Source organism: Aedes aegypti, chromosome 3, assembly GCF_002204515.2.
Source record: "Aedes aegypti strain LVP_AGWG chromosome 3, AaegL5.0 Primary Assembly, whole genome shotgun sequence".
Lineage (NCBI taxonomy): Eukaryota > Metazoa > Arthropoda > Insecta > Diptera > Culicidae > Aedes > Aedes aegypti.
The window spans coordinates 24,268,099-24,389,994 of NC_035109.1; the positions used below are offsets into that span (position 1 = coordinate 24,268,099).

The 121,896-nt window shown below is 37.7% G+C and overlaps 1 protein-coding gene across 9 annotated transcripts; it reads right to left on the reverse strand.

The window, feature by feature from the left end:
• Positions 1 to 8,451: 8,451 nt before the first annotated feature.
• Positions 8,452 to 118,809, reverse strand: LOC5576668 (non-canonical poly(A) RNA polymerase protein Trf4-1). Of its 9 annotated transcripts, none has more exons than XM_021852327.1 (8): positions 118,481 to 118,809; positions 94,789 to 95,990; positions 66,963 to 67,121; positions 23,032 to 23,210; positions 22,519 to 22,968; positions 22,319 to 22,456; positions 21,595 to 22,253; positions 8,452 to 10,357 (listed from the first exon to the last, which is right to left on the reverse strand). In XM_021852327.1, exons 2-8 carry the CDS (start codon positions 95,334 to 95,336, stop codon positions 9,785 to 9,787), a joined length of 2,706 nt encoding a protein of 901 aa, XP_021708019.1. In that variant the 5' UTR covers positions 95,337 to 95,990; positions 118,481 to 118,809; the 3' UTR covers positions 8,452 to 9,784. The 9 variants fall into 9 exon arrangements, with proteins under 9 accessions (XP_021708019.1, XP_021708017.1, XP_021708021.1 ...); XM_021852325.1 differs by having other exon boundaries at positions 118,266 to 118,809; XM_021852329.1 differs by having other exon boundaries at positions 118,735 to 118,803.
• Between the last annotated feature and the right edge of the window lie 3,087 nt (positions 118,810 to 121,896).

Sequence of the window (121,896 nt, forward strand, 5' to 3'; positions counted from 1 at the left end):
ATAACTGAACTCTATTTAGCGAAAAAAACGCTGCCACAAGGGCAGATTTGAAGTTCTGAGCTCCAGGATAGTTTGGAAAAGCTTTTCAGCTTGAGTTGAAAATATTATTATTTGCAGCGTTGCCAGATCTACGGAAATTTCCGTAGATCTACGGAATTGAGCACTTTCTACGGATCCGTAAGATAATTCTACGGAAAATGTATATTTTCTAAAAAAAGCTACGGAAATTCTCATTATTCTACGGTAATTTACGGATTTTTCCAACGGAAATCTACGGAATTGCAATGCCGGGGATCTCTCCACCCGCTTATCACTTTTCGTCTACGGAATGATTTCCAAAGAAATCTGGCATCGCTGATTATTTCTAGCGCAAGCAACTACTGCTGTAAATTTCGAGAATTGAGCTTCGGGATAGTCTGAACGTCGTAGAATATCCCAGGACATGAAAAGGCATGTGAATAATAGGTATGTATTACCAAGTACGAACATCAATTGTATTTACAAAAGGCATTTTAAGCTACTTTTATACCAATTATTCTATTTGGCAGACTTCTGCATGTTCAGGATGTTCTAGGTTGCCAAGTAGGACATTAAGGCATACACCTAAAATATTTCCCTGACAGGAAAGTATATTTGCAAGGACTTTTCCGAAGACAGTAAATTTTATTCATTGGTTCTTTTTATACAGCCATTTTCCGACTGCGGTCATAAATGACCGTGCCGGCCCCAAAGGGAAAACTTTGATCAATTTAGCGAGAAAAGTTACTGGAACAAGGGTAGACCTGAAGTTCTGAACTCCAGGGTAAATTGGAGGGCCTGGAATATCACCAACGTTCCTTGAAATAGCCAATTGGTCTGTGAGAAGGTTCAGTGAACATGGTAGATTATATAACTTCACTCAGTTTAGAAGGAAATATTACTGGAAAAATATTGGACCTGAAGTTCTGAAGTCCTGGGGAAATTTTGAAGGATCTGCAATACCTCAATCGTTCCTTGAAACAGCATATTGATCCATGAGCAGGTTCAGTCAACATAGTAGATTATATAACTTCACTCAGTTTAGAAAAAAAATTACTGGAACAAGGGAAGACCTGTAGTTCTGAACTCCAGGGTAATTTGGAGGGCCTGGAATACTCCAAACGTTCCTTGAAATATCTTTTTGATTCGTGAGAAAGCTCAGTGAACATTAAATAACTTCATCGTTTAGTAAGAAAAATTACTAGAACAATTGTAGATCTGAATTTCTGAACTCCGGGGTAATCTGGGTGGCTCGGAATACCCCATACGTTCCTTGAAACAGCTAATTGATCCGTGAGAAATTTCAGTGAACATGTTAGATTTTATAACTTCACTCAGTTTAGCGAGATAAATTACTTGAACAAGTGCAGACCTGAAGTTCTGAACTCCAGGGTAATTTGGAGGGCCTGGAATATCCCAAACGTTCCTTGAAAGAGCTTATTGATCCATGAGATGGTTTAGTGAGCATGTTAGATTATATAACTTCACTCAGTTTAGTGAGATAAATTACTGAAACAAATGTAAACCTGAAGTTACGAACACTAGGGTAATTTGGAGGGCCTAGAATACCCCAAACGTTCCTTGAATTAGCCTATTGATCCGTGACAAGGTTCAGTTAACATGGTAAGTTATATATCTTTACTCAGTTTAACAAGAAAAAATACTGGAATAAGTGTAGACCTGAAGTTCTGAACTCCAGGGTAATTTGGAGCACCTATAATATCCCAAACGTTCCTTGAAACAGCCTATTGATGCATGAGAAGGTTTAGTGAACAGGAAAGATTTTATAAATTCACTCAGTTTAGCGAGATAAATTTCTGGCATAAGTGTAGCCCTGAAGTTCTGAAATCCAGGGTAATTTGGAGGACCCGGAATACTCCAAACGTTTTTTAAAACATCCTATTGATACGTGCGAAAGTTCAGTGGACATGGTAGATTATATAACTTCACCCAGTTTAGCAAGAAATACTACTGGAATAAATGTAGACATGAAATTCAGATTTCCAGGGTAATTTGGAGGGCCTGGAATACCTCAAATGTTACGGTTGTAGATTTCAAAGAGTGTGCTTCAAGACAGTTTGGACGTCCTAGAACATCCCAGGACATAGCAAAGCAAGTGAAAAGTTTGTTATTAGCAGGGCTGGTAGCAAGAATTGGTACCGAAAAAAGTTATTTTAGTGACCAATATTGAGAAATAAGTGACTAAAAAGTGACTTTCTATTCTTGAAAAAGTGACTGAAAGTGACTTGAAAAGCAAGCCGTAATAAATTTTATTTCAATTCTAGTATACTGTTTTACGATCAATATCAATTATGATTGGGAATATTCCACATGATCTTCTGCTAGTAGTAGGTCTAGTTGAGTACCATATTTGGACATTTTTATTGTGCCTCCAAAAATATTTTATTAACACATTTGTAAAATTGAAATTTTTGTCATTTCACGTTTCCATTTAAATTCCAGCTCTTCTACCTAATATGGTCAACATTTTTATGCACTAATCAATATTTCAAATAAAAAATTATGTCAGAAGATCGAATTTGATTGTAATACTGCTTAAACCGCGTCCTTTAAACGCCGAATAAGGGAGAAATCTTCCATCAGTAAGTTTAATGGAAGGTATTCACATTCTAAGGCTTCCTCGTGAAATAACGACAAGTAACTTTTCGTTTTGCCGCAAATTTTTTATTACTCCGAAGACCTCTTCAGGAGTTTGTTTTATGATTTTTACGAACTTTTTATGTAATTCTTCTAAGAATCGTTTATATACTATATATATTATTTATCACGGATGGTTTTCTACAACTTTCTTGATGCGAGCCATGGTTTTAGCTCAAAAGATCATTATACTGCCCATAAACGCATAACTGTCCCATGTGAATAGGAAATCCAGCAAACATGGGACTGACATGCATTTATGGGCAGTATATTGGTTGGTTCTTTATCATGGTGAAGAAATTACTTCGATGATTCCATTTAGAACTGCTCCAAAGTTCCCCGGAAATTTATCAATTGATTCTTTCATTGATTTCCCAAGGACCTGCTCCAAATAAAAAAAGCCAAGGAAATCTTCAAAGATTTTTTTCAGTTACTCATCCTGGATTCCCGACCAGTGGATAACAACAAAATTATATCAAGATTTGTTGCAAATATTTTTTTGTTGTTGTTAGAAGCACTTTGAGTTGATGGAGGAAATTATAACACAATTAAAACCAAAATCAGTTATAATAACAAAAGCTATTTTAATTTAAAACTGAATTAATCCACAATTTGTTATAAAAAAATGATAGGAAAGAAAATAACAAATTTTGTTATAATTCAGTAATGAAATATAACAAAACAAGTTATATTTTTATTTGATTCGAAACATAATGTGTAATATTTTTGCTTCAATTATGACAGATTTTGTTTCAATTTTGTATAGTGTGGAAGAAATTGTGTTCTAATTTTTGTTATTTTAACTACAACCCGCCAAAATTATAACATATTTTGTTAGAGAAAATGCGATAACTAACCCTTTTGTAATCCACTGGTCGGGTTGTCTTCAGGGAAATATCAAGAAAAAATTTCATATTTTTTTGTGAAAAAAATTGAAAAATCCGCGAGGAATTTCTAATAAAAAACCTACGAGAAAGATCTCTCGATATCTTGATGAATATATTTGTTGATAAATCGCTATGATAATAAAAACATATTTATCCATCAATGGTCGGAGCAATAACTGAAATAATTGCTGTAGTATTAACTAGTGTAGAAGCTTGAATGAAATTTTAAAGAATCTATGGAGGTTTGGAAAATGTATTTGAAAAAAATATCAGTGAAGTGTTTGAGCCGCAATAATAATATTTTGAAGAAATGCTGGAGAAATTTCTAGAGGAATCTAATAAGGAATCCCAGATGCAATTCATCGAGCAATTCTTGGAAAAGATTTTATCCACTAATACCTTAAGTAAGTTTTGAGCAATTCCGGAGAGTAATTATGGATGAATTTTTGAGAGAACCATTATTACAGGGTGTCTACTCATTCACATAAATGAAATTCCCTGATATTTCCAGGTTTTTCCAGGTTGAAAAAACATTTCAGGTTCAAGAAATTTGCACCATCATTCAGGCAGCCAAGATGTGGAAACGTGTCTGGCTCTGTAGTGCCGTTGACACTTTGAGACCCGGTACTCAGGCTGTCAGCGCGTGGTAAACTAGATGTTGGTAACACGAACAGTAGCGACATTAGCATTCTTAGGTTAATGCTTCTACTGTTCCGACGTGTACGTGTCACGAAAAAGTTTGGAGAAGTTTTTGTAAAAATTGGTAAAACGGGAGAGTATTAAACTAATATGTCAGTTTGTATGGGGGGGCAAGTGAAAAGTTTACTGCTTTGAACAATACATTCAAAAACAAACAGTTATTTTCACGAGTTCTATTAGCTTTAACATTTGTTAAGGCTTCCCAATGAACAATAACATAGGTAACATGTAAACAAAGAAAATGTTATTCTTTTCACTTGAATTTTCTTCTGTTCACTTATGTTAGTTGAAATGATTCGACACCATTATAACTGCAACATTTCCAATGTTAGTTCTTACATTATAGGACAGCAATTGCATTTCTGCTCTGTAGAATTTCCACCGCTCGTTATTTGTTTTTGAGAAAGTCGGATATGACGTCGGATAACTCTTCGGGAGAAATCAAACGGAATCCTTCAATAACGTATTTAGAATCTTTTTAATGTGGATAGACCTATACCCCATTTTTGTGTTTTGAACTAGCTTTACATAGACATTCCACGAGATTTCCGTATGTTCTCTAATATTGCAACTTTTCAGTCAACGTCTTCCTTTTAATTGGCTACCCGAAGTAGACATATTAATATTGTAATGTTTGGCAACATCTTTTAGAGAAGTTCCATGATTTCTAATTGCTTTTACGCTTGAGTATAGAGTTTATTTAATTATCAGCACGTTATGTTTTTTATGATAATTGCGAACCATGCTTACTTATGGCTACTTAAAGAGAAAACACAAATTCAATCTCTAATGATAAACTTTTCACTTGCCCCACCTGATAAGAAAATTGACGGTGTTCAAATTTAGTTATGTTTAGGTCTACGTCGAATTAATTCAGTAAAATATATCAATTATTTTCACTTACCCCATTTACCCACTTGCCCCGCGGTACCTTACTTCACTTCTGAAAAATACATCCGAGAGGCACTTCTAAAGAAAATCCTGCAGTAACTAACTAACCTCATATAAAATTAGTGGAAGCTTTAAACTCACCCTGTATGAACAATGATCTCTGAAATAACGCCTGGATTCTTGAGGAAGTTTTACAAGATTTCCTAATTATTTTGCTAAGATGAACTAAAACAAAATCAATCCGATATCGGGATAATTTTTCGCAGGGTGTTCGAAAGGAATTTCTTGAAAAACATTGAACAGAATCTCTATAGAGGTTTGTGTAGCAATGATCGGAGGAATTGTTGGAAAACTTGTTGTAGTATTGACTGGTGTGAAAACTTAAATAAACTTATGCAATTGCAAGGGAATTTTATCAGAAACTTTTTGAAACATGTTGTTTTTAAAAACTGCAGGAGTAATACATGGATGAAATGCTGGAGAAATTCCTAGAAAACAATAGATTTTTTCGAAGAACCTCTTGAAGAATTTTGGATTTCTTGAAGGAATCCACATGAACATGCGGGGAAAACACTTATTTTTTTTAACTCTGAAATAAACCATTGAGGATTTCCTCAGAAGAAATTCTGTAGAAATCTTAGGAAGATTTTCTAGAGTAACAATTGGAGAATTCAGTTGAAGGATTAGTAAAAAAATATGTGCTGGGAATTATAGGATAGTTTTGGAAAAGATAATTAAGGTAATGCATGAGGAAATTACTGGAGGTATTAGCTTTGGAGTTCTCAAGGATTTCCTGGAACAAATTTTGGAGAAGTACTTCTAAGCATTCTTTGAAAAATCTCTGGAAGAATTTGTGGGATAATCGGTAGATAAATCTCTAGAATAATTTCTGGAGATATCCTTGTAGGAGACCCTGAAAAATCTAGATAAAATCGCTATAATTTCTGAAGCTTTTCCTCGGGGAATCTGAGACGAAATTCTTGCAGAGCCCATTGAACCCGTTATAGTCCTGAGAAACCTTAGGAGCCTGGGCAATTATGCATTAGGATTAAATAAGAGCAGAATTTTGAGTTTATTGAACAAACTTGACAAAAATAGATTAAACTGCTTGTTTTTACAACCAGTGAGGTTGTTCTAAATTTCTAGATAACAAATTGATGAACAACCAAAATTTTTCATATCATTTTTCATATAATAATTGCCATGAAAATCGTCAAAAAATCAGCAATATCAAGTGGGCCGTGGATTCGATCGAAAGTTGGATCCGCCGTAAACAAGAATGAGGGTGATATTCTGTGATCTGATAGGATTTCGGATGGTTTCAGCCAGTAATAACGCGCCACCGAAATTCCTTGTGTTTTGGCTTGACTGCCACATACTTTTCGATTTTTTTGTTTCTCTTTATTTACAGCATAGTTTTAACGTTTTTTTTTGTGTTGCTTTGTTTCTAGTTTAATTAAATATTATATTACAGATAAATTACACTGTTTCTTGTTTTTTCTTCTGTTATAATTTATTTACCTTAAGATTTTGTACTCAGTATGACTGTGTTTTTTATTTCTTCGTTTTTTTTCCTGTCAACCCATTTGGAGTCACCCTCGTTCAGGTGGTAGCCGTTGCATAGTGACGTAGATTGATAAAGGCAGGTGTATAGACCAAAATCAGATTACGATATCTCAAGACCGCAAATCTGAATAACCGCAAAGATCCAATCGCGCTGAAAATCTGTTCTGGTTGATCACCTCCAATCGATCACATTTCCAGCGCGAATGGCTCTTTGGTTCTTCAAATTTGTGCTTTTGGAATATCGAAGTGTGTTTTCGTTCCATATTCCCCTCGATGAATGTGAAAAAAAAACTCCAAATTGATTCTTGTGGATAGTGGATTAGTTGTTCAAACAACTCAAATAAAACGAGACGACTGAAGCAATTACAAGACAATTACAAGAAACTACTCCAGAGAATACCCCACGGAATACTTGAAAGGATTTTATTTCTCAGAAAGTTCACGAGAGAGTCAAGTCCTCAAGGAATTTATACAGACATTCTTTTATAGATTTTCTCCAAAGAAACATGTTTAGTACGCCTCTAGAGATTTCTTAAGATTTCCTCTAAAATTATCGGTTATGATTTCTGTAAGATTTCAACTAGCAATTAGGCTAAAAAAAAACAAATATTTATGTTTATTTTACGAATGGCGTGAGAATGGGGTGAGAATTGTCGATCTCGTATAGCTAAGTAACAATTCTCGACTCGAGTGAAGTGACTCGCCGTGTAAACCAAACGGACAATTGTCACCTCACGCCACTCGTAGTATAAACCCAAATTGCTCCGGAGGTTCCTCTTTCAGAAGTTCCTTCAGCAATTCTTTGAGCAATCTTCTGTAAATTTTTTTGGTGATCTCCTACAAGGAACTTCGAAAGATTTCCTAGGCTCTTAAAGAAGTCGTTGGGGGTTTGTTTGATAAGTTTTTGAGATAATTATTGCAAAACTAATAAATCGAATTCGTAGATAACCTTGTAAAATATAAGACAAAATCCCAAATTACATTCATGAAGGAATGATCGGAGGGATAATAAGAATAATTGCTGGTGTGAAACCATTGAAGTAAGAAATTACTTGAGAATTGTGTGGCAGGAGTAATCCGTGAATTAAATGCTGGAGAAATACCTAGAGCAGTTTTTGAAGCTTATGAGAAATTTCTGGACCAATTTATTGAGAAATTCTTGCAAGCTCTCTCTCTGGAGCAATCCTTTTAGGGGTTGCTATGAAAACTGCCAAACGAATTTCTTCAACAACTCTGGAATAAATCTTTGTGAATTTTCATGGATGAATTCTATGTGGGAATCTTTGGAAGATATCTAAGGATGGGTAACAGGATCCTTAGAAAAAATCAAGAGTGATCTGGAGGAATTTTTAAAAATATTCCAGAAATCAATCGAATAATTTCTGAAGCATTTCCTCGAGGAATCTAAAAAGAAATTCCGGAAGAACCTGCAGAATAGTCACGTAGGAATCATTGAAGGTATCCCTGCAGCCTTTAGAATTTTGTGCAAGGATTCACTCTTGCAAAAAAGGAAACCCAAGTCTTTAGAAATCATTTTGATTAAAAAAGTTACTTCAGAGACCATCCATTTTTTTTCAAATCGAACAAGTCCCTGTCTCCATCGTATCGGGATTTATCAACTCAATGCCCTCATATAATCAACCCACATATAATTTAAATACTCACAGTGAATATTGCCAGGTCCTTCTCAATTGTAACCTTCCTCGCAGGAAGAAGAGCTGTAAAACGCCGATTTTGTGCTTCTGATCACCTAAAACCTTCTCTAAATCATTATTGCTTCACTTTTTTTTTCCGGACGTTCTCGTGCAAGACGAACGTCCTCCTTTCTGGAATTGCTTGACATTACTCAACTAATTTGCATCCTGTTGTTTCGTTACATTAGAATAATAGCTACAGTTTTACAGTGTTCATTAAAATAATCTTTTCAAACGCTTTACCCTATTACAACGACAGCGATCGGAACGAGGGTGCGGTCCTAGATGCCTGCTTGGTTATTTGGCCGTTACATACTTTTGGATTCTTAAGGTATAACCGGTTGGATGAAAGAGTACATCCCTTTAGTTTTTTTTTTTGCTTGTATCGTTACGCACACACATTGCCACTCAAATGGCATAAAACTTCAAGATTTCTGGATTTTTTTTGCTTAAAATCGACTCCTATCCGCGCGAAGGACAATTCCAACTGGGCCAGAATCTACGTCTCTACACGGAAGTCGCCTTTCTCAAAGGTGTGATTTTGTTGTTGTTTTTTTTTTTTGCTATAATTTCGAATGTTGCTTGCTCTTTTGGATTAGGTATGTGTCGGTCTGTTAGTTTGCTGTGGTTTTCTGTGATCTTTTTTGCTTACACTTATCTCGAATGAGTAATCCCTAAACGATAATCACGTTCTATCACGCGCGTTCATATGAGCTTAAATAGAGGCTTGCTTTCATAACTCCTACTATAGCTTAACTGGTATGTTTTTTTTTGTCTGACTAAGTTCTTGATTTTCTTTTTCTGGCTTGCATTCATTTCGTCCTTACTCTGACCAGGGGCAGTGGCTACACGCACGGAAATTATGGATATGAGTTTGCCAACAATATTTAGTAATAAGATCCCGGGTAGTAGTAATATTCGTAATCGATGAAAAAACGCGCGCGCTTTCGCTATACAAATGGCAGCTGTACACATATAAGAGACAAAATTATATGAATATAGGGGCGTAGGGTAATATTGATAAACGGAGATGATGATCACGATTCCATGAAGACGTTCAAGAGAGTCTTCGCAAGAGAACGAATACTTCCTGTAGTTAGTAACTTGCTCTCTACCTAATATAATATGTAACTATATGCAAAACGTTTACAACTATATATATAGTTGGATCACTATACTTCTTCGGTCAAACTTTCTCTTGCGGTTGAAATATTCACACTTGTACCTACTAGCGCACTTTTTAGTAGTATAATCCTAATGTGTCTCTCTAAAACAGAAAAGAAAACGATTACCGTGGCACAGCACTCGCTCGCCACATTTCTAGAAGCAATAGTGCACGTATCGCGCACAGTGCTGATGTCGGGTGTGATATCATCGGCTTTCCATGCCGCTTCCCGAGTTGCTGCCACCGCTTCCGGAACCACCCCCGCCGCCGATCGGACCACCCTTCTTGTCCGTCGGGGAGATGGTCTTCTTGCGCTTGGAGGAAGACGTCGTCGCATTCACATTCTGCGCCGACGACTTTTTGCTCAAGCTGTACAAGGGCTGACTTGGCTGCTGTTGCTGCTGCTGTTTCTGATCCTTGCTGCTGTTGTTGTTGCTCTGATGCAGACCATCATCCTTACCGGTCAGATTGATGATGTTGGAGTTGTTGCTGTTGTTATTGTTGTTGGGCTGGATCAAGTATTGCTCCAACATGTTGCTCATCTGCGATCGGCGTTGCTTGCTATTGTGCCGCACCAAACCGGACGACTGGTTGTTGTTGTTGTTGATGTTGCTGCTGTTCATGTTGCCACCCACCGTTCCGTGCCGACTTCCCACATTGCCGCCTCCCATCGTCGCCATCCGTTCCGAGCTACTCCGGGGGGTGTAGATGTTGAGGGGAGCGTTCTTGCCACCACCGATGATCTGATGCGGAGAGGACGCACTTCGTCGGTTGTTCACCTGTGGATACAAAATCAATACGATAATGCAATGGTTTTGATTACAGTAGGGTAAAAACACTATATTTCGACCCATGAAACTAGGAAAACTTCTAAAAACCCTGCAAAAAATTTTAAACTAATATTCAAATTTGGCAATCGAATAGAAAAACCTAATATTTGTTCATGAATAGCTTCTATCAGATGATATTTCATTGTATTTTTTGAATTTTCAGGGATAAATGGCTTTTTCTTTTTGTGCCATTTTTCGACCCATTGTTTTATTTTTCGACCCATGAATGTGCTAAATTTCGACCTGTACCAAATTGAAACAATATAATCGGTATATTGCTTGAGAAAAACACTATTTTACGAATTTTTTTTTTATCAAGTTTGTGCTTATCTGAAGAGAATAAATTTACTTTTTTTTCTTTTTTGAGAGCACTTGTATCATGTAAAGGCCTTTAAAGGCAATGTAGAAAGTTTCAAACATTAATGTATGCGCGAAAATTATCAATTTGTTATTGAATGTTCTTCGATTATTTTTCTTCTTAGAATTACATCCCAATGGGAACAGAGTATATTTCCCGTTTCAGAAACAAACTTTATGATAAGAGAAGAGGGTTCCACAGTTATTATCCAATGAAACGGTTGGTACAGTTGTCCCCGTTTCTTCTTCAACCGATTTGAAAATTTTCGTCTATCATGTTATTCATACGTGAATAACCTGATCGCCGCAAATTTTTGAATTATCTTTAAACCCAAGTCTGCACAGTGGGCCTGGCCATTATAAAATTTGCATCATATCACTGATATCCTGCAAATATTGATACTGACACGAAAATACCAGAAATAGTTTCGGTATTTCCAGGATGCTTTTCATTATTGGCTTTGCAAGCACTTAGAGTAGAATAGAATAGAGGGTTCCACAGTTATTATTGTTGAGCCCCCTGAGCGGCGACAACTTCATTGACAGAGAGATACTATGACACATTGACTGTGTAATGCGTTTGTTTACTTCCGCTTAATAAAACTAGATTCATTCTTTTGTTAGTTCACGTTCAGTATACACGTGTTTATTATTGCTTCCCTGATCCGAGTTCTTTTTCCATTGCGGCCACTCCGACAGGTTATGGCCCCAGTCGGTATCTTTACGGATCAATTCCGAGAAGTGTTCGGAATCAAGTTACGGTCGTTTTAGTTCGAGTCGCAAGTTATTTTCCGCGAAAGTCGCGAGTGAAAATCCGGCGGTTGTTTTTCGCAAAATGGAGTGGGCGAGAGTTATCAAGTTGAATAACTCAAATTACCCGGCGTGGTCTTTTTCCGTCACAGCTTTGCTCCGGCGAGAGCAGTTGTGGAAGTACGTCGATCCAGGGACAGCACCAACCCCGGTAACGGATGCATGGAAAGATGGCGATGAAAAGACGCTCGCCACCATTCAGCTGCTGGTGGACGAGAGTCAGTACAGCCTAATTCGCGACAAAACGACGGCAAAAGAGACGTGGGAAGCCCTCAAGCAGCACCACAACAAAACGTCTCTGGGGCAGAAAGTGACACTGCTTAAGCAAATTGATGGAATCTGAGGCGGACGGGGCTGGGAGAAATGATTAGGACACGGGTTCTAACAATAACGAATAATGTTTATTAGCAGGAAACGGTCTGTACACTTCGGTGTCTTGATGTGGAATGGGGTTGAAAAAATTGTGCGGGCGCTCACGCCAGTAAACCAACGGCTACTACGTTTACACCCCCTCTCGTTGGGACACTCCTAGCTTCTTCCGAAGTTCCTCAAATCGTCCAACGTCCAAGGCCTTTGTGAAGAAGTCAGCTAGTTGGTTTACGTTCGCAATCGGTTCGACTAGCAACTTCCCAGCAGCAACAAGATCTCGCAGAAAATGATGCTTGATGTCTATATGCTTCACTCTCTTGCTCTCCACGTTCTTGGCCATACCGATACATCCACGGTTGTCTTCGAATATGGTCACTGGTTCGATAGTCTTTTCACCTAAATCACCGAGGATTCCGGCCAGCCATACTGCTTCCGATGCTGCAGCACTCAATGCAACATACTCTGCTTCACTTGACGAAGTGGCCACCGTCGTCTGCTTCTTGCTTGACCATACAACCGTCCCCGAGTAACACACATGTTATATTTGTGTATTATCAACATATATATGACTAGTTTTGGTTATATATTAGTTGATAATACACAATTAAAACATATGTGTTGCTGGGGTCGATCCATACACTTGGAAAACAAATCCGCTAACTGACTTCCGGTCCTCTGTGTCGGTAGCCCAGTCTGCATCCGCGAATCCGATCAGGGGTAGCGCTCGGTCATCTCGGTAAAACGTAAGGCAATGGTCCATCGTTCCTTTTAGGTAACGCAGTACTCGTTTGAGTGCGGTACAGTGCTGCTGTCCGGGTTGGGATTGGAACCTCCCAAGGTACCCGACTGGAAAACAGATGTCCGACCGCGTGGACACCATCACGTACATGAGGCTCCCCAAAAGTTCACGGTACGGTTCGTCAAAGGCTTCGATTACTTTACGATCGAGCTGCAAACCCTTCCCCATCGGGGTCCTTGTAGGGTTGCACTGCGACATGCCGAACATCTGGAAGATTTTCTCCAGACTATTTTCTTGAGATAACGTCATCTTTCCGCTTGACCGATCGTACCGTATCTTCATGCCGAGGAAATGGTTTAGCTCCCCACAGTCAGTCATGGCGAACATCCGGGACAGTTCGCGCTTCAGCTCCAAGATCGTCGACAATTTCATGCCCGCAATGAGGAGATCATCAACATACAGTACGACGAACACGGCATCTTCCCCCTCTCGTCGGTACGGGTGGTGTATAGGCAATAATCGTGCTTGGAACGAACGAAGCCTAATTTCAGGAGCGCTTGGTTGAATTTCTCGTTCCAACATCTAGGGGATTGCTTCAGTCCGTATAACGATTTCATCAGACGGCATACCTTGCCTGGTCGCGCTGGCAAACCATCTGGAACCGCCATGTATATTTCTTCTTGAAGTTCTCCGTGAAGAAACGCCGTCTTTACATCCATTTGGTGGAAATGAAACCCTTTTTGAACACCAACAGCCAGCACGATCCGAATTGTCGCTAGCTTCGCAACAGGTGCATAGGTGTCGTTGTAGTCCAGGCCAGGTTTCTGTAGAAAACCCTTGACGACCAGTCTCGCTTTACGGCGCACGGGGTTGCCGTTCTCATCCTCCTTGTTACGGAATACCCACTTCGCCTGAAGGGGTTTCACACCGGCTGGGCATGGAACCAGTTTCCATACCTTGTTGGCTGCCATGGATTTAAGCTCTTCGTCCACTGCATCCAGCCACAGCTGTCGGTCATCTCGCGCTTTGATTTCATCAAACGATTCCGGGGGATCTGAGGATGGTGAAAGATTCCCAGCAGACAGACGTTGCTCTGAACCCAGTCAAAAAGTCAAAGAACTTACCTGGAAGCTTGCGCTCCCGTTCACTGCGCCTAGTGTTAGACTCTAAACAGTCATCACCTCTTGTTTATGAAGGGAGCGCCCCAGGATTTTCAAGCTGTTCTTCAGGAAGTTCCTCCAGGTCAACCGAATCTTCATCATCGCTTGGAAAAGAAACTATCGCTTCCGGTTCGACTTCCTGATCATCTTTCTCGGCTGGGTACACTGTCGGAATCATCAACGGAACCTTCAAATCTTCACTGTCTTCAACTGCATACGGCATTGATTTCTCGTCAAATTTGATGTCACGAGCTATGAAGATTTTTCTTGACGATCTGTCCCAAAGGCGGTAGCCATTAGGAGCATATCCGACCATCACCGCCTCTCGACTCTTGTTGTCCAGCTTCTTTCTAAGTTGGCCTGGCACCCATGCGAAAGCCTTGCATCCAAAAATTCGCAATTTCGAGAGATCCGGTTTAACACCGGTCCAATACTCCGCAGGTGTACGGTTGTCAGAGAGAGAGGTAGTAGGGCAACGATTCAAGATATACGTACCAGCAAGCACAGCCTCGCACCACATGTACTTCGGCATATTCGAATCAATCAGCATCGTCCTTACCTTCTCAACTAGCGTACGGTTGAATCTCTCAGCAACACCGTTTTGTTGTGGGGAATATGCAACGGTAGGCTGGATTTGTATCCCATTCCGCTTGTATAACGCCTTTTGTTCCTTCGAACCGTACTCTCGTCCTTGGTCAACGGTAAGCTTGCTGATTCGTTTTTCAAACTGGGCAGTCACCATCGCTTCAAACTCTTGAAAAAGACCAAATACTTCAGACTTCTTCTTCATTGTGTACACGCAAGCGAAATGGCTCCAATCGTCAATGAATGAGACAAAGTACTTCGACCCGTCCCAAGCCGGAGGATCGATCGGTCCACACACATCCGAGTGTATCCGCTCCAGCAGACGACTAGCTCTTTCTCGATGTCCGTCGAAGGGTTCCCTGCATTGCTTTCCAAGCACACAGGTGTCACAGAATCCAACAGCATTCACTTTAGGACCGAACCCTTCTGCCATGCTAAACCGGGCCAGCGCGTTCATCGTAGATTGGCTGGCGTGACCCAAACGACGATGCCAAAGGTTCCCAGTATCCGAAGCACACACATTTGCTGTGGCTCCCGTCACGTTCAAATCTAAATCAAGTTCGTACAAATTACCTCTTAGAAGTGCTACTCCAATTATTGCGTTCTTTTTCTTCATCACAGCTTGATGCTTTCCACCACGGGTTGTGAACATCACGTCAATGCCACCCTGGGACATCTTCTTCACGGACAACAGGTTACCTCTCAGCTCAGGTACGAAGATCACATTCTACAGTTCAAACCGCACGCCTTCTTTGGAAAATCCGAGGACTTCACCTTCATATTTACCAACAATCGAGACGCCATCTTTGGCCACATCGATCACGAACGGTTCCTTGAGCTTCCTCACCGACTGCATGCACTCCAAGCTATTCACTAGATAATCGCTACATCCAGAATCAACCACGAAAGTCGACTTCTTGTGGTCCATCTCCGTTGGTGTCTTGTTCACCATGAACGAAACAGCCTTACTTCCAACGGCCGCATTCACCTTACCTTCGGGCTTCTTGACACGACAATCTCGTTGCATATGTCCAGGCTTTCCGCACCGATGGCACTTACCAGCAAACGACTTCTTCGGCTTCTCGGGCTTCTTATTTCTTCCACCGACAAACGCTGCACTCCTATCTTCGCAAGAATCTTCCAACCGATCAGACCGCTTGGATTCCTCCGCTAACAGTCGTTGTTTCACGGCTTCCAACGTCAGGTCCTTCTCGTTTATATTCTCCAAAGCCGTAACCAGGGAGTCGTAGCTGTCGGGAAGGGTAAAAAACAGCTGTGATACCGTATCGTTCTCCTCCAGTTTAGCGCCGGCTGACTTGAGCTGCCGTACGATATCGTCGAACTGCTGCAAATGATGCCTCATCGATGCGCCCTCCTTCATCCGGAGTCTCGCCAGCTGCTTCCGTAGCAGGGTCTGGCTGGCCACCGACTTCTTGGCGTAGTTGTCCTCGAGAGCCTTCCACATATCACGCGCCGTCTCCTTTTCCCGTACGTTGCCGAGGCACTCATCCGAAAGAAATCGAACGATCAATGACTTCGCTTTTCGATCGGTCTGCAGGAACTTCGCTCTTCCAGGGTCCTCTTCAGCAGGAACGTCCTTCTTCAGCACCTCCGAAACTTCCACTGCTTCCAAGTAGAGTTGAGCTCGGAAACGCCAGTTCTCGAAGTTTGATCCAAGAGCATCCAACAGGGGAATTCCGGAGCCTTCCATCGTTGACGAGCCCATAACCTGATGGAATCTGAGGCGGACGGGGCTGGGAGAAATGACCAGGACACGGGTTCTAACAATAACGAATAATGTTTATTAGCAGGAAACGGTCTGTACACTTCGGTGTCTTGATGTGGAATGGGGTTGAAAAAATTGTGCGGGCGCTCACGCCAGTAAACCAACGGCTACTACGTTTACACAAATCACCAACCAAAACTACAAGGTAGGTGATAATATGGAAAGTTACCTCGCCGGAATTGAGAAGCAGTACGCTCGTCTCGAGAATTCAGGATTCGAAATGACCGAATGCCTGAAGGTTGCGTTAATCCTTCGTGGCCTCCCGGATGCGTTCAACCCCTTAACGACGGCGTTAGAGGCACGGGATGAAAACGAGCTCACACTTGAGATGGTTAAAGTGAAGCTCATCGACGAAGCGGATAAGCAGAAGAGCGAAACGGGAGACACGGCTCTGAGAGTTGGATCTAGCCATCAGCAGCAGAAATCAGTGGATGTTTCATGATACTTCTGCGGAAAGTTGGGGCACCGCAAACGGAACTGTGAAGCGTTCTTGGCGGCGAAGAATAGTGACGATAAAAATATGAAGAAGAAGTCAAAAGAAAAGGCGAAAACAGTGCGTGAAGACGACCAAGAGTCGTTTACGTTTATGGTGCGGTCGTGTGATTTTGGAGCTGGTGCGTGATTAATTGACTCTGGTGCGACGTCGCACGTAGCTAACGACAAAAATTTGTTCGTTCGGTTGGATAAAAGTGCGCGTCCGAGTATTTCGGCGGCGGATGGCAAAATGCTCCGCACGGAAGGCATCGGAGATTGTACCATACAGTGCGTGAACGAACGCGGTGAAAACGTTTCGCTAACGTTGACGGAAGTGATTTTTGCTCCGGAGCTCGAAAGTAATCTCGTGTCGATAGCAAAACTTTCGAACAAGGGTGTGCGCACTGAATTCGACGGTGAAAAGTGCAAACTGTTGCACGGACAGAAAGTCGTCGCGGTTGCTGACAAAATCAGTGGACTTTATCGTTTGAATTTGGCCGGTGAGCGGTCTTTGCTAGTGAGTGATAAACGGCATAGTGAAGAATGCCTGCATATGTGGCATCGTCGGCTAAGCCACAGAAGTCCGGAAGCACTCAAGGAAGCGGTGCGTAAAGGCTTGGTGTCTGGAATGTGTGTTAGCGAGTGCGGAATCAGGGTAACACGCGAATGCTGTATCAAGGCGAAGCTGGCTAGACCGTCGCACAGTCCTGCGTCCCTTGGACAAAAGTGAAAAAATCAACTATTTTATTTCACAAAATCGAGTATGCTACTTTGTTTGCATATATTTGATATGTGTTAAATGAGTAACAAAACATCGTGAACACAATTATTTATGAGACCAGACCAACCCAAGTTGTTGAACAGTTTGATTGAATGGCGTAGATTTTGTAAATTTGTGCGAATTACAATTTTTCTCTTGTTGCGATTTATGTTGTTCTATGATATTTTTTTAAGTGATTATCAAAATGGTAAGCATCAAGCTAAATAAGGTCTATACATAATACTGTAAATATTTGTGATTTTTTCATACAGGAATTTTGTAAGACCTAAAGCTCTCATATAATTTATTTTTCACATAGAACAAAATAACTAGCAAAACTTCAAACAGCTAAAACAAAAAATCACCTCAAAACACCTCTTTGATTTTTGCATCAATTGATCATTTTTGAATTTGAAATCATGCATTTTTGGAGGAAATTTTCAACTTTGAAAGGTCCTCAACTGGTGAGATTAGAACCTACGGCCCTGACCATGGTATTGCTGAATAGTTTAACCATTTTAGGTTTTTATTTGTTTGCAATAACCTGCGTTGCTCTGCTTTGAATTTGTGCGGTGAAAATTTACATTCTTGTCATTTGGGTTCATTCACATATTTCAAAACGCCGAAAATGGCATCTTTGACACCCACGCACTTCATTGCTAGATCAACTGCTTTTATTGTTTGATTAACATCGCTCACAGGTTGGAGAGAGCTTACATTTACATTTACAAGAGTTTACATTTTGATTGATATAGACATGTTTTAACAGTCACAAGGATTTGATGGAATATATGTTGCTCAGTTTGATTATATAATGTCTAGAAAATAAAAAAAAATGTGACGAAATATCATCAATTGCAATGTCAAGATTATTGCTTTGAATTATTCACTAAAGAATACCACGTAGTAAACTTGATATAGAAGATTTTTTACAAAGTGATTTTGTATTTTTATTTCATCCGTGATAATTTGGAAAATAAATTATTATCGTTTGGTGTTTACGCTACTCATGGGATCAATAAATTGCGAGTATTTTTTGCTAATATAAAATTTAGCCATCTCCAACAATTTTTAGAAGAGATCGCATCTTTATGAAAATAAATATACAAAATTGGCGCTTATGTCACTTATGCGGTTATGTTTATCACATAGGTCAATCATGTCAATTATAGCCCTAATGATTCCTGACAACATTTCTATAAACACCATTGAGCTAAAACGCCTATAACGGAAGTTATGATTTTTGTCCCGACGTCCCATACATTCGAAGCACTGTGTGGCGTATGACCGCCCGCGCTGCATTCTTCTCCTCCAGAATCTCGTCTAACCAATCGTTCCTTACCCGATGTATCGTTGATGACTGCTCAAGAGGGGTCTATTTTGTTCTTTCAGGTACGCGAGGTACCAATGGTGCTGCAGCAAGGGACCCGACAGAACGTGGAACGTTATAGACGGAAACGGCAACAGCAGACGGAGTGCGTGGAGATGGAACAGCTGTGCCGTGCCAGTCTCAAGAGACACGTAAGTTTTATCAGAAGCTCAACGCATACCATAACGGCTTGGTGCCGCGAGCCGAGATGTACAGGGATAAGGATGGGAGCATTTTGACGAACGAGCGTGAGGTGATCGAAAAGTGGAAGCAGCACTACGATGAACACATGAATGGCGCAGAGAACGAAGGCACAGAAGGTCAGGACAGCGAAGGCGATGGCTAGGTCAGTACAGCGGACAGTGGAAACCAACCAGCTCCCACGATGGGGGAAGTTAAGGATGCCATTCAACAGCTCAAGAACAACATACATAGGCCGCTGGCAAGGATGGTATCGGAGACGGACTCATCAAGATGGGCCCGTACAGGCTGGCCGCTTGTCTGCATCGGCTGATAATCAGAATGTGGGAAACGGAACAGCTACCGGAGGAGTTATATGCCCTATCTACAAGAAGGACAACAAATTGGAGTGTGAAAATGATCGTGCAATCACTATCCTAAACGCTGCCTACAAAGTGCTATCCCAGATTCTTTTCCGTCGTCTATCATCTATAGCAAACGAGTTCGTGGGAAGTTATCACGCAGGTTTCATCGACGGCCGTTCGTCAACGGACCAGATTTTTTCCGTGCGGCAAACCCTTCAGAAATGCCGTTAGTACCAGGTCCCTACGCACCATCTGTTTATCGATTTCAAAGCGGCATACAACAGTATTGACCGTGTAGAACTATGGAAGATCATGAACGAGAACAACTTTCCTGAGAAGCTCACAAGATTGATTAGAGCAACGATGGACGGTGCACAAAACTGCGTGAAGGTCTCCGGCGAAGACTCCAGTTCGTTCAAGTGTCGGCGGGGACTACGACTGTTGTTCAATATTGCGCTGTCATTGGTAGAGCTGGACTCAACAGTCGAGGCACAATTTTCACGAGATCCGGACAATTTGTCTGCATCGCGGACGACATGGATGTTATTGGGGGAAAATTTTAAACGGTGGCAGATGTGTTCACCCGCCTGAAACGCGAAGAAAAAAGAGTCGAGCTTAAACCTTTGATTTTAGCGATATAGTTTGTTCGGAGAAGTTTCTTGGTGTATTAAAGCGCATCTTTTGATGCAAAAAGTTTTGTGATCAATCCACCTAGCAGTGAGATAGAAAAACTGTTTTTTCAAAACATTTAGATAGACATATGGTGTCTTCCGCAAAGTTGTAGAATTGGCAATTTGAAACAACTTAGTCTAAGACACGATATTTCTATCTTTCATACTTTATGAGATATATGCCGTTGTATGTGAATGGCCCCCAAAAATCATATTTTTTTGTCATAACTTTTTTCCAAGATTTTTAAAAATTTTTGTGTTTTCTACAAAGTTGTTTGTCATGGTAAAACCCGTGTTTTTGCTGAACATATCATCACCCTATCTGTTGAAGTAACAAAGTTATTCACGAATTACTCTTTTTTCAAGGGGTAGTTTGGGCCTTTATAACTGGCTTCGGCGCAAAATGGCGCAGACAACTCTTACAAATCATGAAAGTACCATATCTCCCCTTTCGGCAGTTGACAAAAACTTTTGTCTATAAGCGTCTCTGCATGGGTTTCTACTATCAAACAAATAAGCCTTATTAAAACGAATTCGACTGATAATTCTTTTACTTTAAGAGATAGAGAAGTGCAATGTTCAGCAAAAACACGCGTTTTAAGATGTTTAACAACTTTGTAGAAGACATGAAAAATGTTAAAAATCTTGTAAAAGTGTTACGATTTTTTCAACATAAAGTACACAAATTAGTATGAAAAAACTCGTTTAAAATCATTTTTGTTCATAACTTGTCGGTGTGTGGCAGTGAAGAATGAATCACGAGCTTGCCCAACTCTACGTCGAACCCAGTATCCTGAAGACGGCTAAAGCTGAAAGGATACACTAGGCAGGGCAAGAGTGCCGAACAACAGCCCTGTAAAGATGGTGTTCGCCACGAATCCGGTCGGAACAAGAAGGCGTGGAGGACCTGGAGAGCGTGGGTCGCAGTCGAGGATGGAGAGACGCGGCCATGAATCGAGTGAATTGGCGAAATATTGTTGACGAGGTTTTATCAAGTTAATTGGTGTAAAGCAAAATAAATAAAATAATGCCGGTGCTTAGGCCCATTTCTGGGGGCGTGCAGGAGAACGCGGATGTGGGGAAGCGAAGGATGGACCTCGAGTTTACCCAACTCTACAGCGAACACAGTATACCACAAGCGTTGAAGGAGCTGGAAGGATACGATAAACAGGACATGTTTCAAGAATGCCGGACAACAACCTTTTAAAGATGTTCACTTCGGATCGTTTTGGAACGATAAGGCGTGGAGCGCACCGAACTAGGTGGGCGATTCATGTTAACAATAATTTGGTGAGCGTGGTCAAGAACCGGAGAATATAGAAATGCGGTCACGAATCGAGCAGTGTAGCGTAAAATTGTTGATTCTGAGTTGTTATCTGTTTATATGTTTAACTAAATCTATCAATAAATAAATCATGGGTTGATAGAATTTCTAAGCTTTCTATGAATCGACCACTATTTGATCGATTAGTAATCATTAGTTGAAGCGTAATTTCCAGACATTAAACTCAATTAGTCCCTGTCGAAATCGTTTGTCCCCCACAAAACCCTTGGTACTCACGTTATAATTAATCATCTGGTTCTCGTTGATCCCATCCAGTAACTGCTGCTGCTGCTGCTGCTGCTGCTGTTGCTGTTGTTGGGCCAACGCCAGATTGATCACATTGTTGTCGGTTTCGTGCCCGTGGGCTGGAAGCGAGGTTAGCACAACTACGGGACCACCACCGCCACCCCCCGTGGTCCCATTCGGATGGTGCATCCCGTGGTGGTCGTGCACCAACTCCGGAGATCGGTTTATACTCGTCGGGGAAATGTCCCTCGACACGGAATTCGAGTCCCCATCGCTGTCCATACTCTCCTCGGAGGTGTCCACGCTCGATAAGCTGTTTCTCCGCCGGTTGCTGCTGCTGTTGGTGTTGTAGATAATCTGCTGGTGTTGCTGCACTTGCTGTTGCTGCTGCTGGGGTTGTAGGTGTAGTGGAATATGCGGGTTTAGCGGGTCGTTCAGTATCGTGGGCACTATCGTTTGCGCCGCTTTCAGTCTTGATTCGAACGTTTCCTTGATCCATTTGCGGTACTCGATCACCTCATCAGTGACTCGTATTATCCGACCGAGGATACTCTGCCGGTTGCAGTCGTTGAGGAATTTGTTCAGCGGGGAGACGGCCTGCATTAGCACGATATACGCGTACTCGAAGGCCTGCTTTACTTGGAGGGCACCTGTGTGGAGGGAAAACAGGGATTAGAGATTATCACCGTCATTCGTGATGGGGAGACCAGCTTACCGTAAGACGATCGTCCGATGTCGTTTCCTGGCGTTAGTGGATCCTCGATGCACAATAAACTAGGCCTGTGACCATCGATCATCTCACGTTGCAGTTCTTCTTTGGGTATATATCGGCCGCCATTTTTAACACTAATACCTGTGGAAGTGGAATTGGCGTGGTTAGAATCGTCCTGTTATTGGAATGCTTAAAATACCCACCAGTCTTCATATAGTTGAACTTTCTACCGTACAGTTCGAGAAATTCTAACAGCAGCACGCCCAGATTGGTCGTCTGGTTTTGGTTGGCCCGCGGATGCAGCTGCAGGAAGCTGATACACATCAGTATCAACGAGTAGGACGAAATGCCCCCGGTGAACACCTCGTTCAGATCCCGCTGCAGCAGAAACTGCTTCAGCACCAGCACCAGCTTGGCCAGCACCGGGTACTTCCGCTTGAAGTCCTTGATCAGCTCAGCCGACTGCACCCCGGACTGCATGTTGAAGGAGATGTCCACCTTGACCTGCGTTTCCCGGTCGGTCAGCTTGACGATCGGGACGGACGCCTTGTCGAGGACGCGCACCGACATCGGTTCGGCAATGCCACGGTTGATCAGTTCGTTTTCGAGCGTTCGCAGCGGGAGCTTCTCCCACAGTCCGATTACGACCAGATCTACGGAATAAAAGGGATCCTATGAGATTGGACTTGAATCGAAAGACACCACACTCAACTTACCAATATCACTAGTTGGAAGGTACAGCCCGGTGCGGAACGATCCGAACATCTCCACCCGGGCCGCTGGCCAGAGATTCAACACGATTTGCTCTATCCGAGCGACCACCTGTACCCTTAGCGCATGCTCCGTCTGTGTCGGTACCATGTGGGCGTAGAATTGCTCTATCTCCTCGTGCAGTCTGGAATGGAGAAAGTGGAAAAAGAAACACGAGTTAAGCCACATGTTGAGCGAAGTTGCATAGCGGGGGTGATTCGGTTAAGGAATAAGCGAACAAATGATGCGACGAAATTTCGGCGATCTGCGATCGTGATCAGCGCAGCAGCACACGAATCGGCAATTGCTGCAATAAACACTTTCCTTTTTTGGGCATTCCCCAAAGACAGTTGAATGCTCCTTCGGTGAACACCGAAAGATGGGACATGCGGGGGGCCCGTTTCCAAAACGACGACCCTGACGTTTTTCTTTTGTTTTCGTATGTCTCATCATTGCCAAACAGATCGAAAAGCATCTGGGCGGTGGTTGGCTATACGCAGATATCGACACCTCCGATGGAGATGAATCATGCCGCCGCAAATAATGGAATTTTGAAGATTCTATTTTTGTTTCAAGCATAATGTAGCTTCAAATGGTGACGTTACTTTCTATGATCTCCGAACTGCCGGAGCAGAGGTTTTCAATTTTATGATTAAGTACAGACATCCTGTTGTTAATTTTTTTTTTATGAAACATTAACCGCACGTGCCCAAAAATATTAAAAACGGCACTTATGCGTTTGATACAGAAAAATTTGGAATGGTTTGTACATCGGAGTTGTGCCTGAAGTACACCAAAGACTTTCCGTTGAAAATAAAATGTATAGCATTTTATTTTCAACGGAAAGTCTTTGGTGTGGTTTTTTGACATTCTTGTTTTTTAGTTTTTATGCATAATTTTGATATAATTTAGTGTTCCAATATACAATATGAATGGTTTTGCAGTTTTGGACGTAGGTAGGAAAATGTTTCTAGAAATAGTTTCTGGCTACGCCACTGAATCATATAAATAAAACAACGAAAAAATATTTTGTTCTTTTACCGCAGGTTTTTATTTTTATTTTTGTGATTCGACTACCCGGAGGACTCGATTATCCGGAGTGAAAACAAAATCCATGCAGTACCGACGCCGGCTACCATTTAATTTCAATAGTGTTTGTATTCTTCGACAAATACGCGTATTTCAAGCTTAAATTTAATCAGTCGACCTTAACCCGTTAACGCCCAAGGTATCTCACAATTGGAATTCAGCTCCGTTTTTGTTACTCATAGTCGTATTCCCATAAATTAAACCTTATTTCACCAAAAAATTCAAGTTTATGGTGGGGATCCGAAAAAATTCTTGAAAGTGTGTCGTCCATATCTAGCTGTTCTATAAGTTTATTTTCGAGATTAATCAAATATATTTTCATGCAGTTCGACCCATTACAATGTAAACATGTTGGAAATAACTGCTGGTGAGGGGTAATTCATAAATTACGTAACGTACAGAAAAGAAAGGAGGAGATTACAATGAAACGTGACTACCCATATAAAAATTGGAATCCATACAAAAAATGTGATACAGATGAAAATTGAGGAGGATGAATATGGCAAAACTTTGCGTGACGTAATTTATGGACGTACCCTGATTAAGAAATTGCAACATAAAGAATAAAAAATTCAGAGGCGACAGGTGCATGTCAGAACTAAATCATTTAGTGACTTCAATTCAATTTTTTGCTCTACCACGTAAGTAAGATACAGACATACATACATTTCCATACATGTACATGTACAATAATGCACACTTAAGCCATTTATACCAAAAACAAAATAAAATCTTACATCAAATTTAGAATTTAGAAAAAAAACCTACAGATCTTTCAGAATAGTCTTCAAAAAGATTATATAAAATGGAAACATAACTATCAAAATATTTTTTCTGGCTCAAGTTATCAGTATACAATGTGACTCTGATCTGCAATGATCGAAATTTATATTTGGCAATATCAGAATTTCGTTAGTGCTGATCAAAAGTTAGTCCTTCAGTCCAATGACAGTCAAATATTGGACTCCAACTATTACATCCTTTACAGATGTGAATATTTGAAGCCAACATTATTCGGCTATAACGTTTAAGTTACTGCATCACTGATGCATATAGTCTTATTCACCGATAGAACCGAATCCACGCGGTCCAAGCTTTTTGACACTAGAGCTGACCAGAATACCTGGGGAGCATACGGAAGCGTGCCCGCTCAAATGTCACAATTTTTGGACCGAGTGAGTTCAGCAAGGAAGGCTCTTTACAGCTACCTCAACGCGTCGCTGGTTCTAAAAGGTAAACAGCCATACAAAACTACGACCAAACAATGGTGAAGCCGTAATCAATTTTCTCGAAAACTTTCATTTTGGGAAATAAGTAGAATTTTCTGATTAAATTGGCAACAACGCACTGCAGTTTATTACCTGTAATTTTGCGAATAATTATTTTTACTTTTCCACGTTTAACCCTTTGGGGCCGGCGCGGTCATATATGACCGCAGTACAAAAAAGGCTGTAAAAAAAGAACCAATGAACAAATGTATATACTGTCTTCGGTAAAGTTGTCTCAAATATACTCTTTTATCAGAGAAAAATATGAAGTATATGCCTTTATGACCTAATTGACAACCTAGAACATCCTGAACATCCTGAAGTTTGGAAAATTGAACTATAAGTACATACAAAGCGTGAAATGCTGTTTGTGAACATAAATGATGTTCAGGCTAGATAATACTGAATTACTCTTTTAACGAAAACACTATTTCACTTGCTTTGCTATGTCCTGGGATGTTCTAGGACGTCCAAACTGTCCTGAAGCACACTCTTTGAAATCTACAACCGTAACAATAATTGTTTGGGTTAAAAACAATAACATTACAATTTCAAATAGAATCTACCAACCTCTGAGAATCTCAAGAGCTATTTCAAGGAACGTTTGGGATATTCCAGGCCCTCCAAATTACCCTGGAGTTCAGAACTTCAGGTCTACACTTGTTCCAGTAGTTATTCTCGCTAAACTGAGTGAAGTTATATAATCTACAATGTTTACTGAACCTTGTCACGGATCAAAAGGCTACTTCAAGAAACGTTTGAGGTATTCCAGGCCCTCCAAATTACCCTGGAAATCTGAATTTCATGTCTACATTTATTCCAGTAGTATTTCTTGCTAAACTGGGTGAAGTTATATAATCTACCATGTTCACTGAACTTTCGCACGTATCAATAGGATGTTTTAAAGAACGTTTGGAGTATTCCGGGCCCTCCAAATTACCCTGGAGTTCAGAACTTCAGGGCTACACTTATTCCAGAAATTTATCTCGCTAAACTGAGTGAATTTATAAAATCTTTCCTGTTCACTAAACCTTCTCATGCATCAATAGGCTGTTTCATGGAACGTTTGGGATATTATAGGTGCTCCAAATTACCCTGGAGTTCAGAACTTCAGGTCTACACTTATTCCAGTATTTTTTCTTGCTAAACTGAGTAAAGATATATAACTTACCAAGTTTACTGAACCTTGTCACGGATCAATAGGCTAATTCAAGGAACGTTTGGGGTATTCTAGGCCCTCCAAATTACCCTAGTGTTCGTAACTTCAGGTTTACATTTGTTTCAGTAATTTATCTCACTAAACTGAGTGAAGTTATATAATCTAACATGCTCACTAAACCATCACATGGATCGAAAAGCTCTTTCAAGGAACGTTTGGGATATTCCAGGCCCTCTAAATTACCCTGGAGTTCAAAACTTCAGGTCTGCACTTGTTCAAATAATTTATCTCGCTAAACTGAGTGAAGTTATAAAATCTAACATGTTCACTGAATTTTCTCACGGATCAATTAGCTGTTTCAAGGAACGTTTGGGGTATTCCGAGCCACCCAGATTACCCCGGAGTTCAGAAATTCAGATCTACAATTGTTCTAGTAATTTTTCTTACTAAACGATGAAGTTATTTAATGTTCACTGAGCTTTCTCATGAATCAATCAGATATTTCAAGAAACGTTTGGAGTATTCCAGGCCCTCCAAATTACCCTGGAGTTCAGAACTACAGGTCTTCCCTTGTTCCAGTATTTTTTCTTTCTAAACTGAGTGAAGTTATATAATCTACTATGTTGACTGAACCTTCTCACAGACCAATTGGCTATTTCAAGGAACGTTGGTGATATTCCAGGCCCTCCAATTTACCCTGGAGTTCAGAACTTCAGGTCTACCCTTGTTCCAGTAACTTTTCTCGCTAAAATGATCAAAGTTTTCCCTTTGGGGCCGGCACGGTCATTTATGACCGCAGTCGGAAAATGGCTGTATAAAAAGAACCAATGAATAAAATTTACTGTCTTCGGAAAAGTCCTTGTCAGGGAAAAATTTTAGGTGTATGCCTTAATGTCCTACTTGGCAACCTAGAACATCCTGAACATGCAGAAGTCTGACAAATAGAATAATTAGTATAAAAGTAGCTTAAAATGCCTTTTGTAAATACAATTGATGTTCGTACTTGGTAATACATACCTATTATGTCAAGAAAAACGCTGCTTCACATGCCTTTTCATGTCATGGCAAAGAGTTTACCAAGTGCTTAACTGACAATAAGGCAATCCATGAGACAGCTGTGATCAGCTATTTTTTTTTGTTTACCATGAATTTTTGGCAATCATCGCTTGGGGAACAAAGGAGATTGGTAAGCACTGATGACGCTTAACGAAATTTTGGTAAGTTTAGTGTTCACTGTGCTTGCACTTTGAGCTGTCAACCCAATCGCGAAGTGTCCTCATGGATAGTCTTATAGTCCACACTGCCATCTGTTGCAAGAACCGCGCGAAGCACTGTCTGCCATGATGGATTTTTAGTTGACGTTTGCCTAACACGCACATTACTACATGAATTGCCTGTAAGTTTTGTTCGTATCATTCAGCAACGTGTACACTATCAAAAGTCAAAGCGGTCGAACACTAGCGCCTCTGGTGGAACGATCGCGTCGGTCAAATGAAATTCAAATTCATCGTTAAACGCATGTACCATGAGCTTCTCAAGAGTGTTACGTCTGTTTATCTGTGACAGTACAGTAGTGACGCCTCTACACGGATACTCGTGTTGCACGATTACAAAAAAGAAGTAGAGCTCGAGATTTGTATGACGATTACCGGACCTTTTCGTAAAGGAAAGAGTCTTGACTTCCTTGGGCACAGAGTATGGGCGCATACCTGCCACACGATATATTCATGCAAAAAGGTCATTAGCTGAGAAAGATCTCAAGTAATAAATGTGGAAGTGCTAAACTAACACTGAGCTGAGAAGCCAGCTTCCTCCCAGTGGGAACGATATGCCAAGAAAAAAGAAGAAGATTCGTCGACAAACACATATATTCAAAACGTGTTTCTACTCGTTTACGCATTTAGACTCTACTGACGTTTTTACAAATTGTTCTCAAACAAAAGGTGAAAAGCAGGGGGGTTGAAAATAGTATATTTTTACGTGACATAATTTATAGATGCTTCCCAATAGATGTCGCTAATTATGACTGGAAACTATGTCTAATACACCATGCTTCGGAAGTGCTTCGTTTCGTGGTTATTAATTTATTACCACTAAATCCTGACTCTCATCGCGTTGTAGATCTTATGTACTGAACATCCCGACAAGTTAGATAATCTAGAACATTCGAAATGATCTGATAATGTTTGCTGAACACTCAGAAGGTTCAGAATATTTGGTAGATTACAGTTCATCACCTTGTATGATGAACAAGGTTGTTATTACCAGCATAGACTTCAAGTTATGAACTCAAGAGCAGTTTGGAAGACCTAGCACCTCCCAAAAAAATATTTCTCATCATTTCTTGTTATGTTTAGCATTTTGAGCACCAAAACTATTGAAAGGCGTTCAAAAAACTGTATAATAGTTCTTGGAAAAAATCAGGCCCCAAAGGGTTAAGTCATAAAACTGGTTCTGGACTTAGGTTGGCGGCTATTCAATTTTACTCCCATTTGACAGCCGCCCTTCACCATTGGAGTTCAGTTCATGGATGGATAAGTCAATTTGTCGTTTTTTTCGTTCTTCACTCCCTTCAAAAGATCTAAATGGTGTCAAGGTTCATCTAAAAATGTAAGAAGCTTTGCATCCGAAATAAGCGATTGTTGCTCGAATCGATAGTAAGTAAGATCTAGGCAGACCAATTTCTTATAGGTTGTTTCCTTGATGTTTCGCACATAAAAGCAATTCCCAGCTAATATGTTTTTTTTTGCGAAAATATCTCCTTTAGTTGATCATCGTTTTCGAAGATACCAAATTTTTCATCACTGGACTTCAATCATGAGAATGACTTCCGAACTAAGAAGGTTTTAGGCGAATAGCTTTCTTTGGATTTAATCAGTGGACTGATATATAAGCGAAAAAAATGTGTGCCCAGTAGTGACATTTAGGTGATTTCCAAAGTAATAAGTTTCCAGGCAAATAGGTCTCATTCAGTTCTCCAACTTTGTCAAAAACACTAACTTTGTATCCAATCTCTAGATTGAGACAAAAGTAAATAATGTGTTTGTCTACTAGCGCCACCTTGGGAGAATTTTCAAAACTACTATGTTTCTGGGCGAATAGCCCATTCAGCTGAACACTTTTGACGAAGATACCAAATTCGAGAGTTCGATTTTTTTTCAGTCTCATCGCTGGACTGATATAAAAAAATAAAATATTTGACCACAAGCGCCACCTTGTGAGTGTTTTCCGAACTAATATGGTTTTAGGCGAATAGGATTCATTTAGTTGTTCAACATTGTCCATGACACAAACTTTGTGATTAGATACTTGACTGAGATATTAGCTAATAAAATCTTTACCCACTAGCGCCATCTTGTGAGTGTTATAAGGTTTTATGTGACTAAGTATCATTTAGTTGTTCAACATAGCCGAAGACAACAATTTTGTATCTCATAACAGAACTGAGATGCAAGCAAATACAATATTTGCCCACTAGCGCAATCTAGTGAGTGTTTTCCCAACTAATAAGTTTTCGGGTGACTAGATCTCATTCAGTTAAACACATTTGTCAAAGACACCAACGTTGTATATCATCACTGAACTGAGATATAAAAAATCAAAATGTTCGACCATTAGCGCCATCTTTTGAGTGTTTTCCGAATTTATAAGGTTCTATGCAAATAGGTATTATTTAGTTGTTCAACTTGGTCGAAGACACCATTTTTGTATCTCATAACTGGGCTAAGATATAAGCAAATAAAGTTTTGGCTCACTAGCGCCATCTTGGGAGTGTTTTCCGAATTTGTAAGGTTCCATGCGAATAGGTATTATTTAGTTATTGAACTTTCTCGAAGACACCAATTTTGTATCTCATCACTGGACTGAGATATAAACGAAGCAAATATTTGTACGCTGGAAAGTTGTTTCATATGTTGCTTATATATGCGACATTTGTTGGCGTCTGTGCGCCACCTGGTGAGTTAATTCTGAATTAAAATAGTTACCAAGTGGAAGTCAGCAGTCCTGTGATCAACTTTGCAGAAGACAGTTTTCTCCTAAACCTCTTTATTTTCAAGATATTTGCTCTACAAGTACTGTCCTATTTATAGGACGCTGGGCGTTCGGGGCTTCTGTCCTATTTTTAGGACGCTGGGCGGATATGGGTTAAATCAGTGTTTTGTACTAGACCTCATATTGTAATTGATTACATGCCATGCTCGAAAACTTATTCAAACAGACTCATGTCAGAAAAGTTAACAAACTTACTTTATCAATCCTACGTGTTTCGCAGACGAAAGTCTACAACGCGAGCTGATTGCATGCAAAATTTAAGCGATATACACGATAAAAAAATGTTAAAAAGGGGATTCATTCTATAACAGTTTTAGAAGAAAGGTTGTGATTCTTCTTAATTAACTTTCGCAAAACAGTATGAAAGTTACTTACGTCGATTTGAAAAAGTAATCGAGAATGCCTTAATGCAGCGTTTGTAAGAATTGCAGTGTAAAGAAAGTATGCAGCTATGCCACTCTCATGTAACTCGTAAATTTCACATGAAACTGTGTCCCGCGAAGGCATCGTTTTGGAAGTAACTGGAAATGAATCGGAATAAGGATCTTGACGGATGGACGTCAGGTGATTGAAAGGTGTAAAAAATGGCATTTGCTCAACATTTTCCTTCAGATATAACTAGTAATGTTGGTTCAGGATTTTTTCACGAATTTCTTTTGTAATTCCTCTTAGATTTTCGTTCAGAATACCTCCAGAAACATAACCAGTAGTTCATACATATTTTTGAAGATGTCTTCAGAAATTATTCCAGAAGTTTCGCCAAATTGTTTCCTGACATTTCGCAAGGATGTTTTTAGTACTTGAGAAATGCATCTGTTCCACGCGCGTCACGATCAATCATTACATTGAAGCACCCCTCAAAGAACATCTCTGGAAATGAGAAGTTCATTTTAAACATTCATGATGAGTTGTATTTGAGCCACGAAGAAGAACAGAAGTAAACTTGTTGAAAGTAGATTTTTGTGTTGTATTTGAGGCTTACTATCAAGTTGAGGTCGCAGAGAAATTCAGCTATTTTCTGTGGACTCGACAAGTTCATTTAAGCCAGCTTTGATGCAGGAGAGCCAGCCGGCGTCCCTAGTCTCAGCCCTCGAAGTTCCATATACGTTCCCCAGCCGGAACAGTATCAAATAATTCTTTCATAGAGTTTTCTGGGATAGTCTTTAGGAATGCAACTGTTCAGTAGTTCTATGTCCAAACAAGAACATTAACCTTAGAGTAAGGTGGGGAAAAAGTTGTTGGTGGAATAATCAACATTTCCTTCTTCTTCTTCTTCTCGGCATTAACGTCCCCACTGGGACAGAGCCGGCTACCCAGCGTAGTGTTCTTATGAGCACTTCCACAGTTATTAACTGAGAGCTTTCTTTGCCTTAGTTACAATTTTCGCATTCGTATATCGTGTGGCAGGTACGATTATACTTTATGCCCAGGGAAGTCAAGAAAATTTCCATTACGAAAAGATCCTGGACCGACCGGGAATCGAACCCAGACACCTTCAGCATGGCTGTGTGCTTTGCAGACGCTAACCACTTGGCTAAGGAAGGCCCAACATTTCCATAAACGCAATAACAGTTGAAACGAAATAAATACAATACAGTGAGGAGTCATTCAAAAAAGACGTCCATGATTTGGAGGATGAGGGGGGTGTCTACGGAAGCATGACAGTGCATGTGACAGGTATTGGAAAAAGCGTGACAGGGGCGTGAGGGGGCCAGAAATTCTGAAAAACGATGGACGTCATATTTGAATCTTCCCTGAGCCAGAGTTGCTTAATATCAATCATATCAGCTGATGGCTGATGGTCTAAAACTATCAATATCACTTGCGAGCTATTAATACAGTCACCCCACGCAGTTGAATCACCCACAATTTATGAATCAGCTGACTTCAAAAGACAAAATTATTATCAAACTTGTCACAAAACATCACAGAATTATTTTTACTGATAAGAAACTATGTGTAAAAATAATTCTGTGATGTTTTGTGACAAGTTTGATAATAATTTTGTCTTTTGAAATCAGCTGATTCATAAATTGTGGGTGATTCAACTGCGTGGGGTCACTGTATCACTTTGATTTGACAACCAACAGTAGTGATGCGACATCGCACTCTAGATCATAATCACTGCGGAATGAGTGATCACGTGGTAATTATCCATGCTATTAATGTTTTTCAGTGACCAACAAATAGTTTCAATCTATCTGTAACACTGTCCAAAATATCGTACTGATAAATTGCCATTTAATCTGCTTAATTTAAGGCAAAAATTAACCCATCAGTGATATTCATAGTCTATCGCCATCAGTGCACTAGTGATGGAGTAGACAGCATGATGTTGATGTGATATAGATTGATCCGAATTGTATCGCAGTCGGCCTGTACAAATCAACAAATTTTAAGGGTTGATTGTGACAGCGAGCAACTCTGCCCTGAGCATTGTGCACATTGCACTATGGTCCAGGAACCAGTTTTACGCGGAAAGATGCATTTTGAGCTTTAGAATGAAACATTAGACAAAAACGGTCTTCTACAAAGTTGTTTGTATTAGTTGAGCCCTTTGATTGGTGTTATTGAAAATTAGGGTGAACCACATTTTCATAGAAATTGTGTAACTAACTTTCTTATTTGTAGAAATTATATTATATATGCTTCAGCAAAGTTGAAGACCATCCAATTTCAAGCAACTTTGCCGAAAAAAGTTTTTTTTTGTATCTCTTAAATTGACCGATTTAGAGCTTTTTTCCAAGGTCCTATAACACTTCCCTGAATACCATTACCCCGAAAACCATCTCCCCGAAAACCAGTACCCCGAAAACCACCCCGAATGCAACGTTACCCCGAATGACATATTACCCCGAAAACCATTACCCCGAAAACCAGTTCCCCGAACACGACACTTCCCCGAAAATCAGTGATGCCTTCAAGAAATTCTTCAAGGAAGCTCGCGAATTTGAGCCTGAAAGTTTTCGGCTTAATAGTAGTATTCCTATTAGTGATTTTTTATTCTTTCAATCATCGGCTGTTCTTTCGAGGTTGTATAATGGCAGTGTAAATATTTTAATCAATGATTTTCTCTTCATTGAGTTATAGGCTGTTGTTTCGAGTTGTACCGTTTGAGTTGAAGTTTGAGTTGAAGTTTGAGCGAAAGCGGTAAAAAAAATCGACTGACAAAATTGTCTTGAACGAAATTCAAAGTTGGCAGTGACTTCAAAAAATAAATGAAAATAAGCCCCTGCATTACTTGTCCGTATTACATCTTGTCAGCAGGGATTGAATCCTGAGAAAATTGAGAGAATCTCTCACGTATCGCTCTCTGTAACTATCATAACATGCTGTACATTATGAGAGACTGTTTATCGTATACTGCTACAACTTTGATCAGATTGGGGGGATAGTAGTGAATGATAAAAGCCCTCTAAACATGCTCCAAACCTGGGGGACAATATTGCTATTGGAAGTTCGTGGATTGTTTATCGTGCCAGTACAGAAAAACACCAATCCCCAACGGTAAACAAGCGAGAAAAATGCAATACCTGCTTGTCAGTATTACAATTTCTAACAAGAGATTTGTCCCTCTTTTCGGCTATTCTTTCGGAAGTTGCACTAGCAAAGTGATTGTTGGCATCATAATTATTGACGCTTTCAACAGTGTTTTTTTCTTCTTTTATCATAGGCTGTTCTTTAGCGATGTACTTTTGAAAAAGTGGTCAGTTTAATATTAGTTAACATTTTCATCTGACATTTTTCAAACCATAGTCTAATGATATTTTAGAATATGTTGAACTCGCATTGCCTCCAGCAATATAAAAATATAATTAGGCATTACCAAATAATATAACGCTGTTGAAAGAGGGCGGGAAAGGTCTTTAGTTAACTAATATTAACATGTCAGCATTAACATCAGTTCGAAAAATGATTTATTGCTGTGAACACAATCATTCTCACAAAATCAAGTACACGCCTGTGAGTAAAATTTGTGTTCTCACTTGGCTCATGAAGAATAGCTGTTGATTAAAAGAATAATAAATCTTTGATAACATGAAGAACATGAATTCAAATGAAAATCAAAATTCTATGAAATAGGTATATTGGATTCATTTGTCGGATCTTCATTTTGAATTTTTCGTGCCAAGAAAATTCGGAGTTATGGTCCATTCGGGGAAATGGTATTCGGGGTAACGGACTATTCGGGGTAATTGTTTTCGGGGTACTTGACCATTCGGGGTATTGACTTTCGGGGTGATGGTTTTTGGGGTAATGGTATTCGGGGAAATGTTATAGGATCTTTTTCCTACGGTGACATAGGGTGGTCCGAACAAAACTGGTATTCTGGCTCTAGAGTTTTCAATTCAAAACTTTCATCAAAGTAGTCTATGAAACACTTTTAGAGCTTTAAAAAATGCGTAATTTGGTGAGTGAAGAAACTCGCTATCTCCTTCCGTTTAGAAGTTATTGTTGTTTTTCTCTCAAATACATGCCTACTTTTATTGTGAATATCTCTGATTGGGGCAAACATAAAAAATATCTTTTGACGGCGTTCAAAAGACAAAATAAAATTGTATATTATATAAAAAAATTACAGATGAAATAATATTTTTAATTGATGATTTGTTTCTCTTCCTAAGCTAGTTACAAAGGGCGTGTTATGACCCAGTTAAAAATTCTTGGTAAAAACATATATTTAAACAACTACCGAAAAGCTAAACATTACATATAATTTGCAATTGGATTAGATGGACAAATTGATGTGAAGATTTGCGAAAAAGTTACACGTCTTCTCAGTGAGAATCGAACTCACGACTCCCCGATCTCTAGTTGGGGCGCGTTAACCACTACGCCATGAGAGGACTCATGAACGCAGAAGTTAACCTGAATTCGATTTCAGCTCAATAATCACGTGGTTCTTTTTCGCAAAGTGCACCTCTTTCGGAAGAATTAGATGCCCATCCAAACACAACGCTTTCTATATATATCCAATGCTTAGCCCGAGAGCGCATTGTTTTTTAGGTATAGGAATAGCACACTACACTAGCCAGCAACTGCGCTGGCTGAGGTTTCTATTGTGTGGGCTTCCAATGGGTCGCGACGTTCTCAAACGACCGGTTACGGAACATGAGTCCGTTGCTCGATAAATACTTGTTTTTAATTTGAATCGTGGTTTACGGCTAACCAGCCGAGTGGAAGTTTAACAACTACCGAAAAGCTAAACATTACATATAATTTGCAATTGGATTAGATGGACAAATTGATGTGAAGATTTGCGAAAAAGTTACACGTCTTCTCAGTGAGAATCGAACTCACGACTCCCCGATCTCTAGTTGGGGCGCGTTAACCACTACGAGTCCTCTCATGGCGTAGTGGTTAACGCGCCCCAACTAGAGATCGGGGAGTCGTGAGTTCGATTCTCACTGAGAAGACGTGTAACTTTTTCGCAAATCTTCACATCAATTTGTCCATCTAATCCAATTGCAAATTATATGTAATGTTTAGCTTTTCGGTAGTTGTTAAACTTCCACTCGGCTGGTTAGCCGTAAACCACGATTCAAATTAAAAACAAGTATTTATCGAGCAACGGACTCATGTTCCGTAACCGGTCGTTTGAGAACGTCGCGACCCATTGGGAGCCCACACAATAGAAACCTCAGCCAGCGCAGTTGCTGGCTAGTGTAGTGTGCTATTCCTATACCTAAAAAACAATGCGCTCTCGGGCTAAGCATTGGATATATATAGAAAGCGTTGTGTTTGGATGGGCATCTAATTCTTCCGAAAGAGGTGCACTTTGCGAAAAAGAACCACGTGATTATTGAGCTGAAATCGAATTCAGGTTAACTTCTGCGTTCATGAGTCCTCTCATGGCGTAGTGGTTAACGCGCCCCAACTAGAGATCGGGGAGTCGTGAGTTCGATTCTCACTGAGAAGACGTGTAACTTTTTCGCAAATCTTCACATCAATTTGTCCATCTAATCCAATTGCAAATTATATGTAATGTTTAGCTTTTCGGTAGTTGTTAAACTTCCACTCGGCTGGTTAGCCGTAAACCACGATTCAAATTAAAAACAAGTATATATTTAAATTTACTTTATTTTACTTTCTTTTTTATTACACAAAATCTGACGAAATAATTTTGATGTTTCTGTCACGTTAATTTCGGTTCCTGCGAATTTTCAAATCGGATAATGTGAAAATTGAATCGCCTGATGGTACTAGTTTAATTGCAAATGTTCTTACAAAGGTTTTATAAAATGGTAGAAGTGTCATATTTGTGCGAAAGTTTAATTCAAACATGGCTTGTGACGTTCTGCAAGGTAGATTTTTCGTGATTCCGCTGGTGGTTTGGCCGGTATTACGCCACCAGGATAGTTTTTTTTTCGTCAGTGAAAAGTGGGATTCTGATAAAATACAATGGCAAAGCATATTTGTCATGGTTAGGAGATCTGATAATGATGGTCAGTGCTTTCTCAAAACAAATATTGAAAAAAGTGACTAAACCACATTTGATTACGATTATTGTGCTACGCCAAGTTAAATATCATTTAACACTTTAGCCGTCGCGCTGTTGTATTTTGTACAACACTGCTGAAAAAACCTTGCTTTTCGTTCAAAACAGCAGCGTGGTGGTTCCGACGGTGGCAAACCGCGCGACGACTGGAAGGTTAAAGCCAAGAGGGAATGGCCAGTTTTGCTCTGTTCATTGTGTGAGCTTTATCGATGACGCGCCTATGCTGTCAATTAAAATGCGGAATCATCCAGAGGAGTTGGATTCGATTTTTCTGCAAATAGTTTTGTAAAAAACTTTTTATGGACACTACTTCCATGTCGGCATTAGAACAAACAACCGGCTTATTAATCGTTCCGATTAAACTGCTTATTATCAATGCAATCTGCGCTATTTATATGTCATAGGATTGGGTCAATATATCTTCTCGTTTCAGAGAGCGAGTAATGACGCTTAAACCAAAGCTGGTTAGCTGGGACATAAGGAGGAAATACCTATGCCCTATCCCTGAAAACAAGCGCGCATGGAGTGACATTAAGTTTCTTAGCTATGTCACTTCCAACGTTGATAAAAATATTTCATTCACAATTGTCCCCAATTCAATCTACATATACACTTAATTTAAATCTGATCGCATCATTCGCTTATAATGAACCCAATACCATCACCCTTTACTATATCCAATTCCTTGACATCTATAAGGGCGTCGGTATGTCGCTGACCTCTCTTTAAATAGATGTCATACCATGATTATTCTTTCCTTTGCCTGTAACGGAGAAGATGGGCGTGACCGGTAATGGAAATCGTCATGTTTTTCCAAAATAGTTTTCCATAAGCAATTGAAATAAGAGTGGTAAAGTAATCAACATGACAGTTTTCAGTAAGCAATCTATGAAATACTCCGTTGCTACGCGACGGTTGCGACGCAACACAAAATCTGACAAAATAGTTTTGATGTCATTCTAACAATAAGACGAGAGAGATTCGCGATAAGGACCTATCTGACAAATCAATAACAATGAGAAAATAAGCAATGAAATTTCCATGTACAATTTTTAATCCCAATTGGAGAAAATATACTCAAACTTAAACCTTTCCTTTTCACTTGAATTCACATTTCATAAACCTAGTTTTAAAATCCTCATGAATGCCACACACATCTTTTACAATTTCCCTAGCTATTTCGTACTCAAAAAATCTTTAAAGGTTTCGCTTAAAACGTACTCGAGAATGCCAGTATCGCCCAATGTTATGAACCTGTAATCGATTATTTTCAGTATCGCCTATTACTTTTGCGCCGTGTTTACATTCTGGTTTCAATTAGGCCCGCCATGTACGCCTTGTTTATTTTTTGTTTGCAGTGTCGCCGTTTACTATCGCCGTATTTTGATTGCGATTTCAGATGCGCCCTTGAAAAACAAAAACACAGGCTTTTTTGCATGAGGTGAAGTTTCGTCTTCTACAAATTTGCGTTTTTTGAATAGTTAAATTATCGATAAGGGAAAAGTTTAAGTGCAGTGAATAGACAATCAAGCTACAATTTTAAGCCTATATTTTCTTAAATTGTGTGCATTTTGTCAGTTTCGCCCAGATCGCGGATCTTTCTAGAAAAGATTGAAACCCAGGTATGATTAAACGGCGCACAGCCGAGGTACATTACCTTCCCAACGCTGGTTAAAGTTTTTGCAGTGAGAATGAAATTTAAGCATTGAGATCGTTCCTAGAGGAATTCATAGGAAATTCCTGAAACATTAGCGGCTTAATCCTTGCCAGCTATGTTTTGCAAGATTTATTGGAAGATCCTCGAAAAATTCCTCGTATCTTGTCAGTCATCATCGGCTGAATTATCTAGAGAAATTTGATTTTTGTTCAGATTTTCGACTGATATTTGTGTAATAGTGATGTGTGGTAGATTTCGGCGTAGTTTCTTGATGTTTCGGAGAATTCCTGATGAAATTTAGAACGAATTCATAACTGACAGAGATGATGCTTGGGGGATATCTGGCAATCTATAAAAATCCTCAGAGAGTAATTGAGCATATTTTTCAAATTCTGAAAAAAATATCTGGTATGATTCCCGAGACAATCCTCAAACTCCTGGGAATATCTTTGCCCAATTGTTGGCGCCCTTTTTGTTAGAGTGTTCTCAAGAAAGGAGACGTATCTTATTGCCGGCCCTTTTGTTTACTTTGGCAGATGATTCTCTGAAAGCTACTGAGCTCATATTTTGCAAAAATATGTCCTGTTTATGAGTGCATCTCACTGCTGAGTTTCACACAGTTTAATCGTGAAAAAATTGATCAAAATTCTCCATGAAAGGATCTTATTGGACTATTGAAAAGATTTTCTGCCAAGTGACAAGTATTTTTGTTTAAATATTCTGAGATCTTCGACAGGTCCGTGGGTTGCTTGTTGGGTTTCCAGGTTAGGAACCACTGTTCTAATAAGTATGAGTATAAACATGATTGACCGCCCGCTGTTGCTACTCCGTTATTGCAAGAACAGCTTTCGTGGCTTGTTATAACAAATTCCGTTATTCGAAATAAAAATATATCAAAATATTTTTTGATCATATTCCGAAACATGACAAAAAGCTTCTAAAGCTAAAACCTTTTAGAGCTTTAGATCTTTCTAAGAATACAATACATTTCATAGGCAATACAAGTTTCATTACGAAACAGTTACAAAATAGATAAATGGGATAAATAGGAATTTTGAACACATAACAAAATTATAATAACTTCTTTGTTTATAACTGCAATTGAATTAGTTGAGTTATGAACTTGTTATGTGATTCTAGTCGGCACAACTATATTCAATTGAAATATTCAAAATTTTATATGGAATAATGGTCTTTTTAACTTCTCCCCACGGATCACCTAATTTATTGATGATTCCCAAACGATTGTATCCAAATAAGAAGCAACGTTCGGGATCCGATCGAGGAAAATTGTAAGCTGTACGCAATCACCAGTGCGCGAAAAGTTCATCGATCGCCGCCAACCGGAGCCGGCTAATAGAGCTGGAGATCAAGGTTGATCACGGCTCCAGCCGGCCGGTTGCGGACAGAAATGAACTGCAAGAATCACTTACAGAGCATATTGTATAGTTGTTGAAAGGTGGATCATCACTTCCAAATCATGGAGGATTTGGTGTGGAGTACCGACGAGCAAGCTGCTAGTCCGATGTACTCAGCGAAGCGTGTTCCAGATTCCATAAGAGTTTACGACTGTTCAATGGCGTTAATTGGCAAGACGCATCATAATGGCATGATTAGAGTCTTACTTGCCGCTTTGGGTGCTTGGATAGCGGAAGAGGAGAATTCAAGTTAAATTGCTGAATTGTGGGAGGAATAATCGTGCAAGAGCATTACCATAGATTAACTTTCATTTTAGTTGTTTGAATTGATTGCTTCTTCTTTCTGGTGTCATTACTAAACCGGAACAGTCTGCCTCTCAGCTGTTTGATGATGTTTGGAAATGTTGTCCTTTGAGGGAAACAACGCATAAGATACCGGACTTGAATGAAATGCCTAATAGTATAGCCGGAAAACCTTAAGCTCTGATTACACAGTGCGTGCAATGCACGAACATTTGTGCAAGTTGCACGAATGTTTGCGCGAACTGTGTAATATAAGCACGAACTACTAGCGAACATTTTATAGGAACATATTCATGCATTCCAACATTTTGGTTCGTCGAACTTACGTTGCATAGCAACTGTTGGACGATATATTGTACGAAAAAAAAAACAAATTATCCATTCGTCTTGGTCAGCTTGATAATGAAACCTATGGACTGAGAGTTCTCCAGCGTCTTTTTTAAGATTTCTCCAGGGATTTACCAGAAATTTATCCTAGATAATCTTTACAGTGATACAACGATTTCGCCAGAGATTCCTTCACGAGGAACTTTTGATCGCAACCAGATTTTTTCAGACTGGATCAGATAGAGACTATCAGCAATTCCTCAGAAATTCTCCCTGGAGTTCCTCCGGGATTCTTCCAGGAACTTCTCCAAGGGTTATTCCAGAAATTCCTCTAGGAAAATCTCAATAGGGATTCCTACAGAGGTTTCGCAACGAGTTAAAGAGTTCCAGCGGGAAAGTCTGCAGTGATTTCGCCATACAATCCTTCGGTAATATTTTCAATAAGATTCTTCCACGAATTCGTCAAGAATTCCTCCATGAACTTTTTCGGGGATTGGTCCAAAGATTCCTCCAAAGATTCTTTCAGGCATTTTTCATGCGATTTCTCATGAGATTCTTTCAGAGACTTCTTCGGAAATTCTTCTAGAGACTCCTCAAAAAAATATATACAGGGATTCTTTCAGAGATGTTTCCAAAGATTTCGCCAGGGGTTACACTAGGACAACTTCTTTTAGGATAACTCCAGATATGTCTTCAGAAATTCCTTCGAGGATACTTTCAGAGTATTCTCCAGGTAGTCCTCTCTAAATTCCTCCAGGACTTATTCAGGAGATTTATTCATGGATTCTCCACGGATTGCCCCAGAGATTCTACCTGGAATTCCTGCAGGGACTTCACCAAAATTTTCTACTGGGACTCTACAAGTAATTACTTCACGAATTTCTGAAGGGATTCCTCGAGAGTTTTCACCAGCAATGCTCCTTAAGATAACTTTAGCAAAATCACTACAGGAATTACTCAAGGATTTTTCCACGATCCCTAAAAGTTTAACTAAATAATTGTTCTGAGCCTCAAAAAATATCTCCGGTTAAATCTTTGGAAAAAATCCTGGAGAAATTCTGGAGGAATACCTGAGAAAATCTCTGGAGAAATTTCTGACAAAATCCCTAGAACAACTTCCGAAGGAATAATAAAAAGAGTTTTCTGGTGTAATATCTGGAGAAATTTCTTAAGAAATTGCTGGAGAAATCTAAGAAGGATTACCCGGGTAAATTGCCGAAGGTATCCTTGGAATCATCTCTAGAGTCATCTTTGGAGAAATCTCTGGAGTATGCTCAGACAAATTTGTGGAAGAAATGAAATCTCGGGAGTTTTTTTTTTGTGAAAGTCCCAAATAAATTTCTCAAAAACATTCGAAGGGATCTTAGATAGTTTTTGAAAAAATCCCTGCAGGAATTATTAAGCCATGATCTGGAGAATACATAAAACAGTCCCTAGAAAACAAAAAAAAAACACAAAAATGAAAGTATTTTTGTAAGTGCATTGATTTTGAAGGAGTTTTCAAAAGAATATATTAAGTTGAGCAATGAACGTTTCCAAGTAAAATCCATGAAGCATTCCAAAAGAAAGCCATAGAATGTAAGGAATCTTAATCAAACATTTTGAATTGAAAAGCTTTCCAACAATTTTCGAATTTAAAATTATTTAGTTTTGTTTGGTAGATTATAAAAAGCTGCTCAATAGGATGACTTTTTTTATTATTTTTCACGTGAAAATAAAAACTTGAATTTTTCCAAGGAATTTATCGCAGGATTCTTTTAAAAATACTTGCCTTCCTAACTTAGCCCAAAGATTTTAAAGGAATTTTTCCCATTTTTCTTTGAAGAATTCCTCCAGGACAGGGGTTATCAGCCTTTTTGGAACGCGGAGCACTTCTTCAAATAAAATTGTTGCGCAGAGCATTTGTTTTTCAGCATCACATCGTTTTCAATCTGAATTTTTTATACGCTTATATCGACCTTAAATCTTCGAAAATTGGGAAGTAAGATAGATGTTGGCCAATCTTCCATTAATTTTGATTTTATTTTTAAATTTTAATTTTTATATATGAAAATGATTGGACAAACATTTTTATTTCGAGGTTAAACAGTGAAAATTAGGCATTTGATTGAAACTTTATTTGGTTTTCAATCAAATATTTCAGAATTCAAGGCTTTTGTAGTTAGTACGAACAACAGAGCAACTTTCTGTAGAGAAATATTTTATTTTTCTAAGCCTTTTAAATGTTTTTGAATGAGTTAACTCCAAGCTCAATACTCTCGGAAATACTTTATTTTGATGGAACTTGTGAAATATTCCTAATTTTGTATAACGGTGTCAAAATTTCGATTATTATTAAAACTGCATGTATCTCAGATTTCTTTGACGAGGATATGTATCCCAACAAAACTTCCAAACCCTGAAAGTTTCAAAATATTCTGTCGGGATGATTTCTATAGCTTTAAGAGTTGTTTTTCCATATTAAATTTTAAGATAACACATTTTTGTAGCTAGAATTGTCCCATAAAAATATATTGGAAAATTTTCACCGACAGAATATTTCGACCCAAGTACTGAACGTTTTAGTAAAAATATACAAAGTACATGAAAATTCAGTAAAGATCGAAATATTGGAACAATATGTTTAAGATTTGTAAAAACTGTGTTTCATCATCCACAGTGAACATGCGAAAAGTTGAAATATTCGAAGGCATTGATATACATTTTCAGAACTTTCGCGGAGCACCTGCCACGATATGGAAACCGCTGATCTAGGATTATTACAGGTATTCCTTCAGAAAACTGTTTAGAAATTCTCTCTTGGATTCTACCAGTACTAACTCAAAATAAAAAAAAAAACAAAATTTGGCAAATAACTTGAAGTTTCTCATGCTTCAGGAATCTCAGAACGAATTACTTCAGGGATTTTTCTTCAATTACTTTAGTTATTCATCCAAGTGTGGTTACAGGAGTTCTACCAGAATTTCTCCCCGGGTATTTTTTTAAACAAATTGCTACTAGAATAACTGTAGAAATTCATTGTGGGTCTTTTCTAGAATTCTGCCAGAGAATATCCCTCCAACCTCGATTTCGTTAGGAAACTACGTTCGGTGAGAAAAATCCTGCTTCATAACTTGAATTAGTAAAATTTACCAGCAAACCTTTATTCTAGAACTAATCCTGGTGTAAAAACACCTGGCATGTACAATTATCTGAAATACATGTGTTAACATTTTGAAAAAAGACACAGTAAAAATTTCCTAGAGCAATTAGTTACAAATTCACTAAAGCTATAAGTTAAAATAATTAATGAAGAAATTTTTGATGCAATCTCAGGAAAATTCATCTAATATGTGTCCAAGAAAATCATTGAGGAATCTCGAGAAGATTTTGAAAATCTTTTAGGAATGAAAAGAAAGAATGGTTAATGAATTGCAGTAAGTATTTATGAAATGAAGAATTTCTATTGGCTTTCAGGAAACAATTGTAGATTTATCTGTTGAAATATTTGTTGAGAAATAGATGATTTTTTTTAATAAAAAACAATATTTGAAGAATTCGCGAAAAAGTTCTATAAGAAAGTTTTCTTGATTAACTTCGTAATATTTAAGGTGAAGATGAATCGAAGCCAAACTTCAAATTTTCAAGAGCACAGATCTGGAGAACCAAACATCCGTTTGAGCTGAAAACCTAATCGATGGTCACCACCAGCTAATGACCAATCGATTAAGTATTCAGCTTAAACGGATGTTTGGTTCTCCAGATCTGTGCTCTTGAATATTTGAAGTTTGGCTTCGATTCACCGTCACCTTAAACGTTGAAGAATCCGTCATCGTAATGATCGAAACTTCAGATAGTTCAGAAGAAGTTTTTCTGCTCACAACTGAAATTTGTTGAATTCGATTGAAAAAAATAACACATAGTGACACTTTTAATGAAAATGTTGTCGATTTCAAATGAGAAAAAAATCTACTTTTTTTAATCTTAAAATTAATGCCGGGTCTTAAAAAAAAAAAATATGGATCTGTAATGCTCAATTAGTTTTTCAAATACATTAAAGAAGAAAATAACTCATATTGAATTGAATTTTGAAAATTCCATTCAATTCCAAACCGAGTCCTCAAAAAAGTCACATATTATAAAAGTGGATTTATTTGGTTAAAAGTCTGGTAGTCTAGTCTAGGATAATTAAGAGAAATACTAGAGCACTGGAGGAAACTCTTGAAATATTTGTAGTTCTCTCAAGATAATTCTGAAAGAATGCGATGTAGAAATACCTAGAATATCTACTTGTGTAACTTTTCTTCAGAATATATTTTTTTTTTGTATCTGGGAAATTCACAGGATACTTCCGATATTTAAATAAATATTCCCGAATACATCTCTACAAACGTTAAATGAAGTTCTTCACAGTTTTTTAGACGCTGGCCTTAAAATATGAGGACGGATTCGTGAGGTATCTTCTGGAAGTAACTGACAAAGAATGTTGAAACACCGGAAAATGCTTTTGATTTATGTCTTGAAGATTTACAGAAGGAATTTCTGGAGGATTTTTTGAATTGATTCATATATAACATGTAAGATCCCAGCAAAACCTTTTGGAAACAATCTTGACAAAAACGCAGGAGAACTTTCGCACGTAGTCTGTAATTGTGTTTTGGAAGGAATCCGCTTCAACTTCAATGGACGATATCCTGGAGGAATTTCTTTAAACCTGAAGTTCCCGAGTTCCGAACGAATTATTGCGGACTACCTCGACATTATTATTGCTTCATTCCTTAAGGCAATTCTGAACATTCTTGCATTCTTTTTTGGAAGGGCCTTTGAAGGCATTCGATAGGAGAATTTGAATGAATACCTGAAAATAAAGAAGAATTAGTTGAGGGAAAACATTTGTTAATAATATACTCCAAAAACAGGAACAGCAGTAGCGACATTTTAACAAACAATGAATAGACCACACATTGGTTGCTACGACCATCAGTCATGGAACTAACGTGTTTGTTAGAACTGTGTAATATAAATATAAGTGAACAGTTCGTACTTACAGAATTACGAACAGTTCGCGCGAATATTGGACGAACTTTTTTGAACAAACGTTCGTGCATTGCACGCGTTGTGTAATCAAGGCTTTACTCACGAAAAGTTACTATGGTCCTCTAACTCGATATTGAGTAAGGGAAAGTTGACTGTATATTCACCAAACCAAATAAAATATTCACCATTGTATGGAATTGCCATTTTAAAGAATAATTCTCCCAAACTGAGTAACAAATTGAATGTGAATTACATCTCTAATAATGTTCATTCATTCGAAATGAATTATACATGTTATGACAAAGGAAGCTCTTAGTTAATTACTGTGGAAGTGCTCATAAGAACACTAAACTTTGTAGTAAGCTCTGTTCCAATAGGCACACTACGCCAAAAATAAGAAGAAGAAAATGATTATTTTCTTGAAACATTTTTTGAATTGAATTGATATTCATTTGATATCGTTCTTTGCATTTTCTCCTATGCGATCCAATTCATCTTCGCTTGCAAAGTGCCCTGCAGTCACACCGGTTTTTTTTTGTAAACCGTTCTCTCATCTGTCGCCTGCCTACAAAATCGTCAAGGTTATTTCTTGGCTATTATCACAGATTATGTACAATTCTGTGTGCACATATGCCTGTGTTCGTATACTACCGTGTACCGAGGCTACATTGGGCAAGGCGTAAATGGATTCACTGGTTGCGTTATTTATGTTTTATTAAAAAATGACGAACAACAGTTCTGGACAAACATTAGAAAAGGGTTATTTGACATTGGTAAACAATGGCTTTGCAAAATGCTGTTGAGCCCAATTTAACTCGATTAGGCCCACCAATTCCACTATCAGGGAGAGAAAACACTAATCTTCATGATAGTGGTGTTATTTTGCGTGGGCGGGCAAAAATGGGATATAGTTTGCTTCAAAAGGCATTTAAATTGAACAACTCAACACCGGTTCATGGTTCCCAAAAAAAAAGACTTAATCTAGAGACGCAATTCTTGCGTTCGGGCGTTCCTCACACTCTCGCACACTAGCCTCCCGTACTGCGTCGTAATTGGTGGAGGCAGAAGGGGTGGTTGTGGTGGTGGTGCCTATAAAATGTGCTTCGCTTATCTCACTCGTGGGGTGGTGCACCTCTTTGCATGGGGGTAATCTGTCCTGTTGCTTGTTTTGTTTGTTGTTATGATTGGCGTTGTTGATCGATCAGAAACTTCGAAACGGTTTTGCCTGCTGGCAACACTGGGCGTATGCAATTTTTGTTTTGCGTTCACGATTTGTGGAATGCCGTTTGGGCTCATTTCCTTGAGCTTTTTTATGTGGTTGCGCATGGCAACAGGTTGCTTCGATCGATCGGACTGACATAAGACCCAAGGCGGAAGTCGGTATGTATGTATCGACTCGCACTCACTGATATGAATTCGTTCTCAGTGTTGGATAAATTTATCGCACGATTTTGGTGAAATAAACAAAGAACGTAGCAAATGTTATATGTTGTTAACAATATGACCATAGAATCTTAATTTATTTTTATCATTTTAGGAAGATAGTGTTGCCTAACACAGAACCTAGATAATATCTAATAATAATATATTGTAAGAAATGATATTAATAAAAAATTGAAAAAATGATGATTTGATTGTAAAATTAAAAAAAAACTCTCATTTTTCAACATAAATTGTTGATATAATCTAAAGTTACCTGTCAAATCGTACACTTCAGGTTAATTATCAGAACTCCAAGTAAAAAAAAAACTTCCTGTGAAAGCTGATGGTCCTCGAGGCAGCATTTTGGGACCATTACTACACAATATTTCTATATCTAATTTACCTCAGGGTAAAAAGTTGAAGCACACCTAATATTACGGTGGCTTTGGAAGAAAAGCAAACATTTAAATGCATGCTGCATTTTGACGTTAGGTATTTGAAGATTTTTTAAGTAGCCCTCTTAGCATATGTCTTAAATTTAAAGAGAGAAGTGTCTTCATCATTTATCTTATATACCACTGATAGGATAAAAACCGACTGCGTCAAATGATCAAAGCGGCCGAAGCGAAAGAAAAATACTCCATAGTTAATCATTAGCAATTGTTCGTTACGTGATCGGAAAAGGGAAAACTATATGCTTCGATTAGAGTGTTACTTTTTCTCAGGCATTGTTTGATTGGCGCATGGGTCCAAAATTGGAAGTGGTTATCTCTCAAAAATTACTGCATTTTAGTGGCTATTTTTAGCTCAAAACGTTCATAATTAACCTAAGAAAACCACAGCTAAGTGCTTCAGGGGTCTCTCTTGAACAATTATTTTTGAACATGCATTGCACAAAACTTGCCACAAGCGAAAAGCCTCTGAAGTATAGATAAATAACAACAATAAATTGCAAATTAGGGGGGTTCGTTGAACATCACTTCTCCTACATCTTTCTTATCATCTTTAGAGTTCTGTTAAATGTTTAGCCTTTACCACTGTAAAACAAGAAAAAGATTGATCCGATAGCTGTGGGTGTTTTTATAATTGCGGTAGTGCCATTTATGTTTTCATTCAATTAACTACAGAACCAGCACTGCCTTATCGATAGATTAGCTTATTGAAACCTGGAATAAAACAAATGTTCGAATTCCATCAAATTTGATACAAACCTACAAAAGTGCATGAAGTTTTTTTTTCGCCTGTTCCAATAGTTGCGGTAAAGTGTCCCTATATACACACTAAGCTCTTACGGTGAATTTCACCGTAATCTCAACAGCTGAACAGTTCGGTGAAATAAAACACCGTAATTCCGTCGAAATTTTACGGATTCCGGTGATTTTTCACCGAATACTGTAAAAAATTACCGTACTCCGTTAATTTATTTCACCGAACTGTTCAGCTGTTGAGATTTTACAGGAATCCGTAAAATAATTTAAGTGTGTAGGGTGTCCCAGAAAGTATGGGCACGACTTTGATAACGAGAATCACAATATTTTTTCAGACAAATAAATATTTTTATATTTTTGTATTTTTCATTGGGGCATTTAAACGCTGCCTGTGAAAATTTTGTTTTAATAAATAAACTTTTACACTGAAATTTTTGATTTTAGAATAGTAGTTTACGGAACAAGTTGCAGAATGATGATTTTTACAGCACGAGTCGTAATTTTATCCTACGAGGCTTGTCGAGTAGGATAATTGCGACGAGTGCTGTAAAAATCGAGTTCTGCAACAACTTACGTACAACATTTTTTGCAATTTCGTAGAAGACCACTTGAGGGTATCAGAAATTATATCGGAATGCATTCCCCATCATTTCACAATTTCTGAAAAATTGTTGTGTTATGATTCATTACGCAACTCAAAACAGTTGCGTAATGAGAAACCGTTGCGTAATGAATCATTACAGCACTGGTTTCAGTTAGGTTGAGACTATTCCCGCACTGCATACTTCAGTGCAGGAAAGTAGGCCGTTTCATGACAGATTGGCGTGATGAAAAACAGCCTATTACGATGAGAAATTGCAAAAAATCAATTCTTATCTAGCCAGCACAGACCTTACGTTTTTGTTTTGTTGGAATTAACATTAACTAGTAATGAATATTTTTATCAAAATCCTACGATGTGGTGATTTCAAGTACAGTATATCTAAGACGTGCCACAAGAATTTTTGTATAAAATTTTATTTGGCTTTGCTAGAAAACATTTGACAAAATGGTAAAATTCTAGAAAATCGCAAATTTCTCTCTCCACATACGATAACTTCACGAAATCATAGTTTTTCTGGTAAAATTATTTCATTTCAAATTTTCCTATGTCCTAAGTCTGGCCATATGGTTCTTATTTGTAAGAATCAGGAGACTGCGGAATGGGTAAAGGAGATAACACCTGCATTAAACCCCCTGGAAGGCGTTGAGTTGGTTGCAATGGATGAGATTCATCGTCCAGAACTGATTCGAGCCTTCTTCCCTCAAAGCGCATAATACACCGATGATCGTATCAAAGCTCTCATCGAGAGTCAGAACGATCTGATAACCAACAACTGGCGAGTTATGCAACGGCTCACTCCTAACAACAAGTATGTGGTGTGGGTCTTTAATGTAGATGGACCGTCTATGGAAAAACTCCTTCAAACCAAGTTCATCCTCAACTACCGCTTTGGAGAAATACAGTTGAGGAAAGTAAAAAGCACAATCCCAACTTCCAATGACAATCCAACTGGAAAGCCGACCCAAGAGAAATCTGAGGAGGCCTCTAGTAGCATCCCACAACCAACTCCCACCGTACAGGCTAGCTTGTCTTCCTCTGATGGAAAAGATGCATGTTTGACCTCACTTCCTGGCCTAAGCAGTGTCACCTCAATGGCTCCCAATAAGGGCAGTGGAAATGTCAAAAGTGAAAAATTGACCACTAGGGATATACCAGCAGGCCTAGGGTAAGGGAAAGGACAAAAATCAAAATCTAAGACATCCCCCAAAATCAAAAGTTGATGATCCGCAACATCCAAGGAAGGACGGCAAACGTCCGGAAAATGCGGAAAGCCTCAGCAATGATTAAAATTCTCCAAGTGAATCTCCATCATGGTCAGTGCGCAACAGATGTGCTTTGCAGAAGGTTCACAAAAGAACACCTTTCCGTGGCACTGATTCAAGAGCCATGGGTCAACAAAACTCGAATACAAGGTATTCAACTAAACTCGTGTAGGTTGGTATATGATGACAGTCAGCTCTCTCCCAGAGCAGCTATTCTAATACGCAATGATACTAAATGTTTTCCAATTACAGAATTCATCAAAAGGGACATCGTGGCGGTCAGGATGGACCGCTAGGGGCAGTACTGAGATCATTATGATTTCGGCGTATTTCCCTGGCGATGCAGAAGACATTCCTCCTCCAGAGATGGCTGCTCTTGTCTCTTACAATTAAAAAACACAACATCCCCTTCGTCATCGGTTGTGACGCCAATGCTCATCACCTTGTATGGGGAAGTACAAACACAAATATCAGAGGTGAGCATCTTTTGCAGTTTCTTTCCTCCGAAAATATTGACATATGCAATGTCGGTAATAAGCCTACATTTGAAAACATCTTACGACAAGAAGTCCATGATCTGACTTTATGCAGTCAATCCATCTCGGATAAAATAAAAAACTGGCATGTTTCTAATGAAATATCTATGTCAGACCATAAACATATAGTCTTCGAGTGGGAAGGGGGTCTAATGATTCAAAAGTCGTTTAAAGATCCCAAGAAAACTGATTGGGAAACCTACTCAGCTATTCTCCGTTCTGAAGACTATATAATAGAGCCGAATATTCAGACTATTATACAGTTAGAAACAGCTTCGGATTCTATTAAAAACAAAATTCTAAATGCTTATCAAGAGAGCTGTCCGATCAAAACAGTTAGTTCGAACAGAGATGTTCCATGGTGGAACTTCAACCTTGATAAACTCAGAAAAACCAATCGGAAGGAATTCAACCGAGCCAAACGCACCTCTGATTGGATTCTATACCGAAAGGTTCTGACAGAGTATAACAAAGAAATGAGACGAGCAAAACGGAAATCATGGGTTCTCATGTGTGAAAGCATTGAGAAAACTCCCGTAGCTGCTCGACTTCATAAAACTCTTTCGAAGGATCACTCCAATGGTTTGGGAAGTCTTCAAAGGACTGACGGTTCACTCACTGTGGAACCTTGTGAAACACTGAGTGAGATGCTAAGAGTTCACTTTCCTGATTCAATCCCACAAACGAGTCTAAATGCTGAAGGTGCCAGACTTGACGTCTCACAGTTCCACACGGGTTCCTATCAGAGGATTCAGGAACAAAAAGGGACGCAATAAAGGTTGCCAAAGAAGCTTTTACTCGCGATAGGGTTGTTAGGGCAGTGAGATCTTTCGAGCCATTCAAATCTGCTGGCATGGATGGAATCTTCTCAGCGCTTATCCAAAAAGTGGAAGAGACACTGATTCCACACATGGTAGAGATTTTTAAGGCAAGTTTAGTTCTGGGACACATTCCAAACGATTGGCGTCAAGTTCGAGTTGTCTTTATTTCAAAATCAGGAAAAAAGGACAAAACCAACCCTAAAGCATTCCGACCGATAAGCCTATCCTCGGTAATGCTTAAAATCATGGAGAAGGTATTATGCGAGTATATAGATTCTAAATTTATGAAAACTATGCCTCTTTCTAAATCCCAATTTACTTATCAAAGCGGAAAATCAACGGTCTCAGCACTGCACACGCTAGTGAACAAGATCGAGAAAACCTTTAATACAAAAGAAATCGCTCTTATAGCATTTCTTGATATTAAGGGCGCGTTCGATAACGCTTCTTATTCGTCTATAGGTTCGGCAATGTTTTCATTTTTTCATTTTCATTTTCATTTTGCAGCGTTTGGTGGGGCAATGAGAGCGCAAGTCAGTCCAAAGCCGGGGGAAGGGATAGGTAATGGCCGTAATAGTCTATGCGGACCACTTGAACACCATCGGAAAGGATAAGAAGGGTTGGGGTAGGGTATAGGGAATGGAGAAGACTTGACACAGTAATGCGATTAATGCTGCAAAATGTAAATGTGCTGAAGGCAATTTAATTTGAGTTTTGAAGTTAGATTTGACTTATTAAAATTCCAAATAGATCAGCCATTGTACAAGTAAGAAAGAATATGCTGATCGCTTTCTAGAAATTTTATAAACAACAAAATAATAACAATATGAGAGTGATGCTAAGGGCTGCTGATGGCACAATGCGACGCTTTAGGAGATTTTGTTACTGTTTGAACATTACTATACAGAGCGCAATTCAATCGATGGTGATAACTTTACAAACTTTATCTGTTTTTGCACTGATTGACGATGCTGATTTATATAAAAATATTTTAAAAATATTTGATATTATTAGTTCATTTGTTTGTGTGATCTAAGTGTTAATAATGGAAAAATTTTACATACCCTTGATAATAATACTTCCCTGATCAGAAATATTATATTTTGAGCACCCTTTTCGAAGCTATTCTATCCAGGTATCCATGTACTGCTTTCAATCCTGAAATTATTCTTATTGTGCATGCTCATGCATTATATTAGTGATGATCATAATCATGCAACAGATAAGAAGGAGAGAAAAAGAGAATATAGGAACAGTGATTAGTAATGAGTTAATTATGTAGTTTTGTTAGAATTATAAATAATTAAACAGTAGTGATGAATAGCTTTTAAAATGACTTTGCAGCATAGCTGAGCCTTTCGGATCGTAAGATCGATGTATAAAAATAATTTGTTTCGAAATTGTCCGCGTGGTCTTCTAGTGCCCCTATTAGATAAGAATCAGTCATAGACATACATACCGAATGCTCGCCATGACCCTATGACCAGCATTTGTATATGTATAGCCTTAGCTGATGTGGCTTTTCTAATAGGTAGTTCTTTCACTCATTGATTGTCTTCAAAACCTTGCCAAGTATAGAAAATTGATTTTATTTCATTTATTACTACATTGAAGCTACATTGTACTTATTAAGTATTAGGTATTATTATATGTTTTTATCACTATTGATATTATCAAGGCCAAAATTCCCAGTGAGTGAAGAATTTTATAGTACTAGAACACCATAGAAGATCGCTAAACATTACCTAATCATGGAACGGCTTTTTGCTCTATTATTTTAGGTAGATGCTATTGATCTCCCTTTGCTCCTATCCGCAACCCGGTGCACGCGCCCTGTTGGTTTTCGAAAACCTCGTAGAAGATTACAAACCGTCAATGGCATTCCCAGTTACTACCCCACATTGCACATTCAAGGGTCTGATTGTGCTTTTAACCCACCCTCAGTTCGTAATCTTCTCGCCAGTTTGAAATTATATTTTCCCGAAGTGAAAGTAATTTTGATGAGTGATAGCCTAGTGCAGCCCAACTGCATAGTACAGTAGTTTAACCAGAATTTTTAGGTCAGAAGATAAAATCTAAATTTTGTAATAAAAAGGTTGCCATTGCTTTGAAATTCACCCAACATCTAATCAAAACTACTAACAACAGCGATCAATTATCAAAATTCATCGCTCCCTGGAAAATATAATCCCAAGCCCAGGGAATAGGTTCGGCAATGTTGAGGAGAAACTTCGACCCATGCATTGCAACCTGGGTACATGCTATCGACAGATCTCATCTGAGCTGAGTGATTCGCGCATTACTGTAATGGCTACAAGGGGATGCCCTCAAGGGGGAGTACTCTCTCCCTTATTGTGGTCATTAGTGGTGGACGAACTGCTAGATAGCTTAGAAAGAAGGGGTTTTAAAGTTGTTGGATACGCAGATGACGTAGTCATTATTGTACGAGGTAAATTTGACAGCGTTATTTCATCAAGGATGCAAATTGCTCTCAATCACACACACTCTCCTGGTGTCAAAAAGAGAAACTAGGAATAAACCCTTCAAAAACGACAATTGTACCGTTCACAAAAAGACGAAAGGTACAACTCCACCCTCTTTTCTTGAACCAAATACAATTAGTTTACTCAAATGAGGTCAATTATCTTGGCATCACACTTGACGCAAAACTAAATTGGAATACCCATCTTCAAACAATCATAAATAAAGGTCTCAATTCACTCTGGGTTTGCTCGAAGATCTGTGGTAAAACATGGGGTCTAAAACCCAGTATGATCATGTGGATCTATAAAACAATCGTTCGGCCTAGAATAACCTATGCGTCCCTTGTTTGGTGGCCTAAGACAAAGGAACCTACGGCTAGAGCTAAGCTGAACAAAATTCAACGTACTGCCTGTATTGCCATAACCGGTGCAGTTCGTAGTACCCCCTCGTTTGCCCTAGATGCTATACTCAATCTGCCCCGGCTGGATCAATTCATAAAGCTGGATGCTGAGAAAAGTGCTCTTCGGCTAAAACGATCAACAGTCTTACTGTCAGGGGACTTAACAGGTCAACAAACGAATTTTCGATAAATCCTATTGTTGAAAAATGTAGTGACTGGATGGAAAAAGTGGTAAACTATGACTCGCCATTCACGGTGGTCTTTCCTTCTCGTGAGGAATGGGAAGGAGGCGGACCCACCATTTCACCAGGATCTATTAAATTCTACACAGATGGTTCAAAAATGAATAATCTGACAGGGTCTGGAGTATACGGACCGAAAACCAAAATCTCTGTCTCTCTTGGACAGTGGCCTACAGTATTTCAAGCAGAAGTCTATGCAATCAAGGAATGTGCGCAGCTGTGTCTGAAAAGAAATTACAGACATGCCACCATCTGTATTTTCTCTGATAGTCAAGCAGCGCTTCAATCTTTGAAGGCTTTCACTTGCAACTCAAAACTTGTGTGGGAATGCATTCTTGCACTGAAATCCCTAGCTGAACGCAATCGAGTTAAACTATATTGGATCCCAGGACATACGGGTCTAGAGGGTAACGAAATTGCCGATCAGCTAGCATGTTCATTGGTCCAGAGCCATTCCTTGGCATTTCAAACTCTGCACTAAACACGGAATTGAACAACTGGTTGTTCGATCAAATTCAATCAAATTGGAATACAGTTTCCAATGCGAATCAGTCCAAAAGGTTCGTAACAATAAACACGACACAAACACAAAAACTTATAGGTCTCATCAAAAGGGATCTCAGAACATACATCGGTCTAATAACTGGTCACTGCCCAAGCAGATACCACTTATACAAGATCGGTGTCCTCCAAAACACAGATTGCCGTTTCTGTGACGAGACGAACGAAACCTCACAACACCTTCTCTGCTCTTGCAGTGCACACATCCATCGTAGGTTCAAAATATTTGGCAAGCACTACTTACAGCCACCTGATATTTGGAACGCATCCCCCAGGGAGGTGGTTAGCTTTATTAGGCTGATCACGCCAGATTGGGGGAACTACAACACTGCAACCTAGGACTTCTGCCCATCAATGGCAGATGGTTCAAAGTTCAGTCAAATGCGCAAAGTATTCCGGAGGCACATTTGCTACTGGAAAACATTGTGTACATAGAGTAATAGGGTATATCACAATAGTCCTAACAAATGGATGCAGTGATCCCACACCCGACAGAAGAAGATGTTCTATATTTCTACTTTTAGATAGGCAACACAAATTTTAGGTTTTTACATGTTTTATAGGATATACACGGCTTGGTTTTGACCCTTTTAAAAATCGACCACAGCTGATATCGGATTTTTAGTTTCTATTCACATTTTACATACTTAAGTTTATAATTTTCAATAAAATAAGTGTTAGTTTGATCAATTATCGTATCGGTAATGATGACTATATTTTTAAATTTTTTATTGTGCGTACTTTATGACCCAGCAAAAATTTCGTACAACAAAGTCACTCAGAAATAATGCGATTTGTGCAAAATTGATAAAAAGAGCATCCTGAAATGTATCACCATCAACGAACAGGTAGCGAAAAAAATCGTTCATTATTTAAAATCTACTCTTGATAAGTAAAAGAATAAAATGTGTGAAAATCAGATTTTTATCTGCATTAGACTCAAAATGGTAGTATGGTAAAGTCGTGCCCATACTTTCTGGAACACCCTATAGTAGAGGATCACATAAGAAAACCGCATCTATTGGAACACAAATCAAAAATATACCACAAATGAAAAATCAGACAGTTGAGAACTTCTACGACTAATACTGCCACCATGAGATAACGAAAAAAAAAATACTGAGGGAGCGGGCTGACGAAGATACTCAAAAAGGGTGTTTAGCAGCCGGAACGTCAGTCGGTTTCCCGTCTAACGATCAAAATGGAGTATGGTATCACGTTGGCTTCACCGAGCACGGCAGACCTAACGGTTACTATGAGACGATTCAAATATGACGTCCATCGTTTTTCGGGATTTCTAGACCCCCCTTCTCCCTCTGTCACGCTTTTTCCAATACATAATACATGCACTGTCACACTTTTATAGACCACCACACCCTCCACCCCCCTCCTATCCCCCTAATGATGGACGTCATTTTTGGATGACCCCTTTATACATACTATATTCATATACGATCCCATAAATACAATGGAAATATAAAGAAATTTTACCGAGAATCACTCGTGGATCACCTCCTACACTACATTTCCGGCCATGTATCCGAATTGGCCAACAGTATCCAAATCCTAGTGGATGCATATGAAGGTGCAACTAATCCCCTTCCCAATACCGTTAAAATTTTGAGTATAAGTCTATTGAGTCAAAAGATATGATCAAAAACGTGAAACAAAGTCGTGCACGCCTTTTAAGGGTTAATACGCTCCGCAAAGATGGTGCTTACAAAAGCACTTACGCCCTTTTCAAATGTTCAAATGTCGAACTAATAGATGGTGAATTAGTGAAAAATAAAATATTGAAATAGTTGAAACTTAATCAATTTTAAATGAATTACTTACAATAAACGCATAAAAAGTCATGACAAACTATATTTAAAGAAAACTGAAGTATTGGCAAAATAAATTTCTATTGAATATTACACAAAAAACATTGGGGAAGTGTGAGTCATTTGTTCTGGATAGTCGATAGCCTAAACCGGATGGTCCGTCGCTTGTTTACAATAGACATTTAACATGGTGTCTCTAATGCCTTTCTGGTTAGCAACTCGAGCGCATCGAGCATCGTGCAGTGTACGGGGTGCTTATAATAAATCTCAAATTTGAGATGAATGTGAAAAGCATTTGGCTGGAGCCTGCGCTAGGTGCATCTTATGAATGACAAGCCATTTATCTCTCTTTTCAAAAATATGCGGACGGTAAATTACGTAAAGGAAGAGGCTTAAGTAAGTAGACTTTAGGCTTAGGTCGAGCTTGAGTTTTAACTTTCACTTTGACTTTTTGCTCAGATATTTACAAATAACTGCTGCGGCCAAGTCTTTATGTCCGGCTGGGAGAAAAACGGAGCCAGATAGTTAGCCATCGTCACTAGAATGGTAGAAAATCATCTGTTTTTGCTTAGATACCTTGAACTAGAGAATTATCGACAGACAGGTTATTAGACTGTTGAATTGTAAGTGCTTTGGTCAATTTGTCAAATATTGTTGACGGGCCTGGTAGCGTTTCATGAATCTCTTGGAATGCAAGCAAACATTCTGGCGTAACAATTCAAAAGGGCGAATCCTCAGATTTTCGATTTTAATCCAAACATTGGCCTTTTTTATAGGTCAACTTAAATTTTGTTAGCGTGCTTGGCCCTTTTGGTTTTCAACGAATAAGCAAGAGCGAGTCATGGCCTTTCACCATTGCTCACCAAGGCTAATGACAGTTTACGAAATTTTCCGATTGTAGGCCCTCATGATGGAAAGGGATCCGATCATTGGCTGTTTTGAGCAGAGAACCAATTAATGATTTGGAAAAAAGCGATTATTGGCCGTTTTGAAAATCGGATTTGTAACGGTAAGTTTTATGATTATATTGACAATGTTTGCATAGTTTGTGGGTGTTGGGAGATGCTATCGAATGGTTCTTCTTCTTCTTCTTCTTGGCATTACGTCCTCACTGGGACAGAGCCTGCTTCTCAGCTTAGTGTTCTTATGAGCACTTCCACGGTTATTAACTGAGAGCTTTTTTTTGCCAAAGTGGCCATTTTCGCATTCGTATATCGTGTGGCAGGTACGATGATACTCTATGCCCAGGGAAGTCAAGGAAATTTCCGTTGCGAAAAGATCCTGGACCGACCGGGAATCGAACCCAGACACCTTCAGCATGGCTTTGCTTTGTAGCCGTGGACTCTAACCACTCGGCTAAGGAAGACCCCGAATGCTAACGAATGGTATTAAACCCCGATTTGTTTACAATTTGTTCATTGGCCCTTTAGAATTGTTACGCTAGATTTCCTCTATGGAAAGATCCTGAACCGACCGGGAATCAAACCCAGACAACTTCAAAATGGCATGACAAAGAAAGCTTCCAGTTGATAACTGTAGAAGTGTTCTTAGGACACGAAGCTGAGAAACAGGCGCTGTCCAAGTAGGAACGTAATGCACAGAAAAAAAAGAAGAAGTTACCGTATCAACAGAGTTTTTGAATTCTGAATTGGATTTACGTCACTCAGTAATTTTCATGAGGGGGTCCGTATCAATAAAAACGATTGCAATGACGGAAGCAACTCATGATAGTACATCGAAGACGTTTATTGCCATTGTGAGAAAAGATTAGGATTTTTTTTTTGAATAACCTTTTCATTGATTATCATGAAATGCGCTGAGAAACTCAATCGATAATGGTTTTTAAAGTCCTAATCATGGTGATAAAATTCCTAAAAATAAGGCAAAATAACCTTAAAATAACATAATAGGTACAATTTTTGTGATGCTCGAACCGTGATTCAAAAATCGATGAATCGTTGTGAAATAATGATCGGGAATCGATATTTTGACACAAAGCTTTCAGAACATGAATTTTCGCTGAACCATTCTAAACGATATAAGTAACAATGAGAGATTCTCCTCTCTCTCGTTCACTTTTGATTACTTTTTTTTCTATCTTTATTAACGAGATTTTCAGCCCTGTGCTAGTTCAGCTCGGAACCAACGGCTTTACTTCCCTTCCGAAGGAAGTCGTCACTATAACCTTCATGTCATAAGTGACTATCTCGGGGAAGGGATTCTATCCCAGGTCATTGGCGTAAGAGGCGTGAGTTCTAACCACTACACCAGGCCCTTCTTCTTCTTCTTTCTGGCGTTACGTCCCCACTGGGACAGAGCATGCTTCTCAGCTTAGTGTTCTTATGAGCAGTTATTCACTGAGAGCTTACTATGCCAATGACCATTTTTGCATGTGTATATCGTGTGGCAGGTACGAAGATGCAGGGCTGTTACAAAAATCTTAAAATCGTATCCGCGAAAATCGCGACTTCAGAAATTATATCCGCGCCTAGGAACTCCAATCCGCGCCTAAAAAAATCTGTTTCATTGACATATCTACTACTCATTATAAAAAATGCGTAAACGTGCTTGATCAAAAACTAGTTTTTAATGGTACTAAGTGATTATTCTCGCCTTATCCTAAAGTATCTACAATTAAGCAAGACAAGTTGGTATACGGATTTCTGTCAGCACTAAGGGTAGAGTTAAATTATGAAATATATTTAATTTACTCCAGTTGCGCCAATAGACAGGAATAAAGGTAAAAAACGAAAAAAAAAAAACAATAATTTGAGTTTTTCATGGAGAAAATCGTATTCCACATTATCACTCAAAATTTATTTGTCATCAACATTTCAATATATTTTTCATAGAAAATCGTGCAATTTAATAAATGGTAGTGTCACTACAAGCAGAGAGAAGGCCTAGTTTGCAACTATACTTAACACAATTCGATATGATCAGTGCATACAATAGGAGATGCAAAATGTGATTATTAATGATAATATAAAAAGAAAAACACTCATAGTAATTTTACATTGTCAATTAGAAGCATACAAAACCTTAAATTTCTATTTAATTTTCGATTTTTTCTCTCATCTAACTTTACACTATATTTTGAGTGGTGATGTTATCGAGAGGGAAAAGATTGCCATTAATAAGATCAGATCACCAATACTGTACTTTTTAAATTTTTCATGAAATACATGTATAGGCAAACTCCATCATATTATTTTTAAAAATATTGTTTTTGTTTTTTTATGAGATGAGGGCAGTTAAACAATAAGTTTGAAATGCAAAACTGTTTTTATTTTTATAAAACTTCAAGCCTTAATACTCAATCAATTTAATTTTAAATTTTAGTTGTTGCCTGTTCAGAAGTTAAATGAGCACTGCTGAAGAATTTGTGACTGGATATAAATCAATAACTAATTACTGAGGCGTCCGATTTGAAAACGGTCTTCGGCAAAGTTGTAGCTGATTATTGTATCTCACCGTATCAACGTAGTTCTTATATCCAAGAGCACATGGGCAAATACTATGACCGATTGAATGAATTGGCTGCTTCACTCATAGTAATTCCCATATAAACTTTAAAGGGCTTATGCAGTCTCAGTTTTCATCCAAATGAGCTCAAATTTTGTGAGGACACTCAGAATTCGATCTAGAATCGAATAAGCAGTGTGGAGCAAAAACAATTTTTTGAACCACTCTAGTACATACAGTTGTGATCAGAATAATAGTAGTGTAAGCCGATTTTCATACAAAATTCTCAATTTTTTCATGGTGTCACTTTGTTTTCCTATGATCAAAACGCATGAAATTTTGACAGAGAACTCTAAATATCTCTTTAATTTCCTTATCACAAAATTCTTCATAGTACTGCACACTTAGAAAAAGGTAACATTACGTACGCAACGTAAATTTTATGGCATTAAAACTTAAAAATACGTCATTCTTGTAAAATTACGTCCAATGTGACTGAAAACAGTTGTGATTCGAATAATATTCAGTCCATTTTGACGGAAAATTACGTCATTTTTGACTTAGATTCACGTCATTTTACTTGCTTCAATATGTCGGGAGCATATGACGTAAATTTCAAAGATTTTTTTAATGTGTTTGGTTGAAAAGTTAAGCATCAGATGCAGGGTGGCTACCAAATATCCATTTTGAAATTTCCCGGTATAATTTTCGAAATTTTTCCGGTTTTTCATTAAGGGGCCCAAACGCAAAATGGGGACAATTTGGTCGGTTTTTAAATCGAAAATACTAAAAATTCTTGTTCAAGCTTTTCAACGGAATTTTTAGGTAATTTTTCTGTCAAATAGGAAAAATAACATTATTTTATAGGAGATTGGCTTGTTTTTTTTGGCTCCTGTACAATTAGTATGAAAAAACAAATTGACCTGTTCTCAAGCTAACTCGCGACATACAAACACCATTCCCTTTTAATTTATATAGATATGCCAAATTTTTACATCTTTCGGTTTTTTTTTCTTCATAAAAATGAAGATTTGTATCTCACCTTACTTATTCAATTTTTAGTCGATTTAGTCTATGTTAGTCGAACTAATGATGCATCAGAAACTATTATAGATAAAGCATTACTTTAAAAATATCCGATTTTATTAATTTATTATTCAGTAACTAAAGAAAATTATGAATCCAATATGTTTGAATGCATAAAACTTCTGCAAGAAGTTTTCAGACTCTGATTCAAATTTTTGAATTGGATAAGTTAGAGAAAAAACAATCAAGCCCAAATAACATAAAAATTATCATTAAATACCATTTTGAAACATTTCTAAGTTTAGTGTAGCAAAATAGACTATTTGTACAAGAAATTAAATCATTAATGTTTAAATATTATTTGTCCAAGATTACATATGCCTAATGGCAATACTATCAACCATATCAACTTTTTACAACTTATTTTTGTTGGTTTGTAAATTATGAGCTTGAAAATATTCGTTCAGAATGATTTTCCCGGTGACCATCTCAAATTCCCGGTTTTTCCCGCTTATCCCGTTTTTCACGGTTCGGTGGCTACCCTGCAGATGAAATCGCTCAAAATAATAATAGCTTTGATATCAGCTGCATTATGCTTTTTTTTATTTTTCTTCACTCATCGGTGTTCAACAGTTTTCTCCAAAATTACAAATTCATTAATGATCCATTTTTTATTACAACATTGTTGCTGAACAAAAATTTACCAAGCAAAACTACTATTATATTGAGCGATTTCACCAGGTGCTAACTTTTAAACCGGTGTGTTGTGGTGGTGATTCAATCGTTGCACTGGTTTTCAAAGCAGATCGTAAAAAGGTTTTATGGTGATCAGTTTAAACTACAAGAGGTTTTTTACTTATATTTAATCAAATATTGCATTAAATATACATACAATTTTTACTGCTGCTTTCCATTAACTTCAAGTAATTTGTATCTTCTAGATTTACAAAACTTATTCTTCACTGACTAATTTGACTGGAAAGCTATCTTTTAAACTTTTCTATCGATCCTAAGATTTCATAGGCTAACCAATTATGTCTGCAGCGCGAACACTGAGCCAGAGTGTCGGCATATTATCCGTACAAACTTTGAAGGCATGAATTTATGTAATCAAGCTGAACAAATTTAGCATTCCTACACGGTTTAATATTTTGACATATTATATTCATGATCAGTAAATTTGACAAATTTCTGATTTCAAATATTTCAAAGCCAAGCCAAATGTGCTGAGTGGTCTTAATGAGCGCAATTTTCTAATATTCTTAACGGAAGAGAAATGTCCTTCAAACTCACAGGATTTGAACGGTATAATTTTCTATTTCCAGTTTATTTTAAAGTCAAGAACCTATAGATCGCCGTCAATAGAATAGAATTTTAGATTAGTGCCATTAAGAATTTAGGGAGGAACTATCTTTTGATTGACTAGCAAACCTCGAAAAAAATGACTCCAAGTAAAATGAAAATGATACAAATAAAATGTTACTGATTTTTCCTGTACAGTATTTTTGATATCAGTGACTATACTAACTGAACTTTACTGCTCTCAAGAAGAAGACTTGGATTTTCTGTCTTAAATAGAAATTTCCTAATTATGAAATCACCACTGTATGTATATAACTGCAATTTTTGCCGCATGATTTGGGAAATCCGCGATTTTCGCGACAGAATTTTATCCACTCGCTACAAATCCGCGAAAATCGCGAAATCCGCGCCTGTTGTAACAGCCCTGAAGATGCCCTGGGAAGTCCCGGGCCCGGTCCCATTGATTATTACAGTGCCACTTTTGGAACGTTCTTTACTCTTTACTATCTTTGAAAGAGTCTCTGAATGTGGTCCTAAAGGAATCTTTTCAAGAACTTCTTTAGCGATACTTAGAGGAGTGTCTAAATGTATCAGGGTGTGTACTAATTTACATAAATGAAATTCCCTGATATTTTTAGGTTTTTCAGGGTTCAAAAAATATTTACAGGATCAAAACATTCTCCATAATAGATAAAAGATTGACAAAATTTTCATTTGAGACGACTAAAATGTATTTTCAAAGATAAGAGTTTTGCTTCGAAACACCTTATATGAAAGAAAAAAATATCTGTGTGTTCTGAATGTGTGAACAACTTAAAAAATGGTGATTTTGGTTTAATTTCCACGAAAAATAAGAATGCTATTGGAACTTACGAAAAGATTTCTCTTAAAATGGGATTTAGAATTATGGAATTCAGTGACGTTCTCCGGAAATTTCTCTGAAGAGCGTTTTGTAAATTTCATAGATGATATCTTGGAGAAATCGGGGCTGGTAGTGAATAACCGTCTTGGAAATTACAACTTTGAAGACTTCTTAAAAAAACAAAAACAAAAACAAACCTAACAGGAATCACGGCGTGAAAGCTTAATTTCTAATTCGAACAGACATTTCTTGTTGTGAAGAATTCATTCAGAAGAAATGTGATTATTTCGTGGCAATATATTTTGATGATTTTCGTGGCAATATATTTTGATGAACTTTTGGAGAAATGCTAGGATAAATTTCTGGAATTTTGGAAGGCGTTTTTGGAATAATTTCTAAGAGTAATCATAAATGATTTTTTTCAAATATTTTTTTTTTCAAATGCCTAGAATAAATGAAAAAAGGCGCTGGTAACATCCTTGAAGGAGTACCTAAAAGTATTGCAGAAAGTATTCCTGAAAAACCGTGTCGTGTGCTCGAGTCATTTCGCATTCGGGTTTGAGAAAAACGTTGGGAAGAAGAATATTACAGTTTTGAAGAGCCGTGACATTTTTTTGTTTTGAACGGTCATGGTTTGCTTTGGATTTTGATGGTCGTGTAGAAAAATGTGAATGTCGAGGTGGTAAATGTTTACTACAGTATATTTCCCATCCCTGGATGGATTCACGTAGGAATCCTTAGTCCTTACTCAACAAAAACTATCAGAATTTCCATCTTCATTACTGGAGGGAGTTTAGAAATGTTCAGAAAAAATCTCCAAAATATTAGGCATCCATTTCTCTTATAATATCTGCAGGGATTACTAACATGTGTCTCATTTGTTCTCTTCTAAGTAACGGTAAAGATGCGCGTGGTTATGGCATCCATGGCGATATTAATGCTCTCGATATTTTTGTTTCAGATTCCATCAAGATTCACTTCCATACCTTGTTCCTGAAAGCAGCCTAGACGAGATCAGGCATTGCAGAATTCTTTATCATTTGATTTCGAAGCAAGATCAAAGCAAACGAAGAAAAAAATCACATCTGTATCGGTCCATGATCAGCAATGTTTCCCAAGTTGTAACAAACTTGATAAAGAAGAGCAGCGAACGAGGGCCCCAAAGACAGAGCGATGATAAAATTCATTTCCCTCGCTTATTTATCATTAGGGGACGTGTTATATCGGTGAAATTGGTCGCTATATTTTGCAAGTAAAATAGCCTTAACCTCCTCTCTTTCCCATGGTAGATCCAGAGCTCCATTGACTTTCGACGAACTTGAGAAACAATTCGAATTAGATAAGTACTATAAAACTGTTTCAATAGCAAAACTTTTGATAAACCTTCATTTTACTATAGAAATATAACTTAATCCTTTTCAAATGGTTTCACAAAAATTCATAAATTGCTTTTTTTGTAATGAAATAGTCGTTCTAAGTCGTGGAAAAGGAAGGGTTAGATGGATTACTTACAAAGTATATAAGGCAATTTCACCGAGAATTAAAAAAGTGACTTTAAAGAACATTTTGTTTTGAAAGGAGAACAACCATTGAAAATATAGACTAGTTTATAAGAGTAATAAGTCGCTATTCTCAGAAGAGAAAAATTTGTTCTTCAGGAATCTCTACTAGGCAGAGCCGCGAGCGTCACGCCTCTTAAGAGTATTAAGTGACCCATCAAAGAGCTCATCTTCCCCAAAACTTAATTGTAAATTGGACCAAGGTCAGTCCCGTCCGATTTCTCGTTGTGCCAAATCAACGAAAAACGACACTTCGAGTCAACCTCGAGATGTCGACGTCAGATTTTTTGCGAACATCTTTTTTTTCCTCTCTCACACAAAGTGTGAATCAGAAAGACAGACGATGACGGCGGCGATGAAGATCATCATCATTCTACTTGCACGGTGTGGTGTCCTCGTTTAGCGTATAGACAGTTTTTTTTTATATATGCTCATCAACTCGAGCAGAAAAAAATCCTCAACCACGGCAAGTTTTGACAGAGGAATTACATTGAAAAGCGCAACGACAATCATACCCGTACTGGCAGTGAGCATTTAAATCCCACAGCTCTCATAGTCACATAGTTTTTCCTGCATTTGGCTTTAAAACAGAACACAAGTTAGGTGTATCGCTATATAGTAGGTATGGTGACGATGTTTGGCCGGCCTGTAGGAACGGACGTCATTCGCTAATCTTTTGTTATGGTCAGTCGTTTTTCGCGTATTATATGCAAATGCCACTTTGTACATTCCAGCGCCGAACCGTTCGGCGGTGGAATATAACCGAATATAGCTATTCAAACATACACACGGCCCACTAGGGTGGGCCGAAGAATTCGAGTTTAAGGAATTCTGATTAGGATGAAACAATATCAGGCTCAAATTTGAGGAGTTGTTACTGAAATCCAGCAACAATTGGCACTACCAAGCATCAGACCTACACTGAGGATACGTCACCTAAGATTTTCATAAGACCATAAGACCTCCTATGGCAGTCCTGATTCTATTTTCATTAACGTCAAAACTGAGCAGATTCATTGGTTTTCAAATAGATTTTCGGAGCGTCGATGAGCGTATTAGTAAATGACGCGCTCTATGATCTCGACGTTTATAGTTCAAATCCAGGCTGTGATTTTTTATTTTAATTGGGAAAACATTTTCTATAAGACGTCGTATAACAATTATTTCATAGAATCGTACACAAATCATTATTTTCTCTTCTCTTTTTTGATATATTATTTTTAGGTGGAATTCTCTTTTTAGAATATCACAATTAATTTAAAAAAAGATCCAACTTTAAATAAAAATCTGATCAAGATGGGAGTTGAACTCGGGTTTGGGACATGCCCGAAACTGCCTTTACCATTGAGGCTATCACATCGCAACACACATTAGTGAGGAGCTGATATGCATCATAGCAGTTCTAAATTTTACAACTTTTCCTGGTTCAGACATCTTTACTTCCCTCCCCTCAGCATGTCTGTCCACCGCTTTTAACAATCATGCACTGATGGGCGGAGGGCCGATTAGTTCCTAAAGGTCTGATTCCTACCTGATACCAGATGCTGGGTCGATGTCGCGTCTAATTGTCGGATCAATGTCAGGTCGGGTAAATATCTGGTCAGTGTCTGGTCGGAAATCAAAATGTCGTAGGGTCGATGTCGGGTTAAATTCCATCCTATGTCGACTGTGACCGTAAATCACAGGAGCCCTGCAAAGAAACTTCCAGAGAGTAGCCTATCATTCTTGATTGATATATTTAAAAAAATGTTTTCAATTGGCATATTTTCCTGACAAATGGAAAAATGCAAAGGTTGTACCAATTTTAAAACCAGACAAAAATCCTGCAGAAGCTTCTAGCTATCGTCCAATCAGTTTGCTTTCCTCCATCAGTAAACTTTTTGAAAGGGTCATTTTGAACAGAATGATGGTCCACATCAACGAAATCTCAATTCTCGCCAGTTTTGATCAGTTCGGATTCCGACATGAACATTCGACCACTCATCAACTTTAACGTGTAACATATTTGATTCGTTCCAACAAATCTGAAGGCTATTCTACTGGTCTTGCTCTTCTAGACATAGAAAACGCATTCGACAGTGTTTGGCATGGAGGCTTGATCGTAAAATAAAAAAAAACTTTAATTTTCCAACATACATTGTTAGAATAATCCAAAGTTATCTGTCAAATCGTACACTTCAGGTTAATTATCAGAACTCTAAGTCTGAAAGACTTCCTGTAAGAGCTAGTGTTCCTCAAGGCAGGATTTACTGGCCAATATTATACAATATTTATACATCTGACTAACCTGAGTTACCTCAGGGGTGTCAAAAATCTTTGTTTGCGGATGACACAGGCCTCTCCACCAAAGGACGAAGCCTGCGTGTCATCTGTAGTAGATTGTTTGGAAAGAGTTTCGATATTTTTTCTTCATACTTGCAAAAATGGAAGATTTCTCCTAGTGCTTCCAAAACTCAACTACTAATATTTCCACATAAACCAAAAGCTCTTCATTTGAAACCTTCAAGTAGACATATTGTCACGATGGGGTTCCAATAAATTGGTCAGATAAAGTTAAGTATCTAGGGCTCATGCTAGATAAGAATTTAACTTTCAAAAATCACATTGAGGGCTTTCAAGCCAAATGTAATAAATATGTAAAATGTCTCTATCTCCTTATTAAAAGAAAATCAAAACTTTGTCTTAAGAACGAACTTTTGATATTCAAACATATTGTCAGGCCAGCCATGTTGTATGCTCTACCAATATGGACTAGCTGTTGTAATACAAGGAAGAAAGCTCTGCAGAGAATTCAAAAAGAAATTTTGAAAATGATTCTGAAGCTTCCTCCCTGGTACAGTTCCAATGAGTTACATATAATATCCAATGATGAAATATTGGGACAAATGTCAAATAAAATAATTAACAATTTCATTTTCATTTTGGCTTGGGTGTTAGGTAAATAGGATAGACTTGACACAATAATGCTAATAATGCTGCAAAATGTAATGAATCCGTAGGTCAGACAATTCTATTGATTATTTAAGAGCCTACGAGCAAAGTGATTCAATATTGAAATAGTATTTTTAACATTTAAAAATATATATGTAAGGCAAAAACAATATATAAAAAATATATGAAAGCTACTGAATTTAAAAAATAAACAGAATAGCAACATGAGAGATGTTTAATGAAAATGAAATGTAGCGAGACAAGTAGTAAAGCAATCAATCAATCATTACGTAACTATTCATCGAAACTAAGTGTATTGAAGTATTGTTGAATGTCGTTGTTGTACTCTGTCATGTAATTTGTATGATGATCCCAAATCAAAAATTTATTTGTCAGATTTTGTATAAATATCCTAATTGTTATTTGTCGTTACAGAAATTAGAATCCTCAATGTCTTCCAAATGCCTAAAAAATCAAGTGAACTACCTGTATGACTATTGTTGAACCCCAGAAATGGTTCGTGTTTCCCAAGGTCTATGAAATCAATTTAAGGTGAAGATGAACCTAGGTCAAATCTCAATCCTACAAGAGCACAAACCTAGAGAACCAGAACTGAAGCGCGGCCTCGGTTTATCTTGACCTTATTGTCCCCATTGTGAAACGCGAATAATTAATGTAACGCAGAGCCCAACCACACCCATTCTTGCGTTACGTTTGTTACATGACGGTACTAATTAGTATTTTCTAAGGAATGGGTTTACAGCATGGCTGAGCCTTTCGGTTAATAAGACCAATGTATAGAAATAATTTGTTTCGAAATTGTCCGCGTGGTCTTGTATTACCCCCATTAAATAAGAATCAACTATTGCCATACATACCGAATGCTCGCCATGACCCTATGACTAAACATTTGTCTATGTATGGACTTAGCTGATGTGGCTTATTTAATAAGTAGTTCTTTCACTCATTGATTTTCTTCAAAACCTTGTCAAATATAGAATATTGATGGTATCAGATTTACAACTGCAGTGAATGATTTTTTTATTCTATTTATTAAGTGAAAAATCAATATCCAGGCCAGAATTCCCAGAGAGTGAAATACTTTATAGTACTACAACACCATAGGCGATCACATAACATCACCTAGCCAAAGAACGGCATTTTGTCCTATTATTTAAATGGATGCTACTGACCGCCCTTTGCTCCTATCCGCAACCCGGTGCACGCGCCCTGTAGGGTCTCGAAAACCTCGTAGAAGATTACAAACCGTCGATGGCATTTCCCATGTACTAACCCACACTGCACATTCAAGGGTCTGATTGTGCTCCTAACCCACCCTCAGTTTGTAATCTCCTCACCAGCTTGTAATTATGTTTTCCTGGAGTATGAATGAATCACTGAATCAGAAAATCCATAAATAATCTGATTGTAATAAAAAATTGCCATTGTTTTGAAGCTTATGTAACCTCTAATCAACACTACAAAATACAGCGATCAAATATCTAAAATCATCACTCCCTGGAAAACATAATCCCAGGCCCAGGGATTTCCCAGGGATACATTATATGTACCATTATATTTTGTACCGTTTTCAAGTTATTTGCGCAAATTACTGGTCCTCAAAACAGGACACTGGGCGTTGACCAGGGTGTCCATTCTAAGTCAGTTCTGCAATTCCCGGATTTTTCCCGGATGCCTAAAAAATTAAAACCGGATTACATTATTATCCTTGGACCTGATATTTTCCGTATCTTCCCGAACTTTGTTAGTAAGCCAATCCATTCTCTTCTAAGAACGTCTTAGAAATTAGGCATCAGGCATGGTCCGTCCATGACTCTAGAGAGATTCTTGATCTGGTGAAATTCTCATAAGACTCTTTTCGGACGCTATGAAAATTTCACCAGATCAAGAATTTCTCTAGGGCCATGGACTATGTCTTTTTAGCTTAAATGATATCCTGCCAAAATAAAAAGCTTTGATTGCATCTCTGTATCAAGCTCACTTTAAAAAACTGTCATAAATTCAAAACAGCATCCTTCCAGCATTCCATCCAAGATTTTGCCAAGAATCTCGAAAAGAACTAAACAAAAATTGGCCAGTACAGTACAGTACCTCAAGGATCTCACAATTTATTCATCCACTAAAGAATTCACCTCAAATATGTAAATATCCATACAAAGACTCGTCAGGGACCTCATAAGGACCAGTATTATCCAGTTCAAATATTAGTCAAGCTAGTAACCCAAACATGCCTTAACCAGTAATAAGTATCTCCAGGAATCCGACAAACAGACAGCAATAAATCTTCCCAGGTTTTCAGTAGGAAACCACCTAGATATCCCAAAGAAGATAATAAAAAAAAATTAAGATTAGCTTCTTTCTAACCGCTAGAAATCTGCTAAGAATTCAAATAAAAATCAGTCAGAGATGTTTTAAGAAATCTACTTGAAATTTTATAAAATTTTATTGATTTTCCAAAGAACCTTTAAGTATCTAGTCAATTAACGCCTAGATTCTTGGATTACTGCAATGATCTCATCAATAAATTGCCACGAATCTTGATAGATATTTATCAAGCATCTAACTTTGTCGATAATCCCTTGGTACCTTCCAGATTTTTTCTAGGATATTTCATAAGATCTCCTTTGAATCGGCTCGATATCTCTCCACCAGACATCTTCAAATTATCTTACAAGAAATTTTTATAATTTACAGGAAAAATTTGCCGAAAATCTCTCCAAGAAACCTAAGATTTTGATAAATAAAAACCATGAAATATCCCTTTAGCATCTCATTAAAATTTAGTTTTGTCCACCCAATTTATCAAATAAGAGAAGCATATTTTTATTTGTCAGGTTGCAAAGTTTTAATGCTTCTATCTTCTACATTAGCCTTTTTTAGGATGAGGAATCAAATTCGAAAGTACACTTCAGTCAATAATTTTCAGTAATTAGCTTTTAGCTTGATATTCTTTTGTTCTAATATTTTGATTACTTTTCAAAAGTCTGAAGCAAATTGGATTAATATCATAACCTAAATTATTAAACACACTTGTGTAAGTGTGACGTCTGTTTGTCTGTGATTGTATTGTTGAATTTGTACATCCATTTCAATCAAAATACTAGTTTTATTGAAAATTTGAGAAATCCCGAAATCCCGGGAATTCCCGGAACAAGCTTAAATTTTTGTTCCGTGTCAAGCAAAAAGGTCGGGTAATGGACACTCTAGTTTTAATGCAAAGTTTTATTTATCTGGGAGTCGTCGTGCCGTTTTGTGTGTTTCGTTTACAGTATTTTCAAAATTAAAACAAATTAATACTCTTTTATCTGGAATACATAGTTTTCCCGGTGTATTCTACAATTTCCCGGGTATTTCCCGTATTTTTCCCGAACATTTGGAATTCCTGGGTTTTTCCCGCTTTTCCCGGATTTCCCGGGTGGATGGACACCCTGGTTAACGGATTAAGTGAAATTGTGAAAAATCCATGGAGATTCTATTTGAGAAATTACTCGAAAATTGTTTGGAAAAACTGCAGGAGTATTCGTGGCTAAAACGCCAAGTAATGTTAGAATGTCTGGTTGAATTATTTTTGAGGAATTCTCAACAGATTTCCTGAGATAATCCCTGGAGGAATTTTGGAAGATTTCCTTAGAAATAATCTTGGAAAATCTGCTAGAGTAAATACTTCAATAACCGTCGGAAATATTGATGGAAAATCTCTGGATAAACTCCTGGAATAGTAGATTTGTTTAATGTATCCTTGTGAAAATTACTAAAGGTTGTCGTGTTGAATCCCTTGGAGCAAATTCTGATGGAATAGGAACAATCCTTGAAAAAACTTTTTGGAGGGATTTATGTGAGAATTCCTGAAAATAATTGTATAAAATCTCTAGAAATCCACCAAAGTATTCCAGAAGAAACCTCTGTGGAAATCAATAGAAGCACTTTTGGAGCTTTTTCTCGAAGAATCTGAGAAGAAATTCCAGGAAAGTAATCACGTAAAAGCCTCTGAATATTTCACTGGAGGCTGGAATTTTACATTTTAGATTTTTTGGAGAATTGCATTGATTCTTTTCAATGCATTCGAACCCTCTGAGCACAATCTCAATAGAGAATCAAGAATGTAGATTTGAGTACCTTGTACAGTGGGATTCCGTTTTTGGCATGCTCCATTTTTGGCAACAAAATAGATCCGTTTTCGGCAACATTTTTCATTACCATTAAAATTTGTAATTTTTTGTAAATATTATCGTGTCTGTTACTTTAGCCATTTGCATAGCATGTCAACTCCACACCGATTATATTCCAGAGCTCCATTTTCGTCAATATTACCCCAAATCTCACCAACTAATAAAGACTCGCGAACGCGCTTATTTACTTCAGGATGGTCATTGGTCAAGCAATCGCAACGTTTCATGAGGGCAATATTCTCCACCAGTATTTCAATTAGAGACCAAACTCTTTTCTTAGGCATGCATATCAAGTGACCAGCCCACTTGGGTCTGCCAGTATAGGTGATACACTCAAAAACACCTTTCTTCAGATTTGGAACAGCTTGTTTAAACAAGCACAAGTACCGACATATGAGCAACAAATAATCTATGACTTACACAGAGTTACAATCATAAACCTCGTCTCGCCTTTTTGGTTCACTGTCTTTATTACACAGAGGATTTTTTGAGGTTAATTGGTTGAGGGGGATTATGTCAAAAATCTGTTTATGCATAATAAACTCTCAAGATTTCTAGGGCGCCCTGTAAATTTAAGGCGGGATAATGTAAATTTCTAGTGATGTTTTCAGTATTTCCGGTGAAAGCTTGGGGATTTTGAAAAGGTTTCCAGAGGAGTTTGAGGTGTGCTAGTGGTAGCCTAATAATAATAATAGTTTTGAAAATTTCCATCGGATTATTGAGAATTTTCAGCAATATCGCAACGGAATCCCAAGAAGTTAATTCTTAACAAAATCCTTAGCAAGATCCTGAGAATTCTAGGTGAGATCCTACGGATGCCTGGCATGATGCTCCAGAGCGCAAGCGTTTTTCTGTAGATTCCTTATGAGAACGTCAAGATTCCTATCAGGCTCTTGAGGTTTCATAACAGAATCCTGTAAATTTCCGTTGATTTCATAAGGTAAGGTAGGTGTAAAACATATATTAAGCTCTTGTGTATATTTTAAGTTAAAATTAAATTCTACAAAATTACAAGCCGCATTTCTCATGTTTATGTTTGCCCTTTTGATTGCAGTCAATCATTCATTATGAAATGCTTTACTTTATCAGAAACATAAATTAAAGGAGCAATTCTAACTTTAACAAATTTTATCAAATTTTACTCCAAAGTCCAAAAGTTAAACTTATTTTAAATGTTAACTAAATTAGAAAAAAAAGCTCATGCCGTTTTGAAATACCCAACGCTTTTGTTTCGTAAATACGTCTTTGTAAGAAAACAAAAAAAAAATTTTTGTATTCTTACCGTCAAGCTACCATTCACCGTGCATTTAAGAAAAATCTGGACTTTAAAAAATTGTATAACTTTTCCAAATACCACTACGAATCGTACATTTATACCATAATTCAGGGAAAAATCTCAAATTAGTGATTTATAACAAAAGAATACTCAAATATTGTGTTTACAAATATCATGTTAAAGTCGCCTCGTACCGTTCTATGTCACCATTTACCGTGCACACTAGTGCACCATTCACCGTGCGTATAGTTTTCGTCATGATTTAATTTTGTATCTTGAAGAAACGTTGTTGGTGGATCAACTATGTCGCTAGTAGTGTGCGCACTCATTTTTAAGAGTATTCAAATCGTTATTTACAAAACAAACCATGGAAAGTTTTAAATATGACTAAATCATTTATTTTTCATTAAAATCGTTACAGTGGGTTTGACTGTATTGTCCAAACCATTCCATATTCGCTCAAAAACGGAATATGAAGTAGTGTGATTTTACTACTATACTATACCAATAAATCTAATATTAACTTGTTGAAATTATGGAAAATTTGATACTCTAACGTTAAAATGAAAAATGTGAATTTTTGGCGTTTCTATTAAGAGTGTTAAGAAATCTCATTATTAAACAGAATTCACATGATTTTGACTATATAAACTAAGTTTTTCAAAAAGCATTGTGACAAGAACTACTTCATTCGATCAGTTTTGTATTATTTTGCTAACAAAACAATAATTTGTATATTTTTTTATGAATATTCTGTAGAAATCTGTATACGTGCACGGTGAATGGAGGCCGCACGGTGACTGGTGACTTAACGGTACATAGTTTTAAGAAGGTCACTTATGCAATTATTGATTTTACGTGGCCCACTTATACAAAAAGTGTACATAAAGCTTCTAGAAAATCTTTGAAGACGTTGAGGCGTAAAAAGTATGTAGAACGTTTGCCAGCATTAACATTACGGGGCTGCATAACATAGTATAATCCTACGGAAAAATGTTTCGAAGTGAACCTTTCCGAAGTCTCGATGCCTTATGATTCCATAAAGATGATGTATTAACATTCTAATAATGTTTTCAAAACCAATAGTTGAAAAATAAAATTTAAAATATGGGTTCCGATTTTGGCACGGTTCTGTTTTGGCAACTGACAATTTCAACTTTGTTGCCAAAAACGGAATCCCACTGTATCTTTGGTAGATACGCGAATTTCTACTATCACTTGTAGCCTTCTTCAGTGTCAGATACTCGTAAGTAGTAATTGCAAAACGAGTATCTGTCAAAACTTAATGCAATTAGGGCGGTATTAGAAGGTACGACACTCAATCTACTCAATAATTGTTTGGAAAAACTAGAGGAGTAATTAGTGAATAAAATAAAAAATAATCTTTGACCGATTTTTTTTCAAAAGCTTTTGAGGTTTTTCTGCGAAGAACTCCTGAAAGATCTGCTAGAGTAGCTACTGTGCAGAAATAGGTGGAAAAATTGATGAAAAAATCCCTGGAGGAAATCTTGATCAGTATTTGGGAAAATTTTCAAAATATTTCATACGGAAATTACTAGAAATAGTTGCGTTGAATTGCATGACTAATTTTTGGAAAAACTTCTGGAAGAATTTGTGGGAAATCACTAAGAGAATTTCTGGAGTGATACATGGAGAAGTGCCTGTAAATATTCCAGATCGTTAGAGAAATTACTAGAAACATTCCTGAAGCTTTTCCTCGAGAATAATTGTGTAAGAGTCTTCTCTGGAGTCTCTAGAATTTCACCCGAGGATTTACTGCAGAAAAGGAGAATGATTACTTTTTAGGTTCTTTAAGACTAGATACCTGCAACCAACCCTGGAAATAGGAACTTAGGTATTTGATCAATTAATTTATTTTCTGCACTTTATATTTTTCGGACCAACCTATTCTACATACGACAAAGTTGTGCACTGCCTTGTACGCTTGGACACTTTTCCATTCAATGACAACGTTCGTTCTCAATCGATAACATTTTCATATTTTGCCATATGTTTACTAGAAGTTCCGTTTTCGCTAACGAGATCATACGAACCCACTGCATTAGTCATGGCTGTCATCTGAAGAAGGTTAAGTTCACACATAGTTGAGGTTCAATCGCGAAGTCGCCTCTAATCTCAGCGCGTTGCTTAACTAGTGTTCGTGTGCTTGCTTGCATTAGTTAGATTAGACGTTCCATCAGAAGGCGACAGCCGCACGGCAGCGCCAGGGCACGTGAATTTAGCAAACTCGTTACTACGTAATACAGTATGGTCCATAAAAAATCGCGAAAATTTACTTTTATAGTAGCTTTTATATGGGAAATGGAAACAAATCATATATTTTATTGATTACTTGATTTGATTAATCTGTTAAACTATGATTTTTTTGGACAGGATTTTTTTTGTCACATTTTGTCATATTTAAAAGCATACCAAATTTTGTCAAATAAATACCAAACCATATCAAATTTTGTCATACAGCCATCTAGTTCAATATCTTTGTCATAAAAGCTTTTCAAAGATGTGGTGATAAACTTTACTTTTAGTCTCGAACATTCATCCATGTCAATTAGTAGATAATAGAATAAAAATAATTTATAAAAAGAGATTTTCATCTGGAGAACTGGTGACTTTGACACATTTTGGCTTAATCTGCTTTTTAAGGTTTCATTTAAGCGGCTCTGTTTTCCTTAAAAAATATGAACCGGTGACGATCTGAGTTGTCTCCAACTAAAGGAACATATTTCTTCATAAAAAGTTCGTTTATACCTCAGTGTTTACTTTAACTTTGACAAATGACACATCAGTTAAAAGAAAACGACAAAATAGTTCTATGTTGCAAAGTTATGTCAGAATTCACTCCATAAATTAGAACTTAAATTCACATACGAAAACTTTAAAATAACGCTTGTGTTTGTGCATTTTTGTTTGGGCATACTGTAGGTTCGGTTCACGATAGGGCTAGAGACCGTCGTCTATGGCGGGTGGTATCAAATGTCGAGGAGCGTTTATCTACGTGAAAGGATCACTTTACTTGGTGGCTGCGCGCGCGGTATCAAGCGAAGCCAATGTTTACATCACGTGAGGGGCATTGACATTGAGGAATTCGAGCTCGATCACGGAGACAAAAAAATGTGGTGTAAAATGTGTACACTTTGTAAGCCATATAGAGGAATTACTATTCAATAAAGTAGAATAAATTCTTTTGCGAATGTCGTTGAATTTTATCTAGGAACAGTTGACTTTTTAACTCTTTCAGAACTAATGGGTCATATAGAAGGATTGCATCCTGAGAAAATTAAGAGAATCTCTCACTTGTCGCTCTCTGTAACAAGCATGATTCACAGCACATCATTAGAGCCTGTTTATCGTCTATTGCTACAGAGCTCTGATTAGATGGGGGGATAACAGTGTATGATGTAACCCATGTAAACCAGCTCTTAACCTGGGAAAAACTATTGCTATCGGATATTCGGGGATTGTTTATCATGCCAGTAAAATAAAAAAAACCTATTCCCAAAGGTAAACAAGCGAGAAAATGGGTTTTATCATCGCTCTCTCTTTCGGGCGATCGTTCGCTGCTGTTATTTATCAAACTAGTTACAACTTGCGAAACATTGCCGATCTTGGAACGATACAGTTGGGATGTTTTTCATCGCTTGCTTTGATCGTGCTTTGAAATCAAATGAGAACGAATTCTGCAATGCTTGGCTGTGGTAGATGATCTGAAGATGGTGCTCTGGCGAAACTTATTGGGCTGACCCCGTTTGTCAAACGCTAGACGCAATGAACCAGGGAGAAAGGAGATATAATTAATTATTCAACAGTTTTCAACATTACACTCAAGGCGATTAGGAGATCTGACGTTACACCAAAAACGAAATACATGGTTGCTGGTATAGTTAGAGAAAGGACAAATGGTATTGGTCCAAAACATGACCACGTGGTTTACCGTCAGCTCCTAACGGGTAACCCCATGTTCCATCACATCTGAAAACCGTTCTGCGATCAAAATATTTTAACTATTAATCAAGACAGTCGTCCGACAAAACAAACACAACATCGGTCGGAAATAAACCTCGCGAAGGAAAAAAAATACCCATCCGATCAATTACGCCAATCGCATATCGATCGTAATCAGATTGTTTGTCACGCGTCGAACAGCATGTTATTGCTGGCTGCGCTCTCTAATGTGTAACCCCCTCTTCCTCCCATCCCAACCCTTTCCCCCTTACCAGAGGCGTCGCGTGCTCAAATAAGCCACCTGTGCAACAACAAGAAAAATATATTTTTTAATTGGGTAAATAACGCCTATGTAAACGGTAATAACGGCAGAAACATAGAAAAAAAACACTATTTTTTAAATAATTTTCTTGGTCTCTTAGGCATTACAACTAATATGTGAATATGTGCGTATTGTGCTCTGCAAAAAAGATCCACGGAATGCGATTAACAGAAAATCGTCGCAGTGATAATAAAAATCATCAAATGTTTCAGATTTAGATAATTACAAACATTCGCGTACTTGAAGAACGAAAAAATTCAAACTTACTTGAATCTTGACGTTGCGCGCATATCTGCGCGTTATCGCCGCCGCTGGATGTGGATTTAAAATGAGCAATACTGTCGTCTTTGGTCCATAAGGGTGACTTTGGGCCAAGATTTTTACAGCAAACTATAACCAGAATAATGAAAACAATGTGGCAAGCTTCAAGAATACGTTATAAATAGCCACTAGATGGTCATGGATTAGTTTTTTGCCTCCCGTGCAATTCAAGAGATGCATCGAAAAGGGCGGTCAAAGTCACCCCCTAGGACCAATGTCACCCCACACGGCGGTACATGAATTGTATGAATGCAGCGTAAGAACACATCGCGAATGATTTGTACGCTGTCCGCTTCGGTGGCGAGCCGAAAATCGCGTTAGAAAGGTTAATCCTTCTTTAAAAACTACATGAATCCCACAATAAACTATAGAGAAAACAGATATGGAATCTTCTATTATTAAAATATGGAAATTGGAGCAGTCTACGGAGCAAAAATAAATGCGCTAATTCCATTGATAATACATTCTTCCTGAGCTTTTATCATCTTCTTCAGCTTGTTCAAATCGGCTGGTTGAACCTGTCGAGAGAAACCGATTTCGTATTGCATGAAAGTTAGCACCGTAAAGCATGCAATTTGCACTCTAAGAACACTCTATTTCCATATTGACTGCGCTAACTTCACCAAAGACCAGAAATGATTAGTTTAACATTGGATTAATCGAATTTACATATGCTTGGTATGCATTCGAATTGTTATAAATTTGATTTTAATTATTAAAACCTCTCATTTTATAATGTGGATATCCTCACAAGTTGATGTAAATATGTCTGGATGGACATTGGACATCCGATCTATTCCGAACAAAATGCATTCTATTAGGAAACTGCTTAGCGTGCACCAATATTTCGGAAGGAGAAAAAGTAAAACCTGTTCAACTTCTTTCGTTGAACGGGTTGTTTCCACACATGTATGCTTTTGAGCGTGTACAGATTACTAAGCTGTGAATGTATGTGGGACCTTAGTTATATGGGATTTGGTTCAACAGCAGCAGTTGAACAGGCACAGTAGTTTCTCTTCAACTTTTGCGCTGCTGTCTTTGGTGAAATACCACGCTTGTGCTGTGGATGTCAAGCGAGCTTTTTACATGGTGCGTGAACTCAGCACACTACGCGATCGTTCTTGGTGCCTTGGGACAATTGTTATGCTACTTTCTATGTAGTACGTATGAACCCACACTCATGCTATTTTAAAATTTGTTGAATTTGATTTACTTTTTTAAATTAGTTGTACGATTTTGATTCAAATGGTCTACCTGTTCAATGAACAGGTTGAACAGGCTGACCAGACGCCTCTGCCCCTTACGCCAATAATTCAATCCCAGCTGTGAGAAAGCGCGACAAGCGAACCCTGCCAAAGTCGTCGTGGCAGTGTCACACAAGTGCAGTTGCACCCGCGTATTCTTCTGCAATAAATTACCCCCTCCCGTGTTTCGACCGGTGCAATTTGTCGTTCTTATCAGTAACGACGAACGACCCCCGAAAATTTCGTCGCATTTTTCGTGGATGATGGAATGCTCACGGTGTGTATGGGGCCGTTATTAACAAAAAATATATGCACAAATTTGAGCTTTTTCTTCGTGAATTTGAAAAAAAGATTCAAAAGAGGGAATCAAAAGTAATCGTGATTTGAAGCTTCTCGGCTGTTTTGAAGGAGTATTCACATGATTTACAACATTCCCTAACAGTTCATTATAATCAATTCGAAAATCAACTAAGAAACCAAACTTGATGGTTAGGCATTCAAAATATATAATATCTAATATTTGTTTGTGACTTCCGTCGAGAGAATCATGATGCAAATCACTGTAGCAGTGGTGGAAAGCATCATGCCGTTCACGCAAAATGAAGCAATATTAGACAGGATCCACGCTCACACGCTCACGAACCAAAAGCAACCGATTTGATCACAGATTCTTGCATCGGAGAACCAGAACAAAACAAATGTAAAAAAAGCGTGATTGCTGGATAAGCAGAGTTTGCTCACAACGGCACGATATGTCTGAACCTGCAGATTATAAAAATCCAATGTACATCTGATTTGTTCTCGCTAATGATCAGTATTCGGTCCATTTTTATAATCGGAAGGTTTAAAAATATTCTATCGACAGTGCCGTAGCGTGCGGTTGGCCAGGTTGGCACCCGCCAAGGGCGCCAGCCTACAGGGGGCGCCAAAATGCGTGAGACACTTGGTATTTATTTTGAAGATATTAAATTAGGGAATATTGAATATTGAAAAAATCTTATCAGTAATAATTTCAAAACAATTATTGGACATAATATAGAAACATATGAAAGTCGCTTGCGCTACCTCTAAATCTTAATATTTTTGGATCATATTTGAGGTTTCCCTTTTCACGTGATTCAAATCCAGTAGAGCACATGAATTTTTGGTTTTGAGAACTTTCGAAAAATAAGCCGCACCCTAATGTGCATGAATCTAATATAATCCTGAGCGGGATCCACGAAACTCTGGGCAGAATTTCAACAGAAAATTGGTCAAGATTCTCTCGAAATCAAGGACAGGAGTCTAAGCAAAGCTCTCGCTTCGTTTTGATCGGTCTTACACATAATTTCAAGTGTCATTCTGAAAAAATGTTGAGTAATTTTTAAATCTTCATTTGATTTTTGACTGCTCGAAAATTCCCACAACAGACATAATTTTAGAATCTATAATACATTTTTAATTACCTAAAGAATGTTCTATACAAGCTGAAACTCATTTGGTGTTCCATAAAAGATTGTAGTAGAATGGTTGAATGTTACTTTTTACACCTCTTCTATTTTTTTTTATTAAGATTTGACCTGGCAGTGATTAAGATTTTTCTTGTATATTTGATGTTTTTTTCATCGAAAGTATATATGGTTAACTTTCTTCTAATAGATCCTCGATTAACCTTCTCATCCACCGTGGATTACAATTAAAAGGTTCTTAAAAAACTTTTAAAATTTTTGTACATACTTCCTTTTTATTGGGTATCTTACTGTGGAAACAGCTTTCAAAGACAATGGTTATATCGATTATCATTTGAATACATAATTGAGGGGCTACTCTTTGATGTATTTCAAGTAATTTACTATTGATTAGTTACAAAATTTGTGATTTCCACATTGCTGTTTTGCAATAACACTTCTAAAGGAAAACTTAACTAAATCTACGCAAAATTTATAAAAAAAGTTCTTTTCAAATCTTAAACAATTTTCTTCGGTTTCTGTACGAATATCTTGAAGAAATGAAATATATTTGAATTTTTTTCTTTTCGAATTCTTTTTCGGGCATAAGCTCCTAAATTCTTTCTAGTTCTTCAGGGCAAACAATTTCAAAACTCTGCCTAAAAACAGATGGATATTTGGGAGGATTTCTTTAAAAAATTGTATTTCACCATAATTTAAAAAATCTGCCTGAAACATCTAACCATATGAACTATAAATTCAGGGTGTCGACCCAATTTTGAAAATAAAATTCCCTGACTTTCCCTGACCTTCCAGTCGTTTTCCAGAAAAATTCCAGACCATGTTGATTTGTTTGTTTTAGTAGAGTTTATGTTTTAGGTCGTATGAATAAAATTAGCAATAGGTTGAACGATAATTTTCTTCAAGTTAATATGATAAAACTGAGCACTTTGGTATGTACTTTTCAAACATGATAATTCGTATTGATAAAGCGGTAAAAGCTGAGTAGAAGCTAAATAAATTCTGAGCCATGTACTGATATTGAAATCTTCAAGCGCAAAAGTTATTTTTAAAATTGTAGAAAACGATGTATTCGGATTTTGAAGTTTCAGTCATAAAGGACAATTTTGGACAACTTCCGCAAACTGATTATACCATTTTTATACATAAGACGTCACTCTATTAAGATCATTACTATGCTTTTTTATTGGAAGGACTTTCTTCCTGAAATTTGCCTACTTCCTTCTCAGGTAAATTACAGCCATTGCCAAAGAGCTTTCATAAAAAAATCATCAAGGAATTCAACAAAAAAAATCTCATAAATTCCAATTTGAATTCTTGAATGTATTTTTGGAAGTATTCTTCAAATACTTCTCCAGGAACTCCTCTAATATGTCTCTCAGAACCTCCTCAAATGTTTTATCCAATGACTTCAATATCAAAAAGAATTATGTTTTAAGAACTCTTTCGTTGTTCCTCCATAAACTAGTCCAAAGAATTTTAACTAGTTTAAGAATTTTATAATTACACCTCCAGTAGACGAATTCCGGCGCTTATTTTCTTTGAAGAAAAGAACATTTTGTTGCTGGTGAATAATGGAAGAAAGTTTCTTCTCTTTGAAGAAATTTTTCACCGGAATTCACCTACAGGAATCTCTAAAAAAATATTGAAGAATTTATTTCAGTCATGTTTTTTTTCCTTTAACCTTTCGGTCGCCGCGCGAATTTTTGTAACGCGAGTAGTCGCGCGTTGTACTTTGTACAACACCCTTGGTTTTGCGAATATCCCAGGAGTCTGACCACTTAGAAAGATGACGTCTTCGGCAAAATTGTTCAATAGCTTAAGGGCTATTATTATTATATCCAAAAAAAATCGGGATTTTGCCACTAGGCGGCGCTAGTGAGCATGAAACTTTTGTTTCTCAGATCTCATGATCCTGATCACTGAAAGATGACGTCTTCGGCAAAGTTGTTCGGTAACTCAAGGACTATCATTGTTTGAGTTAGTTGATTCAAAATTTTGCCACTAGGCGGCGCTAGTGAGCATAAAACATTTGTTTCGTAAATATCTCAGGATCATCAGTTAGAAAGATGGTGTCTTCGGCAGATTTGTTCAGTAGCTAAAATTCTTTCTTTGTTTAATCCTTAAAGTTCGAGATTTTGCAAAATACTGATAGTCCATGAGCTTCTGAACAACTTTGCCGAAGGTGCCTGTCTAAAAAGTCGAGATCCTGCAGCATCCGCAAAACAAAAATTGCATTCTCACTAGCGCCGCCTGGTGGCAAAATACCCTATTTCTTGGCTCAAATAATGATAGCCCTTGAGCTATTGAACTACTTTGCCGAAGACACTATCTTTCTAAGTGGTCAGGCTCCTGAGATATCTGCAAACAAATATTTCATAATCACTAGCGCCGCCTAGTGGCAAAATTTTGAATCAACTAGCTCGGAAAATGATAGTACTTAACTTACTAAACAACTTTGCCGAAGACGACATCCTTCTAAATAGTCAGGATCCTGAAAAATCTGCAAAACAAAAATTAAAATTCCATGCCCACTAGTGTCACCTAGCGGTCAAATTCCGAATTAAATGAGGTACCATCATATAGTGCTTTACCTCCAGAACAACTTTAATAAAGATCCCAAGTTTCTATATTATCTGGATTTTAAGATATGACGATTTCAAACTGTGGTTTCCTCGAACCGTACATAGTGCGTTCATTATTATGCGACTTTCATGTACATTTGTTGATTTTACCGTATTATAAAGAACCATACTGTAAATAAAAACTGTCGAGTATTGTTCTTAAGAAGATTCTTGAGGAATATATTTTGGTTTGGTGTCGATAGATATCTTTGTTGCAAAATTATGGCATGTAAATCACAACTGTTGTACAAAGTACAACAGCGTGACAGCCCGAAGGTTAAATAACAACTTTCAAATGAAGTCGTCTGCGATTATTTTCATATGATAACATAATTCTTTATACAGAAAACACAATACCTCGTGAGCGGTTATTGGATCAATAGGTATTTTTGTGTGTTCCAATAACCGCTCATGCAAAAAGTAAAACAATTTTTTAAAGATATGTCGATTTAAGTATACAACCTTCTTTATTGCAGTATTATAGCTATGGTTTGATTATAAAAAATATCAGGATAAATAAAGAAATTCAATATAATGCATTTTTTAGTAAGTTCGTCACGAAATCTGTTTACCGTGAGCGGAAAAAAATTTTTAATTCTTTTTATTTTGCCGCTGATTACCTATAGTTGGAGATACATTGTGACATAAAAAACGAATTGATCGACACAATAGTTTTTTTAATAAACATTTGAACACATAACTTCCCTTAAATGAGCAGAATCTGGTGCACTGATGGTACTTCAAAAAATGTTAAGGGATCACATAGACACTTTTTCCAAAATGTATTCATTTTTTCTTAAAATTCTTCACCATGTCTATACAGGTAATTTATGTTAGTAAATTTTCAGAATTTTGATGTGATTTTTTTTTTAATTTAGGCAACCGTTCTCCCCAGAAATTTATCTAAATATTTTTAACGGGATGCATTCTGGAATTGAATAACGTGCTAATAATAAGTTTTCAGATGTTCGTTTTAATGTGTCGTGCCTCCAACAATCCTCGATTTAACTACACTAAGAAAGAGTATTCAATGAGTATCTTCCAAGTACTTTTTTTTTCGGAGGTTTGTGCTAACGTAAGAACTTCATGTAAACTCACAGAACGCGACACGAGAACGGACTGTGTTATGTCTTTATTTTAATTGTTCTTACAAACAATTAAAAAAGGATTTAAATTTACTTTTTTATTCGACCGGTTTCGAGCTCGGTCTAGCCCATCTACGGGAAGATGTCCGACTAACCTTCCAAGTAATCTCACAAACTATCAAAGGATTATCGAGCAGATTCCTTCAAATTAAATTCCTGAAAGTTCTGCTTCCATGGATTCTACCGATACACAAAGATATCTTAGATAATGATCTTCAGAATTTTTGGAGAATTTCCTGTATATTCTCAGAACAAAAAACAAACTGGACATATCTGTAAGTAAGCTCCTGAATAAAATCCTGAAGTAACGCTTGGAATTCACAATATTTTCATAAAATCCTGGAAAATTGAAATTGAAAAATCAAAATTGAAATAGATAGCAAAGTATACAAATATCAATATTAGTGCACTTTGCGGTATTATCTTTATTGTTTCCAGAAACAACATGATAAAAAATTCAGGAATTATGTCTAGCAGATTTATGTTCTTGAAATTTTGAGATACGGTTTTCATCTTCACCTAAATACGAGAATCTTAATTGGTTGTTCTCTATATTTCGTTTTATCAGTTTAACTTGGATATTTTAGGCAAACTTGTAAATATTGACATGATTTGATTAAGTGAATTCCATTTTTCCTCAAGATTTTGAAGAGAAGACAATGATTTGATCTAGCAAACTTTAGAACTAAATATTAATAAAGAAAGCTACACCAACTTTGAAGAAATTGTTCAGAGAGCACTGTTGATGCTTTTCATTTCAGAAAATTTTGGATTCTAAAGTACAGCTCACTCTCATATGCATAGAAGCATCTTCTAAATCAACTTGTATGATGTTGTAGAATTGAATATTTTTCCCTGACCTTTAGTGAAATTCCCTGACTTTCCCTGACTTTCTAGGTCAAAAATCGAATTCCCTGACATTCCCTGACTTTCCAGGTTTTTCCAGGTAGTCGACACCCTGAAATTTCTTAGGAATTTTTTAGAGCATATTTCAGATAACATTCAAAAGTTCTCAGTAAATTTTCATTGGACAAATAAAAGAATAAACATATTTTCTTTGCGGATTTTAGTCAATAGTGTAATGCGTTCTGAACTGAAGAAAATATTTTAACTAATTATGAAACTTTTGATGATTTTCATAAAAATTCTTGTAGAAACCGCTCAGTGTGTCAAAAAAAAATTTTGATGAGCTTTGATTTAGGGGCGCTAAAATGGAGGTTCGCCAAGGGCGCCATGATACCACGCTACGGCTCTGTCTATCGATGACTATTTTTCCATACATTTTGTATTTCATACATTTTGTATGGGTCACATGAAAGTGAAAAGAATCAAAATTTCATCGATAGAATGTTTTAAAACCTTCGAGCGAGAAAAGATACGATGTACATATGATTTCTATGGTGGTAGGTCATTTGGCATAAAGTCGTTTGGCATAAAGTCGTTTGGCATAATGGTCATTTGGCATAACGGTCGTTTGGCATAACGGTCGTTTGGCATAATGGTCGTTTGGCATAATAGTCGTTTGGCATAATGAGTCTGGAACCAAGAATTTCTCAATTTTTTGGTTATTCGTTTCATTTGAGTCTTCCTGATGACATCAGGCTTGTTTTGGAGTCAATTGACACAAAATGACACTTTATTTAACAATCATTCGCTCTTGATTTAATTTAAGCATATTAGGAAAGTTATTGCCAATAGTATTTTAATTTTTATCCAGAAACTACCCTTCTTTCAAATGTTAATTCTTCTTTTGTGTTACGCTACTGGGACAAATTTTTGCACTGATGATTTTTATATATTTAGCACAAATTTGCCCTTCTTTTAATTGTTTTATTTTTTCCCTACATATTATGGAATCTTAATTATAGGTATGAAAACTGTTGATTTAAAATTTCGTTAAATTTCTCCTTTTTTTATGCATAGGCTATATTTTTTAAGTATTTTTTTTTTGTTTCCAAAGGGCGGCAATCGATCACATTGATCTGCTCAAATTATCAGCGGAAAGAGAAATCGATTACTGCACTTACTTCGATGGGTTGTGCTACTTTTCCCCGAATGCCAGTTCCCCGAATATATCGTTTCCCCGACTAGCACACTTCCCCTAAAAGTTTTTAGCACTCATAATTGCCGTAACTTCATACATTTCAGGGTGGTGAACGAACTGACCATCTAATATGCACCCTTCTTTATTTAATTGGCGGTTCTTTCGAGTTTTACCGTTCTCAGCATTTTGCCAACATGTGTATAGACGAGAATGATAGAATACTTCCTTCTTTTGACTGTTTATCGTTCTTTCTCGTCACCATTTTTCGGGGAAACTAGTCATTCGGGGAAATGGCATTCCGGGAAAAGTAGCACAATCACTTCGATAATTCTGAACGCAATTTTTAATGTCTTTTCGTTTTAATATGCCGCAATATTTTTTGGCGTCCATTCTTTCATTGGTTTAAATATAAACTTTGCCTTCTTTTTAAAAATAGGCTGTTCTTTATATATATATATATATATATATATATATATATATATATATATATATATATATATATACTGTTTTAAATTTTATTATTTAGTAAAGCCAAATGTTAACCATTTTTATATTTTGCAGTTCTATCAATTCTTGCCAGATGTATTGTTAGAATGATTATTACTTTAGAACCAGCCAATATTCAATAAAACTTTTTTTGGGGCAAAAGCGTGATCTCCATCCGAAATATGCTGGAAAAAATATTGTTTCAATTACAAATTTTCCCTTTTCTCGATAATAGACGGTGTATTTTACACTTCCAAAATTAGAATTTGTATTGAACCGCTGAAAAGTTTTGGCACAAATATTTTCTTTTAAAGATGCGTTGTTCATTTGAACTATGCTGTGAAAAGATTTTTTTTTGCGTTAGAGCCTTAAACATTTTTAAGGAAAAATACTGCTCTCGTATATAGGCTATTTTTGCATTAAGTTGCATTGATAGATCGTTGGATTAGCGCTTTTGATATCTTGCAAAAAATATTCGATTCTTTTATCAAGTAATTTTCATCGAGTGTTACGTCCAAACTGGGACAGAGCTTGATCTACAGCGAAATATTCTATGAGCGTTCCCTTGATGAATAACTGCGAACTTTCTCTGCCAATTTACTGTTTTCAAATATCGGAACAAGCTCAACGATACTCTTTGTTCTGAGATGTAGAGACCCGTCACAAGTTTTATTTAGTAATGCTCTCTAATGTCACAACAGTTTTTGAAATTCTTAGTCTGGAGAATCTCTGAACGAATACCACGCTTGTTTAGAACCTACCATTTTTTTTGCTATGTGCTCGGTGGTGTTGATCTCGGAAAAAGCTTGAAAAATGCCGATATTCATTTTAAGTCAATCATTATGCCAAACGGCCATTATGCCAAACGACCATTATGCCAAACGGCTATTATGCCAAACGACCATTATGCCAAACGACTTTATGCCAAACGGCTTTATGCCAAACGACATTATGCCAAACGACTTTATGCCAAACGGGGTACAATCGATTTCTATAATCTCCTGCTTGAGACATAGCGTGAGCCGTCCTTTTTCCGTTCATAGCTATTTTTGTAATTAATTATGTGGATTGTGATTATAATAGATAGATTGTAAACTAATATACGACAGTAATGAGAAAATTGACCGATATATGGTGATATTGTAGAAATATCACAGGGAATCGGATGCGTGAGTGCATGTCAAAATAAAATGATGCGATGCCCTCTACAGTATTTGTGTTCGGGCGATCATGAGCAAAGAAAGCAAGAACGCAATCACACAAACGGAACTACCGTTGTGGTAGCATTTTTCTGTATTGCATGAACCTGTGTCGTAATTGAGCCGAATGATTCCCGATCAGTGCGAAAACGAACAAACATACTACGCTAGCACGAAGCCAATCTGACTACGAGAGCGAATGCGACGAGAAAGAGAATGGGTGCAACACACACATCCATTCAGTTTCTCCCACTGTTGGTATCGATTCAACATTCAATTTCAACTAGAGGCACCGATATTGAGAATTGAATATAAAAAATTGCAAATGAATTTGATTATATTGGTGTAAGAAAATGGCAATGTGATGCCTTCAATTGATGAATCATGATTGTCTTCTTAAAAAAAAACTAAACTTTTGCCATTTGCGGATGTTTTAGTGTATTTTGATGGAAATGTTTTTTTTTTCACAGGGAAAATTGATTTTGATGCCACCGAATTTCAGTAAATGGATTGGAATCAGTGTAGAAAAAGTAAATGAAAAACTAAATGCACGCTCCATCAGATTCTTACATCAGGGTGGCCACCAAAATTCTATTTTCAAATTCCCGCTTTTTTCCCGGTTTTCCCGGTATATTTTTCACAATTTTCCCGGTTTTTAATTGTGCTAGTAAGGAGATTGTTGGCAGTTTTTATCCATTTTGGCAGGCTTTTTTCAAGCCATTGAAGCCATATTTTTCAACAATATGCTTTTTGCTTAGGTGCTTCTTACTGCCAAAACAATTGGCTGACAAAACCCCAGGGCCCCAAATAGTTATTGAGGTTGAAGATATTTCCACAACTTCTAATCCTTGGATCTTTCTTCATGAGAATGAAGGGTTCTCCAAACCAAATAAGTTTGAGCTAAAAATGAAACAGGATAGATGAATACACAGTACCAAAAAATAATGTGATTTACGTCTTTTGGGATGCACATAAAAGAAGCGAGCCGAATGACGTGAATTTGTGTTCAATTTCAAATACGTTAGTGTCTGATTCGGGAAATGTCGATCACAGTACCGTCATATTCGTGTCCTTTAACATGTAAAATTACATTTTTTGTTCAATACGTCTTCAAGGACACGTTTTTGTGTCGTTCCATCACTTACATCAAGTGTCATTCAGTCATAACCAGAATTACGTCCAGAGTAATTTTCATTATTTTTAAGAGTGTAACTTTATTTGAGATTTTCAGGCCGAGGCTGGCGCATCTCTTGAAACTGAAACAAAGCCACATAAGTAGAAGCATGTATCTCTACTTCATTTAATCTTAGTTGATTAGTTTACTAATGTCATATTACAAACTCTTATACATAATATATTGTTTTAAAAAAACATCTGGATTTATTGTGGTAATAATGTTAAGTAACTAAAGAAAATTATTAAAGCAATATTTTTGAGTGCTTACATTTTCTGAAGGAACTTTGATGTAAAACTTTAAATTAAATAAGTTATAGAGAAGTCCAAAAAATGTTCAGGGTAACAGTAAGAGGAAAAATTAAAAATAAATAGAAATATTGTTGATCATTCATAAAATGCATAAAATATTTTGAAGAAGCATACTGTAGCAAAGTGGAAATCAAATCATTAATATTTTATAAGACATTTCAGATGTATCATAAGTGGTGCACCTAAGCGAAAACAACTGAAACTGTCTGATAAAATCATAAAATATGTGATTTTAACTAATCACTCGATAGATTTCAAATCCTTCTATCATTTAAATGTATGAAAATCGCGACTTATTAAAAAATTCTCTGCAAAATCCTTTGCTACAATAATACGAACACTATTCTTTTAGTGGGGATATGGCTTAAGCATGATTTCTTTCATGGCGCAATCCATTGATTTCTTATGGAACCATCTACTATGGGTACTGTTGCAGCACTATAGGTGCAAAGAAGCAAAATTATTGAGCGAAATAATTGTTTTAAATAGCTTAATGATTAAATTTCGTGGAAATTATTCGATTGTTTGTATCATTTTCGCATCGTACATCATAGAAAAATATCACATAGTCATTTATTAGACAGGAACATGTCCAAATACACTACCTCCACTAAGAAAGCGTTTGCCATATTTGTACAAATGCAGAGATGCTTCGTTACAATAAAATCAAACATAACAGCTTTAAATGAATATTTTATTTTGGATTTGTAAGCTTAGAGCTCAGATGTTCGTTCAAAACCGATTTTCCCGATGACTTCCTCAGATTCCCGGTTTTTCCCGTCTTTTTCCCGGTGGATTCAAATTCCCGTCTTTTTCCCGCTTTTCCCGTTTTTCCCGGTTCGGTGGCCACCCTGTTACATGTATTGTCAAAGCAACATTCACACAAAGAAGAAATTAACTATGACGGATCCTACTGAGGGTCGGCGTTGTTGACTGTATATTGAAATATGCAGACACTGGCACTGGCATGAACAGACGCTGGCTGTTCACCATTTTGCAATTACCTATTGGTGACTCGTAATCAAGCATGGGAAACTTCACTCACTCACCCGAACGCCATCGATAAAAATAGCAATAAATCTGCTGCTACTGAACATTTAGTGATAGCTGAACCGTACTGGGTGGAGTGCAGCACGAAAGCGTCGAAACCGATTGTGTAAAAGCGAGAATCGGAAAAATCACGAAGAGAAGTGAAGTGAATACCAACACACTTGTATCGTATCTACGAAGCACGAGTGAACGTTTTTGTTTCGCTTAGTGCTCGTCGAAGAAGCAGAATGAGCGCTGGAAATTGAAACGTTCGGCTTGGTTAAAGAAACGGCTTTCTCGCACCCGACTATCCGTGGAAGCGAGTGAGTAACCTCACTTTTTACCTAATTTAGTAATCTAAAATTGACTAACTTGGTAAATTTAGATTATAAAACAAATTGTTGAGGATTCAAATTGCCCTATCTAAGATGCAAATTTGTTGCTGATATTAAAGAATTACTGTTCGTGAAACAGGTGGATTTGAGGTTGGAGAATCACCACTGCTTTCAATTATTGTCATTTAAAACTCATTTATATGCCTTCATTATATAAACGTACACTAATTAAAAGTAAACGTGTACACGGGATTGTCACTTGTCAGCGAAGGCTTATCAAACATATCGATTTGAGTTTCGAGGAATTAAACCCCTAGTACTGATATTTGACTTTGCAACGTAATTCTAATCTCATCCTTGTTTCTCTCTTTGACTAGTCTCAGAAAAAAGGGGCTTTGCACTAGCAGCAAAACCGAATAAAGCTAGAATATGTGTTTAGTAATCAGCACTCACAAGCGTCCTTGAATTTCCAGTATTTAGCAGTCCTTACGCATGATTGTTGTCCTGTTACAAATATAGTCTAGGGACTGGCAAACTCTGAGTCCATAACTATCAAATTGATTCAATTTCGGAAACGGTTGCCAGTAACAAGGGTTTTGTACCGTGAATCCTTGAATTACGAGAATATATCACCCAAGCCCGACAATTAATATGGAACAAGGTTTCAGATTGCTAGATCCTACTCCATCGCACTTCGAAAAGGTGAATAGATCACGTTACGGCGAAAAATAACTTTTTCTACAATATTGTTTTCAAAGTGTATTTTCCATATTTTCTTGCATGTTTGATATCATGAAAAAATAATGAATTTTGAGACATTTGTTCAAAATTACAAAGTTCAAGCGTGTGCTAAAATGTCGCGAAGATTAGTATATCGTGTGGCAAGTACGATGATACTCTCTGCTCAGGCTTTTACAAAATCTGTTATACGAACACTACTCCATGAAGTTTTAAAGAGTTTTTCACTGTAGAACTTGAGTTCAGTATTAAATCTCTTAGTGAAAAACATTTACAAACGGGGGCCATTTTTTTTAAATCAACCTAAGAAATTTTAATTTAACTACACATTTAAACATAAAAAACTATTGGCTTATAAATTGACGCATATATTGAGCTGTTCGGTAATCCAATCCGTATGGTTATTAAATTAATCAAATTATTACGCGTGGTAAAGATGAACAAATTATAGTTGAAATTATGAAAAAAATCTACGTGCTCGGCTGGGAATTGAACCCAGGACTCTTGTATGCTAGACGAGCGCTTTACCAACTAAGCTACCGAGCCAATTGGTGACCCAATAACTGAGTTGGTTACAAGTTTAGAATTCAAATCCCCACAGATTTTTTTTATATTAAAGTGTTACTGCCTCTCTGTAGTAGTCATGTCGTCACTTGAGTGAGAACGATACGTTGATAGCCTTCCTACATCTTTACTCTTCCACTCTACATTTGTTGTGGAAGCGATGTAGGTACGATAAGCAAACAGTTTCAACACTAAATAAATCGCGCTCGCTCTGCCCGCGTGTGTAGTAACATGAGATGGATGGATATGGGTTATGAAAGGAGTCTGCGTGATCTGTGGCGATTTGAATTCTAAACTTGTAATTAACTCAGTTATTGGGTCACCAAGTGGCTCGGTAGCTTAGTTGGTAAAGCGCTCGTCTAGCATACAAGAGTCCTGGGTTCAAATCCCAGCCGAGCACGTGGATTTTTTTTTCATAATTTCACCCATAATTTGTCCTTCTTTACCACGCGTAATGAGTTAATTAATTTATTGGCTTATGTTGTAATCGATGTTCAAACCAATTCCTCTGTAATCTGTAATCGATATTCGTTCAGAAATAAAATTTTATGCAAATACTTGACTTATAATGGTGTTTCCATCTTTTTTCAATTTAAAACACTTTTGTTCTAAAAAATCTATATTTGAGAGACTGTGTTTGAAAATAGAGACCAAACAGGAATCAAGTGATGGAGTCTTCATGAGGATTTTCAGTAATGCTCGTGACATAACAAGTATTACTGCTCGTCAGTAATGTAAGCAATCACGGTAGCCAACACGTTTTCGCTGATATTCGGCAGTGCTTCCCTTAAGGCCAAGTAGTCCGTCATTCGTTTTGGCAACAATGATGACTTTTCAGCATGCATTTCAAAGTAATAAAACTCAGAAATCGTGGGATGAATTAGCACGAATATTGTTTTCCTCTAAGGTTCACAACCACATCTACACTAGGGCACCCATACCATTAGGCGTGATAACCACTATTGTATGTATGCTCAAGGATCTGTTCGGTATTACTCGGAAGATTACTTCAGGAATTCGTTCAGTGATTCTCTTTGGATTTCCTAAGGAGATCGTCCAAGAATTTCGTTTCTTGAATGTACAAGAATTAAACCTAGAATTTTACTTAGGATGTTCCAGAAACTAATACAAGGATTGCATCAGATTTTTTTTCACAAACTACTCAAAAGATCGGTTCACAAATTTCTCACGAATGTCCTATATCCTCCAAAAATTCATTCAGTTATCCTCCCATTGAATAATCTAGAATTTCGTTCACGATTTCTATTCATGGCATCTGAGAATTTAAGCAGTCATTTCTCTAGAGATGCAACTTAAAATTTACTCGAAAATTGTCGTTCAAAATTCCTTTCAAATGTCAGACAGGAATTTCTCTAAAGATACCCGTAGAAATTATACTGCTCACACTTTTATGAGTTACCTTGTGACGATTATTAATCACTCTGTTTCACATACAATGCGAAAATGGCAACTTTGGCAAAGAAAGCTCTCAGTTAATAACTGTGGAAGTGCTCATAAGAACACCAAGCTGAGAAGCAGGCTCTGTCCCAGTTGGGACGTAACGCCATAAAGAAGAAGAAGCATATGAAGAAGCCCGTAATAAAATTTTATAGAAATAATGATAAATGTGAAAATAGGAGTAACTTCTGATCTCAATGAACAGTTTTCAAATTTGTAGAGAAGATGCTTGTAAGTATATCTCATGTTTTTTTTTCATATTTTGAATGCTTAATGTAAATATGATCGTTTCTTAGCTGTTTTACAATTTGTTAATGATACACTGCTGGCGAATACCTATTTCAAATCATGTGAATATCCCTTCAACATAGCTCAAAAGCTTCAAATTACGATTATTTTCGATTACCAGTTTGCAATACTTTCAAATTCACAGGGAAGCTGCTACATTTTTCGAATGATGAGTGCCGCATTGATACGAATTTTTTTCGTTAATAACGCTCCCAGACCCACCGTGTATGCTCAATAGAAATGAAAGTATGGTTCTCCGGTACTCACCCTAGGATTCCTCGTCCGTACTTGTAGTTGTTCGGACGCCACGGACACCCGCCGTGCACTCCGATCAACCGCATGGGCTGCTTGTTCATGTTGTAAGTACTGGCTTTGTTGTCCACCGTGCTGCCGGCTTTCTTCCTGGTCGGATTATAGTTCTTCTCGTTGTTGTTGACTAGAATAGTGCCCCCATTTCCGCCTCCACCGCCCCCCGTCGGTGTGTTGTTCCCGTTGTTGCTGTTGATGTTGTTGTTGTTGCTGGTGGTGTTGGTATTGTTGTTGTTGTTGTTCTCACTTAGCGCATTAGTGTGATGGTGATGATGATGATGGTGGTGGTGATCTTCCCCACCCCCACCGGCACCCCCCGCGGCCACGATGAGCCGATTCTCGATTCCACGGTTCGGTTTCTCCGTTCCGGCTCGTTGAGGCTTTTGGTTCTCAACCGGAACGGTCAATGGAGGATTCAACTCGGACATAGTCTCCCAGATTTTCATCCACTGATACTTGGCTGGTCCTTCTTGCTCTTCCTGATACCAAGCGACCGCTGGATCCATCTCACGAAATAAAACACTCGGTTATGGATTTGGCGGGGCCTGACCCGGGTTGATTCGAAGTTGTTGGTTGGTTCCGAGACCGCACCAACAACTCGCACTCACTTAGAATCTTCGTCTCCGTCGATTCGCTTTCTTCTTATTCTCTTCACCAAAATGCACCTCAGGTTTCCCACCCAACCCAACAAAAGGCGCTTTCTGGCTGGTTGATTGAGTGACTTCCGCCCACTTGCAGATATTCACAACCCCACACACAGGTCAGTTTTTTGAAGACCTTCGCTCACCGTCACCGTCACCGACTTTTTACCTTTTAGCGGTCGCCCGTAATATTCAATTTCGATTGTTTCCGAGACTCGCCGGGATTTCACTCACACATCCATGCTTCGGGTCCTCTTCTTCTACTTCTTCCTCTTCCTACTCTGCTACGCGCTCTATTTGCGTCGTGGGTTATCACCCAAAAACCAAAAACTGCACACACTAAAATTTTCCACCAATGTCCATTCTGTACCCGTAGCTCTGGGCGATTTTCACTTTCACGAGACACTATCTCCACGGGAGATCCCTTCGATCAGGTCCTTTCTACCTTCCACAGGAAAGTTCACCACTTAAAGCACTGTATTCCTTCGGCAGCACCTTTCTTTGCTTCTGTTGCTGCTGCTGCAAAAGATGAGAGGCATGGTTGGTTGGTTAGCTCACGCGAATATGAGTGTAAAATGCGCGCTTAGGGGTTTTCGTCGTCGTCGGTTCGGTTTCGGTGATGGTTGGCAAGCAACGATGGACGGCTAACTGCGCTGTCCGTGATTCGTGCCGTGCCGTATAACATATCTCTCTCGCACCGTACCGTATTAGCAGCATGGCACACGAACGTATAATATTGCGCACATACACGACACTTGGCGTGCACACTTGGGAGAGGAGTGCGAAGATGGATGGTCATAATTGAAACTGCCTCCAAATCAAAGGATTTTTCTAGCAAATGCTACAAGATTTTGTTCAAGATACCATAAGGAATTCAACTAGGATTCTAAGGTCTAAAGATATAAGCATATATCCAAATAGTGCTCCAGAGATACCTCTAGGGATCTAGGGATTTTTTCATAGATTTCTGGAGGAATTCATGCAGCGACACTTGCATGGATTTTCTTAGGATTTTTACAATGATTCCAATTCAGGGTTCATTTAAGAATTCTCAATTTCTTTTTCAAATCAACGTAAGGGACTGTCCATCAATTACGTAAGACAATTTTCAGGATTTTTAAAACCCCCAAAACCCCATCCCTTCATAAGATTTTTTGTATGAAACCCAAACATAAATTGTATGGCGCGAAAGAAATCTCAACACCCCCCCCCCCCCCCCATCCCCCCATTATCCCTTATGGGATTAAGTAACTTTCATACGGCTTTGAGAAAAATAATTAAGAAGAATCACAGCCGGTCTTCTAAAACTGTTTTAAAATGAAAAACCTTTTCAACATTTTTTCACCGTGTACATCATTTAAATTTTGCATACAATCAGCTCGCGCTCAAAAACAAAATGATAAGCCGTTTCATTCAGTTACTTTCGCCGTTTTTCTACCAGAGTAAAATCAGCTCAAGTAGTATTTTGTTTTGATTCGTGGTTAAGTCACTTTGTCTCTCCATACAACGGAGCGGTGAAAGTAGGGTTGGTTTGCGAACGTTGAAATTCTTACGTATGCCGTTTTGTAATTTCGGAATTAAACGTTCTAAAAGTGAAAAATCTTGTTGGGTAAGAGCGAAACGTGTGGATTTTCGTCTGCGAAATACGTAGGATCAATAAAGTAAGTTTGTTCACTATTCTGACTTGACTATTTGAATAAGTTTTCGAGAATTATCGGTAATTTCTTTAAGGACGTCTTCAGAAATTACTTCGGTGATTCTTTAGGAATCGTTGATTATTGGCCAGTGAAAAAACAATTTCAAATTCCCGATTTTCTACAGGAATTTAAACAGGATGTCTACTCATTAACAGAAATGAAATTCCCTGATATTTCCAGGTTAAAAAAATAATTTCCTTTCAATATAAGCTAAATTTCAAAATATGTTTCACTGCATTAAAAAAAAAAAAACTATCTGTTTGTTCTAAATGTGCAAGAAATAAAAAAAAATCGATTTTCTTTAGTTTCTGAAAGTGCCTTCCATAATCAGAGTCAGTTTTGAAGTAAATAATCTATTCGAACTTTTTTTTTTTTTTTTTTTTTGTCGGTAGCGATAGGGGTAGTACTGGCACTCTTAATCTGCCCTAAGCTCCTTCCCAGCATTTGCTTTTATAAGCCTCTATTGCGTTCATCACACAGACGTTCCTAAGCAATGTTGCTCAAATGGTCACTGTGTACGCTAGCAGCAATCAGCCCTTGCCGTAGTTTTGCAGTCTAGTAGTTCAGACTACTATCAAACTATGATAAGGCCTGAAATGCTACTAGAGTGGTTAAAGTGAAGAACGAAATAGTTTTATTTAAAGGTCCTCATTCCCCATTTCATTTCATCACTCACTATCGTCAATTTTATTTTCGACACTATCACGTATATCACCGATTATCACTCATCAACTTTCGTAATACACTTCAGATATACTTTCTATTATATCACTTTTCACATCACACCATTTTTATATAAATCTGTTAGCATTACCATCTGTTAGCATTACCAAGTAATTAAAGGTATTCAATTTAAATGTATCATTATTTTTGTTGCTGTAGACATTAAAAAAAAAATCACTTCGATCCATTCTTCTGCACTCGCTGTCATTACATATTAACACTTTTATCATGCACGTTTGAAGAACTAGGCAATTATGTTTATATTCAGAGAAATGATTGCACAATGTATTATGGCCATTATTAAATTAGTAGAGTTCACATCATTATTATTATATTTTTAACAAAACTATCAGAATCACTTAATTTTCAAATTTTCATCACTATAGATTTAATATAAAATCACTATTAGCACCTTCACAATCACTAAATTTAATAACGACGAGTGTAACGCACAGTTCCACCAAACATCCATTCTTATGTTGCATTATAAAACGATTGATCACACGTTGGCTTCGAAACTTAACCACCATTGCTGATTAGTACAAAGGATGCTACAGCTCGTGTAAACGAATTGAAACATCAAACAACCAGCACTGGTTTATAAGTAACTAATGAGCCCTGGCGGTCCCTCCGTTCGAAGAGGACCTGATAATATGCCGAAACATATTAACAGATCCTCCGCCTGAATGCAGCCGTTTCATGATAGATCATGAACCGTTGGAGGTGTGCCAAAGTATTGGGAAGGTGATATGTTTCACAGACGGGTATTATTATGATGCACCTTCTACTTTGGCACCGTCAAACCCTGTGATCGTGGCCAGGGTAGTAAATAATCTATTCGAACTTAAGAAAATAAAATATTTTTTCCCTTAACAAGAGACCCAGAAAATTTCTGTTAAGGGCGTATTTTTGCAATGATGATATCCTTGGGAAATCAGGGCTGGCAGTGACTGACCGTCTAGGAAAAAACAACTTTAGAGACCTCTCTAGCTGAAAAACAAACAATTAAAAACATAAGGAACCACGACATGAGTATTCGATCCCGCATTTGAACAGGCATTCCTTTGAGAATATTTCTAAGACTCTTTTTAAAACTCCTCGTGATATTAGAACACGTATAACTGCTTGCTTTACAATATATTTTTTTTATATATTACTCCAAAGATCTCTTCAGAAGTTTGATTTGTGATATTTCAAGTAATTCTTCCATGAATTTCGTTTAAGATACTATCATGAATTCAATTTGGTTTTTTTCTAGGAATAAGGAATCCCTCTAAAGCTCGTTTAATTCTTCCATTTATCGCCTTAGCAATTCCTTCAGAAATTCGTCAATTTTTTTTAATTTCCTAAGGTCTTCAAAAAAAAATTTCCAATCATACATCAAGGGATGTTTCAAGGAAAAACCAAGGAAATTTTTCAGATCTCAGAGAAAATTTTGAAAAAAAAAATCCGCGTGAAAGAAAATTCTAGAGCAATCGATTATGTAAGTAAATATGCCTTGATGAACTCCTACCATAATCTCTGAAAGAACCCCTGAATTCTTTATGAAATTCTTTCTAGGATTTTCTTGATGAACTACTACGATGAATGAAGAAATTTCAATCTCTAAATAATGTCGCACAAGATTTTTTGGAAATCCTTAAGAAAAAAAACTGACAGAATCGCCGAAAAGATTTGTATACGAATGATCGGAGCATCAACTGTAATAATTGGCATAGTGTTAACTGAATGTTTGAATCGCAGCAATAATATTTTTTTTTTTTTTATGAAATGCTGGAGAAAAGTCGGTTTTTGGAGTACTTAGTTCCTGAGAGTAATCGTAGATGCATTTTTAAAATAATCCCCATAAAAACGTCTTAAGGGGGGTCCGTAGCCTTGAGGTTACGCTTTCGCTTCATAAGCGGAAGGTCATGGGTTCAATTTCCAGCCCCTCCACAAAAAAACCCGTCCAGCCACCAGAAGACGCCACACGGAGGATCGTGCTGATCCTCCGTCAGTATCAGATGGTGACTCAGACAAACTGACCCACTTCGCAGGCAGCTAGCCTCAAACGACTCAGGAACACGGCAAAAACGAACCACCGCAAGAGCAATGGACTATGGCCTATGGAAATGAAATCGATTGGACTAAAGCAAAGCACTCTTCTACCTGCTCGGCGTGAGAGAAAAAAAAAACGGATGTTAGGGATTATTCTAGAGTTTCAAACTAAATCTCGAAACGATTTTGTTTTCAAAAACTTTGAAATAAATCTTCGTGAAAGAACTCATATAGGATGATTCTACCCCATTACCCCGAATGCCATTTCCCCGAGTCCCATCACCCCGAATTCCATTACCCCGAATGTACCATTACCCCGAATTCCATCACCCCGAATGCTATTTCCCCGAATTCACAATTATCTTGACATGATCATATTGATGACATTTCCCCATGATTTCGGAATTCGGGGTAGCGTCATTCGGGGTGATGGGTCGTTCGGGGTTTTGGAATTCGGTGTAATGGCGTTCGGGTTAATGGCATTCGGGGTAATGGGATTCGGGGTAATGGGGTAGAATCTTTTGTTTTTCAAAGTAATCTCTGTGAAGAAAATTACTGGAGGCCGTAGCGTTGGAAGAATTTTTTGGATCAAATTCAGAAGAAATTCCTCTAAATATCCCTTGAGAATTCGCATGGTATCATTCTTGGTCAATTTTCCTTAGATTCCTGAAAGAGTTTAAGAAGGAATCTCTAGAGAACTTACTAGAAATCCTGAAGCATTTCTCGAGATCTCAGAAAAATACCAAAAAGACTTAACAGCAAAAATAAACTTTTTAAATACTTGCATCAAAATAGTGACCAAGACTCTAAGAAGAGATATATTTTGTACCTGTAATTTTTGCTTTTTTTTCTATTTGGGTTGCTGGATTTACCAACTTTTAAATCTCAAACTCTACACATTTTACGTTGAATAAATAAAAATGACTAGAGAATTTCAGTAAAGAACATCGTTTTGATCGTTTTTTTGAATAAAATTTCCTGATAAATCCAGGTTTTTTCAGATAGTAGACACCTTGTTAAAAAATATTGCCGGCTAAATTAAAGGCTAATTTACCTAATTTACGAATTTTTACCATTTCGAACGGATTCAAGTATGAGTTTTTTGGTCATACACAACAGCATTCCTATTAGAATTAGATGAAAATCAGATTTTTTTTGCCGCACATTTCAATTATGTAGGCTTAGAGGCGTCAACTTTATGCAAATATTGAGGGGTCTGTGCAGCCTACGTGCTGAAGACGGTGTAAATTGTCTCTCTCTCTTTTAAAGTCAAGAATAGGTTTGATTGTTTTCCATTTTCCATTAAAAGTCTTAAGTTTCGAAATTTATGCGATTTGTTCCAAATTATACGATTCAAGATTATGATATGTTTCGGTTATATAAGCCAATTGTTGATAACTTTGGAAAAATAAAGATACGCTGCCTATAATTGCTATTTGCAACATGACATACCTTTAGCAATGAAAAACTGAAGTATTAAGTGGAAGCATTTTTTTTGGTAAGATTCATAGAAAGTTGTAAATGCAATCGATAAGAGCTTCGCGAATTGCAAACTTGATTAGAGAAATGTAATTGATAGCATCTAAACATTGTATTTAGTAACATGAAAATCTTCATGAAACGTTATGAAAAAATCACTATTCGTTAGATTTTTCTTCATTGAAAGGTTTTTGTTGTTAAATTAATTTCTGGTTATGAAAAAGTCTTTATTTAGACTTTTTTTTGAAATATCGCTCAATTTAGTTCCAATTAGTAACAATTGTATAATGATTCTATTTCCATATATTCTCCCCGGCTTTATTAAGGTGAAACATTTCGGAATCCAAAGAGACTTGTGCCCCTTCTCACGTTTTCGAAGTCACTAAACTGAAAAAATATTTGTCAAACGTTTCTGATCTTCTTATTCTAAGCTTTCTGCTTGTACACAAAGCCAAAATAGAAAGTGCTCTGTTATTGTATGGTTTCTTCGCAAGATTAGCGAAGTTTGAAGTTTTAGTGTAATCATAGAAGTTTTAATTCAAACTGTTTAACCTTAACTAGCCTGGGATTCTGAAGCTATAGTAAAAAATATAGAGATTGTGCTGGTTGGTACATCAACCGGTACGCAAAATTTTCCAGATAAAATTGAAATTCCCTTATATTTCTCGGTTTTCTACCGGTGAATTGAATTTCCCAGAATTGAAAATTGAATTTTTTCATATTTTCCGGTACATTGGTTACCCTGATTGGAGAGTATTTACAAAGATATTTTCTAGAAATTTCTAATCTAATACATTTAGTGAACTTTCCACGGTCTTCTTCTGGAAAATTCGATAATTTTTTTTCATTTTGCAACCAGAAATTTCTCTAACGAAACCTTTAGAAATTACTCCAAAGATTCCTCAAGAGATTTCTTCCAAGATTCCTTCAAGAGTTTACCTAGCAAGTGAATTCGATGACTTTCTGTATCTAAAATCATTGTTCTGCTCGTTAGTCAGATCAATTCTAGAGTTTGCTTCTGTAATCTGGTCGCCATATGATGCAGTGTGGATTGCTAGAATCTAATCGATTCAGCGTAGATTCGTGAGATGCGCATTACGTAGCTTACCATGGTCTGACCCATTACGGCTACCGCCTTACGAGCATCGATGCGCACTGCTGGGTATCGAAACACTAGAGGAGAGGCGAAAGATGAACCAAGCCGTCTCTGGTGCTCAACTTCTTCGCTCCTAAATAGACAGCCCAGCATTGCTTCGCCAGCTTAATATATACGCTCCTCAACGTGTGCTGCGTTCTAGACAACTACTGTATCAACCATCGAGGCGAATTACGTATGGATTCAATAATCCCATTGACACGATAAGCCGGAGATTCCAAGATAATTACAATTTGTTCGATTTTAACATCTCAACTAATACCTTCAAAAATCAGTTACGTAATCGCTAGGTCTAATGTATCCTGTTAAGTGTTGTCCAAGAGTTGATGCTTAGTTTAGTTTAGTTTCAATTTTATTCATTAAAAGACCTTGATGTCGGATGAATCTTTAATATAAATACAAAGAGTTGCTCCACATGTTTGTTTTACAAGTGCATCAAAGAAATTCTCCAGGAAAATAATGCAATGGCTTTTCTATGAATATTTTTAAGATTTTTGTTTGATGCTTTCTTAAGAATTCAACAGAAATTTTCTCTGAGGACGTATTCAGAAGTAATTTTAGTGATTTTTCAAGGTTTCTGTTAGAAACTTCCACAGATTTATCTGTTTCTGCAAAATTTGATACAGTAGTTTTTCCATGATTTTCCTTCAAAACATATAATACACAATTTAGTACTACTGATTAAAGAAGAGTCAGACATTTGTAGGTTATCAACAAAATTCAATTTTTCAAACCATTTTCAAAGATACAAAACTATTTTGCAAGACGTCAAAAACCTTCTTTGTGTGTAATGGTTTTATCTACTATCCAAAAATAGAGCTATTTGAATTTCCAAGCTATTAAAAAATACAAGATATCTCAAAGGGTATCCCGCCCTGAGATGGAGAAGAAGAAAGAATGAATCTTTGAAACAGGCCTGCCCGACCTTTTTGAACCGCGGGCCAAATCTCAGAAATAATTTTGTGTCGCGGGCCACATTTTTAAACGCACAAATATTCCCATGAAAGCCTGTAAATGAAGTTCAGGCATTCTGCTGGCCATTTTCAAAATCTCTTTCAAAATTATATGATAATTTAGTCCAAAATATTTAAAATAGAATCTATCCTAGAAATTTTTAATCCTGTGAGAATAATACTAGGGATTTTTTTCAATCGTACTCCGAATTTTGCCGAAATGCTAAAAGGTATTTCGAAAGAAACCTGCTCATATTTGTATTACAAATTCGTTTAGTGTTCTGTCAAAATGTTACATAGCGTTATGTTGTAATCTTCTCCAGGATTCTAGGAAATTATGTACTGAGTTCGTTGAATATCCTGGCTTTGGAATCCTGTTAAAAATACTGTGAGAATCTTGCCACTGTTAAGACTGATTTGCTGCTCACAAGGACAGTAATCGCCTATCTCGATGCGTGGGAAATTACTTGCATGAAATGGTAAAGAAAATCACATTTCTTCAATCGCAGTACTCAGTTGAGAAAAAATGTCATTTCAAATGGGACTCGCTCTCTGTAGGAATTTTTTTAGCCCGTCCACTCAAGGAATTGCTTTACTTTTCTTGAGCGAAACAGTATACTTAGCTTTATCCACAAAAGTCGTGTCCAGAATTCTTAAAAAAACCTGTTCACGATTTTGTAAAATGCCCGCCTTTTCTATAATCCTATCAAGGATAAATGTCGAATGAATGAATGTAGAAGGAAGTCATGGTAGAAACATTGTTGAAACACTCAGAATTGGAGATTTTGAATTTGAATCATCCATAAAATTCAATATCTAAGAAGGTTAAAAAAAAAACAATTTAAATAATTACTAAGGTAGAATATGATATTGAAACTAAATTGAAAATTGAATAGGCTAAGTATGTTCTAACTTTGGGTTGGTAGAATATTCAGCGGCAAAATATAAGAAGAATCTTTGAACCCTCCGCTGGCCGGATAAATGAAGGCTTATTTCTTATTATTCTACTAGAATTTAAGGGCTAATTCCTGTGAATGAATGTTAAAACTACTTGTATTTGATGATAACTAGGCTTTGATTCGTTCAATACCCTTCGAAAAACGAACGTTTTAAAATCTCGCCTCACACATATGTCACCTTCTTAGCAGTTTGCTTAAGGACACCCATTCCAAAATTTACGTTTTAATCCAGTAAAACTACTTCAACCGATGAATGTAAGTTTCCTAGAGAGCACAAATGAACAAATTTAGCTGGTGAACAATCAAATCCATAATTTTAAGTTGGAAATCGTGTTATTATCACTAGGTTTATAACTGGTACAAAAAATGTATGGGAATTGAATCATGGCGTTACTCTGGAAGCTGCTAGTTCACATTTTTGTTCAGTGAAACAAAATTAATTAAGGTTTTTCAATGGGTGACTTCCATGACGAGACGGTTTGGTAAAGCACTATCCTCAAAGTTTGTGCTCAACTACCAGTATTTTTAGATCACACGTACGATAAAGTCCGCAAGCGGCAGCTGCTGACTTCATAAATAATTGAGAAAGCATCTTCAGCGATGTTCATTTTTTTAAATTTTCGCTGTTTTTAAAATCATGAACAGGGAAAGTAATGTGAGTTCATTGATGCTTTAAATCCTTTTCAAAAAATTATTTGTTCATATGAACCCATTGCGATAAATTGATTTAGTATCAATTTAACGCAACATTTGGAAAAATGTATTAGCAATCACTTCTTTACTAATTGGCGTTTCATTATCAATCGCTGTGGATGGCATTTGAGTTTATTTCGTGCATATAATCTATAGTCCACTATTGAATAACTTTTATGGCGAATGCTAGGAACACTATTGTCATAATTTGTACAAATTATTGTAATTTTTAGAAAGCTGTTGGTTGATTCATCTGTTTTTTAAGCCTTCAAACTAGTAATCAAAACTAACAAGTTATGCTTACGTTTTAAAGAAACGACTCAAATCGGATTTGTTGACTTTTTGCATCCATAATTGGTGCACCTACCCTATTTAAACGAGCTAGATGAAAAAAAAAAACAAATGATCTGAAACCATCAAAGGGTTTTTGTCCAGTGAATGAAATTATCGCGGAAATGAGACGAAAATAGGCATTCTTCAAGCAAACCCGACAATTAGTTGCCGCCTTTATCTGCGAGAAACAGATTTCGTGAACTGCTATAATTGTTGATTATTGTATTGACGAAAAGCCAAGATCGATCCGATCATATGATCTGATCCAACTTTATCGGCTCTAAACTTATCGCGATAAGTATCACAAGGGAGATAACAAAAATGTTTGCCGCTGACGGGGTTCGAACCCATGTCCCTGAGCAAAAATGTTTTCAAAACGCGCGTGTACCATAACCACTACACCACGCCAGCTGAACGAAGGGGGAGAGAAATTTGGTATATATAAAAGCTACATGCGGAAACGACGGAACAAGAGTAGAAAAAAGGGAAGCCAGCTTCTCGTTGCTGGCGAGTGGCGATAATATAAATTTGCTGCTGCAGATCTCGTGAGAGCACACTCTCCCAGTGCTGGCGGGTAGGATATTATCACACGTCTCTTTTCTTCGGAAAATCAGCTTGAGCGATAGGTTTATGATTATCGCCGTGACCGATAATTTCACTCCCTGGTTTTGTCTGGCTCCAAGGTATAAACCTCCGTTTCAGCCCACAACTAAATGAATGGATCATTGAAGATAGTTTTTGCAAGTGCTCACCGCATCAAAACAAAGGCGCCACTGTATATGAGATTTAAAATTGTGACAGCATTGCTGTTCTGTCAAACACACAAGGCAATGGTGGCGCTATCTATGCTTTCCATAGCTGCCGTTTTGGTTATTTTAATGATCCATTCTAACAGCCTAAGGGTCATACAAACTTTCCAACCACCCATTTTTGACCATCTCATCCTGACCCACTATTCCACAGCAGCCATCTACCACCAACCAGAGTATACCGACGACGAGACGACGTACGCCCGAATGGCGCAAGCAAACAGAGTAGAGCAGCGTGTGTGCACTACTCCCAATAATGTAGTAGTAGTCCATCTCTTTCGTCCGGCCGCATGCCGGCCAGTCTCTGGGGCCGAACTGTCCGGTCCCTTTCACTCCCTCGTCTGCGCTTCGTCCGAATAAGCTTCGATCGGAGGAGCACATGTGCACCACATATTAATTTACTATCACTTTGAGAATCGGTTGATTTTTATTGCGTTTCTCACCGACACGACGACATCACACACCACCCCGGACCCCAAACCCCAATCTCAATCCACTGGTCCACTCTGTCCAAGTTCACAACCACTCGGTAGCTCTTTTTTTTTTCTCGAGTGCGAATTTCACTCTTTTTATTCCTGATGGGTGGTTTTCTTCCCTCACGGTAGTACCGTGTCTTCCAATTGGTGATTCGTCTTCAATTCTCGAAAACTTATTCAAACAGACTCAAGTCAAAAAAGTATATAAACTTGCTTTATCGATTCTACGTGTTTCACAGATGAAATTCTACACATTTAGCTCTAAACCAACTCGATTTTTCACTTTTAGAACGTATACTTTCCGGATTTACAAAACGACGAAAGTAAGGTTTTCAACTTTCTCTACCTAACCACTACTTTCGTCGCTCCGCTGTATGGAGAGACAAAGTGACTTAACCACGAATCGAAACAAAACACTACTTGAGTCGATTTTACACTGGTAGAAAAACGTCGAAAGTAACTGAATGAATCGGCTTATCATTTTGTAATAATTTTTTTGTGGAAAACATCAGGAACTCCCTAGTTTTTTAATGCGAGCTTATTGTATGCAAAATTTAAGCAATGTACACGGTGAAAAAATGTCAAAAAGGTGATTCATTTTAAAACAGTTTTAGAAAACAGGTTGTGATTCTTCTGAATTAATTTTCTTAAAACCGTATGGAAGCTACTTACGTCGATTTGAAAAAGTAATCGAGAATTCTTCGTATTATTCTTCGGCAATTTCAATCCGCGAACGCATTAACAGGAAAATTCGTAGCCTCAGTCAATGTCTCGACCCAGGAGCTCTACCACCAGGTTGATATGACGAGTTTCGGAGGCCACCACAAGAGCAATTTCACACCTTGTCACAAGAGATATAATCAGCGCACAGGAAAAAAAAAACTGCCCTTTAAATTTGACGAGGCCCCAACTAATTATTGCACACGCACACCACAAAATCACATGGTCGGTCCTACTACACCTTGGACAATGGATCCCCAGGTTTTTTTAGAAGTTCACGGATATTAATCACCACTGCACAGCGAGAGTCGGATCTTAAGTGGGATGAGCTTTCGGCAACTAAATAAACTGGCCCCGTCGTAGACTAGATCAACTCAAAAAAGCAGCATTCGTTCGTCCGAGTTCGCAATGAGGATGGTTTCCCTGCCTGTCTGCCTGCCAGTGCCAACCTGCTTCGGAACAGTTTGACAGATGATGAAAATCCCCCAAATCCACCATCACTCGGTTCAGAGTCCCCCACTCGGCCCCCCTGTTGCTCTTGGGCTCCAATAATGTGCGATTTATGCAAGAGTGTGTGTTGTGGTGCGATACAGGAATGAACAGCAATGCCAGTTTAGGGTTTTAAATCACTTAGCCCGATACATGGATAACATGTACGTGTACTACTATTATGAAACTCCCCGACTTTCTCTGGAAATTTATCCGGAGAATAAATTTTCAAGTATTTCTTCAAGTCCTCCGAGAATTTTTTTCAGATATTTCCACGATGAAATTTTGCCTTTGCTTATTAGAGGAATTTCAGTAGAAAGCGATGATGTCCGTTGCATGATATTAGCGACTGAGGAATACATTTTCTCAACCTTTTTCCAGGAATTTCATCAGAAACATATTACGGTATGAGGCCAAAATTGTTTCATCAACGACCTTATTAAGGAATTCATTAGTTTTATTCACGATACCACCAAGAATTAACTCTGGATTTCGTTTAGGGATAAGCTCAGAAATTACACCAGAAGAGAAATTACTTCAGAAATTGTTCTAGAGATTGAATCATAATTTTTTTCAGGAATTTCTCCAGAGATTCTTTCGCAAAGTTCCAGATCCTCCAGGACTTGGAACTCATCATGTGATTCTTCGATTTATTTCCCTAGGATTTCCTCCAGTATTTGGAACAAGGAGTCAATGATTCAAACAGTTATTTCTCCAGAGATGCCTCCATTAATTTCTTAATATTTCATACAACATTCTCGTTCAGGATTTAAGGTAACACTGGAACAGGCTTGATTATACTCCTCAACATCACTAGAGTTCGGTCACATGTGCGAACGGGCGCATGGTGACAAGCATTGGAAGCAAAATTTTTGGATGTTCCATACAAAAAACACGACAAGAGGAAGGTCAAAAATGTCGTGATTTAGCGTAAACATAATTTGTGTACTATCCCTTACCAAAATGTGTGCATTTCTCGATAACTTTTTCAAATAGACGTAAGTAGCTTTCATACGGTTTTGAGAAAATTAATTAAGAAGAATCACAACCTTTCTTCTAAAATTGTTTTAAAACGAATCCCCTTTTTAACATTTTTTTACCGTGTACATCGCTTAAATTTTGCATGCAATCAACTCGCTTTAAAACTCAAAGTAGTTTCTAACACTTCCCACAAAAATTGTATGACAAAATGATAAGCCGTTTCAATCAGTTACTTACGACGTTTTTGTACCAGTGTAAAATCGACTCAAGTAGTTTTTTGTTTTGATTCGTGGTTAAGTCACTTTGTCTCCCATACAACGGAGCGGCGAAAGTAGCGGTAAGGTTGCGAAAGTGGAGAATCTTACTTTCGTCGTTTTGTAAATCCGGAAATTAAACGTTCTAAAAGTAAAAAATCGAGTTGGTTTAGAGCGGAACGTGTAGAATTTCGTCTGCGAAACACGTAGGATTGATAAAGTAAGTTTGTTAAGTTTTCTGACTTGAGTCTGTTTGAATAAGTCTTCGAGATTTTACTCTGTAGCCAGAGTAAAGTGTAATCACTTGGCAAAAGCGGCTTTACAAACATTACTGCCTTGCCTCGATGATGCTGAATCTGAAACTAACTATTAGACTGTCCCTTAAACAAAAAAGTTGTAAAACTCAACGGGGCACCCCCCAGATATAAGCCTTAGGGTAAGAAAAACGCTCTCTAAAAATTTCAAATCAATTGATTGCTTCACCAGCTGGCGCATTCGATTGGAAGTTGTATGGGATATTCGTCTCAAATATATTGAAAATTGATCCTATGCCACTGTTTCGTTCCGTATACTAATTGTTCGCGTTCAAATAAGCCCAGAACTAGAACACTAGTTGATACCCTAATGAACATAATTGCAGAAAGTTGTATCTGGATTTAATCTCATTTTCATTACTCTTTCAGTTGTTGAAAGTTAGGCTTAGATCAGCACTCTCGTACAGTCACTTATGTGCATGCGACATGTGCCTCAGCTCGCCCAGCGTCATAGGTGGCTATGATGCGCTTAGTGGCTACCTCCAAGCTATGTTGAAGAAATACAAGCAGTATTACATGATATACTTCAGATAGTTAAAACACCAACTTTATTAATTTTGATCATGGTACAATCTTCTACAATATTCTTCGCTATTACATCAAGTAGTGTTTTTGATATTCTGGGTCCAATTGAACGCGATCATCAATTTCCCTGAACCAAACAGTACATGATGTGATGTTGCTCATATGTTTGAGCTGAAAATCCCATATTAACTTCAATTCAAATGCGCCAGCTCATGGAACGACCAATTGAGCTGAATTTTTCAGAAAGGCTTCGTCTAACCCCAAGGAATAATCCTAGGGGGTACCCCGTGGAATCATACAACTTTATTTTTTTTCCCATACTGAGCTGGGCCAGTCTACTAACTATGCTGCCATCAGTGCGGACGAAATTGTCAAAAAGAAAGAAAAGAGAAGAGCACACAAGGAATAGGGGCGATCAGATTAGAACAGTTCTTGACAACACTGTTCCTCCAACCAATCAGGAGTTGAACTCTCAACTTCCTGTCTCAGATATTTGTAAACAAAATGGCCAGCCCTTCCTCACCTGCCCTTCCTGGTTTTCTCCACAAAGTAAGCATAATAGGACACCTTAGAGAATTGAACTCGCCTTGTCCCTTACCTATATTTTGTCTCACTCTAACAATTATTATCAAAACTCTGCAAAAGCAAATCTCGAGTTTTAGCGAACCGATAAAGCTGAAAATTTAAGGGGTATGCACTACATATGAGGTAAGTTCAAAATTTAAGAAAGTTTGAAAATCCCCATATCTTCCTTACCATTCTAACTATGAAACTAAAGTTCCGTGAAATTTTCAGCTTTCCGGGTGGTGATTTAAAGGTGTCTCTCTGTGATTTTTGTGTGTATCTCCTTAAGGGTTACAATTCTTCCGGATATTTTTAAACGATTTTCACACAATTTAATTAGGACTCTACTAGAAATTTCTCTGAAATGCCTCCGAAAATAACTTCTGGGATTCTTACGAGAATGCCTCTGGGATTCTTGAAGAAATCACCTGAGATGCTTTCGAAAATCCTTTGGAAATATGTACTTTTGGATATCTTTCGAGAATTCCTCTGAAATTCTTCTAGAAATGCCACTATGGACCGATGCACGGGTTCACGAATTTGACGTTTGAGCGGTGCCGAATTCACTCGTTGCCATGGTAACGTAAATAACACGGCACCGCTCAAACGTCAAATAGTGAACTCGTGCATTGGTCCATTATATTTATGTCATTATCCTTGAAATACTCTGAGACTCTTCCAAAATCCTGTTGGAATTCCTTCGGATATCTTTGAAGGATTCTTTTAGAAAACCTTCTGTGATTCTTTTGAAAATATTGAAGAGGATCGTCCAAATCCTTATTACTAGATTTTTTCTTGCAGAAAATCTTTCCAAATGATTTCTAGGTCCTGCTGGAAGGCTTCAAAACATCTTTCGAAGATTCTTCCAGACACTTCTCTGGAATTTTTCAAGACCTACAGGAAGATTTCTTGAGATTCTACCGTAAATCGTTTTGGCATTTTCACAGAAATACCATTGGGATTCTTCGGGGAAAAAAAATCAAAAATTCTTCAAAATATTTTCTGAAAATTATTCTGGGAATTGCTTTGGGATTTTAGAAGGATTTCCGGAAGAATATCAAGCCGATTTGCGAAAGATTCAAGGAGAAATCACTGAAAGAATTTCAGGAGGATTTCTAAAGGAATTATTTAAGGATTCTCCACACTTAAATTATTTTACGGATTTCTGTGAAATCTCAACAGCTGAACGGTTCGGTAAAATAAAGTAACGGAGTACGGTGAATTTTCACAGTATTCGGTAAAAATTCACCGGAATCCGTAAGACTCCGATGAAATTACGGTGTTTTATTTCACCGAACTGTTCAGCTGTTCAGATTACGGTGAAATTCACAGTAAGAGATTAGTGTGTCGTAACAATCTGAAAATATGTCATGAGTCGCAACTGATTAGCCAATGAGGAAGAGCTCACCGAAGCCCCTCTTGAGGACTGCTGGAGTGGTGTCAAAGCAGCCATTTTCATGGTGCCATTGAGTTCGTGGAAGGAAATCGACGGAACGGTTGGTTCGACGAGGAGTGTCAGACGGTTTTGGACGAGAAGAATGCAGCGTGGGCGATTATGCTGCAGCAAGGCATCCGTCAAAACGTGGAACGCTTTAAACAGAAGCAAAGTCAGCAAACCCATCTATTCCAGGATATAACGCGCCGCGTAAGTTCTACAAGAAACTCAATGCATCCCGCAAAGGCTTTGTCCCGCGAGCCAAAATGTGTCGGAATAAGGATGGAGGTATCTTGACGGACGAAAGTGAGGTGATTGAAAGGTGGAAGCAGCACTATGATGAACATATGAATAGCGCAGAGGAGGAAGACCAAGGCAGCAGGAGAAATGGCTTCATCGATACGGCGGATGAGGGAGACGTGCCAACTCCCACAATAGGTGAAGTTAAGGATGCTATAAAACAGCTCAAGAACAACAAAGCAGCTGGAAAGGATGGTATTGGAGCGGAACTTATTAAAATGGGCCCGGACAGGTTGATTACTTGTCTGCACCGATTGATAGCCAGGATCTGGGATACAGGACAGTTACCGAAGGAGTGGAAGGACGGAGTAATATATCCAATATATAACAAGGGTGACAAGTTAGAATGTGATAACTATCGAGCGACCACCATTCTTAACGCAGCCTAAAAAGTGCTTTCCCCGATCGTCTTCCGCCGTCTATCGCCGATTGCAAGCAGATTTGTAGGAAGTTATCAAACTAGTTTCATGAACGGGCGAGCGAAACAGACCAAATCTCTATGTTGCAATACATCCTCCATAAGTGTCGCGAATATCAAGTCCCTACGCACCACCTGTTCATCGATTTCAAAGCGGCCTATGATACCATCAGTCACGAAGAATGGTTTTCCCGGAAAACTGACTAGACTGATCAAGGCAATGATGGATAGTGTACAGTGCTGTATGAAGATATCGGATGCGTTATCGAATCCGTATGAAACACGCAAAGGACTTCGACAAGGCGTCTTTCCTGCCTCCTGGTCAGTATTGCGCTAGAAGGTATTATGAAACGAGCGGGCTTCAACATGCGGGGCACGATCTTTAATAAATCCAGCCAGTTCATCTGTTTCGCTGACTACGTGGACATTGTCGGTAGAACGATCCAGGATGTTTCTGAACAGTATACAAGGCTGAAACGTGAAGCAAAACGGGTTGGGTTGAAAGTGAATACGTCGAAGACGAAATATCTGCTGGCTGGAGGAACCGAGCGCGATAAAGCTCGCATTGGCAGACGCGTGATGATCGACGAGGATGAGTTCGAGGTGGTGGACGAATTTGTCTACCTCGGATCATTGATAACGTCAGATAACAACTGCAGCAGAGAAATTCGAAGACGCATCATTGCCGGAAGTCGTGCTCACTACGGACTCCACAAGACCTTACGGTTTGGTAAACTTCACTTCCGTACTAAGTGTACCATGTACAAGACGCTGATAAGACTGGTAGTCCACTACGGGTATGAGACGTGGAAGATGCTGGAAGAGGACCTGCAAGCACTAGGAGTTTTTGAATGACGTGTGCTTAGGACGATCTTTGGCGGAGTATGTGAGAATGGCGTATGGAGCAAAAGAATGAACAATGAGCTTGCGCAACTCTACGGTGAACCCAGTATCCAGAAAGTCGCCAAAGCTGGAAGGGTACGATGGGCGAGACACGTTGTAAGAATGCCGGACAACAATTCTGCAAAAATGGTGTTCACCTCGAATCCAGCCGGTACAAGCCGAAGAGGAGCGCAACGACCTAGATGGTTTGATCAAGTGGAACAGGATCGAGAAACTGGAGTCTAGCAGCCATGGACAGAGTTAGTTGGCGTAACATTGTGGCGCAGGTCATGTCTTGAAGGACTTAGCGTCATCAAAAGTAAAGTAATCTCATGAGGATTTTTGGAAGAATTTCAAATGGACTTTGAATGTATTTTACAGTGATATTCAAAAGAATCCCAGAAGTTGTTTCGCAAGGATCCCTGAAAGATCAGAAGATTCTTAGAAAGGTTTCCGAAAGAATCTCAGAGTTAATTTTTAAGAGTCCCAGAAGAATGTCCGGAAGATTTCTTAAGGAATTTCTATTTAAATTTATGAGGGATTTTCAGAAGATTTCACCAAGGATTTCACTTTCCTTAATAGATGTTCAATAAAACGTCGATGAATATTCATCAATTCCTTATAAAACTCCATGCATGTACTGAATATTCGACAGAGATGTTGGAACCAGTCGAAAAAGGTTTGATTACTAAATAGTTTAGCTCCATAATCACTGAATACCTGACCAGATATCAATATTTGGTGTATCGCTATTCTTAATTCTAGATGATTTTCAATAAAAAAAATTAAACTTGAATATGCATATAGCTTTTTGGGGAATGGTTTTCTAATGAATTTTACAGAATCATATTCATTAGGGTACATTTGAGATTTCTCAGAAGATTCCTTCAGGAAAACATTTGTTTTAGAAATTTCTCAAACAAGGTTTTTTCAGGTATATTTCCGAAAAGTTGACTGTAGATAGAATATTTTTAGAAAATATTTGTTAAATTTTAGAAAAAAAAATATCTGGGAGATATCTCTAGCACAAATGCTATATAAATCACCGATGGAACTTCTGTGGAAAATCCTGATGAACTAGGCTAAAAAAAATATGCGGATGTCTTAGTGTATTTCACTGGAACTTGATAAATAAATGTCTAGAAACAGCTAAGCTAATAATTTAAAAATAATCAATCATTTTCCTGTATAATATCCCGAAGGATTTTCTGAACGAATTCCTTGAGAAACATTAAGCGGAATCCCTAAAGAGACGTATGTAGAATTAATTGTTGTAGTATTTGTTGGCGTGAAATCTTAGATGAAATTTTGAAGAATCTATTTAGATTTTACTTGAGTTATTAGAAATTACACAATGTATGACACCGTATGGCATGCATTTTATGAAGTAGACCATGCTAATTTCAGGGACCCAGATAGCCGTAGCGGTAAACGCTCAGCTATTCAGCAAGACTAAGCTGAGGGTCGTAGGTTCGAATCCCGCCGGTCGAATCTTTACGTAAGAGAAAATTACTCGACTTTCCAGGGCATAGGAAAGCTTCGTACCTACCACACGATATACACATGCAAAAATGGTCAATTGGCAAAGAAATCTCTCAGTTAATAACTGTTGAAGTGCTCATAAGAACAATTAGCTGGGAAGCAGGCTCTGTCCCAGTTGACATGTAGCGCAAGAAAGAAGAAGAGGAATATTTATTATTACTAAAGCTGTAATCACAAAAAAGCTGTAATCACAAAGAGCTTTTCATACACGCTTGAGGGCCAACTAAATCAGCAGGTCCCTCCTCAAGTTTGGAGAAAGACAGCGTCGACAAATCTATGGCTGCTAGAGGGTGTTGGTACTGCGAAAATACGAATCATCAAATCTCGAAAACTTATTCATACAGACTCAAGTCAAAAAAGTATACAAACTTACTTTATCGATCCTACGTGTTAAGCAGGCGGAATTCTACACGTACCGCTCTGTACCAACTCAACTTTTCACTTTTAGAACGATTAATTTTCAACTTTCGCAACCTAACCACTACTTTCGCCGCCCCGCTGTATGGAGAGACAAAGTGACTTAACCACGAATCAAAACAAAACACTACTTGAGCCGATTTTACACTGGTAGAAAAACGTCGAAAGTAACTGAATGAAACGGCTTATCATTTTCTTATAATTATTTTTGTGGGAAATAATAGAAAATACCTAGTTTAAGAACGTGAGCTGAGTGTATGCAAAATTTGAGCGAAGTACACGGCAAAAAAATGTTAAAAAGGTGATTCATTTTAAAACATTTTTAGAAGATAGATTGTAATTTTTCCTAATTAATTTTCTCAAAACCGTATAAAAGTTACTTACGTCGATTTGAAAAAGTAATCGAGAAATATCGACTTGCCTAAAGTTCAACAAATTGGATATCGACAGTAAGCAGAAGCAATTCGTAAAAAAATATCGGCCATGCCTAATACCACATAATAATATAAACATCAATTACAATATTTAACGATAAATTTTTCTTGCCGTTCTGAGCACAAGATCCATGTGTACAACACCAAGTATAATTGCTGGAGGAATTTAATGAGGAATCGTTGGTAAATTTTATGGAGAAATTCCTAGAAGAGGACCTGGGATCGAATCCCATCTCCGACATAGTCACTTATGACGTAAAAAGTTATAGTGACGACTTCCTTCGGAAGGGAAGTAAAGCCGTTGGTCCCGAGATGAACTAGCCCAGGGCTAAAAATCTCGTTAATAAAGTCAAATCAATCAATCAATCCTAGAAGAGCTCTTAATAGATTCTCTGGAATTATCGTTGAAGGAATTTTGTAGCAATTCCTTTGAAAAACCGTCGATGAATTTATATAAAAATGGCTGAAAGAATGACTGGAAAAATTGGCGAAGAAACTCTTTGTGGAATTCTTGTGGAGTTTCCCAGAAACATCCCTTCAAAATTTTCGAGTAAAGCATTGAAGATTTGCTTGGAAGAACTCCGATAGAAATCGGAGTAGTAATAGTGCTAGAGTAACTACTGGAGCATTCGATAGAAGATTTGGTGGTAAAAACTTCTGAAAGAAATTCTGAATTAATGTCTTGGAAAGTTTTCAGAGTCATCTTAGATAATGGATCCCTGAAAGTATTCCAGAAGAAATGTCCAGTATTCACTAGAAGAATTTCTGAAGCTTTCTCTCCAGGAATCCGTGAAGAAATTTCAGGAGAACAGCTGCGATGAAGTCTGAAGTTTTTTTAAGCTTCTAGATAGAACTTTTGGACAAACTCCGGAGCGGATTTCACTAAAATAATCGCACTCGCTCTGCACGCGTGTGAGATCGATGGATGTGGGTTTTGAAAAGGGTTTGCGTGATGTGAGGGGATTTGAATTCGAAACTTATAACCATCTGAGTTATTGGGTCACCAAGTGGCTCGTTAGCTTAGTTGGTAAAGCGCTCGTATAACATACAAGAGTCGTGGGTTCAAATCCCAGCCACATGGATTTTTTTTTCGTAATTTCACCCATAATTTATCCAATTTTACCACGCGTAATGAATTAATTTATTTAATAACCACATATTATTTTAGATTTGTTGTTCATACAGAAGAAAATAGATTTTTTTTTAATTTTTTTTCAAATGCACGATTCTAAACGAACCATAAAGAGAGTCTGTTGAAGATTTTTGCAAATATGATGGATAGGTGCGCAAGGGAGCGACAACTTGTTTTTAAGTGTTTTCATATGTACAAAAAAACTGTAAGCCCTGGGAAGTCGGGAAAATTTTCAATACGAAATGTTTTAAAGATCCTCTACCAGTACACTCAGGCAAATGGACTATCGATAAACATAGGAACCCCTTATGAAAATTCGCCACAAGAAATCGGATTGAAATTCATAAATTTGCCTTATGAAACCGAAATTTGACAACAAAAATAGTTTTCGCGGCAACCTGGAATCGAACCAAGAACCTTGCGATAGATAGGCTCGTGCGTACACCCCGCGCCTATCGACGCCTTGATGTGGGGTGATGCTGAAACGATACATAAAGCGTTCGTATTGCAATAATCGTTCCACCTTTCATAAGGCAAAACGTATGAATTTCGATAGTCCAGTTCGCTGCGTGTAGTATTCGAACCCACGATCTTTAGCTTGGTATTTTTGATTAGCTGCACGTTTTAGCGCTGCCTTTTTCTTATGATTAAACTAGTTTAAAGTAAAAGTGTAGTAGTTTTAATGCTTAAGCCGTGATAAAGAAATTGCTTATATATTAAGTTTTTATATAAATAATATAAGAATACGATTGGACATAAAAATCACAACAACCTGTACTTAAAACCTCATGAACTGGCATCACTGAACTTTTCGTCCGCATCGCAAAATCCACCACGCACACCTTGATTGTTTTTTGACAGTTCCCTCGTTGCCCTCCTGTTATCACTTACACACCCTCAACACGTCACCTAGTGCGCCATGCACTCACACACACATTGTTTCACTTGTCCACAGGTGCCAGCAGCGCGAAAGAGATGCACACACGGTATTGTCAATATTAGCAGGAGTGAGACGGTACGCCTCTTCTCCCGGCCGCACAACACAACCATCCCACCTTCCCTTCCTCCTCACCTTTCTAAACAAGACTTTTGAGAGTGCACTCCCTCAATGGAACAAAAGAAAAAAAAAATAACTTTTCCAACAAGGAATTTTCCCCAATCACTTGCTTCACTTTCCGCTTCAGAGTTTTTCACTGCAATTCCTCCAGAACCGGGCGGCTAATATCCAGGCAGCCAGTCGCCGGAATTTTTACCAAAAACTTTATAAGGTGATTGTTTTTCACTCACGAGATTGGGAATTTCTTCCTTCAGTCACACTCTCACGAAAAGAAAGATGGTGTGCGATCGAGACTTCCGAAAACGCACTTTCAAACTGGTTCTGCTGAATATCCCGACGAAATTCTTCCACGGAAGTTTCTTTCCACTACGCGAATCGACGCGACACCAATCCGGAACGGAATACGGATGAAACGTGAGCCAAAATCACACACGCAAGGAAAATGAGTGATTTTTTCGAATCCGATGAAGGAAATTTTCCACACCTCCGTCCGCGAGAGAAAAAGACACAGCAGGAACTGCACCAGCTAAAGTGCCAAACGATGGCGAATGCTGCTGCTGCTTGCTGAGATCGACCGCGACTCGCGTGGAGCAAATCCTTGAGAGTGAAGGGGACGGAGGACCTGAATTAGATGGTCTCTCGCTCTGGTGTACGGGACTTTCCTCAAGAAAGAGAGCAAGCATTATTGCATGAGTGAAATGCAATGAGGGCGTTGAAATCTGGTAGGCGAATTGACCAAATAATTTATAAACTGTGGCGATTTCGAAATGACCGTTGTCCTTGCATGAAGGGAAACTCCTGATGCATCGGTTAAAATTACTTTGTAGGAATATAATATTGTATTTTGACTTGGATGTCTGTTTTAAGTGGTTTAATATATCGAAGGACTTCTATTACACGCTGTGAACTAGACTATCGAAATGCATACATTTTGCCTTATGGAACGGTTATTGCAATGCGAACGCTTTATGTATCGTTTTAGCATCAGCTCACACCAAGGCGCGTGGATACACAAGGGCCTTTTGATCGCAAGGTCCTTGGTTCGATTCTAGGTTGCAGTGAACACACTTTTTGTTTTAAAAGTTTGGTTTCATAAGGCAAAGCTATGAATTTCAACCCGATTTTTTGTGGCGAATTTTTGTAAGTGGTTCCTATGTATTCCGATAGTCCATTTGCCTGAGTGTATGTATTAGAGTGGTTCAAAAAATCGTTTTTGCTCCACACCGCTCATTCGGTTCTAGATCAAATTTTGAGTTTCCTCCCAAAACGTTAGCTCAATTGGATGAAAACTGAGACTAACTGAAGACCGTTTTCAAATCAGACGCCTCGGTAATTAGTTATTGATTTATATCCAGTCACAAATTCTTCAGCAGTGCTCATTTAACTTCTGAACGGGCAACATAGCTACACCTGGCGCGAAAGATAGCATGCACAAATCATGGCTACTATGTTTTACTGCATATATCCAGTGATGCCTGCAGAATAACCCAATACAGGTCGGACTCGATTATCCGGAGTATCGATTTTTTTTTCACTCCGGATAATCGAATCCTCCGGATAATCGAATCACTAAGAAAAAAATTTATATCTTTGACAAACGAACTTAAATATTATCTTTTTTCTTTATTTTATTTATATGATGCGGTGTCGTAGCCGGAATTTTTTTTTAGGAACTGTATGGGTCTTTACGAGAAAAAAACAAAATTTGACCAGCATACACAGAAATCCATTTTTTCAAACCCCCCTTTTCTTAAATACGTTCTAAACTGCAAATTGTATATTGCAATACCAAATTATCTCAGATTTATGCATAAAAATTGAAAAACAAGAACATCAAAAAACAAATTCCGGATAATCGAGTCTAAAATTCCGGATAATCGAGTCCCGGATAATCGAGTCTCCGGATAATCGAGTCCGACCTGTAGTTATAGCAAAAGTTTTACAACTCATTCAAAAATCAATAATTAATAACTGGGGCGTCCGATTTGAAAACGGTCTTCGGCAAAGTTGTAACTGATTATTGTATCTCACAGTATCAACATCGTTCTAATTCCCAATTGCACATGGGCAAACACTATGACCAATTGAATGAACTATGGTTGCTTTTTTCATAGTAATTCTTATATAAACTTTAGAGGGCTTGTGCAGTCTCAATTTTCATCCAATTGAGCTAAAATTTTGGGAGGACACTCAGAATTTGGTCTAGAATCGAATGAGCGGTGTGGAGTAAAAACTATTTTTTGAACCACTCTAGTATGTATAGTTTTAAAATCGCTCACCCTGATCTGTTCAATAATCAATCGTAAAGATGTTTAGTCCTGTCTAAAACTAGTTCCATGTCGTGTTCGCACAGTTATCAAAATTAAAACATATAACATTTGATGATTTATTTCAACACTCTCTGATTGCTGCTGTCCTCAAATAGATGCATGTATTCATTTCACGGAGAAAAGTCTTGAAAGATTGACATAACTTGTTTGATAGTTGTTTTAACATGCCTGCGTATAATCGTTACAAGCATATTACCTAGAAATCCCGAAAAACGATGGACGACATATTTGAATCTTCCCCATATTATTGTTGAATCAGTTTTCTACGCAATATTACCTTGAAACGTTATGGCCTGTACTGAAACCAAATAAGCATCTCTCGTTTAACAATTTCTATATTTTTCTCAAATTTTAGTAACTTTGATTTGTGTTGAGAATGAATGTCTTAACACAATAATGTCTTAGGGATCGTCCACAAAATACGCAACCCTTAGGAGGAGAGAGGTGTGTGATTTAGCGTTACGACTCCTTCAAAAAATTCGAAAAAGATAGTCATACAAATAGCGTGTTATGCACATATAAAAAACGTAATCTTGATACAATTAAAATGTACATATTTTGAATTGTTTCCATCAATTAATAATTCAGACAAACGAATACAATTCAAAATATAGACCGGAGAAATGGATTTGTTCCTAAAAAAGCCTGAAATAAGATTTCTTATGTCATTGCAGGCCAAAGATTCATCATAAGTAATTCCATTAATCACAAGGTTCGCACACATGATAGGAAAAATAATTCGGATTCCAGAAGAGCATTAGCATCATCTCGTGATCCAAAAACGACTCTTAGTTTATCCACAGACAAACAGACGTAACACTTAGAACAAATCTCGATCAAAATCATAGTCGCGAGGACATGTATGCCCAATACTAAAATTGATTTGTTTGGCCGACAGGCCAACAGATGGCGGTAGTGTGTAAACGTCAAACGCGAACTAAAACGATGCGAGCGCTGCAGGTGGCGGATTGGCCACCTACCATATTTTTGAATCAATCGTTAAAAAGGTGGTCGATGTACAATGATGAGAGTGTGACGTCTGTTTGTCTGTGGTTTATCCATAGATTTTATTTTGATATTTCTTCACAGAAAGAATTACACTTTTTATAAATCTCGGAGGAAATAAGCAAAACATTTAAAGGTTTCTCTTTTTTACAACAAAGTGAATTCAAATAACGTGAACATCAACTCTTGAAGCACTGGGAAAATTTACAAATCAATTCGTCAAAATCGGAAATCAAAGCCTCGGAAACTTTGAAACTGTGGAAAAAAAACATTCAACCTGGCCAAGCCCTGAGAGAGACTCGCGAAGAGGA

Coding starts and splice junctions, on each gene's coding strand:
- LOC5576668 (XM_021852327.1), bottom strand. CDS start 95,336: ATGGATCCAGCGGTCGCTTGGTATCAGGAAGAGCAAGAAGGACCAGCC. Junction 22,457..22,518: donor GTTCAACTATATGAAGACTG/GTGGGTATTTTA, acceptor CCACTTCCACAG/GTATTAGTGTTAAAAATGGC. Junction 10,358..21,594: donor ACCAGATGATTAATTATAAC/GTGAGTACCAAG, acceptor TTGTATCCACAG/GTGAACAACCGACGAAGTGC.